General features: G+C 33.6%; 10 protein-coding genes, 1 long non-coding RNA gene and 2 pseudogenes across 15 annotated transcripts; 7 read left to right on the top strand and 6 right to left on the bottom strand.

Moving 5' to 3' along the window:
• Positions 1–6,741: 6,741 nt before the first annotated feature.
• Positions 6,742–12,436, bottom strand: LOC114385439 (probable alpha-amylase 2). Its single transcript, XM_028345517.1, has 13 exons — positions 12,282–12,436; positions 12,123–12,200; positions 12,004–12,037; positions 11,554–11,591; positions 11,075–11,201; positions 10,730–10,956; positions 10,480–10,625; positions 10,285–10,397; positions 9,580–9,668; positions 9,193–9,315; positions 8,647–8,682; positions 7,503–7,601; positions 6,742–7,242 (listed from the first exon to the last, which is right to left on the bottom strand). The coding sequence occupies exons 2-13, from the start codon at positions 12,138–12,140 to the stop codon at positions 7,051–7,053; spliced, it is 1,242 nt and encodes a 413-aa protein (XP_028201318.1). The 5' UTR covers positions 12,141–12,200; positions 12,282–12,436; the 3' UTR covers positions 6,742–7,050.
• Positions 12,437–16,074: 3,638 nt separating this feature from the next.
• On the top strand, positions 16,075–17,196 carry LOC114385124 (thioredoxin-like protein CDSP32, chloroplastic). Its single transcript, XM_028345103.1, has one exon. It carries the CDS (start codon positions 16,152–16,154, stop codon positions 17,028–17,030), a length of 879 nt encoding a protein of 292 aa, XP_028200904.1. The 5' UTR covers positions 16,075–16,151; the 3' UTR covers positions 17,031–17,196.
• Positions 17,197–20,887: 3,691 nt separating this feature from the next.
• Positions 20,888–21,866, bottom strand: LOC114383403 (uncharacterized protein At1g76070-like). Its single transcript, XM_028343077.1, has one exon. The coding sequence runs from the start codon at positions 21,781–21,783 to the stop codon at positions 21,043–21,045; it is 741 nt and encodes a 246-aa protein (XP_028198878.1). The 5' UTR covers positions 21,784–21,866; the 3' UTR covers positions 20,888–21,042.
• A 2,111-nt stretch (positions 21,867–23,977) lies between these two features.
• Positions 23,978–25,502, bottom strand: LOC114384197 (pentatricopeptide repeat-containing protein At1g76280-like). The gene is made up of 3 exons (XM_028343851.1): positions 25,113–25,502; positions 24,507–24,599; positions 23,978–24,229 (listed from the first exon to the last, which is right to left on the bottom strand). The coding sequence occupies exons 1-3, from the start codon at positions 25,485–25,487 to the stop codon at positions 23,978–23,980; spliced, it is 720 nt and encodes a 239-aa protein (XP_028199652.1). The 5' UTR covers positions 25,488–25,502.
• Positions 25,503–31,164: 5,662 nt separating this feature from the next.
• LOC114384398 lies at positions 31,165–32,235 on the top strand. The gene is made up of 2 exons (XM_028344071.1): positions 31,165–31,258; positions 32,037–32,235. The coding sequence occupies exons 1-2, from the start codon at positions 31,165–31,167 to the stop codon at positions 32,141–32,143; spliced, it is 201 nt and encodes a 66-aa protein (XP_028199872.1). The 3' UTR covers positions 32,144–32,235.
• Positions 32,236–44,149: 11,914 nt separating this feature from the next.
• Positions 44,150–62,890, top strand: LOC114384194. Its single transcript, XM_028343849.1, has 14 exons — positions 44,150–44,953; positions 48,851–48,901; positions 53,860–54,148; positions 59,154–59,366; positions 59,470–59,733; positions 59,831–60,366; positions 60,515–60,722; positions 60,807–61,060; positions 61,143–61,310; positions 61,383–61,487; positions 61,586–61,658; positions 61,750–61,845; positions 61,923–62,430; positions 62,548–62,890. Exons 3-13 carry the CDS (start codon positions 53,864–53,866, stop codon positions 62,022–62,024), a joined length of 2,304 nt encoding a protein of 767 aa, XP_028199650.1. The 5' UTR covers positions 44,150–44,953; positions 48,851–48,901; positions 53,860–53,863; the 3' UTR covers positions 62,025–62,430; positions 62,548–62,890.
• On the top strand, positions 50,548–53,742 carry LOC114384195. The gene has a single exon (XM_028343850.1). The coding sequence runs from the start codon at positions 50,548–50,550 to the stop codon at positions 53,740–53,742; it is 3,195 nt and encodes a 1,064-aa protein (XP_028199651.1).
• Positions 62,891–74,233: 11,343 nt separating the features above from the next.
• Positions 74,234–90,066, top strand: LOC114383062 (SKP1-like protein 1A). 3 transcript variants are annotated; one of them, XM_028342652.1, is made up of 5 exons: positions 74,237–74,652; positions 76,213–76,314; positions 76,426–76,960; positions 77,079–86,467; positions 87,037–90,066. In XM_028342652.1, the coding sequence occupies exons 1-2, from the start codon at positions 74,353–74,355 to the stop codon at positions 76,243–76,245; spliced, it is 333 nt and encodes a 110-aa protein (XP_028198453.1). In that variant the 5' UTR covers positions 74,237–74,352; the 3' UTR covers positions 76,246–76,314; positions 76,426–76,960; positions 77,079–86,467; positions 87,037–90,066. The 3 variants fall into 3 exon arrangements, with proteins under 3 accessions (XP_028198454.1, XP_028198453.1, XP_028198451.1); XM_028342650.1 differs by having other exon boundaries at positions 76,420–76,960; XM_028342653.1 differs by lacking the exons at positions 76,213–76,314; positions 76,426–76,960 and having other exon boundaries at positions 74,234–74,652; positions 86,411–86,467.
• LOC114383061 lies at positions 89,458–90,076 on the bottom strand (annotated as a pseudogene). Its single transcript, XR_003660392.1, has one exon. The product of XR_003660392.1 is annotated as a calcium-dependent protein kinase 29-like (transcript).
• Positions 90,077–90,683: 607 nt separating this feature from the next.
• Positions 90,684–97,533, bottom strand: LOC114383058 (calcium-dependent protein kinase 29-like). Of its 2 annotated transcripts, XM_028342649.1 has the most exons (9): positions 96,926–97,533; positions 94,388–94,533; positions 93,123–93,266; positions 92,478–92,630; positions 92,206–92,321; positions 91,652–91,819; positions 91,432–91,559; positions 91,101–91,200; positions 90,684–91,014 (listed from the first exon to the last, which is right to left on the bottom strand). In XM_028342649.1, the coding sequence occupies exons 1-9, from the start codon at positions 97,465–97,467 to the stop codon at positions 90,931–90,933; spliced, it is 1,581 nt and encodes a 526-aa protein (XP_028198450.1). In that variant the 5' UTR covers positions 97,468–97,533; the 3' UTR covers positions 90,684–90,930. The 2 variants fall into 2 exon arrangements, with proteins under 2 accessions (XP_028198450.1, XP_028198449.1); XM_028342648.1 differs by lacking the exon at positions 94,388–94,533 and having other exon boundaries at positions 96,780–97,533.
• Positions 97,534–98,983: 1,450 nt separating this feature from the next.
• LOC114384536 lies at positions 98,984–102,162 on the top strand (annotated as a pseudogene).
• A 7,189-nt stretch (positions 102,163–109,351) lies between these two features.
• On the bottom strand, positions 109,352–110,487 carry LOC114383171 (E3 ubiquitin-protein ligase ATL23-like). Its single transcript, XM_028342781.1, has one exon. It carries the CDS (start codon positions 110,156–110,158, stop codon positions 109,772–109,774), a length of 387 nt encoding a protein of 128 aa, XP_028198582.1. The 5' UTR covers positions 110,159–110,487; the 3' UTR covers positions 109,352–109,771.
• Positions 110,488–118,794: 8,307 nt separating this feature from the next.
• Positions 118,795–120,506, top strand: LOC114383162. The gene is made up of 3 exons (XR_003660414.1): positions 118,795–119,307; positions 119,429–119,772; positions 119,855–120,506. It is a non-coding gene; the product is annotated as an uncharacterized LOC114383162 (long non-coding RNA).
• The last annotated feature ends 4,192 nt before the right edge of the window (positions 120,507–124,698 follow it).

Here is a 124,698-nt window from a genome sequence, read left to right as displayed (position 1 = left end):
TTATTTTTTTAAATAATTTCAATACTTTAAAATATTAGTTTGTGTGACTTCCAATCGATCGAAAGGTACTCTAGATTTCCAAAAATGTTGTTTAAATACGTACAAAGGAGTTAATACGTACGCTTTTCACTTGATTCCACAAAATTTCCACACGTCCAATTTAACTTGTTTAGAAGAAATATTGATATTTTTCTTTAGGTTTTCTAAGAGAACTGTAGAAAAAATAAAATGATACGTATCAAACATAAACTAAAATGGATCTGATTAACAATCCAAGTTCTAGTCCTCTTTTTTCCTAAGGTGACAAGTTCGTAAGGAATTGGATCTTCAGACTTAAAAGTCTACAATAATTGTGACTCTCCTGAATGATGATATGTAAGACTCCAAGCAAATATGATAAGCAAGCCTTCTCAAATCTGGAAAAGATAATTAATATGAAGGTAAGTATAGGGTGGTCCGAGGAGAAAATGGACCTCTTTTTTATGCATTCTTTATGGTCATTGGATATAATAATATTTAAATTAAATCAAAGGGTGCGATGTAAAGTTATAATATTATATGAAATTTGCAATTCCTTCTTATGTTCCGTATAAGTAGCAGCGCAATGATGAATATTGGAGATTCTACATTTTCTAGAGAGATGAGCAATTAAGTGTATATAAATAGGAATAACTTTCTTCTCAGTTGAGTCAGATTTAAATTCAATATACAATGCAGCATAGCCTTAGCAATGACGATAATTAGAAGGAAGAGGAGGACTACGAAATTAAATGAAACAGATTTTGTATGGAAAAACCTCAACACCTGGAATTTTTTTTTTTCAAAAGGACACCTAGAATATTGTTAAATTGATAATTTTTCGATTGCTCATTCAAATTGCCATCACCATCTGGCTCAAATGCAGCCGAATGAGTGCTATGAAACCACACTCAGAAATTAAATCAAGGATAATTAAATGACATCAACAAGAGGAATGAATTAAACTTCGGCTAAAAATGCTGGTGTAGGAGAAGGAGGCACTTCTATTGCATCTTCTGAGAGACGGGTTGGCACTAATTGGTAGCACCTTTTGTATCTCGGGAAAGGAAATCGTGAGACCACCATACATCTGCCACAGGAAAGTCTGATGAGAAGGACCACGCATGTAGCAAATTAACATAAATAAACACCTAAATTACTGTAAAACAAAAATGATTAATTAATTGTTACACTCAACAACCTATTTAATTAACACTGATGAAAGAAAAAGAAAAATATGTATAAAATATGATGTGATGTGATAGAAAAAAAAGTGATGAATGTTAATGAGATTATAAAACGATGAAAGAAGTACAAATATGTTACTCGTTCTAAGAACAAAATATGAGTGGTCCAAAACTCCACTGGATCGGACCACCCTATTTTATGCATGCAACAGCAAAAATGAAAAGGGAAATAGATGGACAAGAGTACGAGTGCTGAGATTTCTATATGTGGATATATATAGCTAACATTTATGAGACCAACCCATTTTCCTTGCTTCATTTATGGCTACCTATCTAACCCTTAAACCACTGTCTACATTTTTTTTTGTCTTTCCCATTTTCAAAGTTCAAACAATAAAAGAATAATAATGCAGCTGGATGAGTTGATCCCACGCACTTATGTATAGGTTGCAAATTTGCAACCAGTTTAGATGAGTCTACGAGGTACAGACCAGTTGGCCAGGTGATGAACTACTGTCAGAGAACAAAGGAAAAAACATAAAAAAAGAAATTGTATTTAATTATATAGTATTCTCTTTGTTGAATTTTTTGGATAACAAAGTAAGAGTCCAAGAGATAATAGTAAAGAAATGTAACATATGATAATGATAATTGGCATTTTCTGTTTTGAATACTTGTGATAGTTGACATAACATATATAAAGAGAGAGAGAGAGATAATATTATCAAAATGTGTTACATAAACAAGATTTTGATGATTTTAAAAATCATATCTAAAGTTTGGGCTCAGACCCCGTTTATCATCTAATTGAAATAAAAATTGAACTGATTTTCAATTCAACTTTCTAGATTTGCTTCAAACACATCTTCTACTTCCATCTTTCATATAAAACAAACTTGGGTGTTCAATTTGATTCATGGTATTCATATATACAAGACAAGGAGAAGATATAGAGTGTTAATGAATATATTAATTGATCAATAATTTTAGTATAACACTATAGTCAAGTTGAATTTCCCATGCCAAGCATTTACTGGCCAGTGAACTAAGCGGATTATAAGGTATATATATTAATTACCAATCACATCCAACGCTGAGAAAAGGTGTGACGAAGAGAAGACCAGATCACATAAATTTTTTTTCTCCGTCCCAGCGCTTTTCCTGCATAATTATAGACAATTCAAAACGAGCATTATTATTGAACTAATTTCTGGTCTTAATATAAAAATGAACTGATCATGAGCGACAATAATGATGCGGGAAAAGAAAAAAGAAATAAAGTGATGAGCGGGGTTAGCTATATATATTGCTACTTTCTATCAGCTACAGAACCTTAAGGAGAATAATAGGCAAATTGATAGATTATTATGTGTTTTTCAAGCTTTCTGTTATCTCAAATGTAAGACTTTGTTAAAAGGAACAAGAATTCAAGAAACGAAAAGCCTCTGCATACCCAGATGTCTTTCATTTCAAATTTTGACCCAAGGAGATATATAGACTATATATCGATCGAGTCACATTTTGAGTATTTTTAAAATATTCGTTAAAGAAGAAGGAATATTAAATAATAAATAAAAGTTTTTATATTTGTATTCTTAGCTTTAATTGTATTTCGATCCTTACACACTTATTCCTTATATGCATCTCATTCTTGAGACTAGGGAATATTTCTTCGGTCCTTCTAGATCGATTCGTATCCTGATATGCAATCCTCCTTACAGGATCTTAACTCGATCAATATCTTATTACATCATCTTCAATCCAATCACCTCTAAGGGCAATTGCATTAAAAAATATCATGAACACAGAATTATGTACTGAAATCATCAGAAAATAATGAAACATTTTGATACACCACGATAATTTAACCCGTAAATAGCAGAGAGGACACTCAGCAAGCAATGACAAATAGCAAGCCCATTAACCTAAATTGACAGGTTAAGCAAGATATCTCACTTATGGGCTCTCTATTAGGTCGCCTTTACTATAAGAAAATCTTTTTGGAAAAATATTAAACTATGATTTTAACATATACTTAATTATATTTCGATAAATAACTGCAAAAACAAAAACAAAACATTTCTGTAGCTTATAAATTTGGTTGAGTAACATAAACTATTTTTATGCTCTTTTCAGTTTTAACCTTTCAATTTGTAAAAAGTTCATGCGGTTTGTTCCCCGTCGTATGAGCAGAGTTTATTGGAAAGGTTTTTGAAAAGGTAGTGCAATGTCCAAGGTATGTCTAAAGTGGACAGAAAGCAGAAGGGCAAAAACCGATTTTTTATTTTTTAACTACAATATGCTCATACATGCACCATATATGTTTAATGTATATCTAGTATTTTTTATTAATATTTTTAAAATCAGAAGGAATATTAAACTAAGAAATACACTAATTCAAGATTTAATGAGTCAATCATAATAAAAACAGTAATAATAATTAAATAACACATAAAATCGTATTAAATAAATACTAATATATTATCGTAATTTTAATAGTTCCAAACTTGCAATCCGTTTATATACTGCACCAAGTCCTTACTTTTAGAATACGGTAAACAACATAATGGGAACACTGACTTACACGGATCGTTAGGCTATTATGTTTTTTTTTTTCAATTAAAAGATATGATTAATTTAAAATTCAATCGAAAAATAAATAAAATCTAATAAAAAATTATTTTTATAAAAGATTAAATTTAAACATTATATAAATCATTCAATTTTAATTTTATGAACAGAATAATCACTTATTTCTAATCAATTAGTTATTTGTGCAGTTTTGATTCATTTTGAATTATATTAAGTGGCACCTAGAAGAGCAACGTTACCTACACTTGGATTGGAACTAGCTAGAGGGAATTCACCATCTTCATCATTATGCGCCAATTGGTAACCAAGTGCTTCATCCATGATATGTCGTTAGTGATGCTGAATCAGACGAACACAGTGATTATCACATTCGACTTTGGAGCATTTTGCATATAATGGATAGTGTTTCGCATGACTTGCTCACCTAGATAAAAGTTGAAAAATTAACAACTGATTTAAAGTTATTGAAAAGTTGAAATTTGTTTAATTACATATTAAATTATTATAAGTGTTGGATAAAAATATTTAAGTGGAGCACAAGTGGCACTCTACTTTTTTTTTTTATAGGAATAGTCAATATGTTTTAACCTTAAAATAAATTAAAGTAATTAGTTGTGTTGCTTGAGTCTTAAAAATAGTATTTGAGAGATATAAAAACTAATTTTTTTTAATGAACAAAATAAATTTTTAAAATTTGTTAATTTATTAATAAAGTTTTGTCTTTTTTTTAACCAAAATATCCCTCTAAATACATAGGTTTATTTAAGAGTTTGATCTCTCTTAACATATGTTTTATCATAACATGGGCTAGGGATAGAACCCATTATTACATGTTTAAGTGATAAATTATCTACTAATCATGTCATATAAAAAATAATTAAATTGAAAATAATTAATTTTTATAAATAAAAACTTTGAGCAACCAAAAACAGCACAAGTAATCACTTTAAAGCACTTGTACATTAACTTTAAAACTCTCATAGATTATGTTATATAATAAATTTACCGTAAACTGTTATATATAATAAGATCGATACGTTATGAAAAAAAAAAATACAATAAGATTGATAAATTTTATAATAACACACATCTCTATTTACCTTTAATTTCTTTTTTCAGAATTTAATATATAAGTATGCTTACTTAATGCTGAAACTTTCTGTAAAAAAAAAAAACTTAGCTGAAACTTTATTTTAAGTAAAAATAGTGATAATAATTAGAATTAAATTCTAAAATAATAAATATTTTAACATTATATTATGAATAAACTATTTTAGAAAATCAAAGCTATTAAATGAATACTTAGTGTATTTTTTTAAGCAAATATACTTAATCTACTTTTAATTATTGAAATACTATTTTTTAAAATAATGCTTTTTATTTAAATTTTATATACTTTTAGCTTTTAAAAATTCAAAAACCACATTCTCTTTTTAGTCTCTGACCGAAACTAAAAATTGCACATCTTTTGTTAAATATAGAGACCAAAAATTTTAATTTAAAAGAAATAAAAAAATCACACAAAAAAATATTTAGACATATTAATAAGTAACTTTATGTTATACTACCTTATAGTTAAAGTAGGGGCATTGGTGTTGCAAATAATTACCTTGCTCTGAACTGCGAAGACCAGTGTTTCAAAAGCTAAATGATGAAATCTATGACGATATTTGTATTTGATGTTGATGTTGATGTGGGTGAGACCCTTTCCAGACACAACTCCATGTGACTCTCTCTCTCTCTCTCTCTCTCTCTCCCCGTATCTAGTAAGGCATGTAAGGCGATATTATAAAAAAGAAAACCATCACGTACAGCTGATCATGCCAACAAAAACCAACATTTGTGCAAGCAAGTGCTACTTATTATTATCAATCTATGCTTCCAATTACCAATGCTTAAGATCTACATAAACAAAATCTCTATCAATAATTGCAATTTGAGTTTCCACTAGTATTCAAAGTTTTTGTTCAAATGATACCAAATCCCCGCCATGTGTGCACGATATTTATTTGCCTCTCGATTACAATCAGTATATATATGGTTGGTGGATAAGTACATGCTATTTATTATTAATTTTTTTTAGCTCTGTCCTCTCTTAAAACAAAACAATATGCAGTCATTGATCTTAATTAGCCTATTAATTTTACAATGCAGTAACTTATACCATACGGCCTTTTTTTTCTAATCGGGAACAAAGTTATTGCATATTTAGATTATAATTTACAAACTTAAATTTGACTCAAATTTAAATTTGTCAACTCAATTTGTAAAAATATTTTAATAGTTATTTATTTTTAACTGAATTGTCTGATTAAATTTTAGTCTAAAACACACTTTTGGAAAGAATCTAAACATAATATCAAACACATTTTCCTTTCCAAACCGAGTTTGAAGTTTCCCTACCAACAAACCAAATATAGCCTTCAACTTAATTCTAAATTACTTTAGATCCTTTCCTACCTTCAATTTACTGTCGACATAATACTTTTGTAATAAAAATTGAGTTTAAAGTTTAAACCACATGCATCATTAATATATAAGTTTTTATACCACCAATAATTATAATTTATTTTAATGATTTTTAACATAATTATTATAAAAGTTAAGAAACATATTATATAATAATGTGTGCTTGAATGATAATTTAAAATTTTTACATATTAATATATATATATATATATATATATATATATATATATATATATATTATTTACATATTAATTTGTTTCTGGTGCACGTACATGTGTGTATATAAATACCAATTATTTTATTTTTAAAATAAATTTGAAACCAAGTATATATGTCTAATATTTTAATAATTTATTCTAATTATATTCAATTAAAATTACTTTCTCTCCATGTATATTATTTTCATAACCATTCTATATATGAAATTCTATACATCAAATCATAATTATAAAAATCATGAGGAACGCCACACTTGTTATAGGTACTAATAGAAATTTTATTATTAATTTATTTTACATATATGACATAGACAAAGCTGCTTATTTTTATTGTTATGTATTACATAAACAAAGCAGCTACTGTAAATTAGTTATAGTTACATACTGTTTATTTAACTGGGTAGCACGTAAGTTGAAAGGAAATTAAAGAGCTTTCCAAAGCCTGCGAGATTAAGGAAATAGCTTCAATTTTATCAAGCTTAAGACTCCAGAAGCATATAAGCACGTAATTCCTTTCTCTTCTCTGTGATTCCAGTGGAGAAGGGTCATGACATGCCAACAGAACACTACTTGTGCCACACAGCATAATTGTGACCAGAAGTTGATAGTGTCCATTCCCTCCCAGTTGGGCACCATGAACCATTTCCAATCTTCATGCACACCTTCTCTCCGATTACTGCAGAGTAAAGGTCGTGCTTGGCCTCCAGAATTCTCACAGATGATCTACTTTGAATACCTTGACGCTTGCGAACATCAATCTGTGATATATATATAAATATAAGGGTCCCTTCATAAAAGAAAGTGTCTTGCTAACCAATAGACATTAGTTAAAAAACTAAAAGAAAAAATATTTATTGGATAAATCATAGGAAAATGTAAAAGAAAAATCATGAATAACATAATTTTTTGTCTCTCAATAAAAATATTTTTAATTTAAGTTCCTTAACCAATATCCTTATGGTTAATATTTGCCTAAAAGAAATATCTGTATGTTACTAGCGCTAGTTCTCTTACGTACCAACTTCACAATCTGCTCCCGAATTGAATCACCCCAGTCATAGAAGTGGTCATAGAAAACTGTTGGTATCCCAGGATGAGTCAATATGTATGCATACCCCTGTGATAAACAAAATTCAAAAGTAAATCAATTTATAAATGTCAATGAACTCCGTTTAATTAATAGTGTAATTATTTTGGGTATGAGGTTAAAACTAACAATTTTATTTTCAAACATTCTTTAAGTATCTAACTCGCAAGTCACAATAACTTGAATCAAAACAATCTAGGAGGGAACAAAACAAAAGGCATTCCATGTCTTTAGGGAGATCAGCAACTCTCAAGTGCAAAGGTGGCTATTACTTTTTAAGATCAGATAATTCTTAGTCTCCAGACAGTACAACAAGGAGGAACCAATAAAGACCACAGGACATTTTGTTTAGTATGGTGTGTATGTTTGACCATTTATTTTATTAATGAAGCGTTAGACCAAATTTTTAATATGAAAATAAAAAGAACAGACTTGTGAGTTGGGGCCTGCTTTCTTGCTACTACTACGCGATTATTTATCTGCACAAACATTCTTTACCAACGAGTTTGAAGTCCGTGTTTAATTTGGTAAGTAGATTTTGAATCAGCAGAACTGCATGCATTAGATTTTTTTATTAATTACAAAGGAGAATATGGTTCAAATTTTACTAAATTTTCATCTTGTCTTTTATCTGATGGAAAAAACTAAACAAAAATGTAAGAAACAAGAGTCAAGACGGATCCACTTGGTGAATATTGGGGTAATTGCCCTCAGAAACTTTTAATTTTTTCCTAATATAACGTATATGTGTAATTATAAATTGCCCTCATAGTTTGAAATACAGTATAAAAAATTAATCCATAATATGAACCTTACCCCCATAACATACTATTTCTATGGATTTGTCACTGCTTAAGTGTAGTATATGAAACAAACAAAGGATACAAAGAAATAGATTACTAAATGATTAATATAATGGATAGATTACACATAGGATGGAAATTATTAAATTTAAAAGTATATCCATCAGGCAATCAAAAATATTTATGAACATGCATGGTACCAAATGTAACTAATACCTTATGAAGAAAACATTATTTTAAATAGTCACTAATGTCTTAAAAAAAAGAAGTACCTCCATGATATGGTCTTTTGGGAAGGGCCAATGAGCCTGCACAGAGTGAAACAAGAGCACAAGTTCAAGATCTAGTAGATAAGTAGTAGAAAGAAAAGTATTATGCCAAATGAAAAACATGATGTCAAAGGCAATGGAATATTTGCATATTGGCACCAACATTAATTGAATTTAATTATTAGAGGCATCTCAGTTACATACAACTTTGAAGCAGTTTTTCTAATTAAAAATAACCTTTAAACTTCAGTCATTGCATAATATTTCAACTTACATGCAAAATTTATTTTTGAAAGTAAACTTAATTTTACAGAAATCTACTACCCTTGTAATTAGTCATGTCTTTTCAGGTTGCCAGCAGAGGTGAGTATACACATAAATTTGGACTGATTCAACAAGGAATTTTTCGGTATTTTTATAGTGCTGCATGAGGACTAAAATTTCCTCCTCAACATGAAATTCGTGCACTATAGACAAGAATAGGTACCTAATAATATTTTCCAAGAAGCATCTTATCTCTACCATTGTAACAAAGAGTTAACTTGCTACCTGAGTTGAACCTGTATCATGATTATCTACAAATGTGACAGATCTTGAGGGCCACCATCCGATCACACCTGGAGGCTTCCCTTGAGGATCACGCAGACGCCAAAAATTTCCTTTGACAGCTTCCTACAAATTAAGAAGGGATCAACAGACATGAAAAAAGGGGTTTGTTGTTTATGCTGAGAAATGTAATTAAATGAATCAAATATTCTATGCACCTGAGAGTATCACAGTTTGTAAACTTGATAATAGGTAGAAATCAACTTATTGAATGGTAAAAGAAGAGAAGGAGGATTAATGAAATCCTATGTGCCTAGGAAGAAATCTAACTACCATGGGCATTTTTCAAACATTCACTGACATACTAAATACAAAATGTTGGGTTCGTACCTGGAGAATTCCCTTTGTTGTAAAGTCAAATGCAGTTGAAAGTTGTCCAGTGCCATCAATCCAATTGATTATTCGCTGTCTATGGCTATCTGCAAAGAATGTAAAATATGTAAGCTAATGGCTAAACAATGATTAGAGTACAAAGTACAAAACACAAATATTGGAAGTCACACTTCGCACAAAGCTAATCCACCAAACGATGACCGGAAAATATTTAACGATAGAAAAAAGATGACCAATAAAAATGCCAACATCTACTTTACATTATTTTTTTAATTTCCAAATAGGTCAATAGTCACATGTACCAAAAAGAGAAACCTAGCAAGTTGCAACTACTTCTGAACGGTTTTCTACTACTTATAGTTTAGTTTTCAAATAAATGAATTTAAACTTGAACGCCCAGTTCAATTAGGTATGCCTTCCAACATAAAACAGTGGATGTCTAAGTCATGAGTTAGTAATGCCTTCAATTGCTCACTGCAGCAAAAAATGGTATCAGTTTGGCATTCCTCTTTCTGTCTATATGCAGCAATAATTTGTCGTATTGATAAAATAAAAAAAAAATTCAACACTTTTTAAAGGGAAAAGACGTTATTTGTAGAGCTTTTCTGTCTCCTCATAAAATGTCTATATTTGGATCACCAACATATTCAGATTTCAGAAAATTTAGAACTGAGTATTATATTTAATGTTCAATTATTGTACCTTGGTTATAGTCCAAGGTAGAACCCTTGTAGTTGCAAGAATCCCAGTACTCCCCAACACAAAACAATGGCTTTGCTCCTTCAATATATTCTTTCACATATTTTGGTGAAAACCTGTGAGTAGCATAATTGAAAGTATATAAACATAATGAAAGAAAACACATAGTAAAAATAACCAATACTCCAAACATCTTACCCCTTTACAAAATCAAATCGAAAATCCTGGAAGCCCACCTCGTGGCGCAGCCAACGGAGCCATCCTATGATATCCTTTCTCACGAAATCTTGAGTATGGTCAATATTGGGAAACCCTTGGAAAATGGCTCCTGTGCTTCGATTACCCTGAAATAAACAATACATGTACACAAATGAGAGAACTTCTACGTAGGATGCAAATTAGAATCAACAAGAATATATTATATTTGATTAGATATAACGAATGTTACCAGTCCTCCAGAATCTGATGTCACAGCACGTTCATCCCAACCTAATGGAATTCCATCAAAACGATTATACATCCCTCCGCGTCCTTGGGTGGTGCCAGTACGATGATTAATAACTATGTCAGCCATTGCTCTTACTTTGTATTGCTTCATCTTTTGAAGTAAAGCTTTTAACTGACGCTCAGAACCATATTTACTATTAAGAGAGTAAAGGTTCTGCGGAGTATAACCTACACAGGAGCGAAAGGACAAAAAATTATGACATTGTCTTCTTGGAAGTTGAAGAAAAAAATAAAACACTACTTTAAGACTATAATTTTATGCATAGTCCTTCAAAGGCTATATAACCTTCAGGTGAGAAGGAGTGGGTTGGTGGTGGCAACCAGACTGAAGTAAATCCTGCTTTAGCTATGTCAGAAACTTTGCCTTCTAAATTATTCCACCAGTTGTATTTGTTGGACTCCCAGTTGAATGCCTGCATAGTTTTTTTTTTTTTTTTGAGTTAATTATACTCAGTGGGAAGTTCTTCAAATTCTTTGATACTAAAAGATTGTATGACGCAGTATGATATGCATGCATAACGAATCCTACTTGTTTTCCAAGATCAAGTTTTTGCGATTAAGCAACATTATTGGATTGCAAACAACAAATGCTCCAATAAAGAAATTAGAAAGAACAAAAGAAGTGAAATTCAGGACAATTTGGTTTTTCCAATAGCAACAGCATTAAGATGATCACCATAGCACAGCTTTGACTTGGAAATTCATCTATTATCAATGGACAGGGAACTAAGCAGATAAGCCTACACCGGAGTCATTAAAACTTACTTGAAGAAGTACTTCTTTTCCATCACGCAAAACTGCACCTGGTCACATGTGTCGAGAAGGAATACTTAGAACATAAAAGACCCACTATTGAAATATCATGTCAATTAAAGCACAACAATTAAGCTTGATGCTAGTCCATGACACTAAAAATGTTTTACTTTTACGTAGTAACAGAGCAAATAAACTATGAATGGTTTTGAAAAAGTACAACCTATGGAAAACAAGTCCCCTAATTAGGACAAAGTATCCAATATTCAAGCATTGAAATTTCTAAAATAATAACCAGAATCCGGAGCAGTTAGTTGATGTCATGGTTTATATTAAAATTATATCTAAAACACATTTGTCCACACATACACTGAGGACTAAACAGAGAAAATGATGTGGTTTAAAAGGTGAAATTCTCAGTTATGTTAATCAGGTTTGTTAGGAGTCAGAATAAAAGCATACCGAGATCACTTTGTTGAGTGGTTTGATGACGTTCCTGCTCGTCAACCAAGAACAGAATAAGGACAGAAATATTATACAATAGATAGAGAGAAAGAGAATGAAGAGGATTTATAGCATACACTGCTCCAGTTGCCCATATCAACTCAAAGATTATGAATACTGGACTCGATTAAGGAATTCAGTACCAACGCAGTTACCTGCATCAACGATTACCAAAAAGGAGAATTTAAAATAACAATTAAAAGAAAAGGGTTGAATAAGAGAAGAGAGAAACGCACCAGGTTGATCTGAGAAGGAAAGAGCGTAGGATGCATTAATATTAGTAGAGAGAAAAAGGAGAAAAAATCAGAGGAATAGGAATCACGCATGAAGTGAACCAGGAATATGGAATTTGAGGATAAAGGAGAATCGGCTTTTGAGACGAAATTGATATTCAATATGCATCCAATTGGAGGAATAAAGAGGCATTGGGAATTCAACGTTGTCTATATTCTCCGCTACTACAAAGTAGAAAGCTTGGAGAGTAAGCTAGCAGTAGCGTTCAATTCAGATTCCTGAAAATGATGCATTGCTCTACGACGAGCCCAACTGCCTTTCTTTCGGCCCAGACAAATTATTCTAGTTCTAGACAAAAAAAACATCAAAATCCAAATGTACTGAATTTGATTAAAATTGAAAATGTTGAGCTCAACGACTAAAATTTTGTCTTGAAAACTACATTAGGCTAGACTCAATACATTGAGGTGCCTCTCTCCCTACTACCAAAGTCTACCACTCTAACTCGCATTCAACTATTGATATATAAAAAACACTAATTTTACTACTTTATTTTTTTTAATTTTTAGGTTTAATTTTTATTTTAATCCTCTAATTTATTATTAAAATTTAATTTAGTTCTCTTATTTTTTAAAAAGTTCAATTTAATCTTCTAAATTTATTCATTAAGTTGAATCCGATTTTTTATTTTTAAAAAGTTCCATTAGATCTTTAATATCCTAAAATGGCCGGGTTCAATTTGATCCTATTTTTCATTTGTCATCTTCAAATATTTTCAAAAAATGAGACCAAATTTAATTTTAAATGAAACCAAATTGAACTTATTTTAAAAAATGAATGACCTAAAAAAAATTTTAAAAAATAAAGGGACCAAATTGAACTTAATAAATAAATTAAGGTCCATGGCAAATTAACAAATTCTATGTTTACTCTTTAATAATTTTTTTTGCATTCAGTCTCTAATAAAATAATAATTTTATTTTTTATTCTTGATATTTTATTTTAATCTTTGATAAATTAAAAAAAATTGTGTTTATTTTTTTATGATTTTATTTTCAAAAGAAAGTAATAATAAATCCACAAAATAAATTGGAGGACTAAAATAATAAATAAACTTAATTTTTTGTTCCTACTAATAATTTTTTTAAAATCCATCACTGGTTAGAATAAAAAATGTTGGGCCAATAAACTGGTAGAATCTTCTTGTCTTGAATACAAAAAACGTGTTTAGTTAAATATTATCTGTATTGAATTTTTTTCAAAACACATTAATAATATATTCATAATTAAGATTATTTAAAACAATGATAATATTAATTGTGACATAATAGTTCATAGAGTTTTGACATTTTCACTTATTCTAACAAAGTTTATCAAAATTGGAAATGTTTTTTTTAGGAACTTGAAAATGTATTAAATTATAAATATAATTGATTGATAATTGGTTAGCGTGGATGAGTTGAGGTGACATGAATCAATATTATCGACAAAAATGAAGGAAATGAAGCATGTATGTAAGATTAATTAACAACAAACATAACGTTATTTTTTGTATCTTTGAAGGGTATCTCTTATATGGTTATACCCATATAATATATATTTATTTTGCCGAAAAAAGACCGTCATTATATCAATTAGCCACTTAATTTTTTGTGTCTAAAATCGAGATTAAATGGAATGAAAGTCATATGATTTTCTTAAGAACAAGAGGACAAGAAAGAGGAAGAAAAATGAAAGGTCACGAGTGATTCTTTTATGAACTATGCTGCAGATTTTTTGTCTAAATATTGTTACTCTTTTATATCTCTTTATTTTTATAAAGAAAAAAACATATAATAACCCTATTGTTTTTTAATTTCAATGGGAACCTTAAAGCCCCAAACTACAAAACAACCTGCGGGGAGATGCAACTCCCATACTCTGCTTGAGAGGATGCCGATTGCATGCTGTGAGAAAAAAAAAAAAATCAACTTTATAAAAACTAGTATAGAAAGGAAAAATATTCTGCCATTAGATCATGGCTTTTGCAGTAAATCCAGGTTTTCCTTGAGGATCAGCAAACTTCACTGACTTTGGTTTGGTAGCTATCAAACCACTCCCCTGAATCTCACAAGACTATTTTGCTTATAAAAAAAACTAAATTATAATTTCAGTCTTATGTTGCAATTTTGGCGCTTATATAAATAAATTAAATAAAATAAAAAATAAAAATGTGTTATAGAATTGAACTAATGACCTCTTATACATTGACTAGGAAAAAAATCACTGTATCACATGTTTTGTTTATTAATTTTGTAAATAAAATAATAAATAGGTATCTACTTGAGCATTAACGTATTTAAGTCTCAGATTATAATCTAAAATTAGAGATTCTAATATGAGTTGAGTTGAGTATGAATTTTTTTATAAACTAAAGATCTACCTATTGAGCATTTTTTATGTAATTTTTTTAATTCAATTTTTTTTTTTTTTTTGCAGGTTGTGTGTGCTCCCACAGAGGAGACACTCTCGTTGTAACCATTTGCTTTAGGAAATTTGGTCTTCAACTAAAAACAGTACACAAGGTCAATGCTTTCATCAAAGGTTTGCTTATGATCAATTCCCTTAGATTCCTCTTATAATAATTAGAAGGGTGTGTATAGTAAATCCTTATTGCTTATCAGGACTAAAATATTTGCCAATGAAACAAACGTTCATCATTAACCATAAATAATTAAAGAACCAATAAAGTTTTGTTTCTAATGCTTTATTTGTTAGAGAGGAGAGAAATATAATAAATGAAAATAAAATAGGAAAAGAGGAAATATGTGAAAACCAAAGTGATAATTAAAAATGTTTGGTTGAAGAGTATTACAAAAGAGATGAGAAGAAAGATAGAGATTAGTAAAAATATATGAGAAATAGTACATGTGAATTCTACCATTTTTGTAAACTTATTGCTCACCTTTATCATCCATGCCAAACCAACAACCCTTATATCCTCTCAAAATTGCTTCCATCTATCATTGGAGACAACATAGCGTACCAGTTTTAAGAGTTAAAAAAAATATAAAAAAAAGACATGATATTTTACACAAGATCGATCCCACTTACATTGGCATTACAAAATAATTTGTTATCAACTATCTTTCTCCGACGAAGAACCAAAATTAGGGATGAAAAAAGAAGTTGGTATTTATTTGTGGATAAAATTTCCTACAAATTAGATCAATGGATACTCGTGAACAAAGTAATTGAATTTTTTCTATATTCACCTATTAATTTTGGGTGAACACTTGTAATTCAAAATTACTTAATTAAACCTAATTATGCATAAAACAAGTTTTTTTAATTTACTTTTAGTATAAATATATAGAATTTAATAATCATGGAATAAAACTCATCCAATCACAATTCATCGTTAATATAATTTTTAAAATAATTATTAAAAAAACCAAGAAATTTATCTTACATGAGTTATGATTAGATAATAATATAATTTTTTTTACTTAAATGAAAGTCATTGATTTCTTTTATGAGCAAGAGGACAACAAAGAGAAAGAGAAATGAAAGGTCACGAGTAATTCTATTTTTTCAACATTTTATTCTCTCTTGCCTTATTTTCCTTTTCCGTCACTTAAAAATCAGTGTATCTGTACGGGATTCATTCCTGGTGATGAAAAAATCCCATATTACTGGACCAAAATGAATTGAAAAAAAAAACACACACACACACACATAAAGGAAAGACACGTGTCAACAGTATGTACCACACGCGAAGAGAGGAGATGTGATTTTTGTTCACTGGCATTGTTTCTAATCTGTGTGTCGTGAGGCAACAACAACTATCTCTCATCCTTCTTCTTTCTGTATCCGTAACACTTGCAACACACATGGCTACAATCACCAACACTTTCATATTCAAACCCCCCATCTCTCATCACCCAAAGCAGCTTCTTTATTCCCACCGCTCTTCTCTACGCTTTCTCACCAAATTTAAAACCCCCTCCGGAGCGAATTCTCGGCGGCTGGTTCCGAAAGCCACGGCGGCTCCCGGGGCCAAGAAGACAGAAAAGCCGCACGAGAGAGTCCAGCGAGTCCACAGCGTGGAGGAGTTCGAGTCGGCGCTCGAATCCGCCAAAGACAGGCTTGTGGTGGTGGAATACGCTGCCAGCGACAGCGAGGAGAGCAGCCAGATATACCCTTTCATGGTGGAGCTGAGCCGCAGCTGCAACGACGTGGAGTTCATCCTGGTGATGGGCGACGAGTCGGAGAAGACGAAGGAGCTCCTGAAGCGGGAGAAGGTGGAGAATGTGCCTCACTTCAGCTTCTACAAGAGCAAGGAGAAGATACACGAGGAGGAAGGGATTGGTCCCGACATGCTGGTAGGGGATGTGCTATACTACGGGGACAACCACTCTGGTGTGGTGCAGCTGCACAACGTGGAGGACGTGCAGAAGCTCATAGAGGACCACAAGCTGGATCACAAGCTCATCGTGCTCGATGTGGGTCTCAAACATTGTGGGCCCTGCGTTAAGGTTTATCCTACAGTGGTTAAGCTCTCGAGGCAGATGGACTCGGTGGTGTTCGCTCGGATGAACGGGGACGAGAACGAGAGCTGCATGCAGTTCTTGAAGGACATGGAAGTCATCCAGGTCCCTACCTTTCTCTTCATCAGAGATGGCAACATTGAAGGCAGGTACGTCGGTTCTGGCAAAGGGGAGCTCATTGGGGAAATTCTCAGGTACCAAGGTGTTCGTGTCACTTATTAATTTTCTTACTACACATACTTATTTCTACTTCTATTAAGTTCAGCTCAACAAACACATGTTTACTAAACTTTCTGAGAAAGGAACTTGCTTTGCTTTATAGTCAACCCCTGGATGCGTAATATTATTTTGTGTTATTTTCAATTAACTTCCGCTTAATTAAGCTTTATCCTGTCTTAGTACGTTGTGAGATGATTGGTTAATGGTAGTGATTTCTGATAGACTTTGGAATAAAAAGAATTAATCGTGTATTTGTTTCTTTTCTATTAGAGGAATGTTATATAACACACTTTTTTGAAACACTCTTTCATTCAAGTTTACTTACAATTAAATAATAAAATTAGAAAAAGGAAGTCATTAGATAATAAGTGTGATATACAATAATTTGTAACATTTTAACAAATCTATGTAATGTTAAAAAAAAAAAGTGTGCTGGCATTTCTCTTTTGGTCTGAATTGTTGAAGATGTCTTGTTGACTGCTTACATTTGACCTTATTAAAAAGCAAAAAAGAGTAGGGCTTTGGTTGTTTTGGGGGTTTGTCATTTGTGGGCGATAGCAGTACTTTGCTTCCAAGTGTTGGAAGCAAACCGAATGTAAGTGGCTAAGGCCATGGGATGAGGGAGGTCGCTATGGGGTCCAAAATCCAAATAATACGATAACTTGGTATAAGTGTAATGCGAAATCATAAATAATGAGTAATGTGAATTTGTCGAGTGTTGAAAATAAGAAAACAGTTTATCTATGGAAAATGCTTTGTTGTAACTTGCAAAATGTAAAAAACTTGTCATTAAAATTTTTTTAAGCCTAACTCAATAATATTTATATTCGGTGTAAACTTACTAGACTGCAAATTTATTATTGAGTTAGTAAATTAAAAAAATTAGATCAAAATACATATCATTTAAAATTATTTATTGCATGTTTAGGGTCCAATATGACTTTATTTGTTATATGGTTCCTGAATAAAAAAAAAAAACTCTCATCTCCAACATCTATCAAATTTTGGTTTCTAACAACATCAAATTTTTTATGAGAATTTTCTACAACTATTATCACCTTTGAAAGTTATTATCTAGTAATAACATATTATTAGATTTAGTTAAATATTATGCCGTATTATTTTTCTTTATTATGTTGTTAGAAAATATTTAATTAATATGATATTTATAAGTATTTTGTTAGTATTTTTATATAAAGTAAAGTAGCATGTAAGAGTTTATGGAGCTCCCACTATAGACTCTCAAGTTTGATCACCCACTTAATTACTCTTGTAGCTTTTCAAACTTGAATTATGTGTAATTTTGGTCTGTTAAATTTTTCTTTGAGCGAATCAAATTCTTTTATATTTAAAATTTAATAAATTTGGTTTTCTTGTCAATTTTATTCCACTTAAAACCTTCCATCTGTTTAAAAAAAATAGAGATTATAATATATTAGATATGAAATAGCTTTAAAACAATAGAAATAAAAAAAAATTAGTCAAATTGATAAAATATGAAGGAATTAATATGATGTGAAATAAGGGTTTAAAAGATACTAAAAATTTGAATATCTTTATTTTAAGTAAAATTTTATAATTTAGTGGATAAGGTTTAGGCAAAAGAAAAATTAAAATAATTCAATCAATTTAATTTATATTTTGGGCTTGGTTGCCCTGATTAAGGTTTCGCAAGAGTGTTTCTGAGTTCTTCCAGAGCAGGAGTGAGTTTCACTACTGAAATTTTGTTTTGGTCTCCAGTTCACTGGACTTATTATCAATCGAATTGGATGCATGTGGGCTAAGCCTGATCCTTTTAAATGTTGCGATTGTGGTTGATCATACTTCATTTTTTTTATTGATGCTTTTTCTAAGTTCGAATTTTGTCCAATGGCTTCCCAGAGATAAAAAAAAAATGCTAATTTGTGTAAGTTAATAGTAATAGTAATTTAGAAAGCATAAAGATATTGCCAAGTTGGGTATATGTAAATGTCAAATGTAATGGTGGGGGCTGAGATTTTGTCGTATTGTTTTATATTTTATTTGTTCAGATTGTGGTGTTAGGCTTTTGAAACTAGATCCGTGTTAAAATTTGCAACCTTATCTACTTGTGCAAGTAACATGACCATTGAACATGGTGACATGTGATTTTCAGAAACATACACGACATTAAGATCATAGATTTCCCTTCCTTACTGCACTCTGTATACTCTGTTTGTCAAAAAGCCATATTCACTGGCTCCTCCTGGCTGTCCTTGTCCCTCATTGCCGATGGCTTTTATAGGGCACTAAGGTTTAATTTAAAATGCCAAAATTATAACATACGAACAACCTAATTATTTTGGCATATTTGTAAGGACACAACTTTAATTGAGTTCTTTACGAAGTCAATAAATTTTTTTTAATTAAATAAATAAAGCATGAATATTTATTTAAAATTTTACAATACATGTTTAACAAAAGTAATTTATTTCTTTTAAATAGAATATTCATATGTCATCATTTTTTTTGTATGAATTTAATATGTCACCATTTGAAGGAAGGACTTAGTAGCAAAATTATAACAAACTTAATCTGAGTTTTGTCTAATTTATAAACTTAATCAAATCCATGCCTTTTAACTTTTACTGGTTCTATATGGCGGCTACCATATCAGAATATTATACTACTTTTTTTATATACCACAATACTTTGGGAAGTTTACATCGACATTTTATAATATTTTTAAATATATATATAAAAAATGATGTTAAATAGAGATGCATTAATTAATTAGATAGATATAAAATAAGAGAATGAAATCCCAATTGTTTACCTTAATGTTTCTATTATATTTTTGTCTAATTTTTTAAAATATGGACAAATTTAATATTACTAATTAAATGAATTAAATTTCTTAATTTATATGAAATTATTAAATAAATTTGACTTTAAGTCAAGAGGCAATGTTAATTTGCTTATTTACCTTAATGCTTTCCTTTTCAATTTAGTCATTTATTTTTTAAAAAAAATTATTACATCATTTATTTTTTTTCTAAATAAACCAAAAAATGAGATAAACCCACTTAAAATCTCAAAATAAATGACTTAAATAAACACGTACTACTACTATTAAAATACCTGTGAATTGTATTCCTTCCATAATTAAATACAAGATTCTTTTTTTCAGTTTTATTTATCTCTTTTAATAAAACTCTTTTCAAATTATTTTTTGTATTTTAATTATATTTTATCCAAATATCATTTATTACATTACAATAAATAATATATATTTAAAAGATAAATACATTATGTTTCTTACAAGAATTTGATAAATAAAAAAAAAAGAAGACTAACAAATGAATTAAATAGGTTTACAAGCAATTAAATGAAAAAAGAGATATTATTATTCCCAAAAAACTTAAGATTAAGTTTGATAAAATAATATAAATTATTAATAAATGTAACACTATTAATGAGATTAATTAACTTTTTAAATAAACGTGAATTAGGTCATATATTTTTATATTTTGGTAATAGATTAATTAACTTAATTGAAAGTGTCGGTGGATATGTATGTATCTTGAAGAAAATGCAGCCTCCTCAGTCCTCACCTACCACATCCTATCTCTGCTCGCTGCTTTCAAATGCTTACGCGCATACGACCAATTACCATCGACGGCATCTCGGAATCATTAAACTAATTAAATTAAACACTTCCCTTCAACGGTTTTGATTATTAATTGACTGAATATAAGTGTTCAATAGATTCACGTTAAGATTAGATTATTCCAATATTACTTAAATTTGATTATTGAATTTTATTTATTTTTCTCGATTCAAGTCCAGATTAATTAGGATTCTTGGGATTAAAAAAAAATCAATTTTCATTGCTACCATGATTTATGATTAAGCATATTTTATATACAAGGAAAGGAAAAACAAAATACATGCTCCAAGCCACCAAGAACAGTATTTGTTTGTATTATCTGCAGTTGTGCGAATCGAGGAAATGAATAAAAGAAAAAAAATCTAGAAATTTGAATGAGTAAAAGAATCATTTGGCCGTAAGCACGGGATTCAACTGAAGAGGCCTAGGTGGTGCCATGGTTCTTCTCTTCCATAGATTAATCTCTTTCCGTGGCTGCGCATTAAGATTAAGCGCACTTGCAGCACCACCAACGGTAAGAGGAGCAGAGAAAGGGATTATGATTTCATCCTCTGCATCGCTCTCCAATCTATCATCATAATACGAATAGCAATCCCTTTCCTCAGGAGCAATCTGAGCCTTCCAATCGAAATTCGAAAATGTTTCACGCCCACTTGCAAATCGCCTCATGTGACCCAACGGCGGTGCAGGTGATCTCTCACTCTCCAAGTCCGCATCAGATTGCTGTTTCCTCGCCGCGGGTCGTTTTGGTTTCCCCGAGTGGAACGACATCATCCTCTGAAACTTGGAAGCTTGTTTCTTTTCTTCTGTAGGCATGGACATGGTCTTTGCCGCTTTTTTGATTTGGTTTTTCTTCTTCTTGTGCTTGATCTGTCCCATGCAGGAGATTTTGGGGGAAGTGGGTTCTTGAGTTTCAACACAACCATCCTTTGATTTTCTTCTGGCTTCAACGGGAATCATAGGGCCAGAGAAGAACCCTTTGCCGCCATGGTGTTTGAACTTGTGATCCCTGCCTGGGCTGAAGGGAGGGTTTTGGAATGTCATGCTCACTGCTGCAGCCGCTGCTTTTGGCAGTATTTTGAAGATCTTGTTCTTCAGCTTAGATTCTTTCTCTTTCTCCTTCTCCATTTCCCAAAGCAAAGAAATAAATTGTTGGAACCAGGAGTGCTTGTGTTGTATTTATATATATGTGCTCAACTCAAGACAAGTTAAAACTTCAAAGGAAAAACCGTCACATGTGGACGCAGGTAAAGGTGTTATGATATGCTGCCACTTACGTTAGCGTCTGTTTGACTTTGTCAAGAAAGGTGGGAGAGTAAGACACTGAAAGGTTTGGTCAAATAAAATTGCTGTGACTGGGGAAACACAAACGAAACTCCCTTTTGTCTTTGCCCAACGAATAAACATACTACGTACATTTTAGGAAGCTTTTCCTACAAGAAAAGTTCTTCTGTATCTAGGAATCACCAGAAATCATTAAAAATTATTTGATTTCTTATAAATATTTCTGTAATTGTAAATTTTTTTTTAAAATTAAATGTTAACATGATATTTTTATTTAAAAAACTTAAATGTTTACTAAATTAAGTGATCTAATAAAATTAATACGGAAAACTTTATTTATATTTATTACAGTAAAGTTCTTTTTTTAACTTAAATTTTCAACCCTTTTCATGGAAATATTACCTGAAAAACTCAATAAAAGTTCCACTAAAAAACAATTCTAAAACTGTTAGATTCCTGAAAATGATTTTTAAAATATACATACCAAACGTAAGAATTTAAAATTCTCAACTTTATATCCCTGAAAAACTTTAAAAATTTTCCGTAACAAACGCTCCCTTAATTTAAGTCTCAAATGTGAAACAACTCGCGACTTTTATCCGCTAACATATGCACAAGAGGCTGCGGTTAATGCAGGCTACATTTTTTCTCTTCATTATTTTCGGAACGGTTTTATAGGATGCGTGGTTTTTTCTTCTTTGACGTCACGGACGCATACAATTTTGGAATTCTTTCAATGTGAAGAATTTTCTATTTTTATTATTATAACAATAATGAGGATTTTCTCTCTCTTCAAAATCAAATAATGATGATTTGTTTTTAAAACTTATATCCTTCTTTAAATTACTACTTAGATGAGTAAAAAAAATTCTCGCTATTAATCCAAGCTTATTTGGCTTCAAACGTATAGATTTTTTCTCATTTTGGATGGTGCCGTTTTTGCCCTTACTTGTCACTCTCTCTGACTTGTGATTTGTGAAGTTCTGATCCAATCACTGAACATGACACGTGGGTCAACATAGATTAAGATAACGAGTTAACGACGAACATACGGTTTTGGTGAAATAAGACAAACTTTGCATTTGCGATCTCTGCATAAACGTGGAAAAAGTGAAACATGACATTTTAAACGAATTTTCTGTTTTTGTAATCCAAATAGGTTAAGGCATTGAGGGGTTGAAAATATAAAAAATTATTATATGAAAATTACAAAAATTATATAATTTCTTTTGTTTTTTAACTCATTAATTTATACTGCTGCTTTATAGTATATAAAATAAAGAATTCCAGACGGTTTGTAATCTCTTATATGTATTTTGGCTACTGTCAACTTGTCATAAATTGATTGTTTTTGTGTGTATAAATGAACATAAAAGAAATACTAAAACCAGAAAAAAGGTCATCAACCTCTCTCATACTTGTGTCACCTAACACGAGATGATATCGACCTTGAGAGTTGAAACAACTGTACGATGTTCAAATAAGTTCATGTAATACAAAAATTTATACGATATATAACACAAGGTAAAATTAATTAAAAAATAAATATAAATTCCGTCGTCTAATTTGGAAAAATTACAATTCAGATAACTAATTAAAAATTATCAAATAATTAAAGAACATGCAGATTGAATTAATAATTAAACAACAACAATAATAGATGCCAAATATATATCTATCCAGCAATAATGCAAGAGAAGCATATTTTTTAATAATAAAAAATAAGTTTAACTATACTTTTAGTGTCTAAGAATCAAAATTGTGTAATTTTAGTTTTTAGTGTACCAAAATTTAAACTTCGTAAATTTAAAATTTATAAAAAAAAAAAAATAATTTCTAGACATTTACATTATTTATTAAACAAACTATAATATATGTCATGTCAAATTTTTTATCAATAAATATTAATTATTAATTTTTGATAATACAAGAAATCTGAATTTCTGATCTCTTCCTCATATTTTTTTCCCTTCCTCGTTTGATCAACCTTATATCTTATATAAAATATAATCTTAAAAATGTTGTTAATATGTGATGGTTAGATGCATGTTACATTAATTAGTCTCGCAAACAATAAAATGGTAAAATGCATAACTTTGTTTTGAACTTTCACATTTGAGCTCACCAGTTGATTGCATGACGCATTATAAGGATTTGGATATAGACATTCAGAAATTTGATTCAGAAAAGCCTCAGCTAAATCTAGTTGTAGTGCTTTGCTGCAAGTGATTGAAAGTGACGCTAGAGTTGAATCATATGGCTTCAAATTCTTCTGCTGCATCTTTTTCAACTGCATATTATATGAAAATAATATAAGGCCAAGAAAAGTTTTCTGTAATCAACATGAGTATCAGCAGACACAAGATCACATAACTGTGTCACACTAGATCCCACATTCTGATTCCAATTTCACTAGATTTGGGGGTCTATTTGACCTAAACTTAAGTGGTTGAAATTTCTGGACAGAACTCCCATTGATAGCAGTCTACTCAAAAATTAAATAAAAAAAAAAAAAGAAGACACCAAAAACAAATGATTCTGAACAAAGTGATTGTAACCGAACTCACCACTCTTATGGCATCCCCAAAGCTTCTATGAGAAACAACTTTAATAATGCCATTATATGTATGTCTGGATGGCTGCAAACCAAGATTTTTCATCTGAACAGAGAAGTGTCCTTCAAGATGTTAAAATACATTGATATAAATGAAGTAGTCAGTTGATATAATTAAAAATTCCCATATTTTTTCATAGCTACAAGAAATTTATTCATGCTAAAAAATTGAGAAAGGAAGATGTATAAGGACACAGTAAAATTGATATTCATATGTTATTGAGAATCAACTAGCAGAAGCTTTCGAAAATTGAAACCTTGGGGGTTTAAAGTCTGAAAAATTAAAATTTGACATACTATGACTATGTAGAGAACCTTTCACCAATGAAGCACAAACTGACATAGACAAGGAATACAACTAATGTCTCAAGTGTAAGGAAGGTTTTGGTGCCCAAGTCAGAAACATGTTCGACGTTGAGACAAAGAGGAGACGTATCTGTAATTCATAGCCTTTCACAATTACAGAATTTGGGAGAACAAGTAATTTAATCTACATGACTACATGAGCTGTGTTACATGGAGCATTAAAGAACATGTACAAGGTTAGTCAAATATATACCTGTAACATAAGCTTCCTTGCAAGCATATGATTCTTTTGTTTTGCACACCCATGTATTATATCATCAAAGGACCGACTCAATGCCTTCTTAAGCAGCGGATGTTTTTGCCCATTCAGCCCAGCTAATTCAGTACTCTTAGCTTTTTTATTCCCCATGCAAATAATCTGTTGCTCTATACTTGCAGAAATACTGTCAGGTATATACATAAGAGCAGGGTGAATACAATAGCCCAATTTTTTGTTCTCCTTCAAGTCCAACATGGTTGAGCCTGGCCCTTTATTTGAAGGCACAGGGATGTCCAGTCTATTAGTATACACCTTCCCATGAACTGTTCTAGCAATAGGAATGTTTCCCCTGGTGGCTAATGAAACCATTTGTAGTAGTATTTTATATGCAGATTCTAAATCTCCTAACCTTGTAAATGACCAAATGAATCTATTACCAGGGGTATTTTTATCCCTCAACATAATGTAATGCTGGTACACCCAACATCACCCATTTATAAACCATTCCAATCTAAAAAATAAGATTTTTTTTATCTCTGAGAATAAAAAAATCAAAAAATTTATACATACTTGTTCAACAACTAAGTTAAATCTCATTAAAAAAATTGATTTAGTTAGAAATAAAATATCATCTAAACATTTTGCTACAACAACAAATACTATGTTTTTTGAGAAATCTATTTTTAATATTGGTCTACAAGTTTTGATGACAAACTGATGGAGAAGTTATTTCCATTGAAAAACGAAATTACGAAAAGACAATTTTATTGCCTTTAAGTTGTACTCAGAGCACTTTGTTCTCTATACAAATTACAATAGACTGTTGAACAAAGAATAGATAATATGACAGCAGCAAAAGTAAACAAGCCAAAAAATTACAGCAAAAAAGGAGCTAAAGATTATTTCCTCAGCTGTCCAACTCCAATAGAAAAAATATATTACGAAAAAGCTCATCTCTTCATATAGGGATAATTGGATTTGGGTGTCATTATTTAAACTCAGTCCTTACTGTGTTCTATAGTAACCCCACCAACCCCGCCAGAAGAAAGACATAGCCAAGTTTGAGATTAAACATGCAATGCAACTAGCATAGGATGGGGAATGAAAGTTAAGTTTTTTTTTATTAAAAATATCCTTAATATAGCTTATCATAATTTTTAATACAATTCTCACTTAATAATATTCTTTATATAATGAACAGTAAGACCATGAACAGAAAAGTTAAACGACGTTGATATATGATATCTAAGCACTAGCTAGTGGGAACATTACTTGAAAGCTGAATTTATTTACAAGAGGACACATGTTATCTTTTGCACTACTAGAAAAAGGGTCTTTTAAGACGGTTAATAAGTGTTTTTAACGACGGTTATAAAGCGTCGTTGTATATGGTGTTCTTAAAACCAATTATGAACCCTGCTAATTTAATTTCAGTGTCTAAAGGTGTTTCCACAAAACTTTGGCACTAAAGACTTGCACATGTAAGTGAAAGGTGTCTAGAAGAATTATACAAGCAAGGTTAAATTAAAAATGGAGACTTTGAAAAGTTGGAATTTTTTTAACATTATCTTTATGGCAAGCGGAAAAGAGTTAAGTTATCTACTTCGACACACACAATTAAAGTCTCTGGATTATATGCATTCTGAAATTTGGGGGCCAGCAAAGGTTCCTTCATTGGGGGGAGCTAGATACTTCATAACCTTTATAGATGATTGGTGAAGGAAGGTGTGGGTTTATTTGCTGAAACATAAGAATCAAGCATTCAAGTGTTTCAAGCAATGGAAAGCATTGGTCGAGAATCAAACAGGAAGGCAAGTGAAGTCCTAAGAACAGACAATGGGCTGGAATATCTAAGTGAAGAATCCACTGAATTTGCAAGAATAATGGCATAGCAAAGGACAAAACAATTAGACTAACTCCTCAACAAAATGGTCTTGCAGAAAGGATGAATAGGACCATCTTGGAGAGGATTAAGTGCATGTTGTCCAATGCCAATCTGAGCAAATGTTTTTTAGGAGAAGCAGTGCATACACCATGCTATTTGATCAACAGATCCCCTTTAGTAGCCATTGGTTTCAAAACACCAGAGGAATTATGGATTGGAAAGGTACCAAGCTACAAAAATTTGAGAACTTTTGGTTGTACAGCTTATATTCATGTTGATGAATGGAAATTCAAGCCTAAGGGAATCTTTTTGGGATATCCTAACGAAACTCCATATATATATACCATGGACACTACACTCTAGAAGAGAGTGATGGTGCACTATATCTTGGTTGGATGAATCAAGTTCTTATTGCATCTTGTGCTTCGAGCTAACAGTTCATTTTTTGTTACTCCAGGCTTCTAGTTAGGTTATGTATCATCCTTAACTTCTTTATTCAGTTTCTCCTCACTTCATAGTCAAATTACTGTTTTGTAAGACAACTTGCTTAATCATCATGTCAGCAATGCAAGTAATATGAAGAAAGACTATATATCCTGAATTTTGTTAAAGTGTATTTTAGAACATGTAATGCTTGCCAAAGATCAGAATGATGCCATTTTATAACAGGAAAGTATGTAAGATGAAATCTATAGCAAAACAATGAGTATCAAACTGGTACTTCTTGATTCTTACTATAGTTTCATTTTCTAAGCTTAATTGCATTTCTCCTAAACTTTGTTGGGCTATAGCCTTCATATTCACCAGTACCACTACGTCTCTAGGCCTCTAGCAATTATCCTACATACCCTCAATGTTTCTTATATTATTAACTCATTGTGGTGGTTTTATACACTAATCTCCATTCTACTTTAATTGGGTTTTAGCTTAGATGTTTAGATAGATGTCTTGGGTCTGAATCGTGGGGTATGCAAAAAAAATACTATTATGCTTATTAATAAGTTTTAATTTTTAATACATGGCAACAAAATTGTTTATTGAATGTGTTACATATGTTACCATTTGTAGGTGCTATCACAAGTAAAACCAGATCAGAAAAAGAAGTTCATAAATGAATTATAGAAAAATAAGAACATTGTAGTAGAAATTGAACTCAGAAAAGCTCCATGAACTCAAAAACCAAAATGTAGAAAAGGAAGAAATTGACACTAACCCGTTTGCAGCCCAGTAGTTGTTGTTCAACAACAACTAATTCGTCACCTGCGTCTTCCCAACAACCAACATCAGGAAACATCAGACCAACCTTAGGAACAAACATCAGCAGTAAAAGAAGTTACAATCAAAGCTTAACCTAATAAAAGCTAATTTCGAAGCTTAACCTAATACGTTATTCACTGGGTTTCTTCGAAACTTAACCTAATAAAAGCTTAAAAGATGGTTAACCTAACTAACTACTACCCTGACTAACCTGATTTCGGTAGAAGTGATCTTCAAGTCACGAACTTTGAGTTGGTTCCAGTCAATATACTTCTTCACTCTCTCGTCGGGTTCGAGTCGCGAGCTTTGAGCCGTGAAAGAAGATGAAAACGTTGTTGGGACCTTCGAGTGGGGTTCGTGTGAAAAGAACAACGTGAAGTCGAGTGGGGTTAGTAGTGAAGCCTAGGGTTCAAGTGGGGTTAGTAGTGAAGGTGCAAAAAAAGAAGGAAGAAAGGCTAGCTAGCTAGGAGTGTGAAGTTTGAAATGCCGAAAAGTATCATGTATACTCCCTTCAGATTTTTTTTTTTTATATTTATGACGGTTATTTAATGAAAACTGGCGTAAACTTCATTATACAAAACATTCTAAGGCGGTTTTCAATAACCACCTTAGAATGTGCGTCGTCAATTGCAATTTTGACCATTATAATTACAAAATTGCCACCGAACCACTTTCTAAGGCGGTTCCAGTGACAACCGACGTAGAAAGGGTGTCGTAAAAAGCCCTTCTCTACTAGTGTTTATGGGCCAATAATAACATAATAAAGTTATTAATATTTTTTTTCTTTGTCTATGCAATCATGATAGAGGAACAAGGTGTTTTTACAAACAATCATAACTTTGCAGTTGCACCATAATGTCACAATTTCGTTCTTTCAAATCCTTTCACAATTCAAAGTTCATAGAGACAGAGAGCTCACTTCAAGTCCTTTTGATTTTTCCTCCTTTTAAGTTTAAAGGATTGTTTCTTCATTACAAAATTAAGCAATTTAAAATCAAAATGCCTATTTTGGTTATGTTAGTGTAACGCTGAGCAGATAACTTGTTGGTATGATCAAAACTCTTTCTTTTAAGTTACTATAAAATCCTAAATATGTGCTTTTTTACTCTTTTCATATAGTAGAGCAACCAGAGTGAGCAAGCAATCAGCGTGAGAGGGACCGACGCAAAAGGAGTTAAAAAGTCAAATTTCATGTTTGGCGTACAAAAGCTAAATCTTATTTCACAATACATTATTCTGAATTATGGTAAAGTATTTTAATGTTAAACCAATTTTTTTTCATTTAACAAGTCCCCATAGTTTACTAAAATTTGAGTTGTGTAAAACCATTGTGCGCTAAAAATATTCAAATTTGGTGCAACGTTAAACATAACTCAGAAAACTTCAGCAACTTAAAAAATTATGATTGAAACTAGTGTCATAAATTAAGATTGAAAATTTTACCACTTGAGCAGAGCTAGAGCATTGAATAACGATGGCTACGGTTGACACAAGATATGATACAGCGCTTGCAAGCGTCTCTCCACTATCGAACATGAAATATATTAATGGTAGCAGAACACTGTAATTTCTTGAGGAAATTAAACATATTATATTAGCCATAATTATGTATAGAATGAGCTGGCATTGTTAATGATTTTTTTCATTTAGTGATATATTTTTTTCTCACTGCACGGGTGATTTTTTTTTTTCATTAAGTGATATACTTTTTTCTCACCGCACGTGTTATCACCAAGCATCTAGAACCTTACCTGGAGGGACCCCTTGGTGCCATTCTATTAGAATGGTTTCTGTACAATTGATTCTACGCTTGAACGTGAGGTCTTGAGAGAGGGAAGAAAGCGAATAACAACAGATTTTGTGAATTTGACAGTTATGCTGTTGAGAGAGAGTGAATACAAAACAGGAAAAAAAATTTCGCACATATACCAATTGACTTATTATAATGTGTATTTATAACACTTAGGAAAAACTAAACTAATGGTAACGCGTGAAAAATAACATTACCTAATTATAGTTAAATGGATTTTAACCATTGACTAAAACTGATACACAAAGTCTTCTTAATTGCTCATAGGTCCTACACAAGTTTGTAATTACACAACAATAAGCATATAACCCATTATCCTTCTTTCTGTTATAACAGAATGCACATGCAATAATCTATAAATACTAGTATAGAATAGCGTTCCTTTGTAGCACATTTCCCCATCCGTTCTTTACCAACTTTCACTCTCACTCTCCCACACTCTTTCCTTCTTGCTCTCCCACTCTGCACTCTGCTGAAGGAGTTCCGATCAATACTAGTATAGAGTAGAGTAGCGTTCGTTCGTAACACATTTCCACAGATTTTCATGTAACCTTTCCTTTCTTTCCCATCCGTTCTTTACCAACTTCCTTCTTCTTGTTCTCCCACTCTGTACTTTACTTTACTGAAGGAGGTGAGGTGAAGAAAATGATGTCGTTCCGATCAATACTACGTCTGTTTCTTCTCTCTTGCTCTCCCACTCTTTCTTCTTCTTCACCAAGTAATCTTCTTAACTTCTATTTAAAAATATAAATGGTAGTGAATTATTGGTTTATATATATATATATATATATATATATATATATATATATATATATATATATATATATATATATATATATATATATATATATATATATATATTTGTTGCATATATATCCTCTCACGCATTTCTTGTTTTTGCTTTCTGTTTGGCTGGCCCCATGTATCACCTCAAGATTCCTTCCATTTCTTTGCAAATGACCAAATAATCGCACGTGACATGTCACTCAATATATATTTCCAACTATATAATATATTATATATTATTAACACACCACCATATATGGTCTCGTCAAGTCTTCAACCCCATAGATAGTTTCTCTTTCTCTTTCTCCATGGATCTTCAAGATTTCCTCCTTCGTGCTCGAGTCTTGATGCTTTACAGGCAAGCATTGAGAATTACTGGCCGAGCCCCTTCTTCTGCTAAAGGTGAATATTCTTAATTATCTGGGTCATTCCTTTATCCAAATCAAAAGTCTTGTGATGCCCTATACAATTATAATGAAAGTTAAGAAAGATCCATGAAAATGTGTTTCTGAACTGTTAATTGAAAGGATAATTTTGCTTCACAGTTTCATTATTTCAGTGACACTTTCTAAGTGTTGTAACGTTCAATGGTCTACAGGAAAAACGTACTATAAGCGGTGTTGTTAATAGCGGCCATGGGGCCATGGCAGAATGGCATGGCAAATTTTTTGACAACCACCATAGGCAATTTGTGAAGGGAGACTTGTCATGGTGACGCTATAAGGCGCAATGGTGTGTTTATATGAGGAATTTCAGCCTTTCACCGTGTTCCACCATTGATAACACTGACTATAAGTTTATTTAGAATACCTGCCCCCTTTTCGTGGCACCCTATTTTTGGGACAGGGGGATACAATTACAAACAATATAGTTCCAGAGTTTCCACACATTAAGAAAAGAAATATTTACGTGTATGTGTAGACATATCTCATTTAAGAAGAGGTTTCTTCATAATTCTCCGGAACATGGACATTTATATATTTTCACATGTTAAATGAATCAAAGTACATTTCTCATATGTATGAATTTATCCCATTATCATAGTTTCAGGTTGGTCCGTAAGAATGGTATGTCCTTACTCTATACATGTTGGTGTTAAGAATGCCTATTAAAAACTTTCCACTCCATTGATACATGCATGTAAGTTTTATGACATTGCTTGGTGTAATGGACTGTACAGCTGAACTGAGGCAGACAATTAGACAAGAGACGGAAAATAATAGAAACTGCAATGACAGGCAAAGGATCCGTTTCTTGATTAGTGAGGGATTGGATAAACTAAAATGACTGGATGAAATGCTTGATATGCAAGGTTATCGTTGATGGAGTGAATATGTATCGGTATGTAATAAAATATGTTCCCCTTGTTAGAAGAGTAGAAGTCAAGAGGCAAATTTCCCACTTTAGGGTGCTTTTAGAAAGTATTTCCCAGAATAGGGCTGTTCCTAAATAATTTCCCCAGGGGTGCAGTTTTTCTACGTAGCAGCCATGCATGGCGCCATTGGTGATGGCGCCTTCGACAGGGACGAGCCACGTGGCTGTGTCGCCACTGCGACTGGCGACAGCAGCGATGTCGCCACCTGCAATGGCGCTTTGGCCATGCAGGGTGGAGTCGCTGGTCAAACCAGCGCTTCCCTACGCGTTTGCTTTTTGCAGGTGCAGCTTTGCAGCTTTGCTTTTTGCAGGTGCAGCTTTTGCTGAAAACGCCAGCTCCTTTGGCGATTTAGGGTGAAAACGCCAGCTCCCTTGGCGATTTAGGGTCTTCAAATACCTATGCTTTTGTTCTTGCAACTGCTTCATTTCGTTTTTCTTGCAACTGCTTCATTTTCCTTTTCTTGCAACTGCTTCAGAGGTTTCATTTTAAAGCTATTGTCCGTGCCTTTGAGCTTGTTTCTGTTTTGTTTTGGTGGACTTAGCTGTGAAAAAAACTGTGTGGTATGAAATTATTTTTAAGTTATTTTTCGTATATAGTATTTATTTATTTTAAAATTAAATTAACTTTTATATTTGATAGGCTTGTTTAAATGTGTGTTTAAATGTCAAAAATAAAAGAAAAATTGTGTAACAATATTAATTTGAAGATAATATTTTGAGTGAAAATAAAAATATTTTGAATATGAAATTTGTAATAATTTTTTAATTAGATTAGGTTGGTGTTGATAATTTGTACAGAACTCGCGTTTAATTGCTTCTATCTTTTCCTTCCGTGAACAATTTTCGTGAAATAAATTTATTTACATCTTTGTCAATAAATTTATTTGGTTATAACTTTTTTTTCCAAAATAATCATAGATGCTGATTAAATGTGTACATGAATTATTTGACACATTGACACAAAATAAAGTTTATATTGTGTATAAAATAAAGTTATTGGTGGGTAGGATTGGATTCTATAGCGTATCTTGGAGAGAAGAACTTGACATATTGACACAATTTAATCTTTTGGTTCAATGTTCATTCTTGCATCGTCCCATCGGATATGTCATATAAATGTGTTCTAGATTCAAAATTTGTTAGTGTGTTAAAAATTGATGAATGTTTGAACTTTGAATAAAAAAAATTTGTAGATTATATTTATTTGAAGTAAATATTTTGAGTAAGAATTTTTTTTAAGATGAAGTTGTAGTATTTTTTTAATTAGATTAAGTAGGTTTTTGGTGTGTTAAAAATTTATAAGCGTTCAACTTGAAAGTGTTAAATATTTTATTATATTTTTAGTAATTTTGTAATTAGCTTTTTCCATTTTAAAGCTATTAATGTTAAGATTAATTATTTATAATACTAACTTCGTTGATGAATTATTTAATTTTGTGTTAAAAATGACTATCTTGAAATTGTTCATTTTTTTAAGTGTGTCTCATGAAATTAATTTGAAGTTAATTAAAATTTTTTAAAAGAGAAATTGAATGTAAAGTTCCAATAAAGAGATCTTTTGGGATTACACTTTAAAAGAGAAATATGGTGTTTTTGTGTTAAAAATGACTATCTTGTAATTTATTTGATGTGTTAAAATATTTTTTTTGTATGTACTGGATGAATTCGGTTATAACAGTGTTGTATTTCAATGGAAGGGTATATGAAGATAATGATGGTGTAATATTTGAAGGAAGTAAAAAAGCGATTCAGATTAAACGTGGAATTAGTTTCAATGCTTTGAAGAAAAAAATTGGAGATAAGGTAAAGTTACAAAATAATGAAATTATTTCTGCTATCAGCTGTAGATTTTTAGTGTCAGGAAAATATATTGCCTTGCAAATTTGTGATGACGAAGACGTTGAAACGATGTTGGAAAGTTTTAAACAACAAGACCAAATGTCAGTTCTGGAATTGTACATAGAAAAGGATGTCGCTGGTGGTTCAATGTTTCATTCTGCAAATTCGCTTACATCATGTGGAAATTATTTATCTAATGATGAGACACAACCGGCAACAAATATGAGCAATTTACATATTGACGAAGACGATGATGATCATGATGATGATGATTATCTTGTGTCTAACTCATACGTTAAAGAGTCTGTAGACGAAGATGACAGTGTTGACGGTATATCTGAAACAGACGATGAAGTCACCGACATTCCTCAACCAGTAAGAATTGTTCACCCAGCAGAAGGTACAATTTGCTGTGTAAAAAAATTTGACAATACATTTATTATTTGATGACAATTGTATTTAATGTTAAATAAGTATGATTTGATTTTTTATTTTGAACTGTTAGGTGCACAACGAATTGAAAATCCATTTTGGAATGATGCTTTACATTATAACAATATCAACTGGAGTTATCCTGATGAGGAGGACATTTGCGGTTTGGAGATGCCATCGACCTTTAATGTTGGTCAAGAATTATATGTTGGCATGGAATTTGATAGTAAAGATGCGGTCAAAAATGCAGTCAAACAATATGTTATGAAGGTGCATCAAAGTTTCAAAGTTGTTGAAAGCAAATCAAACAAATATGTGGCTTGTTGCTTGAATAAAAATGCAGAGTGTCCTTGCCCTTTCTATATGAGGGCAATTTTATCTAAAAAAACAGATACGTGGAAAGTCACACAATGGGGTGGACCACACACATGTCTGAATATGAGCATGACACAAGATCACGAGAAACTTGATTCAGATTTAATTGCCACTTGTATAGTAGGTACGTATTTTATGTTCATATTATGTTCATTTATTGTTAATTGTCATTTAAATTTTGTTATGTTATTGACAGGCATGATCAGAGAAGACCCATCAATAAAAATTTCTTTGATTCAAGAGAGGATTAACAGTGAATTTGCGTACAAGGTGTCGTACAAAAAAGCTTGGTTGGCGAAACAGAAAGCCATTGCAATTGAATATGGCGATTGGGATGAGTCATATGCGAAACTTTCGTCGTGGCTAAGACACATGCAAAATCATTCTCCTGGATCATATTTTCAAGTACTACATGACGATTTTATCGTTGGGAATACGGTTAGTCGCGAACACCGTCAGTTTCATAGAGTTTTTTGGACTTTTGGGCAATGTAAAGAAGCTTTCAAGTACTGTAAGCCAATCATACAAGTTGACGGCACACATTTGTACGGCAAATACTGTGGGACCCTCTTAATGGCCACATCACAAGATGGAAATGGTGGTGTCCTTCCTCTAGCATTCGCGGTGGTTGAAGGTGAGACGTTGACAGCGTGGTCATGGTTTTTGGCACACTTGCGTGAACACGTCACAGATCAAAATGGTATTTGTCTGATATCTGATCGACACGCCAGTATAAAGTCCGCTGTCGCTAACGAAGCACTTGGCTGGCAACCGCCCCACGGTTATCATGTCTACTGCGTGCGACACATAGCAAGCAACTTCAATCGAAAATTCAATAATGCCAAACAAAAAGAAATGTTGAAGAAATTGGGTAAGATTTCATATTTGTTGGTCACATTTATTTTACTTTCATTTATACTTAAAATTGTTATTCATCAACTGTTTTTATGCAGCCTACACTCCTTGCAAGCACATTTTTGATCAAAATTTAGAAAAATTTCGTGAACTGAGTCCAGCCATAGCCACATGGATTGATCGAATTTCAAAGGAAAAATGGACGATGACTTATGATAGAGAAGGACGTCGATATGGCCACATGACAACCAACCTTTCAGAATGTATCAATAAGGTTTTGAAGGATTGTCGCAACTAACCTAAAATTAATAATTTACACTACATAAAATTATTCTTAATCTATGAATAATTTACCATATACAAAATTAATGACTTTAAATAATTACGAGTAATATAATTTAATATACAAAATCAATAATTTTAAATACGAAAAACTATTATAATTTAAACATAACATTTTTTGTCTAATAATTACTAAAACTAAGGTAATATAAAATATTTCATTCTAACCTAATTTAAAATTAATAATTTTCAGTACATACAATTTTTCTTAATCTATGATATTAAATATTTAAATTAAATGTAATCTACCATATACAACATTTAAACTAAAGCTAATCTAAAATTAATAAGTTATGCTACTTCAAATTATTTCTAATCTATTTTACAAAAAAATTCAACTAAACTTAATCTATCATATCAAAATTTAAACTATTCCTAATCTACCATATAAAATTAATAACTTAGAGTATGTAAAACTATTCCTAATTTGTCATATAAACCTAAATCTAATCTACCATATAACATTAACAATTCAAACTAAATTATACAAAATTATTCTCTTATCTTATACTACCTAAAACTATTTATTTATCAAAATATAATCTGGCATATAAACATCTACCTAAATAAAACATATAAAATATATTGAATATATAACTTACAAGCTTTTGGAAAATGGAAGAACACAAACTAAACAGCACCACCAGCTACCTTTCTCAACACAAGCAACCACCTTCAACACACAAATACACAAATTTTACAAGATGCGTGAGCTCCCTCTGCAGTTGGGTTTTTAAACCACTGAAGCTGAAAACGCAAGCCTCACTGGCGCCTCCCTCTCACTCAAATCGCTACCTGCAGTGGCGCCTTCTAGCTACGATCTGAGTAGCTGCAGGTGCTGTTGCAGCCTATGCCTGCAGCTTGCAGGTGCTGAAGTCGCTGGTCAAACCAGCGCTTCCATGCACCCTTGGACGCGCCAATAAGAGCTGCAATATGCAGTCCTTTGTCGCCAGTCGCAGTGGCGACACAGCCACGTGGCTCGTCCTTGTCGAAGGCGCCATCACCAATGGCGCCATGCATGGCTGCTACGTAGAAAAACTGCATCCCTGGGGAAATTATTTAGGAACAGCCCTATTCTGGGAAATACTTTCTAAAAGCACCCTAAAGTGGGAAATTTGCCAAGTCAAGATAGTTCATGAATGACATGGCGTCAGGAAAATTATGGTTTAATTGTTTAAAGTATCCGTTGATTAATAACTTGGCTCGATGATTATCCCTTTCTAGAGAGATTCTTTAGTGAACTACACTATGATTGAGAGTAAAACATCTTTTGATTCAGTAGTTACAGAAACTCATGTTATTACTTATTGGTGTTATCTTTTTTTTTATCGGCCTTATTGGTGTTATCTACCTACTCTTGGGTACGGTTTGATTTGGTGCCCCCAAGTGTTTTGTTCTTTTTCATTATATCAAATATGATTTCGGGGCATAGTTTGGATCTTTAAAGGGTGGGGTGCCAACCTAGTTATAAAAGATGATTGACATGCATAAACTAATCAAATGAAAAGAGTGAAATAACGAGTTCTAATAATTTTAGGATAATTTTTAAAAATAATGAGTTTTAATACCATTAAGCATTAATGGTATTAATTAATTTTATTAATTATCATATGATTTGTTTAGAGGAAAAATTTATGTTTGATTTCCATCTTGTGTGGAGAAATGAGAATGTAACTTATATAGAAAAGATAAACTAAGTGATTAACTCATTCTAAGGTGATTATATTCTGATTAGTATTTTAGCTTTATACATGAGATAAATATTTATTTTTATACAATTAAATTTAAAATAAATAAATATTTTTTATATATGAATTATATTATAATTAAAATATGTATTTAATTATAAAAATTATATTTTAAATTTATAATACACAATTTATATTATTATGCTATAAGATTATTTATGAATCTTGATATTTCTCAAGAAAAATAAGGATATTGAAATTCAGTAAGAGTCTATTCTTTTTTATTTGTGTATTTGATATTCTTAATTGTTTATCTCTTTTAATTTATCTCTTTTATGTCTGTTTATAAATTACATTTTAATGTTTTTAAAAGAAATTATTAACAATTAAAAATATTCTTACATCACAACTTAAATTATTCATTGTAAAGAATATATTTATCTATTCAAGATATTCATTTCTTAGTTTTAAATTGGATGGTGAATAAATAAAATAGAGTGGCCTGAGGGAGCGTGAAAGAAGAGAAATGAGGGGAAGGCTGCAAAAATGGCGATGCGTTTGGAATTGTATTGATAGCCCGAGTCAGCAGCTGCGTCTATTGCACGAGGGCCCTGATACCGTAGAGGAGCTTCTCAAGAGGCATCTCGTTAAAAACAACAACGAAAACGAGTTGGAGAATCGGAGGCAACTCACCAGCACTCGCCGCGAAGCGCTGAGTCTCTACCGTGACATTCTTCGGGCCACCCGCGTTGTAAGGTCATGTAATGCAATTTTTTCACCTTATCCCTTGCAAGGGAGTTGTAGAATAAAAAAGGATTGTTTTTTAAGTTAATGTTGTATGCTATTGAATTTGTTTTGGATCAAAATGTTACCCTTTCCTGGCATTAAATAAGCATGGTGAGATTTTGCTATGGTGATTTGGGTTCTGGTGTAAAAGAGACTCTATCTTTTCATTTGGGATATGGGTATCCTCAGGCCGCATAAGGTGATGGTGGGTTTGTTTAAACTTAAAATAATAACTTTATAATAAGTGTTCTTTTAAAATAAGCAGAAAATTATTATTATTATTTTAAAGTAGATCACACTAAGAAAAAGAAAATTGCTTAGTTTATTAAAATAAGCACTTATTTCAATAAATACATTTAAACAAACTGCCAATGTGTAATGTATTCTGCTCTTTGATAGAACTATGACAAGCTATTGCAAGCAATGCCCTCTTAAGTTTTACCTGAATGGCATGATCATACAGTTCAAGATTATATTTTTGAATGAGTAGTACAAGTTGAAGTACTTTATTGTCAATATGGTGTATGTTTGTTTTTTTTTTTTTTTGTGGTATTGGCAGAGATAACTTTGTTGCTTACTATTTTCCAATTTGAAATTTCCAAGTAATTGACATGGAATTAGGAAATTGTTTAGGAATAGGAACAGGGAACTGCTTGCTTGTCAGTTATATATATATATATAGTTGTTATTAGGTTAAATTTATTTACTGATGCATTTATTGGTAAGTGTAGGGAAGGACCTGTTCTTTAGGCATTGAGGCAAAAGTCTAATGCTGTGGAATATCTGGTCAAGCTTACGATAACAATTTTGTCGTGTATACCAATTGTATATAAGATGATCTGTCTAGTAACATTACCATAATATGTGTTTGGAGTGACAGTGGAAGTCTTTCTTTCTTTGATGTACTGAGAATACGGTAATTTGAAATTTTGGAAGTAATAGTAGTGCCTAGACACATCAATGGAAATAAAGGTTATATGTTAGCTTGAACCTTAAAACTTTATTTAAATGGATTGCTTATCATGTTTCCTCCCAACCTTTGGCCTAGTTTATGTAGCTGCAACATAAATAACAAAAACTTGAAAAAAAAAAGAGGTCAAAAGACTCGGAACATGAGGAAAAGAATCAACTTGCATGCTAGCTTAAGTGTGTATTGGAATGACAAGTTCCTTGTAGTTTTGTATTGTTTATACATCTTTCAGACGAAGAGCTATACAAGGTTTTTGCATTTCAAGTGGCATAAAATTTTACATGCACAGGTTGACCAATTCAAGAGTGATTCGATCTCTGGCAGCAAGCGAAAAGTACACAACTTAACAAAAATTGACGGCGCTGAGCTGAACTTGTCGTAGTCATTGTTATTCAGCATTCGTTTCTCATCATGGTCATAAACTCGTGATAATTAATTTTCCCGTCCTGCAACTGCAAAATGAAGTCCAACAGAAACAATAATAATTAAATGTTAACCAATATCCTATAAACATTTAATAAGAAACTTTAAAAATATTTTTATTAGCAGAAAATTATACTTTTCATAATCTTTTTTACTCTCTTATGATTTATATAAAATATTTGCCATTGTTGAAGAGTGTTCCCAATCCCAACTAACCTGTCCTCCATAACTTGAGTGGGAGACCGAGAAGAAGAGAGCAAAATGTGTTTTTGAGTGATTGAGTATGATTGATAAGTGATTTTTTTTATTAAAAAAAAATCATTTTGAGTTGGACTGACACTAAACTTAAAGTTCTATGTTCATTAGGAAACATCAAAATTTTGAATGATGTTAGGTGCACTCTGATACGGACAGAGAGAAGGAAGCTACGGGCCAACGTCGTTCAGCTAGGGCAAAGTATTTACCCAAGCATTGGGACGATTACCAACTAGAGTAGGAAGGGGCTTTGGGAAGAACGTGGCGGGAAAAGTAGTTACGCATGGTTAGTATGGTAGAGTTTATCCATGTTAATAACAGCTAACCGTAAGTGGTTAAGCATGAGCCTGGCAATATAAAAAGCTGTAACTAACTAGTAGTGGGAATAAGAAACATTCCAGAAGCTTTTCTTTCAAATCCTTTCTTCTCTCTCTCTCTTTGGAACTGCGTTTCTTTTTCTCTCTCTCGAGCTCTAACTCTCGAGTGGAACGCGCAGTGTGGAGGTTCCCTAGCCCTCGAACGCTAGGTATCATTGGTGCTTTCATTGAGCACAAGGTGGACGTATGGCGGAGAATACGCGATCAAAAGCTATGTCATCGGAAAAAATGGAGGAGCTGTTCGCGAAGTTTGCGGCAACGGTAGAAGCAAAAATGGAATCATTAGCGGAGAGGTTAGCACATCTTGAAACCAGTAGATTCAGTCCCTCACAAACACAGCCTGAGATGCCTTCATTCCCGGTGGCGGGACCGAGTGCAGCACCGCACCGATTGAAGCTGGATGTGCCGAGGTTTGACGGCTCCGATGCTACGGGGTGGATCTTTAAAATTACGCAATTTTTCGAATATCATACAACTCCGGATCATGAGAGGCTTACCATTGCGTCATTTTACATGGAAGGACAAGCCTTGGCTTGGTTCCAATGGATGCACAGAAATGGACAGTTATCGTCCTGGCCTGCGTTCCTTCACGCCCTTCATTCACGATTTGCTTCAACTTCGTATGAGGATCCAACGGGACTACTATTCAAGCTACAACAGAGGACAACAGTAAGCACTTACCTCTCAGACTTTGAAACCCTAGCTAATCGAATTATTGGATTACCTGCTCCCATGGCTTTAAGCTGCTTTATTTCCGGTTTGTTGCCGTCGATTCGACGAGAAGTCCAAGTCATGCAACCAGCAACCATGAGCCAAGCAGTGGCTTATGCTAGGTTGCACGAGGAAAAACAAAACGACGTAAGAAGAACGTTCCGGCCTAACCCAGGAGTTTCGTCCAATTCGCGTCATCAACCAGCACCGACGCCTCCATCTGTGTCTCCATTACTGCCGACACCAACGCGTCCCAATTCATCCACAGTCCCTTTTAAACGTCTCACACCGGAGGAGTTGGCAATGCGTAGAGAAAAGGGATTATGCTTCCAATGCGATGAAAAATACTCACGCGGTCACAAGTGTTCTTCTTCTTTGTTCCTGCTCATCGTGGAAGACAATGATGAAGTACCAGAACCCCCTGAGCCGCAGTTAACCTTGCCGGACATCGTACCTGAACCACCCCCGGCGCAGTTGAGCTTCAATGCCTTATCAGGACACGTGGTGCCCGAAACATTACGCTTGCAAGGGTATATTCGGGGTCAACCAGTCAGCATTTTGATAGACGGTGGGAGCACACATAATTTTGTGCACCACAGGGTCGTTATGTCAGTCGGGTTATCAACGGAGGAAAGCGTACCACTACGGGTCACGGTGGGCAACGGTGAAGAACTACAATGCCAACACACATGTTCTAATGTAGAGGTAACCATTCAGCAACATTCATTCTTCATCGATTTCCATGTTTTATCTATCTGTGGTGCGGATTTAGTTTTGGGAGTCCGATGGCTAAAAACACTGGGACCAGTCTTGACGGATTACACTAACCTCACCATGAAATTCATGATCGCCGGCCACCTTGTGGAATTACGTGGTGAACATGAACAGACCCTTGAATCAATTTCCACGTCACAACTTCGGCGTATGCTCCACACTAATGGCACTAGTATGATGTTCCACATTCAGTTGGAACCTTGTCAAACCTCACAGCCAGACACTACACCGCTACCTTCCGACATTGAAGAATTAATTAGTAAGTATTCCAAGCTGTTTCAACCAGTAAAGGGACTGCCACCCTCGAGGGAAACGGACCATGCCATCAACATCATTCCGGGAGCATCTCCAGTCAACGTGAAACCATATCGGTATCCACATTATCAGAAAAAGGAAATCGAAGAGCAGATCAGCTTAATGTTGGACAAGGGGTTCATACGAACCAGCACCAGTTCCTTTTCATCACCGGTGTTACTGGTGAAGAAGAAGGACGGATCATGGCGCTTTTGTGTCGACTACAGGGCTCTTAACGCCATCACGATTCGCGACCGGTTTCCTATACCAACCATTGACGAGTTGCTTGACGAGCTCGGCGAGGCACAGTGGTTTTCTAAGTTGGATCTAATGCATGGTTACCACCAAATCCTTATGAAGGCTGATGATGTTTACAAAACGGCATTTCGAACACATCAAGGGCATTACGAATTCCGAGTAATGCCCTTTGGATTGTGTAATGCCCCATCAACCTTTCAAGCAACTATGAATCAACTCTTCCGACCGTGTTTACGCAGATTCATCATCGTCTTCTTTGATGATGTGCTGGTTTATAGTAAAACCATGGCTGACCACGTGAAGCACCTGGAAACCGCATTCAAACTCTTACTTTCAGAGCAGTACTCCTTGAAACAATCCAAATGCGCTTTTGCTCAGTCCCAATTGGAGTACCTGGGGCATATTGTCTCAGGCAACGGTGTAGAACCAGTCCCGGAAAAGTTGCAGGCGATACGGGAATGGCCTTTACCACGATCAGTGAAAGCACTGCGCAGCACTACTAAAAATATCCTATTTTACGACGCACATTCTACGTCGGTCATTCAGTAGCCGACGTAGTAGTCAACGCGGTGGCATTTACGTAATTATATACGATTTTTAAACGGTACATTTCGTAAACGACGACGTTTGAATTTAACCCCGGCTTTGTACGTTTGGTTCAACTTATCGAAGACGGTGCTTTTGAAGACACCGTCGTAGAAATAAAAGTATACAAAGACGGTGTTGCTTATACACCGTCGTAAATTTCGTACTATATATACTCGTGTTTCCATATTGATTCAACACTTCATCTCCTGTCTTCGAAAATTCTACGACGAAAACCTAAAACCTAGCGCCGTTCCCTGACATCGCCGTTCCCACTCAATCTCTTTTGTGCCCACCCTCACATCGCCGTTCCCTGACCTCCGTCGTGCCCACCGTAGCTACCTGTTGTTCCCACCACCGCCATAGCCGAAGTCGTGCTCTTTGGAGTGGTGTCGCGACCTTGCTACTGTCAAGGTAAGGATGTCGAAGTACTCAGAGTTCTTGTTTGCTGATATATATGTGTTATAGTATTAGGGGTTTACTTAAGTAAGACTTTTAAAATGTGATTATTAATGTGTTGAGTTGCCGTAACAATGTCATCGTTGAATATGCCAAAAGGATTATCTAGTCTTGATATATATAGTCTCAGATTAATGGTTTCAGCCATGATACATATTGAGTTTTATCTAGTCTTTATTGTGAATTGAAAAACTCAACTACGTATCACGTAGAGATTGACTAAAACTGTAGATACATAGATCATATCATAATTTCTACCAGACAATAGTATAATTTTCAAAATGAAGAGCTTCCGGTGAACATGAATGTAGCCACTATGAACAGTAGAAGTTGAAAACAATTTCAGTTCTTTTTGGTTGAAATTCATGTGTGTCCTATTATTTTGGAAATGAAACTCACCAAATGAGATGGGAAATTTAGTAGTAAGTATGTGAATTTCACCCAATAGAAGATAGTGTGTTAGAAAGACTGTTACTAAGTATATCAGTAACATTTGTTTAAAAACCAATCTTAATCCACAGATTGAGAGGTATACATGAGACTATACTCCAGATAAACATTCCATAACCAAAATAACCGAAAGATATAGCATTTTAGTGGTTCAGCCATTTTAGCAAACATGTATCAAGCAGGAACAAGAAAAAAAGGAAACAACACAGAAAACCAAAACTTTAAAAATCAACACCAATGTAACTCAGATCAAGATATTAATAATAAAAGAAACTCTTGGCTCATAAAACATACATTAGTCTTAAGAAATTCAATACTTTGTATTCTCTGAATTAGTCTATTAGTCTCTTCTCTTGGTGCCTCTTAGTCTACCTTTTTTGTCCTATGATGTGTCTCTGCAAAATGATAGTGTGTGATAGTAGAAGAATAACATGTGTTTTGCTTATTTTTATTGTGTCCTTCTTTTGTTGGTAAAGTATGTTTTTCCTCCCTTGTTTTATTTTTATTTCCATTTTAATTCTCTAAATAATACTTTTTGCTATTTTTAGCCCATTATCAAATGTTTCACATTGTTTTTAGTCTATAACGTTAATGGTATATCTTTGTATTTTTTAAACATATTTTTTTAGTACTTACAAAATAGTATATGAAATGAATACTAGTGATAAGGTTTAGAATGCGTAATTGAGAGTGAGATCCTTATCTTCTAAGTTGACAATTAATTTCGTTACATTTTTTCAGAGGAAGTTATATCGATTGGAAGAGTTACTCAAGAAGTTTTTGAACGTATTGCTGCCACAAGCATAAGGACTGAACCAGCTTTTGAATCTATTGCTGCCACAACCACAAGGTACTTTTTGTTTATTAAATATACTTTGTGCGTTTAGAAATGATTAAAAATATAAAATTTTGTTATGGGTTCTTATTGGTTGGTAACTTTGTGTATCTTAGTTTTTTTTGTTGATTGGTAAGTTGGTATTAAATGCATGCGTGTCAATTTTGATTGATGCTTTGCCAAGTGATTCAGCAATCTTACTGCCAATACAGTAAGATGTAGACTGAATGGTTACCATGGGTTCATTCAGCAATCTTACTGCCAATACAGTAAGTTGGTATTAAATGCATCCATGTCAATTTTGATTGATGCCCTTTCACCTCACCAAACTCAACACTTTTTCCTTTTGTGCTCTTCTCATTTATGTCTACTTTCTTCATCAAATCTTGTATGGTGATTTGGAGGTTTCTCAACTCCTGTGCATCACAATGAAGTCTTTCTAAAATCTTGCTTTGGTTCCCTATTTCTCCATTCTTTGTGAAAGGAAAAATCTAACTATTTCATATTTCTCCATTAGGGGTACAAATAATTTGAAATGTAGAAGAAACTAAAGACCTTCTCTTTTAGTAGTGATTAAGTCAAATTGAATACATATATTATAAGTGGAAAAATTCTTGCTTAAAGTATTTAACCCACTTCCATATACTTAATACTTGAATTTTAAGACTATTAGTTACTCCATACACTTGATTGATAAAAATGTCTGTAAATAAACCTCTAAAATGAATAGAAGTTCTTTGAAGTATCAAGCACACCAAAATATACTATACCTCTTCCTTTCTTTTTTGTTAGTTTTTCCCTCACTCTTTGGCAGACTCCACATGCTCCTAGAGAGAGGCCCAAGCCAAATACCCACCCACGTTATTGTGTCTGCATACAAGTGCTATGAAATGACCACAGCATATCTGGCTCATCTCTGACCCACGCATTCACACACCTCACTTCCCTCCTTTTTCTTTATGTTCTTGGCAAAAAGTTTGTCTCTTTTTTCTCCGCTTCCCTAACACCTTAGACCCTTCACCTTTATAACGAACATTATTCAGACATGACAAAGGCTCGACAATACAACACATCCTTTTACATCTATTTATGCCACTTGACCCGATGGGTATATAGGTGAGTTTGACATTAATTATGAGAACTGGATTTTTTTTCTATCTTTCCTTCTCATGTATTATGTTTGCCAAATGAAAATTTTCCTCTGCAAGGGTTTTACTTTGTTATTTTTTCAATGTGCTGCGTAAGGTTGCATATTTATGTTCTCATTAATTAGAAGCAAAGAACAATTGCAACCTATAAAAAACTGCATTTTTATTCATTTACTCCACCCTCCCCCATCATTTCCACTATCATTTCCCTTTTTTTTTTCATACCAAGAATTTAATGTGAACAATATAAATACATGTACATTTTTCTTTTACTGGAACTGGTTTCACACAGCCCTTGATAAGTCCAGAACTGGTTTCTTATGTATTTTAACAACTCTTATCTGTGTCATGCACTCAGATTTTGACACCCCAAATTCCACCCTTTTTTTCTTACGTAATGTAATTAAAAAAATAATCATACATTTTTTTATGATTAAAAATAATTGTAGGTGAATCATTTTTCATTTTAAATACATCATCAATATTTTTTTGCTATCACATTATAAATTTTATTATATTTATATTTTTTATTTCTTTTTTATTTTCTCTCTAAGTGTAGGATAATATATGGAGTATTTATGAAACATTTTCTTAAAAAAAAAAGTTTTCACTGTGAGTTTTTTATTCTTCCGACCCAATTTTTTCAACACTTGCCTTGCCATCTTCATATATATAGACCCCATAACTCCTCTCTCACACACTCTTTAGGCTCCTTTATAGCTGTTTTGTTCCCTCTGCAAGAGAAAAAAGCAAAAAATTAAACATAGAAAATAAAGATATTCCTCTGGTCAGTTTAAAGAAAGAAAAACATCTCTTCTTGGGTCACTCAAATTTTTCTCTCTTCTCTGTGCATCATCACTTTGGAATTGCTTGGTTTCCACTTCTTTTTGTTCCTTCTGCTTCTGCAGGAGATTGACACACACTCACACACATATATATATTCTCTCTTCCTCTATTATGTGAAAGCCCAACATCATCCAGTTTTATGCAATTTTTCTGCTTTTGTATCTCTTTCCTCCATTCAAGGTCATGGACATTCTCTTCTGTTTTCACATGCATACACCTGTAATACATGTAATGTAACACACATAAGCATGATGAAATTTGCATGACCAAGTCTAAAGCAAGTTCTAGTCAATGCACTAGTGTTATCAAATTGTCATCCTCATTAGCATCTTCTCTGCCCAGAAGGCCAATTTCTACTTATATTTCAAATTATTTGTACCCCTAAAAGAGAAGGTCTTTAGTTTCTTCTACATTCTTTGTGAAAGGAAAAATCTAATTATGTCATATTTCTCCATTCCTGTTCAGCGAGTCTATGGTAATTGCTAAACATATATATTTCCAATGAGTGTTTTTTTTGTTGTCAAGCCAATAAGTACTTGGTTTGTATTCCATGGACCGTCCTTACCTATGGCCAAAATAAAGCTATTTTTACAAATTGTGTTGCTTTGCTGCTGCTTGAAGATAACCTTGAGGTCTTTCCACCAAGGAGAGTCTAAACTGCAGTTCCTATGAGAAATCAAATCCCTCCAACCACCATATCTACACAATAGAATTGTGGCCCACAACTGATTCTGATTATTTGCCAACTCCCACCCCCATTTAGCAAGCAAAGCCTCGTTGAATTTAATCAAATCTTTGATCCCTAACCCACCTTTACTCTTAGGTAGGCAGACTATGTCCCACCTCACCCAAGGAATCTTAATGGAGTCTTGGAGGCTGCCCCATCAAAAATTCCTTTGTATAGATGTAATCTTTTGCACCACAAGCTTAGGAATCTTGAAGAAGGATAGCAAATAAATGGGTAAGGCTGTTAAGACTGAATTAATGAGGGTTATTCTACCCCCCATTGATAGATTTCTTTGCTTCCATTTTGTAAGTTTAGCCTCGCATTTGCTAATAATGGGCTGCCACACAGACCTATTTTTAGAGCTGACCCCTACAGGAATTCCAAGGTAAGACAATGGAATATCCATTTGACTACAATTGAGAGAAGATGCTGCCTCCCTACACCAGTCCTCGGATTTGCCCAAACACCCAAATTTTCTCTTATTGTAGTTTATCTTAAGACCAGAGACCAATTCAAAGCTTTTCAGGATTATTAGTAGGAACAAAGCCAGCACCATAGCACCCTGCTACCTAACCCATGCTACAAAAGTCCAGCCCCCACACTCCCAAGCTAAGTACAGAAACCTAGTGTTACATTGGAAGAACATTGATTAAAGTGAAGTGTAAAATCTGGAACATTGGAGTTGAGCCATGACCAAAGTAAAAGCAGAGCATCATCCAAATGCTAGCTGTAATTTGTAGATGCCAAGATATGATGTTGTGATATCAGATTCAATAAAGGAAAGCAAAATCTAAGTACATGTCAAATGAAACAGGGCAAGGGCATAGAGATTCCATCCAAATGCTAGGACAATAATTTCTACAATACAAATCAGATCATATTGGAACATTTCCATTTCAAAATTTACACTAATTGTTTTTTTGGAGCCATTTCTTAATTATATATTCCTGTCTTGCAATGATGATTTCAGCTTTATATAGCTAGAAAGAATATGATGTAGTGAAGACCTTCTTCCATCATTTGAGATTTATATATGACTGTTGGAACTCTGTCTTCACTGCTTTCTTTAGTAAATGCCTTGCAATTTAATTCTGTATCATATCAAGTTGATTGCCACAAATTATTTTCTACATATTACACAAATGTTTGTCATAGAAGCGGTTGATTGACCAAAGTGTTATTATTTTTCAGGCTGAATCAGGCACCAAAGAATCACCAAAGAACTCCTTTCATTATTTGCAGGTGTGTTTATTGTTTCTAGTAATAGTTTAAAATATGTTTTTGAAATTCCACAAATCACAAACATGTATGATGCCTGAAAGCATGTATTCGTTTAATGCCTTCATATTCATGCCGTGTAATTGTTCTTTTGAGCTGTCTAGTATGATGTTTATTATGTACATAGCTGCCAATATCATACAATTACGAGAGTACCATAGGTACTATAGGAACAAGTATAAATTAACCCCAATTGTGGTTGAATTTGAGGATTGTATTGTGGACCAGCTACACCCCATAACTTAATTACATGTATGCTGCACCTCTTGGAAGAGGTGTCAACATTTACCCTTCCTTTGTTGTTTTTTTTGCAAGGCAAAAAGCAAATATATTATGTATAAAATTCAGTACTAGGTGTACTGAAATATTCTACAATAAATCTCTTCATCTCCGCCTTTTTATGTCCTTACCCGACCACCCCCAGAACATGTATTGCAAGGTGTTCAAATTTCTGGAGTCCCGTTGCATGCACACCATGTCATTGACCGCTGGAAGATGGCTAATGGAGTTGTCGTTCATGAGACAACCTGGTGTTGACCTCCACATGCAACTGCTACATATGGATGGTGTAGTCCCTGGTGTAGTCCTTCTCTGCACATTTTAACAAAGACCAAGTGTGGAACAAGGTATCATCGATAACCTTTTCAGGATCAAACGGGTGGTTCTTGAAAATCATAGCATTTCTATGATGCCAGACGAAGAAGGATAGAGCTAACCACACAAATTTCCATCTGTTGTTTATACTAGCTTTGTTGTTCCATTGAGTGAATTGCAAAAAGTGGTTCTTTGGGTCTGTGGAAAAAGGACCCACTCTATTAACCCATCTCAAAGGCTCCCACCAAAGTCTCCTTGTCATTGTAGAGTTGCAAATAACATGTATGTGACCAGAATGAATCTCATCTACAAAGTCAGCTGCCATTTGTATTTCATAGTCAAAAAAGTCCCTTCTCCAAGATAACTTCCATTCCCATCTGCCGTCCACAAATTCTCCCATAGAATTAATTAGAAAATTCTGCTGTTTACTTATTACATATAATTGGGGATACTTTCGTTGGATATTACAGTTGTCCTGCAGCCATAAATCGTTCCGCAAACTAATATTGGACCCCGTACCCAGCCTCCACTTTAAATTATCATTAAAGCAGTTATTGTGTTGCTGCTGAAAGATACTCTTTAAATCCTGCCACCATTACGAAGTGAAATTTCTTCTACCACCAGAAATCAACTACTTTGGCATAGATTATTTTTCCCAAATTCAGCTGATTTGATTTTATAAATGTTTAAAAAATGATGTTGAATTTCAATTGCACCACTTTCGTCATTAAATTTTGATGTTGTCGTTTGTGCAGTTTTTCTTCATTTTTTCTTATAAGCATTGGTAATAGAGGCCAACAAACTGAAAAATGCCGAATCCCTTGAAACAGCCATGCACCAATTTTCTTGTTAGCATTGCTGGTCCAACTAACTGCAATTGCTAATGTGTTTTCCACTGCAGCGTTTTGTACAAAAGGTGCAGTTCTGGTGTGTTTTCTACTGCAATTGGTGCTCTATGCTTGTGATGCATGTCAAGTAACCCCTAAGCCACTAACGTTTGACATAGAAGGTGTAACATGGATCGAAGTTGGATGAACGCATCACGTATAACTGAAGAGTACGAGAATGGTGTTGAAGAGTTTTTGCTGTTTGCTCAAAGTAAAGCGCAACCTATGTGGGGAAAATTTTTTTGTCCATGTGCGAAGTGTGGAAATGGGAGGCGCCAAACAATTGATGACATAAGAACTCATCTTATTTGTGAGGGAATAATTCGTAGCTACACAAAGTGGATATGGCATGGGGAATCCCTCGATACAGCTGACATGTCACAGGCTGACGATGTTACTACAGACAGCGGAAATCCTATAGAAGAAATGATTCGTGATCTTGGGCAAGAGGGGTTTGAAGAGGCACATGCAGCGTTGTATGACAACATAGAAGTTGATTCAAAAATGCCTTTGTATTCTGGCTGCATATCTTTCACAAAATTGTCAGCTGTGTTAGCTCTGGTTAACTTGAAGGCTCGATTTGGGTGGAGTGACAAGAGTTTTAGTGAGTTGCTGATGTTGTTGACAAACATGCTTCCTGCTGATAACATCTTGCCAAAGAATCACTACCAAGCAAAGAAGATTTTATGTCCAGTTGGGATGCAGTACGAAAAAATTCATGCATGTTGTAATGACTGCATTTTGTACAGAGATGATTTTGCTGAACTAGATTACTGTCCTGTGTGTGGGGTTTCTCGGTACAGACCGACCAACGGAGATTCTACTGTACTAGTCTCAGACGCCGACCGCCGTCCAGCAAAGGTGTGTTGGTATCTCCCAATAATACCAAGGTTTAAACGGTTGTTTGCTAATGGGGAAGATGCAAAGAACCTTATATGGCATGCAAATACTAGAAAATCAGATGGATTGATGCGACATCCTGCAGATAGCCCACAATGGAAGGCAATTGATCGTCTGTATCCTGAATTTGGGGCCGAGCCTAGAAATTTAAGGCTTGGTCTTGCAACGGACGGAATGAACCCATTTGGAACCTTAACTACTAACCATAGCTCGTGGCCCGTTTTGCTGTTCATTTATAATCTCCCTCCGTGGTTGTGCATGAAGCGAAAGTATGTTATGCTGAGTATGATGATAGCTGGTCCAAGACAACCAGGTAATGATATTGACGTATATCTAAGACCGTTAATTGACGATTTGCGGAAATTGTGGGATGAAGGGGTTGATGTATGGGACGCAAATTTGCAGCATGCTTTCAAGTTGCGTGCAATGGTTTTTTGTACCATCAATGACTTTCCAGCCTACGGAAATTTAAGTGGATATAGTGTCAAAGGACATCACGCATGTCCTATATGTGAGCAGAATACTAGTTTCCGCCAACTTAAACATGGAAAGAAGACTGTGTATACTAGGCATCGAAGATTTCTCAAACAGTATCATCCGTATCGACGCTTGAAGAAGGCATTCGATGGAAGTCAAGAACATGAAACCGCGCCAAATCCATTAACTGGTGATGAAGTATATCAGCGGGTCAAGGATGTCGTAAATATGTTCGGCAAGTCCCAAAAAAAACCATCATCCACTTCAAACATGTGGAAAAAGAAGTCTATTTTCTTTGATCTTCCGTACTGGTCCGATCATCATGTTAGGCATTGTATAGACGTCATGCATGTCGAGAAAAATGTTTGTGATTCTTTAATTGGGACCCTCCTAAACATTAAAGGCAAGACAAAGGATGGTTTCAAGTGTCGTCAAGACTTGGTTGACATGGGTATACGTCAAGTGTTGCATCCTATCTCAAAAGGTAACAGGACATATCTGCCCCCAGCCTGTTACACAATGTCAACAGCTGAAAAGAGAAGTTTTTGTGAATGCTTGCGTAATATCAAAGTCCCACAAGGCTACTCTTCAAACATCAAGAGTCTTGTGTCTGTGAATGAGCTTAAGTTGGTTGGCTTGAAATCACATGATTGTCATGTGTTAATGCAACAACTTTTGCCTGTTGCAATCCGCGGAACATTGCCTGAGAAGGTCCGTGTTGCAATCAGTCGCTTGTGTTTCATTTTTAATGCTATATGTGCCAAGGTCATTGACCCTAAACAGTTGGATGCTTTGGAAGATGAGGTTGTCGTTGTCCTTTGTCAAATGGAGATGTTTTTCCCTCCTTCATTTTTTGACATTATGGTACACTTAGTTGTTCATCTGGTAAGGGAAATAAGGTGTTGTGGTCCTACGTATTTTAGATGGATGTATCCAGTTGAGCGGTACATGAAGGTCTTAAAGGGTTATACGAAGAATCGACATCGACCAGAGGCCTCAATAGTGGAAAGATACGTTGCTGAAGAATGCATTGAGTTTGCCTCACAGTACATTGACTCATTGAAACCTGTCGGTGTTCCTGCATCCCGGCATGACCAGCCAATAGCCGGCAAGGGTACTCGTGGATACAATGTTGTGACAATGACTAGACATGACGTGTCACAAGCACATTTGTATATATTAAACAACACAACAGAGGTGTTTCCGTACATAGAGGCTCACAAAAAACATGTTAGAGATAGTCACCCCAAAATGAACATGATGAGGGTATTGCAAGAGCACAACAAAACTTTCATAAATTGGTTTAGACAAACAATACTTGCTGATAAAAGTGTTTCCAGACGACTCACATTGTTAGCCATTGGCCCAAATTTGAATGTCCCTACATGGAAGGGGTATGACATTAACAATTATTCATTCTACACAAAGTCCCAAGATGATAAAAGTTCGGTACAAAACAGTGGGGTCTGTGTTGATGCTGATTCGGAGCACTTTTCCAGTACATCGGATAACAACCCCATTCGAGCATCCATGTCTTACTTTGGTGTCATTCAAGAAATTTGGGAGGTTGATTATACATCATTTAAAGTGCCTGTTTTTAAGTGTCAGTGGGTGAACGGGACAACAGGTGTGTTTCAAGATCCATTGGGATTTACTTTGGTAGACCTTAGTAAGGTGGCATATATAGACGAACCTTTCATTATGGCAGCACAAGCCAGACAAGTTTTCTATGTACAAGATCCATGTAATTCAAGTTTGTCTGTGGCTCTGCAAGGAAGACCAAGTGGAATGAATTACCATAATGATGAGTCAACCCTTGACATTGGTCAAATGTCTAGTTTTTCAAAACAATTGCCTTCAATGAATGAAGCTGATGAAGTGGATGATGGACATGCAAATCGTGTAGATCATGATGAAGGTCTATGGGAAAACATCCCTACAGGCTGAGTGCGAAAGTAATGCTTTGTTTAATGTGTAAATATAATGATTATGTTAGTATTACGCCTTTGCTTTTGTTAATGTCTAAATGTAATCGTTAATATTAATTGTGTATTTTATTTACAGGATCATGGCCACAGATCCGACGTCTCCTCCGCAGTCCGATGGTCAATCAGAGGCGACTTCCAAGAGGAGTAGAACAACGACACGGCTGAGAACATTGACATTAAGAACCGTGGATCAGCCCAGACCGGCTGTTTATGTGGATCCCGCTACCGGGAGAGCATCCGGACCGATGCGTGAAAAGTTCCACAGCTACCTAGGCGTAGTGGCGCGAGAAAAGGTTCCCATTATCCACAATAATTGGAAAGACGTACCTGAAACGCTAAAGGAGATTGTGTGGAATGACATTCTAGTAAGTCCTTCATACCAATTACAATATTTGAATTAAGAATCAATTTTTCTGTTAAAAACATAATTGACTATAACAAATAGTTGTCCTTTATAATGTCTACATGTGTTTCATGCCCTTTATTTTAAATGACTTGTCCTTTATTTGAATAGTTAATCACTATCCTAGACTTCTATATTTGTAAAGAACAGCACAAGGGCAGTTTTTATTTTAAACATGAATATTAGTTAGTTAGATGAGGTTGAGAACAAATATTGTCAGATCAAAGTTAGAGACCAGAACAAATCATGTGTATAATAAGTTCACAAATTTAAATTGATAACTTAAACAAATGAAAATTGGCATGGGTTTTGTGTTAGGGAGCAGGGGTAGTATTTTTATCCTTAAATACTTAATAGGGTAATGCATATTATTTTTTATGCTACTGTAAACATCCCAAATTTCCTAAAACTATGACAATAGCTGCCTACCCACTTGCACCGCCAAATAAAGCATTGCTTTCCAATCCACATAATCCAGTGGCCCTCCAAATATTATGATTAATAGGAACTTCTTTTCTTTTTGTTTTTTACAAACACTTAGAATTATACAAACTCAGTTAACACTTAATAGCATTTTTATCACTCCATGTAATTTTAAGCTTGGCAAAAGTTCCTTGTATCTTGAATTCATTAGTCTGCTTCAAGTAAATTATGCCAATCTGCTTCAGTAATTTAAGGATATGTTTTTGTTATCTGAGTCAAGGAAGCTAAAGTTTGCAAAACAAAAGTTTACTTCAGATCTTCTCTGGCTTCAAATGGTATAAGAGAACTTAGAGAACAAACATGAAATTAATCAAATAACAATTATTGAAAGGGCCTTCCTAAAATATTTCCCAAACAAGACTTCTTTGGCCTCTTCGAAGACATTATTTGGGTCAGCAAAGAAACAAATCCTTGTTTTATTATTTCTACTTTCTATACAATATTTCAAAGGTCATTGATATTGTTTGAGAACACAAACTTCAAATTTTCAGGTGTCTCTACCTGCAATAGAAACATACAACATATTCATGTATACAACTCTAGTGTCTTATCTAAGCTCGAGTCCACACCACATCATGGAGTTGCTTGCTGATTGATTTAACAGTTACTTGGTCATCCTCACCATATAGAATCCAGAAAGATTAGTCAAACCTAACTTCTGGTATATGAAATTTAGTATTGAACAGAATGTTAGAAACTAAAATCTTCATAGGGTGCAGAAGTTTATCAGTCTTATTTACAGTTTTCAGCCCTGTATTTACTGTTCCAATAGAACTTAAATCTTGCAGTTGCTGGGGTGGGGTAGGACAATTTTTAGCATGCTAAAAATTCATGTCTACCAGTTTGTGGTGGGGACATCACAAAATCATCTGCAGAATCCTTGGAAGCAGCATCTTTGTACGAGCAGGCAGCAATTATTTCCTTGTTTATTGTGCCATGCACAATGTCAACAACTTTAACATAAAAGAGATGAAGAGGTAAGTTACAATTGCAAGTCTTAAGTTATTTCCTTGTTTAAATCACACCAAGCTTAATATTGTTAGGCTTCTTCCTTGTGTCAACTTGTCAAAAGGTGCCCTCTTACGAACAAAGAGGATAGGCTTACAGGCATAAGTGTCCCTCACCTGAGAAGTGCTTCACAGGCAAATGCTCTTCCAGTCATTGGAGTCAATCTTGTAGAAAGCATAATACTCCTCCTTTGTGATCTCCTAAGGCTCTGTCATCCAAATGGCCTTATGCTTGTTCACCAACTAGCATTCATGTGACACTTCCTTGCTGAGGAAAAAAAAATGTGACACTTCCTTAATCTTCTTTAAATTACTTTCTTCCTTCTCGTTCTCTTCGTCAACATCCTCCACCTAAGTACATTAAAAAATTAGATATTGAAGTCAAATTGTAATTCAAAAAATACCAAAAAAAATAAATAAACGTTTTGAAGTACTTATTTAGATGGTATTCCTTATGGTTCAAGTAGCAATAACGATGACAATTGTATGCATGTTTTGTTTGATATTGATTTCATTTTTTGCATAAAACAAAGAGGGGAACGAACAACAATTTGAAAGTTGTACATTCAGGAACTAAAGAATTCAAAATAGCTAGTAATAAGAGGGATTTGTTTTTGGGATTTTCTGAGCACCAATAGCGGGTACGCTAGAAGCTTGCACTTGAGGAGGGAAGGATGTTTGCAGATAATGAACAACTTTCTTAACTACTTGTCCTTCAGACTTTCCTGGTTCTTCTTGTTAATATGTACATCACAATAGTATAAGCTATGGCGTAAAAACATGGTCTATATTGACTTCTAAGATTGTTAGGGGTCAAAAAGACCATGTCCATAAGCCATAGCCTTATACTATTTATATTTACATATTACCAAAAGAAACAGTCAAATCTGAACGGCAAATAGTTAAGAAAGTTGTTCATTAGCTGCCAATATGCTTCCCTCCTCAAGTGCAAGCTTCTAGCGTACCCGCTATTGGTGCTCAGAAAATTCCAAAAACAAATCCCTCTTATTACTAGCTATTTTGAATTCTTTAGTTCCTGAATGTACAACCTTCAAATTGTTGCTCGTTCCCGTATTTGTTTTTTGCAAAAAAGAAAATTAATCTGAAACAATTCAGGCTGAATTGTTATCGTTATTATTACTCGAACCATAAGGAATAACAGCTAAACAAGTAATTTAAAATGTAACTTTTAAATTATGTGGTATTTTTTTAATTACAATTTTACTTCAATATCTAATTTTGTTAATCTACTTAGGTCGTTTTTTAAATATAAATATGAATTTAAAGGTGATCTACTGATAATATAAAGTACTTGCTAATCACAAATTATGATACGTATCATTTTAAATTTTAACTTAATTTTATAAATATTAATAAATTTATAATAACACAATTTTTAACATGTGCTGCAGTGATTCCTTTGACTTCACTATAATCTCCCTGACATAATTAAGAATTAGAATTAGACCTGGGCTGCAGTGATTCATTTGACTTCACTATAATCTCCCTTCTCAAGCCTTTGATTGTCTATGTTAACTTCTTTGCCTCTGATACTGTATAACTCTTCAACATGCCATTGCAACAATTATTTTACCAGGCACATACATTTTTAATTACAATTCCTTTAATTTGTATAAGGATACAAAAATAAAACACGTGTAGCTGAATGGAAAATAAAAAATGAAGGAAGCATGAGACTGTCAAAATATTATGTTTATACATAATATGTTTATATATGATAGCATGAGACTGTCAAAATAAGTAAAGGAAGCATGTACTTTAATGTATTATTTTTTTAAATCATTAGGCCTTAGTCTTAGCTTGTTTTCATTTGGCTTTATGGCTACTGCATAAGGAATGAGCCACAGTCATATGAGTTCTTTGTCTGATTTGACAGTAGAGGATATGAACATATATATGGGTGCTTTATTGTGATATTATTCAATATATCAGTTTTTTTAATGTTCTGCCACTGCTATATCTAGTAGTATCTATTTTCATATCTAGGATGCCTTCAGGGTGTATTCTGATTTGGGGTTCAGCCGCAACTTGATGGACTTCATGGTTACCACTAAGGAGCCTGAATTTGTTAGAGATGTTGATGGGACGGAACATAGTTCTAATTCAGCTGAACAAGTATCTGGTAGCTCCAGCAGGTTTGGGAGTGGAAGATATTCCACATTTTAGGTCAGAGTGAGACTACTTCGAAACAGGATGGGGTTTCTGCTTCGAATTCAAAGAATTTTAATTCTGTTGCTACTAAGCTTATCTGGTTTGAAGTTAATTGCTGAGACATTTGATTGGAGTCATGATGCCTAGGCTTGTGAACTTTCCTTGCTTGCAAAATGTGTAGATTTGTTGTTAGTGCATTATTTGTGGATTTCAAATTCATTTTTAGGAAGTTTTTGGATTGAAGGGCACATTGCTTCTTGGTTGAATAACCTGTTTGTACATAGCTGAAATCAAATTTTCAATACTAGCACTACTGGTCCTTTTTTTTGCAATTCTATTAGCAGCTTTTGGTTTTTTTATGTGTCAATTTCTTGGCTTATTTTACCTAAGATTTTGAATTAATTTAAGACATGTTTCTTCGGAGATAATTAGGCACCAAACGTAAATACCTCTTACAGCATACATTCAGACCTTTTTTGTCGCCTTGTGAGAGATAAATACCTCTTCATATTTTATTAAATTTGTAATAAAAGGTAGGTATTCTTCTATTTTAAACACTTTGACTATATTTTGTTTCTTCTTCTATCACATCATATAGTTTATTATATTTATATTTTTTAACCATGTATCTAATTATTTAATTAGATGTTAGGTGTTAAATAGGTGGTATGATGTCCACAAATTAATTATAATGCATAGTTGGTAATTTGTGATAACAACATCAGCATAAAGGTAATTTGTGATTGAACCATGAAATTCTAGCACCCAAATTTTGGAAAACAGCAAATACTATCTGCATAGTTGGAAGATGAATTCACTAATCACCTGCACCGACTTTTCTTTTGTTTTATTAGTGAATAATCTGCGTATGCCATAAGTTTTGATTATTACTCTGTTGTTTTAACTACTGTACAGAAAACATGAGAAATCAATGTTTTAGTAATGATTTCAAATTACTTAAGAATTATCAATAACATCATTGATAAAAACTCAAATTGTGCGAAGGCTGAAGCATGTTCTTAACAAACCATGAAAAGAAGTTTTTCTAGGAATTCATACTTTAAGGCAATAACTGTTATTAGTGAGTGTCACAATATTTTTTTTCATTTATTATTTGTTCAATTTGGATATTAAATTTGATGGCTGTGACTGCATGGTAAACTTACATTATATGCTGATTGGATGCTTTTGCTTTACTTGGGGTATTATGGCAGAACATTGTCATTAAATTGTTGATTGCTAGTATTGTATAATGATATACATTTGGCTGCCTTTTTCCACAAATTTTGACACCTGGTTATGTAGGCAAAGTTTGATATCGCAGAAGCTACGAAGGTGAAGACGAAGGTTATGTCAACAGTAGCGACGAGATGGCGGCAATTTAAGTCCACATTGACTAGCAAATTTGTGTTTGCTAAGACTGAAGGTCAACAAACACAGGATGTTGTGACAAAATATGGACTAGATCCTGAAGCGTGGAAACAATTTGAAGAAACCCGCCTGACACCTAACTGGGAGGTTAGTTGAATCTGTTTATGGTAACTTCAAATGAATATTTTTTTGCCAATTTGATTATTTTAATTTCAAAAAAATCTCCACAATTATGTATGTCACATTACAGGGTATTAGGAAACGAGCACAATCAATTCAAAAACACAACGACTGCCCTCACGTACTTTCACGTGGGGGATATGATTTGCTTGAGAAGAAATTGTTAGACCAGAAACGAAAAAGGATACAAGAGGAAGCATTGTTGAGTGAAAATCCAGCAAGTGTTGATGAACCCCCATCCCCAATAAAAAGGCATGTTAAGTGGAAGGTTGCTCGGACCAGGGCTGTTGGCAATATGACATCTGACTCTGCACAGGAAATTGCAGATAAAATAGTAAGTTCACCAATATGTTGCAATGTTCATATGTTTAAGTATTTTGTAATGAAAATGACTGCACGTTGTGTATTTTTCTGTCACTTGTTTTGTGTAGGACTCCTTAGAAGAGCAGGTAACGCAGGGTTCGTTTGTACCCCATGGTCGGCAAGACATACTGAACACTGCCATTGGACGACCTGACCATGGGGGTCGCGTTCGGGCAGCAGGCTCAGGTGTCACTATTACTCAGTACTACGGAAGGGCATCAAGGACATGCAGCAGCTCGTCCACGTCCATCAGCCAACAACAACTAGATGAAGTTGTTGCAAGGCTTAGGGAAGACATGACTGGCCAGATTAGGGAAGAATTGAGGAGTCAAATTAAGGAAGAATTGAGGACTCAGCTAGAAGAGGAAAATAAAAGGACCTTGGAAATAATGACCAATGCATTGAAAGAGGCTATTAAAAAAGAGTTGTCAAATAAAGGATCCCAAGAGGCACTCCAAATTCAGCCGGACATACAACAACTAGGTGCGCGTGTCAGCACACAGGGAAGTAATGCTGTTACCAATGCGCAGGCTTCACAAGAACAGGATGCTGATGCCATACCATTGATGGGACTGTTTGTGCAGCGTAACGATGGTACACAAAGGTTTGTAGAAATATTACCTTACTTACAATTGAATCGGAGTTTTGTTTTTTCTTGCAGCTGTAATTGTTGGGTTTGGTTTGTGTTTTGTTCATGGTTTAGTTTTTGTTTTATATGCACTAAAAAAAGCTTTGTTTATGGTTCATTTAAGGTTGGTGGCCATGGGGAAAATAATGGAGGGGGATTCAATCATACACACAGTGGCATATGCAGATGATGTTGTCAGGGTAAGTGTAGAAACAGTTATTGATCCTGAGGCTGAGGTCCCCTATGCCACCTCAGAAATACAATATGTGAAGCAGACCGTCAATACATTTGTAGCTTGGCCCACACACCTTGTGAAAGTTGTATTAGATGAGGTAACATGTTTCATTTGACATACGTAAAGTAAAACATTCATAGATTACAGTACAAATACTCACCCACTTTCATTAACCATGTAGCATCCACAACGTATTCCACACAACGAGGATGCACATGTGCCGAAGCCGGCTAATGTGAACGCAGATGATCCGTTGCGTGAATTGATGAAGTACAGTTTCGATCTTTACGACAAGCCACTTCAAATCACCTTTGATGGGAGATTTCTTGGAATTGAAGATGCATCTACATCGATATTCATCACATATTCAGATGTTATTGAAATAATAGCAGGAGACAAAAGTCTGAACATATCTGTCATACAATTATGGTTAATGTAAGTGAATTCCTTCATATAACTCATTCCTCATTCATTCAATATCATGATCCACTACAATACTTTCAAATCATGTGAATAGGTATATTCATGAGTGGAGTCAGATATTCAGTCAAGGTTTCATGTATGCATTCCTTGAGCCACAGTCGTTGGTTTGTTCAAAGGATAGACGCAGCGAATGCGAACAATATCTTGAAAGATGGCTTAAGGAATCTGACCGAGAGGTGTACATTGGACCTTACTTCCATCAGTAAGTGCTATTTAACAAACATACTTCAAATGATGTTTGGGTGTATACGTATCTAATGTGAATGACATGCAGGGAACATTGGCAACTCATAATTTTGTGTCCTAGGCAACATGTTGTTGTTTGGTTCTGTTCTTTGCGTAGGAAACCTGATATGCATATCAAAGCTACAATTAATAGGTTATCTCATACCATATAACTTTTTGCAAGCCTTCTTTAGTGGTCATTATTGATTGACATTTTGTTGTATATGCGTTGATGTGGTTTTTTAAAAGCAGTGTAATGACAAAATTGAAGAAGACCTTGTCTCCTGAAACTAAGGCAGTTGCACCAAAGTGGATTGAAGTAAAGGTAAGTCAGCTATGTACCATGTGTTAGTGTTGTCTAGTTAAGTCATGAACTTATGTAATGTATACGATGTTCAAATGTTTTCCATATGTAGAGTCACGTTCAAACCGGCTGTTATGAATGTGGATATTACATAATGCATTGGATCTGGAACATCATAGCCAGCGACATAAAGAGTGATTGGTCCATGGTATGCATAAACTTCAATACAATTGGAACTGAATTTTTATATTTGCAGTACTAACTTACAATTATGAATACTTGCAGTGGTTTGCTAATGACACACCGTTGGACATCGGCATCATCACCACAATTCGAAAGAAATGGGCAACATTTTTTTTAAAGACAGCAATAAGTCAAAACGGCTAATGATGGCGTTGGAGTATTTTTTTCCCTGTATTTGAGACAATTGTTATGTTATTTGACACAGCGGCTATTTTATTTTCGGTCATGCTACTAATATTCTATTCTTAGTATTATCTTCTCAATTTCATATAATTGTAGTAATATATTGTCTTTACCCCCTTCTACTGCATTGCATCTGCATTTGATTACCACAGCAACAATTTAGTGCAGCTATAGTACCACCAAGCTTGCCACTGCAGCAGTTAAGTGAACAAATGAAGTGTCCACAGTCATTGGATGGTTGCTTGGTAGAGGTACATGCTAATAACTAATAAGATTTCCTGTGCAGGGTATCATTGTTTTTGCATGACTGATGGCTACCTTGGGGCTGGAGATTTTGGTTGAATCTGCCTCAAGTGTTATTTTGAAGGTAATGGAGATAATCTTTTGTTGTTGTTTGTTTATTATATACCTAAATTTGGGTTGAAGACTAGTTATTCAACATGTGGATTATCTACCATAATAAGTGATTTTATCATTTGAGCAGATGATATTATCATTTGACCTTGCTTTTGCTTGGATTCCGCTCCTAAAGTTCAGTAGCAGCAAAGTGACTAGCAGCACAAGCATTGAAGAGGTGTGTTTCCTCCTTGTTTGTGGATTCATGAACTATAACTTAATACATGAAACTGAAAAATGTTCTAGTTATAAAATTTGATTAGCTAGGCTTACATGAATTGTTGAATTGATCAGCTAGGCATACATTATATCAACTGTTAGTGTCATTTTTTCAGTCTAATAATATTTTGGTTGATATTATCATTATTATGATTAAAGAGATTGCAGGGATTCCAAGGGAAGGGGACCAGGGGATGAAAAATATGATTAAAGACAGTTCTTGAGGAGTTTGTCACATGCTCAGGTAATTAGTGCTAAAGCAGTTGGGTGAAATTCTCATATTTTGAATGCTGCATGCAATTAATATCGTCATTTGATGAAATGCAGAATCTTCCTGACTGGTTTAGTGCATGTTTCATTGATTGCATAAGATGTAAAATATTATTAATCAAGAGGAGTCTTGCTTAATTGACTTCAGTGTTGAGTGTGTTGCATTTGTCTTATGTACTAGTTCATTCATTTATTTAATTTTAGTTGACAACTTCTGGAATGGTGATATCAAAATATAACCTATGAAAGAGGATAATCTTCTCAGCTAATTGTTGAGTGGTTTATTTTTTTGTTTTGTCTTTTATGTTGCATTTGATGACTTTGTTTCTTTTCTTGTAGGGAAGTGGAAGATTTTGCACGAAGGTTAAATTCTGCTTGGCCTGAAAGGATGCAAATTTGATCTTTGGCCCAACACAGAAGACTAGTAACAATTTCTATGAATAGCAATGGTTCAACGCAGTTGTATATAGGTATGTTCTATCTATCTTCTCAATATTCGCGGTGAACCCTACTTGCTGCCTTGTTTTCTATCAGAAGCATCATTAAATTTTGTTGACATGCACATGACTGGAATCAACTAGTTATAAGTTACTTCATCACTCTCATGCATTTCATTCATCACATACAACACTTAAATGCTTTAATATGGGCAATTAATATGGGTGCCGGTCTAATTAAGACTGAGGGGTGAGAAAGAGACAATTAATATGGGTGCCGGTCTACTTGCAATTGGTTCTTGTGCAATTGGTCTATGCAGTGATGAACATTACTTAAATGCTTGCAATAGAATCTGGAATGAGCCCTCTTGTCGTTGTTGCTTATCGACAACTCTTTGCTACTGTGTCCATTGCTCCCTTTGCTTATAGGCTCGAGTGGTAATTATATATATATATACCCTATCTGGTTTTGTTTTATTTTCATATATATAAACAATGCATGCATGAAAGGCTTTGATGAACTTTGAACCACCTATAACATTCTCACTGTGAGTGTCACCGTCGATATCCCTTTTCTTTTGGTTCATGCATGATTGTGTTATTTATCCTTTAAATGTATTTATATATGTTTGCTGTATATAAATGTAGCTTTTTTTTTGAAATTTGAATGGTATAACCCAAATTTTGTGAGCAGGCAAAATACTTCAACGACGGTCCTTATGAAAACCCGTCTTTATAGCCTTATTTACCAACAACGACGGGTGCTCCAGCCACCGTCGTTGAAACCTCAAACAACAATGACGGTGTACACACCACCGACGTTGACATACTACCAAACAACGTCGGTGGTGAGCCCGCCACCGATGTTGACAGGAAACAAAACAACGACGGGTCTTGTGAACCCGACGTTGAAATGGACCAAAACAACGACGGTGGTGCGCCCGCCACCGATGTTGACAGGAAACAAAACAACGACGGGTCTTGCGAACCCGACGTTGAAATGGACCAAAACAACGACGGGTTGTCTAATATGTGCGTCGTTGAATCCTTTTTTATAACGTCTGTTCTTTTATAGCCACTGACGTTGTATTCTTGCATTACAAAGACGGGTCCTATGATGACCGATGTCGTTGTTGTCGACATACAACGACATCTGGAACAAAGACGGTGTGGGGCCCGTCGTAGATACCGGTTTTCAACCGATGTAGAAGCTTCTTTTTGTAGTTGTGCAGTTTCCTTGGATTAGTCGGGTTTTATCGGAGATTTATTAAAGGATACGCGAAGATGGCGTCTCCACTTACTCAATTACTCTGTAAGGGTCACTTTCGGTGGTCAGAAGCAGCCACCATGGCCTTCAACTCATTAAAAGAGGCAGTTTCCACAGCGCCCGTATTAGCCCTCCCTAACTTTTCCATTCCCTTCGTAGTAGAGACCGATGCGTCCGGTTCCGGTGTAGGGGCCGTCCTCTCACAAAAAGAACACCCGATAGCATTTTATAGCAAAGAATTTTGTCCAAAGCTTCGTGCCTCCTCCACTTATATCCGTGAGCTTGCGGCGATAACCATGGCGGTTAAGAAATGGCGCCATTACTTGTTAGGTCACCCTTTCGTGATCCTTACTGATCACCAAAGTCTCAGGGACCTTATGACTCAAGCCGTGCAAACGCCGGAGCAACATCGATACCTCGTCAGATTATTGGGATTCGAATATAGCATTCAGTACCGGCCGGGACGTGAGAACGGCGTCGCAGACGCCCTATCACGAGTTACGACTGAAGACACCGACGCTTCCATTTATATGCTATCGATCCCCCAGTTTGCTTTCCTTGCTGATCTCAGGAAGGAGCTAAATACTCTTCCTGAAGCAGTGGCTCTACGGGAGAAACTACAAGAGGACCTCACCGGTGCTTCTGAGTATAAACTCGAGAATGGTCTAATCATCCACAAGCAGCGTCTTTGGCTTCCATCCGGATCCACCATTATTCCACTCCTTATGGAAGAATTTCACAGTACACCCACTGCGGGCCATTATGGGATTCAGAAAACCTTACAAAGGCTTCAGGAGAACTTCACGTGGAGTTCCATGCGTAAGGATGTTTGCAAATTTATCGCAGCTTGTGTCACCTGTCAGCTAACGAAATATGATAATCGCAAACCGGCAGGGCTTCTGTGCCCTCTTCCGGTGCCATATCGGCCATGGGAAGATCTCAGTATGGATTTCATTGTTGGGTTGCCATCGTATCGGGGTAACACATGCATTCTCGTCGTGGTCGATCGTTTTTCGAAGGGACTCCATTTGGGTATGTTACCCACTAAGCATTCTGCAAAACGGGTGGCGGAACTGTTCACCACCATGATCATTCGCTTGCACGGTTTGCCACGAAGCATCATCTCCGACATGGATCCCTTATTTGTTAGCAGATTTTGGCAAGATTTATTTGCTCTCAGTGGCACAAAGCTCCGTCTCAGCTCCTCCTACCACCCACAGACCGATGGCCAAACGGAGGTTGCCAATCGAATTATAGAGCAGTACCTGCGGGCTTTTGTTCATCGGAAACCAGCATCGTGGGGGCAGTTTCTGTTGTGGGCCGAATGGTCCTATAATACCTCGTGTCACTCCGGGACGGGGGTCACCCCTTTTGAGATCACCTACGGACGAAAGCCACCGGCCATTCCCGAATATGTGGGGAGCACTGCAACTCCGACGGAGGTTGACGTTATGCTTCGACAACGAGGAGAGGTCCTCCACTTGCTTCGCCGGAAGTTGCTTAAGGCTCAACAAAAGATGAAATTCGCCGCCGATGCTCGCCGTAGACCCTTGGAATTCAGTATCGGGGATTGGGTGTTAGTCAAACTGAGACCACACCGGCAAGTTTCCGCCTCGGAGACCGCGTATTCGAAACTCACGAAGCGCTACTATGGTCCCTTTGAGGTGCAGGAACGATTGGGCAAGGTTGCGTATCGACTGAGGCTTCCGGCGCGCAGTCGTATTCACCCCGTCTTCCACGTTTCGTTGCTCAAAGCTTTCGTGGGGGACCCTACCGCAGTGGAGGCTGACCCCCTTCCGATTATGGGAGCCGACGCGGTCACCGACGATCACAAGGAAGCTGCTCAACCTCCTTTCACGATCCTTGACTCCAGGAACGTGACCACCGAGAGTGGGCTACGCCGTGAAGTACTGGTACAATGGCGGGGATCCACCCAACAGGACGCATCTTGGGAAGATTGGCACGAGTTTAGCACTCGTTACAACCTCGAGGACGAGGTTGTGTCTGAAGAGCAGGGGGATGATACGGACAGAGAGAAGGAAGCTACGGGCCAACGTCGTTCAGCTAGGGCAAAGTATTTACCCAAGCATTGGGACGATTACCAACTAGAGTAGGAAGGGGCTTTGGGAAGAACGTGGCGGGAAAAGTAGTTACGCATGGTTAGTATGGTAGAGTTTATCCATGTTAATAACAGCTAACCGTAAGTGGTTAAGCATGAGCCTGGCAATATAAAAAGCTGTAACTAACTAGTAGTGGGAATAAGAAACATTCCAGAAGCTTTTCTTTCAAATCCTTTCTTCTCTCTCTCTCTTTGGAACTGCGTTTCTTTTTCTCTCTCTCGAGCTCTAACTCTCGAGTGGAACGCGCAGTGTGGAGGTTCCCTAGCCCTCGAACGCTAGGTATCACACTCAGTATTGGTGCACCTACTTAAGTGGAAAAGACTTTTATACCCCTGTTAATTTTATTTAAAATTTCTAGCCGTTTCTTCTTCCGCGTCTATTTATTTCTTCTTCCTTCCACCGAGACCTGACTTCTTCTTCTTCTCCTTCTGCGCGATTCCGACGGCGTGGGTTGCTTCTTCACCATTGTTGGCGGCATGGTGGTGGTGCTGTTGTACTACTCTGCTCTGCTTCTTCCTTGCGCGTTCTCCTCGACTGGCCTGTTGTGCTGCTCTGCTCCATCGACGTCGAGGTAAGCGTCGCGTTCTCCCTGCATGACTCTTCCATTTCTGGTTTTGTAGTGAACTTCGTAAGATGATCCGCAGTAGGACATAGTTGATCCGCAAGTAGTTTTGACCATGAAATAGGTTGCGGATCAAGTTGATCCGTATTTGAACAGAAGAAAATCCTCATGAGATTGCATCATTCTTAAGTTACATGAAAAAGGAAACATGAATTGAACTTACTAATTTATTCATTGAAAGGTGACTATGCTGAATGCCATTGTTGGCCATATGCTTTTCTATAGCATTTATTCTTTTAGCAGCATCCACCTGTGACCATGCATCACTGTCTTCGTAATGGGCATTTACAACTCCAAATAACGAAAACAGAAGTTCGCATGTCCTGATATTAGGTAAAACTTTTTTCTGCACTATCTTGGCAAACAATCGAATAGCACGTTCAGGTTGACTCTGCAAATTTTTATGATAAATAAAATGTAAGCCATTATAAGTTCCACAATGCAAGAGAATTAGAGCAACCAAACCTTAAAAGGGGAATTTGGTACAGATAGTTCAGTTATAAATTCAGTTGCTCATCTTAATTGGTACTCTGCAGCCCATTGACGAAATAAATGACTTAACATGCCATTGTAGCATGTCCAAGCCAAACAAACAGTAACCAACCACAATAGTAAAAAAAAAGACATTCATTGTTTGAAGGATCCTATTTTATTATCGGTGCTAGAAAATAAATTTGTACAGGAATTGAACAGTTTCCAATTATTTCATTTTTGTTTACATTTAATAATTACAGCACTATTGTACATTACCTTGTATTGTACAACCATATTATTAAAAACAACAAATTATAATAAGATACAAAAGTACATGCATTGGACTGACTCATTCACATATTTTAGGGGTTTTCTCTGACCCTTCCTCTCTCAACATAAATGATAAAACATCCCAATTTTTTATTTTTGACAAGTATTGCTAAAAAATATTATTCAGTCTTCAGGTAAACTAATTTTAGTCTTGCAAACAATAAAATGGTAAAATGCATTACTTTGTTTTGAACTTTCACATTTGAGCTCACCAGTTGATTGCATGACGCTAGCAAAGCATTATAAGGATTTGGATATACACATTCAGAAATTTGATTCAGAAAAGCCTCAGCTAAATCTAGTTGTAGTGCTTTGCTGCAAGTGATTGAAAGTGACGCTAGAGTTGAATCATATGGCTTCAAATTCTTCTGCTGCATCTTTTTCAACTGCATATTATATGAAAATAATATAAGGCAGAAAAGTTTTCTGTAATCAACATGAGTATCAGCAGACACAAGATCACATAACTGTGTCACACTAGATCCCACATTCAGATTCCAATTTCACTAGATTTGGGGGTCTATTTGACCTAAACTTAAGTGGTTTAAATTTCTGGACAGAACTCCCATTGATAGTAGTCTACTCAAAAATTAAATTAAAAAAAGAAGATACCAAAAACAAATGATTCTGAACAAAGTGATTGTAACCGAACTCACCACTCTTACGGCATCCCCATAGCTTCTATGAGAAACAACTTTAATAATGCCATTATATGTATGTCTGGATGGCTGCAAACCAAGATTTTTCATCTGAACAGAGAAGTGTCCTTCAAGATGTAAAAATACAATGATATAAATGAAGTAGTCAGTTGATAAAATTAAAAATTCCCATATTTTTTCATAGCTACAAGAAATTTATTTATGCTAAAAAATTGAGAAAGGAAGATGTATAAGGACACAGTAAAATTGATATTCATATGTTATTGAGAATCAACTAACAGAAGCTTTCAATAATTGAAACTTTGAGGGTTTAAAGTCTGAAAAATTAAAATTTGACATACTATGACTATGTAGAGAACCTTTCACCAATGAAGCACAAACTGACATAGACAAGGAATACAACTAATGTCTCACACATGTCTGGCAAGTGTAAGGAAGGTTTTGGTGTCCAAGTCAGAAACATGTTCGACGTTGAGACAAAGAGGAGAGGTATCTGTAATTCATAGCCTTTCACAATTACAGAATTTGGGAGAACAAGTAATTTAATCTACATGACTACATGAGCTGTGTTACATGGAGCATTAAAGAACATGTACAAGGTTAGTCGAATATATACCTGTAACATAAGCTTCCTTGCAAGCATATGATTCTTTTGTTTTGCACACCCATGTATTATATCATCAAAAGACCAACTCAACGCCTTCTTAAGCAGTGGATGTTTTTGCCCATTCAGCCCAGCTAATTCAGTACTCTTAACTTTTTTATTCCCCATGCAAATAATCTGTTGCTCTATACTTGCAGAAATACTGTCAGGTATATACATAAGAGGAGGGTGCATACAATAGTCCAATTTTTTGTTCTCCTTGAAGTCCAACGCGGTTGAGCCTGGCCCTTTATGGCACAGGGATGTCCAGTCTATTAGTATACACCTTCCCATGAACTGTTCTAGCAATAGGAATGTTTCCCCTGGTGGCTATTGAAACCATTTGTAGTAGTATTTTATATGCAGATTCTAAATCTCCTAACCTTGTAAATGACCAAATGAATCTATCCAGAGCCATGATAGTCATGCTATAGTTTTTAATATACTCCTGCCAAATGAGATGGGTTGCAGGCAAGTTTTTCTGCAAAACTGCAAGCTGACAAACAGGGTAAGTTAAGTGATATTTGTCATAAGAATAACAGAGAGAGAATGCATTCAAACACATCAAAACAGGTTTCATAAAATAGCTAGAGTAAATTAACACATATTGTGCTGTCACTTAAGTCCAGAGCATTTATGATGTCATAAAAGTTAGCAATAGATAGGCCCACTTTCTTGAAGTTTTGCATAGAAACTAGATCAGAATTAGAGAGAAAAGCTTCTATTAACAGAAAAGTGTACAAATGATTCCCAGGACTTTTGAGAGGCCTGAACTCTCCCACAACAATCTGAATTCCCTCTCAAATCACAAGATAGAATCTCCCTCTCAACCCCTTTTCTTGTTTAGGCAACATGCCTTGTTTGTCTAACTAACTCAGCCCCTAACTAACTAAGTAACTAACTCTCTAATTATTCAACTAACTATGGGGGTTACATATTAATACTCTACCCCCTAAAGATTCACCTTGTCCCCAAGGTGAATAACAGTGGTTGCTGCAAACAAGGTTTCATCGGGATTCCAACTGGTTGAAGAACAATGATGAAGACAACCTCACCTGCAGCTCAAAATAGCCTTCAATCCACCTGGGTCAAACACAAACATGTGAATGCCCCCATGCTCCTCTAATGTGCTGTTTTATGTGGCATTTTTGTCCATGAAACAGCATCGAAGCTGTTTTCTAATGTCCTCTAATGTGCTGTTTTCTGTAGTTATAATGAGAAAATCCCATGGCTCCCTTGCAAACTGCACTGTTGCTCATGGTTGCAGCTGAGGATTATCAAGATCTTCCAACTTGTTGTACCTCTGTGGTGGGTTGATGGTACTACCTAAACCCCAAACCTCCATTGTTATCACTGGTTCAGTCATTGGCTCCCTCCTTTCCTTCTGTTAAACACAGGGTGGAGGAAAGGAAGGAGAGGGCGGGATACTCAGAGTCCGAGAGGGAACAGGAGAGAGAGGAGGAGGGTGGAGGAAACTATTGAAAAGGACTAGCCAATTTCTACAAACTAAAAACTAGAATGAAGAAACTTTTTTTCGTTTTGTTTCCAAAGTGAGTTAAAATAAGTTAAAATTGGTTAAAAAAACTATTTTGAACCCCCTTTTATCCAAACAGGTTTTGTTTTCAAATTTGAGTTTGAAAACCAAAAATAAATTTAGTGAATTGTAAAGCAAGGTTCATATGTTAAATCGGTTTCAGCAATAACTAATAATAAATGACAAATATATTATCAAAGTGGAAAGGTTGATGATAGGAAGTCTGACCATATATTAATACCCTGGACAAAAGAAAAGAGTAATTGGATTGATAAGTAAGATGTTTTTTTTTACAAAATAATGCAAAACATAAATAATACCCGTAACACTTAGTAACACCATTCAAAAATGGAAGAATGATAAAAATAGGAAGAGAGAAACCAATTTTCTAAAGCCAAGTGGATTCAGACAACATATCCTTCAAAAATTTTAACACATCAAAACATCAGTGTCACCCATGACCATGAATCAATACTCAATCCCAAATTCATATTCAGTTTTATGCTGTTTTGCTATCAAGTTAGAATTATCTTATTTTCCCTGTCTATATTCTTTTCTCTCCCTACTATGTCTCGGAAGGGAAGCAGAATAATACCGTCTATGTGTAAAAAGAATACATTTGTATCTCTCGATGGAGAAGCGCTTTCACTTCCACTGAAAAAGAACAAAACCATGAAAATAATTAAGAATGACGATTGCAAGCAAGTCTGCGTGAACTTCCTGCTCTTCAAATTTTCTATTTTAACCCAAAAAGACCATAAAATAAAAAAAAAATTAACACGTGTCAACAAATAAAGTGAGGCTAAAAATGTAATTTCTCTAGACTAAAAAGATCATAAAACAAAAAAAATTGACACTTGTCAACAAATAAAGTGAGGTTAAAAATGTAATTTTCCTAAATTACTCCTTTATATTAGATATATTAGATAAGTGGTTTGACATTTGTATCCTTTGATTAAAGTATTAAATGTATGATGTTCAATCCCTGATTTAGGAATGGAATTGCGATGCCTAAATGGGTTTGACTCTAGGAGGATTAGTTGGTACATACTGAATATTTGAATTACTAATTTAATATTATACCCTGATAAGCCAACGGTAGCAGTGTCGTCATGCCAACATCCAATCTTTGTTTCTCTTGTTCCTCTCTCGTCCTTCTTTCTCCTGTTCCTCCAACTTTTGGATTGAGGGGTCACGGTGGAGTTGTCCACGATGTAAACGGTGATGGTGGTTTTGTTGTTGATTTCGAGAGACAGGTAAGGTAATGATTGAAGGTGGAATTAGGAAAATATAAAAAAGTTAACTTATCATGTTTTTATTGTTTAATGAAAACTTAATGTCGAAAGTAATGTTAAGACATAATTAAGACAAATCTTAAGAGAACAATTGCAATTTACTAAAAGAAAATAAACTTACATTCCTATAAATAATTTCGTTAATACCATCATATTAAATCTTTAGTGTTATAGTTGATGTATTCTTTGGTTCAAAACATATATTCGATTAAATTTAATAATTTATTTTTAGAAGAACATTAAATATAATAACTGTCAATGTAATAAATTAAAATAATTAAATTTTAATAATAATTTTATTAATATAAATTTTTACAATTTCAATTAACATAAGAGTATGTTTGAATGGAGAAATTTAATAGGGTAATTAAATTTTTTAAAGAATTTTAATTACTTTTCAATTAAATAAGATGTTTGGATAAAAATTTGAAAAAAAATTAAAATTTGAGTATTTTGATAAGGGATTTTAGTTAACTTAAATATTAGCATTTCAAATTCTTTCATTTTAGGAAAGAATTTGAAATTCTTTTGTGCTGTAGGATACCACACTTTCTCTGCCTCCTTCATTCTCTCACTATTCTGTCTCTTGCACCAGCTTCTCTCACCATTCTCGTTCTGATCTTCTTCCTCTGCTTCTGCAAGAAGCGGAACCTGGCGGCGAAACAGAGCTCAGGGAGCATCCCTCTGGTGTCCAAGGAGATCACCATGGTCAAGGCCTCAGATCCGAAGAAGATGGAGGAGGCGGAGGTCAAGGTTGAAATTGGTGGGACCCAGCACCACCGAAGCAACGAACTAGTGTCGGTGGAGGATCTCGATATAGGGTGGGGCTGCTGGTACACCATTTGGGATGTGGAACTCGCCACGCGCGAGTTTGTGGAAGGGAATGTTATTGGGGAAGGAGGCTATGCCGTTGTGTATAGAGGTGTTTTGCACGATGCTTCTGTCGTGAATATTCTCAACAACAAGTATGCCACTTTCTCTAATTCTCCAACATCTTTTTTTTCTTCAATTTTTTACTCTGCTAGGATTCCTCCAACAATTTTCGACCACCTGCAAATATATTCATTTAGCATAAACATCTAATTTCATCCCTCAATAGGAAATAATCTTTTATTTTTTATTCTCAATTATTAGAAATCAATAATCAATATACCATTTTATTTTAACTTCTAACTGCTGTTATAGTTTTTTTTTTAAACACAAAAATGAAGAAATTCAATTTCTTTATCTAAACACAAAATTTTAAAAATAAAGAAATTTAATTTTTTATCCAAACATAAAATTTTAGAAATGAAAGAATTTAAATTGAAGCATTTAAAATTCTCAAAATTTAAAATTCTTTAAAATTTTAAATTTTCTCATCCAAACATACTCTAACTGTTAGAAATATAAATATAAGAACAATTTGTCATTCTTATGGAATGAGCAACATGATTTAGATTAGATAAGACAAATGAAATTAAATCAAGTAAGAGATAAAAAAAATAATAAAAAAGTTAAAAAAGAGATAAGAATAATTTATCTTCAAGAACTAAGGTATAAAAAAATTAGTATAAAGTTTTAAAAAAATCTCATCTTTAAGAAATTGAATAAAAAATATCTCATCTTTTACTTAGTACGTACGGTAGTATTTATCAAAATGTAGTTTATTTAGAACAATATACTGCTAATACATGAAATTATTGTGAAATTTAAATGGTGCTTGAATTGGATTTCAATCTTCAACCAGAGAAAGAAGAAAAAAATCATATTATCTAATTTTTAAGAAAGTAAAAAATACTAATATTAAAAATATGATTACCATAATAACGCAATAAACGACGTTTACCAGGTCGGGGCCCACACTAAACGCTATACAGTGAAGGCTCGAGTTCCAGCTAGGCTATAAATAACGAGAAACCAGGCACACACCTGATACCTCAAAAAACAAAAATCATTTACTCACTCGAGAAAGCGAAAAGCACAGAATCAAAAGAAGAGTTCTTTTTTGAGGGAGAAGAGTTCTTTTTTGAGAGAGATTGAGATGGCTTCGACGAAGAAGATCACACTGAAGAGTTCGGACGGCGAGACCTTCGAGGTGGAGGAGGCGGTGGCGGTGGCGGTGGAGTCCCAGACGATCAAGCTCATGATCGAGGACAACTGCGCCGACAGCGGAATTCCTCTCCCCAATGTTACCAGCAAGATTCTGGCCAAGGTTATCGACTATTGCAAGAAGCACGTTGAGGCCAATTGCGCTGATGAGAAGCCCAGTGAGGATGAACTCAAGGCTTGGGACGCTGATTTCGTCAAGGTTGATCAGGCCACCCTCTTTGATCTCATTCTGGTGAGGGTTTCTCTTCTTTATTTCTTTTTCTTTTTTTTTTTTGGCTTCTTTTGATGGTTAGGGATTAGGGTTTTTGCGATTGGGGGTTTCGGTGTTTGTTAGGGTTTATGTGTTGTTGTGGCCTGAAGGTTTGGTTTGTATTCGATTATTGTTATGTAATGTTTCATTTCTTGAAACTTGGGATTTTCTTTTGATGTTGTTTGTTTAATACGTTGGTGTTGGGTAACGAGAGTGGAGTAGGAACCAGATTTTTACACTGTGCTTGTGGAACCGCAAGAATCATTTGGGATAAATGAGGCCCCAGTGTGACTTTAGAGGCTAGGAACTTGTGTAGGGTTCGTTGAAATTTGTATTGTTGTACTGATGTATTTGTGTGACATGGATTGTAAAATTGATTCTAAAATTGAGTTTTTTGGTTCTTTTGGTACACAAGGCAAGGTTCTTTTGGCATACAACACAATCTTCTAAATTAAACAAAGAATTATTTCTTTATGAATTTCAGGATATATGCATTTATCTTGCTTTGGCAAATTTGCATCAGAGAAGAGTATTTTTTTTTCTTCTTTACTTTATCCATGATTGATTGTAGCATGTTTTATGTTGGTTCGGGAAAATTGTGGCTACATAATTTCTCATGATGATTGCTTTGGTCTATGGCTGTCTCTGCACATTAGATTTTACTTGGATTGTCTCTAATGAAAATCACTACCATGGTAAATTGCTGTAGATGGCCTGTGTGTTCAATATTTGTATGTTTTAATATCAGGTTTACTCTTTATTATGTCAATTAACTCTGGCATTCCTTTGTTTTATGAAAAAAACACTTAGGTAATTGTGTTGCGATGACAACACACAGAACAGAAGCACTTACAGTATGCTTGGTTTCCCATTTCGAACGTGATTTTTAGAAACTAATATTTATAACTTCCATGTCTCAAATGTGATTTATCCATCCTCAACGAGTTTTCAAACATGCTATTACATTCACAAATGTGATGGAGGCCAACACCACAAAGCAACAAAGAACCGTAACTGTAAGCCATAAAACCAACAACAGAGAGAGAGAGAGAAAGAAACAGTTTCTCAGGGCACGTTTCTGGTTTTTTTCTTTCTTACTACACAACAACAAAAGGTCCTCCACGGAAAGCAATACCTGCAATTACTTGAACTCTATGTTCCTTTTTTTCCCTTCTGATTTTGACGTAGTTGTGTAGCGTGTGTCTTTTTTTCTTCCTTCTTTTAATGATTTTTTCTCTTTTTGTTTAAAGCATAAGCCTTGCATTTCGTTATGCATTGTGAGCGTGAAGCCTTGAATATTCTAACAGGTTTCTTAACTGACAACACCCAAGATACTGTTTTTCATTTTCCTAAGCAAGACAAAAAAAATAGTGATTAATCTGAACAGGTTTTTTTGTGAAATGGGTGAAAATTGCGGTTTATAGAAGTGAATGAATAAGAGATTAAGAGTCATTCACACTCTCAAATTTTTTTGGCAACAGTATTTTGCATTTCTTTTTTTTCAGCTGCTTGACTTGCAATTTTTTTTGTGTTGCACTGCAGCGCCAATATCTTGAAAGGCAGTGTTGTTTCTGAGTAAAGAGAACGCCATGCAGGGGAAGATTTCAAAGGCTTGAGATGCCAATGTTATTTGCATAATCAAAGGTAAAAAATGAACTCTGGCATCTACTTTTTATTGTAACTTTGATGGACATTTGTGTTCATAAATTTGGTCTGAATACTGTTAACAATCACTTGCTTATTTGAAAGATTCAGGAGAGACTTGAAGTTATTGAAAAGGATCGATGTGAGTATACATTAGAAGATGAAGAGCAAAAGGTGCAGAGTGTTAAGCTGATGCTGTGGTGCTGAAGAAAACTCTTTCCTGTTCTTACCCCAACTTTTCTTTCACCGAAGCACTTAAAAAAGAAAATGAAAAACTTCAAGTAGAGCTACAACATTCACAAGCAAATATGGATTTACATCAGTATGAATTCATTCAACATTTGCTAGATGTCACAGAAGTTGCAGCTCTTTATGATTCTAAAAAAAAAATCACAAGACAGTAGAGTATAGTGACCACAGTGATTCTGATGCCAATGGTGACAAAGCTCATTCTTCCGATGAAAAAATCCACAAAAAGAATGACACTCATTCCGCATCTGGGTAATCTTATCTCACTTGTCCAGATTTCATGTGTTTTGGGTGATCTCAGGAAAACTACTTGACCAACATTATAATTTATAGTAGTTAAATGAATTTTGAGCATTACATATCTGACCTCTAAGAATGACACTCATTCTGCATCAAGGTAATCTTATCACACTTGACCAGATTTCATATGTTTTTCCTTAGCTATTACTGTTTTTACCTTAAATATTACTTATATTGAATTGAGTCTGATGCTTCATTTGCCTGGTTTCAACCAGATCATCAGTTTCAGAAAAGGATCTGCTATCAACTGGAGGTTCATATCACCGGGAAGATTGGCATACTGATTTACTTGCTTGTTGTTCTGAACCTTGTCTTTGTATGTTCTCTTGTTCTGTTAATTTCATTTTCTTTATTACAAGTATATTGTGGTTCACTGTGTCTGTCGCCTTATTAATTAGAATGGCATCCACTTACTTTTCAGTTAAGTTAGCAGTACTGTTTCAAAACCCTTTGCATGAATGGTGCAGCAAAACAGCCTAAACCCTTATTCACATATCTGTTAATTTGTACCAGTAGGAAGATTGGTAGTTGGTCTTTTTTTTTTTTTTCTGTGTATTCTCCACCTATTATTGTGTGGTTCTTCTTTGTCTTCATACATATTCTTATACTCAAGATGCCTCTGCTGAGGTGCATGAGAATTTGAAGTTTAGGAAATAGGAATGAGGTGGCTTACGTGATGTGCCTGAAATATTTGTGTTGGTGGACACATGTTTCACTATGAAGATTGAGTGAGGATAGAAGTTAGTAAGGGTAATTGTTGGATCTGAATTTCTTTTCGCATTTTCCTTGAGTTAAGTTGTAGTAATTGTATAGGTGTAGTTTCAATGAGCATAATAACCCCTTGTTCTTCAAAGAAGTTATTGAGGGTGGACCAGCGGTGCCGCCATTGATGCGTAGCCGCGAATGAATCTGTGGTAAAATCCCGTAAGTCCCAAGAAACTGCGCTCAACCCTGGTTGTTGGTGGAGTTGGCCACTGTTGTATGGCATCAATTTTTGAAGTTAGAGGTTCCACTCCCTTGTGTGATACGAGATGACCAAGATACTTAACCTGACTTTGAGCAAAGAAACATTTGGTCATTTTCAAAAAAAATTGATTGGTAGACAACACTTGAAAGGTTAGTTCCAAATGAAGGTGATCTGTGAATGAGGCACTGTAAATCAGTATGTCATCAAAGAAAAAGATGACAAATTGATGTAGATAAGGCTGAAAAATTTTGTTCATTGTAGCTTGGAAGGAGGATGGCGTGTTGCACAACCCAAATGGCATTACTCTGAATTTGTAATGACCATGGTGAGTGTGAAAAGCTGTTTTGGGCATATCAGTCGAATGCATGCGTATCTGGTGGTAGCCTTGCAGAAGGTCAAGTTTTAAAAAACATGTTGCACCTCCTAGCTCATCAAGGAGCTCATCTATCGTAGGGATGGGAAAGGGGCTAGTGCTTGGTTGGATTAAGCCCTTTTGCAACATCATTTCTACTTGAAGCTCAATTTCACACTTCTGAAAGTGTAGATAACGGTACGGGTGGACATTGACGGGGGTGGATTGAGGGAGCAGGTGGATATGGTGGTCTGTGGTTCGCTCAGGTGGCAAGGTGTCATGTGGGTTGAACAAGAAATGGAACTTAGAGAGGAGGTCGAGGATGGTGGAAGGAAGGTTCTGAGTGGTTTCTATTTCCTCAGGGATGATGGATATATGGCAATATAGGCTAGTCCTTTGTGTACGAGATAGGCGGCAAAATTTAGGAGTCAACAGGTTGAAGGTGGATGCATCGTCGTCGACAAGTTCAACCAGACGCCCATCATGAAAGAATTGCATGCGTAAGGTGTTATAGTTCATGAGGACGGGACCCAAGGATTTGAGCCACTGAACACCTAAATCCACGTTGGCGTGGATAATACGTGGAGGTCAACCAGCAATTGGGCAGATTGAATGTGAGGGGGATGGTTTTGCAAACATGTGTGCACTGAAGATGCTGGTCATTTCCCACCATGACGTGTAGCGGGGAGGTCTCACAACAAGGCAATTGTAGTTGAGTCACCTACATGAAATTGTGGGTGCTGTCACCGTCCACCAGCACCACGACACGACGGTCGGAGATCGTACCCATTAAACGCAGTGTCTCTCGAGCTAAAATACCTGCCAATGAGTTCAGGCTAATTTGGGCTGGGCTCAAGTCATATCTGATTTATCGGGTGGGTCGGGTAATGGGTCAGGTAGCGGGTCAGGTAGCGCTATATCAGGCAAAGAGGGGTCTTCATCTTCTGCAATTAGAAGAAAAATCCTAGAGCCACAACGATGACCTTTATGGAATTTCTCATCGCAATTGAAGCAAAGATCATGTTCCCGTCGGAGAGTGATCTCTTCCGGAGAAAGGCGCTTCATTGTCGGAGGAGCAGGGCGACCAGGAGGGGGCAATAATGGAGGAAGGGATGGGGTTGTGAAGGGGGTACAGGTGGAATTGGGGGTGGTGGAGGCTGAGGAAGATGGGTTTGGGGTGTCTTACAAGAAAGGAAAGGTTACGTGAAAATGTGCTACGAACGTCTCTATACTACTATTGATCAGAATTCCTTCACAAGAGTGCAGAATGGGAAAGCGAGACTGAAGTTGATAAAGAACGGATGGGAAAGAAAGGAAATATTACGAGAAAATTTGGAAATGTGCTACAAACGCTACTCTACTCTGTATTATTGATCGGACCTCTTTCAGCAGAGTGCAAAGTGCAGAGTGGGAAAACAAGAGTGAAGGAGGATGGGGAGAAAGGAAAGGTTACTTGAAATTCTGGATGTGCGTGCGTTCGTTCGTTCGTAGCACATTTGCACATATTTTCACATAACCTTTTCTTTCTTCTCCATCCGTGCTAAGGAGGTGAAGAAAATGATGATGTTCCGATCAATACTATGTCTGTTTCTTCTCTCTCGCTCTCTTACTTTTCCTTCTGTTTCACCAGGTAATCTTCTTAACTTCTGTTTAAAAATATGAATGGTAGTGTAAATTATTGGTTTATATATATATTTGTTGCACGACCCCTGTGCCCAACTCCCTTTTTCCTTGGCTGATGGAATTCAATGTGAAATGCACATTTTGTCGATAACATTTTCATTCCATCCATAAAGGTAAAGTTATAAGTATACTTGAGCTGAAAATAGGATAGTTGACAACATGACATGATTCATCATTAATTTCAATGGGATTAGGTTGATGCAAAGACAGTAACAGATAGTGATTTTTTAACCGTGTATGTTTACGTAGTAAACCCAAGAGAATCAGCCTAGCCCCTCGTTGAAGATTAGATGTGCGTAAACAAAGAAACTTTATAGAAGCTGATGCATTGCACAGACAGATTATCGAGTCAGGATATCGATTAGTCTTGTTTTTCTTTTTATTATATCTATATTTTTTTAACCAGGAAATATAGGATTCGATTAAGATAATGTTCAAACAAGAACTAGTGTTATAGTGTTAAGTTGTTGTGAAAGTTGTTAATGAACTCTAGAAACAAAATAGGAGAATTGATGTATCAGGTACAATGTCATATGGTTAGGAAGTTAAGACGGAACTTACAAAGATTGTTCAAGACAGATATTTGAGAATTCGTGTTCATAAGAAAGATGACTATGATCGCTTTATAGATGATGTATATTGTCATGTCATTTTTGTATAGGTATTCATTGATTTCAAGTATATATTTTGTCATTTCAAGTATATATATTAATGTATACACAAAGAGAATAACAAAATGTATACTTGAAATGGATGAATACTTATACAAAAATGACATGACAATATACATCACCTACAAAGTGATCATAGTTATCTTTCTCGTAAATACGGATCCACAAATATATATCTTGAACAATCTTTGTAAGTTTCGTCTTAGCTTCTTAGCCATATGGCAGTGCACCTTGTGCATCAATTTCCCTTATGCATTAATTTTTCTATTTTGTTTCTAGAGTTCATTAACAGTTTCCATAACAAATTGACACTCTAACACTAGTTCTCGTTAGAGCATTATCTTAATTGAATCATATATTTCCTGATTATGATTTCCTGATTTTTAATAAGAATTGTCTTAAATAAGCAAACAATTAAAAGAGAAATACCAAGAATCGATAATATGTCTGTGCAATGCATTAGCTTCTATAAAGTTCCTTTGTTTAGGCGCATCTAATCTTCGACGACAGGCTGCAAGTACATGGACTGGGATCAAGGCTGATTTTCTTGGGTCTACTATGCTAACATATACGGTTAAAGAATCATTATCTGTGACTGCCTTTGCATTAACCTAGTCCCATTGAGATTAATGATGAATCATGTCATGTTAATTATCACATTTTCAGTTCAAGTATACTTATAACTTTATTTTTATGGATGGAATGAAAATATTATCGAAAAGTGTGTATTTCATATTGAACTCCACCAGCCAAGAAAAAAGGGAATGAGTAATTGCATGAACAAGGGTGTGTAGTAGAGAAATATCATAGAAAGTCAACTATCTCTATAAATTAAGCAACACAAATTTCATTCACAATGGGTATATTTTTGTTATTAGGTGACTTAAGTAACATGCTCATCGTGAATGAGATTTGTGTTGCTTAATTTATAAGAATAGTTAATTTTCTATGAAATTCTTCCACTACACCCCCCTTTTTTCTTGACTGATTGAGTTCAATGTGAAATGCACCTTTGCGGGTAACATTTTCATTCTCTATAAAAATAAAGTCATAGGTATATTTGAGCTGAAAATAGGATAGTTGACAACATGACATGGTTCATCATTAATCTCAATGGGATTAGGTTGATGCAAAGGTAGTCACAGATGATAAATCTTTAATCGTGTATGTTAGCGTAGTAAATCCAAGAAAATCAGTCTTGGTCTCAGTCCATGTGCTTGCAGCCCATCGTCGAAGATTAGATGCGCGTAAATAAATGAACTTTACAGAAGCTTATACATTGCACAGACAGATTATCGAGTCAGGATATCGGTTAGTCTGTAATTTTTCAATTCATCATATCTATGCTTTTAATCATCGATATTTTATTTCTGATTGTTTGTTTATTTAAGGTGATTCCTATTAAAAGTTAATTTTTTAAGGTAATGCTCAAACAAGAACTAGTATTAGAATGTTAAGTTATTGTGAAAACTGTTAATGAACTTTAGAAACAAAACTGGAGAATTGATACACCAGGTGCAATGTCATATGGTTAGGAAGCTAAGACGGAACTTACAAAGATTGTTCAGGTAGACATTTGAGAATAAATGTCTGTCTTGAACAATCTTTTTAAGTTTCGTCTTAACTTTCTAGTTTATGACATTGTATCTTGTGCATCAATTTTTCATGTTTTATTTTTAGTTCATTAACAGCTTCCACAGCAACTTAACACTCTAGCATTAGTTCTTGTTAGAGTATTACTTTAATCAAATCCTATATTTCTTGGCTAGGATTTTCTACAATATGCGGATGATACCATTTTTGTGGGAGAAGCTACTTGGGATAATGTAATTGCTATGAAGACAATGCTTAGAGGATTTGAATTGGCATCAGGGCTGAAGATTAACTTCTCCAAAAGCAGTGTTGGTATTTTCAGGGCTCAATCCAATTGGGTTCAAGAGGCTGCTCGGTTCCTTAATTGCAGAACCATGGAGACCCCTTTTTTGTACCTGGGGATCCCTTTAGGGGCTAAGCATTCTAGTTGGATGGTGTGGGAACCTCTCATTAAAAAATTTGAATCAAAGCTGTCTAAGTGGAATCAGAGATTTCTATCTATGGCTGGGAAGGTCTCTTCGATTAATTCTGTCCTCACTGCTCTTCCTATATATCTCCTGTCTTTTTTCAAAATTCCCCATAAGGTGGCCCGAAGAGTGATTTCCTTGCAAAGGAACTTTCTATGGGGGGGAGATTCTGATCATAAGAAAATAGCGTGGGTAAATTGGAACAAGATATGTCTCCCCAAGGAGTTTGGAGGCCTTGGAATCAAGGATATTAAGAAATTCAATGCAGCCTTGTTGGGAAGATGGATTTGGGACCTATCTTCTAACCAAGATCAGCTTTGGGTTCGAACCTTATCATCCAAATACGGGGGCTGGACAGATCTAATCAATGGCAGAGATAGGCCTTGGCATTCTCAATGGTGGAAGGACCTCAGAAAGCTAGTTAAGCAGCCTGAATTTAGCCCTATTATCCAGCACATGGAGTGGAAGGGTAGGGGATGGGAGTTTAATTAATTTCTGGAAGGACAAATGGTTGGGGACTGGTTCTAACTTGGATCAGCAGTTTAATCAGATGTTCCTCATCAGCAGACAGCAGAATAGTAAGATTTGCGATATGGGTAGCTTATCCAATGGTACATGGCGTTGGGATTTAAAATGGAGAAGAAACCTCTTTGATCATGAACATGCAGAAGCTGTGACTTTCATGGAGCTGATCAGTAATGTCCAGATCCAACCTCAGGTGAAGGATTCCTTGCGTTGGTCAGCAGATTCTTCGGGCATTTACTCTTCTAAGTCAGCCTACAGACTGCTAATTGCTGCTAACAGAGATATTCCTCAGCCAAATATCTACAATTCGTTTTGGAGACTTAACATCCCCCCAAGAGCTGCAGTTTTCGCTTGGAGAATTTTAAAAAACAGGTTACCCACTAGATACAATCTTTTAAAAAGAAACGTATCCACCCCAGATCAAACATGCCCTTTATGTAGCTCTCATCAAGAGGAGGTTGGTCACCTGTTTTTCCATTGTAAAGTCACTACTGTATTATGGTGGGAGTCTATGAGGTGGATTAAGATGGATGGTCCCTTAGCAGCATCCCCAGCAGATCATTTCATTCAATTCTGTGAAGGCTTTGGAACTGCCACTAACCAAACTCGCCGGCGTTGTTGGTGGATTGCTTTAACATCCACAATATGGCAGCATAGGAATTCTTTGGTCTTCCAAGGCAAGAGTTTCGATCCTCCAAAAGTGATGGAAGATTCCCTATTCCTGTTATGGTCTTGGCTAAAAACCAGAGACAGGCACTTTAGTGACTCCTTTAATTACTGGTCGTCCAATATAGTGCGTTACTTTGGTTAACTGAATTTCTTCAGTTATGTATGGGAAGGGTGTATCTGAGTTTCTCAGTTTTATTTTGATGGGCTTTTATTTTCTTATGCTCTCAGATGTATCTTTCACCAGCAGTACCTCTGGTGCTGCTGTGTTTCTTTGATTTTATATATATATAATATTTTGTGGCCCTTCAAAAAAAAAAAACAATTAGAAGGAAAATATCGAGGGTTAAAAGCATAGATATAATGAATTGGGAAACTACAGACTAACCGATGTCCTGAATCGATAATCTGTCTGTGCAATGCATCAGCTTCTATAAAATTTCTTTGTTTACGCGCATCTAATCTTTGAGCAAATACATGGACTAGGATCAAGGCTGATTCTCTTGGGTCTACTATGCTAACATATACAGTTAAAGAGTCACCATCTTCGACTGTCTTTGCATCAACCTTATCCCATTGAGATGAATCATGTCATGTTGTCAACTATTGTATTTTCAATTAAGTATACTTTATGACTTTATTTTTGTGCATTTCACGTTGAACTCCATCAACCAAAGAAAAAAGGGGGTTGGGCAGTTCCATGAACAGGGGTGTGTAGTGGAGGAATTTCATAGAAATTCAACCATCCCTATAAATTAAGTAACACAAATCCCATCCATAATGAACTTTGTTTTTGTTATTAGGTAACATGCTCATCGTGGATGAAATTTGTGTTGCTTAATCTATAGGAATGGTTGGCTTTCTATGATATTTCTCCACTACACACACCTGTGTCCAACCCCCTTTTTTCTTGGATGATGGGATTCAATGTGAAATGTACATTTTGTCGATAATATTTTCATTTCATTCATAGAAATAAAGTCATAAGTATACTTGAACTGAAAATGTGATGATTGACAACATGATGTGATTAATCATTAATCTCAATGGGACTAGGTTGCTGCAAGGATAGTCGTAGATGGTGACTCTTTAATCGTATATGTTAGCATAGTAAACCCAAGAGAATCAGCATTGGTCTTAATCTATGTGCTTGCAGCCCATCGTCGAAGATTAGCTGCGCGTAAATAAAGAAATTTTATAGAAACTGATGCATTACACAGACAGATTATCGATTTAGGATATCGGTAATATATAGTTTTTCAAACTCATTATATTTATGTTTCTAACCCTTGGTATTTTCCTTCTAATTGTTTACTTATTTAAGTCGATTCCTATTAAAAACCAAGAAATCCTAACTAGAAAATACATGATTCGATTAAGATAATGTTCAAACAAGAACTAGTGTTTGAGTCTTAAGTTGTTGTGAAAGCTGTTAATGAACTCTAGAAATTAGAAACAAAACAGGAGAATTGATGCACAAGATGCAACGTCATATGGCTAGAAAGCTAAGATGAAACTTACAAAGATTGTTCAAGACAGACATTTGTGAATTCGTGTTTATGAGAAAGATGACTATGATCGCTTTGTAGATATTGTATATTATCATGTCATTTTTGTACAGGTATTCATTCATTTAAAATAAGAATAATAAAATGTATATTTAAAATGAATGTATACATGTAAAAAAATGACATGATAATATACATCACCTACAAAGCGATCATATTCATATTTCTCATAAACACGGATCCACAAATGTCTGTCTTGAACAATTTTTGTAAATTCCGTCTTAGCTTCCTAGCCATATGGCATTGCACCTGATGCATCAATCCCCCTGTTTTGTTTCTAGAGTTTATTAACAGTTTTCACAACAATTTAATATTCTACCATTAGTTTTTGTTTGAGCAGCATTATCTTAATCAAATCCTCTATTTTCTTTCTTGATTTTTAATAGGAATTAGCTTAAATAAGCAAACAAGTAGGAAGGAAATACCAAGGGTTAGAAGCATAGATATAATGAATTGAAAAACTACATATTAACCGATATATCCTACATCGATTATCTGTCTTTGCAATGCATCAGCTTCTATAAAGTTTTGTTTACGAGCATCTAATCTTTGATGATGGGCTGCAAACACATGGACTGAGACCAAGGCTAAGGCTGATTCTCTTGGGTCTACTACGCTAACATATAGAGTCACCATATGCGACTGATTTTGCATCAATCTAATCCTATTGAAATTAATGATGAATCATGTCATATTATCAACTATCACATCTTCATCTTAAGTATACTTATGACTTTATTTTTATGGATGAAATAGAAATGTTACCGGTAAAGTATGCTTTTCACATTGAATTCTATCAGTCAAGGAAAAAAGGGGATTGGACAGTTCCATGAACAAGGGTGTGTAGTGGAGGAATATCATAGAAAGTCAATCATTTCTATAAATTAAGCAACAAAAATTCTATCCATAATGAGTTTTGTTTTTGTTATTAGGTGACTTAGGTAACATGCTTATTGTGGATAGAATTTGTATTGTTTAATTTATAGGAATGGTTAGTTTTTTATGATATTGTTTCACTACACACCCCTGTGTCAAACTCCTTTTTTCCTTGGCAGACGGCGGCGCGGACGTGAATCTGGCTCTAATATCAAGTTGAAGCTTTTGATACTTTAGTGAGTAAAAGTTGTCTCACTTTGAGCTTAAACTTTATTGCTTTTTGAATGATATATATATATATATATATATATATAAGAAGAGAGAGATAGCTCACATACAAAATAACCTAACCCTGGTGTCTCTCCATATAGAAGCAAGATATAAGAAAATAAAGAAATATTTAACAGATTGTGATAGTGCAATTTCACAAGCACAAGTTTAAATTGAAATTCCTCATCACTTAATCCAATGCTGTCACCAAATTTCACTTTCAAGGAGACTATAACCACACCAAATGGAAGGAATCTTGAGGTGATATATGGGGACAAACAAACAAAGCAAAAACAAGAAATATGTGGATATATATAAACCAATAATTCACTACCATTCATATTTTTAAATGGAAATTAAGAAGATTATCTGGTGAAGCAGGAGGGGAAGAGTAGGAGAACTAGAGAGGATTGAAGTAAGAGATTAAAATGAAAGAATAGGCTAATTGAGATAAGTGTTTTTCATTCCTCATTTAATCCAATTATTTACATATTTATAGAAGATTCTTCTAACAGAATGCAATCTGTTATAACAGAATTTGATTACAACTTAGAAGAATTAACTACTTTGTGGAATTAGCTTACAGCTGTTGCAGCTTGGAAAATCAGACTTCTGCTCCTCACACATAGTCTTGAAGGTAATTGGGCTTTACTGAATGTCTCTTTGGTTTGCTATTGTTGTGGCTTGTTTCTATTATAAGGCCCGTGGTGTCCTTTGTGTTGTTACTGTTATCAGCTTCATATCGCATATGGTTGTTCAGTTGTCACTTCTCTAAGTTCATCTCTTGTTATGTAACTATCCCAAATGGAAACCGAATTTCAGTTAAGCAAGGATGGAATAAGATTTATAACTTAAAAATAAATGAAAATCTAGTTTTATATGCATGGAGTTTACCAAATTCGGCTTTTTTTCAAGTTTTGTATAACTTGCCAACAAGTGATTCTGATTTTATGTTGCTAAACTCATTACTTGACCTATCTGTATGTTGTCATCCTTGTCCAAGTGTTGAAAAGCCTTAAACAAGGATGAAAAGGATGACAACGGGTCAGTTTTCAGTTCATTTATTTGACAAGGATGACAACGGGTCAGTCTTCAGTTTATTTATTTGATCATCCTTATATATACTGTAAACAAGGATGACAACGGGTCAGTCTTCAGTTCATTTATTTGACAAGGATGACAACGGGTCAGTCTTCAGTTCATTTATTTGATCCTCCTTATATATATTGCTTAATCATAGTACATACAGATAGGTTAAGTAATGAGTTTAGCAACATAAAATCAGAATCACTTGTTGACAAGTTATACAGAACTTGAAAAGAAGCCGAATTTGGTAAGCTTCATGCATATAAAACTAGATTTTCATTTGTTTTTAAGTTGTAAATCTTATTCCATCCTTGCTTAACTTACATTTTGTTTCCATTTGGGATAGTTACATAACAAGAGATGAACTTAGAGAAGTGACAACTGAACATCAGATGGGAGATGAAGCTGCTATAGATGAAGTTGAACATATGTCTCAGGCCCTTTGTTTCTTCCTTTGAAAGATTTTCTGCTACTACCCTCCATGTTAACAAAATAGACAATCTATTAGTCTGGTATATATTATTCTCTACCTCCTTATATGTGTCTTACCAAGCAAGTGTAACACGATTTTTATTCCAAAATTTTCACTTAACTTTCCACCTACTCAACCAAAACTAAGACTAGTTGACATTTTGCGTGAAATTTGAATACATATCAGATTCAATTTTTATGCACAGATAAAATTTTGACAGACCTTCAAAGCAAGCTTCTTCATCTGGTTCATTGCTCTAAACCATTTCATCCTAATTAAAACAGCACTGTCTGGATGCTTGTCTGATGCTTCACCACCTTCCTTCAACCAAGGGTGTTCGAAAAATATGGAATGGGGTGATGACAGCATCAATCAGTAGTTAAACTATCAGAATGCAAATGGGTGAAAATAGTTACCAAGGGCATCAGCAGTTGTAATGCATTCCTTAGGGTCACAAGTCAGCATTTTTCTAACCAAATCTTTTGCAGATTCTGAAATAGAGGGCCATGGCTCGTTGTCCATATCTAACATTCCTTCCAAAATAGCATCAAACATGCCTTTTTCGGTTTCTGAAGTTGACCAATTCATTGATATATAAGGTCATTAATCAACAAAAATAAAGCAAAAACAAGATCCAGAGTTTGACTGTTCGGTCATAACACGATTTCACGAGCACGTCACAAGATCCAGAGCTCGATCTAACTATAACCACCTGCGTATGTTCATATAACCTCCAACACTTGACTTAGGAGAGACAAGTTACACTTCACACTAAATGCTTTTGGGTTAGGTTTCCTGTTCTCCACACACGATCTAGCTACAAGAACACTAATATATTTTTGCCAATGATGTAGAAAATGTGTCTAAAAAAGTGTTCGGACTATCATGTGTTTGACATTTCTCATTTGATCAAGTGGCGGACATTACTTTAGTTTCTGAATCATAAATAAGGCTTGTCACATTTTATGATCTACCATACGTTAAAGAGTGCACTGGCAGCTGCAGCAGTTGTTGGGATTCAAAATCCGTGAGTTTCAATGGGGCATCCTCAATGTTATGAGCAGAAATTCTGCTCATAAGGATCCTAGCTTTCGAGACCTAGGTGTCTCCAGAAAAAGGGGGTTAAGGAAAGGAACTTTTGATTATATTGCTTTTTTTCATTTGAATACATTGTTTGCTATATATAAGATCTTGGTCTGCTATCACTTAGCTAATGGTGTTGTGGCATATTGCCTTGGAGGAAAAGCAAAAGGAAGATTCCAAAGTGAAAAAGCAATCCCAACGGAATTGTACTGCACAGCCGCAGAAGGACAGCCCTTGCTCACTCCACTACCTGCTGCATTTTGTTGTTGTTCCTTGTTCCTAATCATAACAGGCTGTCTCCACCTTGTTTGCTGCTGTTTCTTCTTCGGTGTTGGATTGCTCTGTGCTGAATTACTCCACCTTGGGCTGATTCATAACACTCGACTTGGTGGCGAACAAGAAATTCTCCGGCTTGAGGTCTCGATGCATCACACCCATGAAATGGCAGACGTGAACCACATTCACAATCTGTCTGATGATTGTGGTGGCTTCAGGCTCCGAGTAGTTCCCTCCCCACTGCATAGCTCCATGACAAGGTGCATGTTCTTCCCGTCCTCATAAGCTCCCTTGAATTCCACTATGTTATGCTGCTCTGAAAGATGCTGCAGAATCATGACCTCTCTTCTAACATCCTCCACTTTTTGCGGCTTCTTCTTTGCTATGGATTTGCATGCATACGCTCGTCCTGTGGCTTTCTCTACACACAGATTAGTCACCCCAAATTTGCCTCTTCCCAGCTCTTCCTTCATCTCGTACATCTGCTTTATTTTAATGTAAGGTTTCCCTAGATAAATGGTCTCAAAGGTGAGACTAGCAAAACAATCAGCCAAATAAATGAACATGAGATCAATGGTCGTACAAAGTTGAAACAAAATTGTTCAGATGCTCTATACCAATTTTTTTATAGAAGTTTTTCTTAACTTATGAAGAAGGTTTGATTATTTTAATTTGTTTCTCTATAAATATTTATGAAATTTTTTTATCCAAATAGGACATAGTGTTTTTTTTTATATAAAAGAATCAACCTTTCTATAATGTATTACCTAATTTTATAACAAGTGTGGTAAATAATAATAAAAATAGATAAAGATACGAGCGCTTGTTAAATTTTATAAAATGAAATAAAATAAAATGTCAATTAAAAGGGTGGAAAAGTTTTTCATATATGGATTTGAGAATTTGATGTATTTTTTTAGGTTAAGAATTCTGATGTATTGGGACTATATTTTGAATAAAAATTTCCATCACTTACTCGCTGTTAACAAAATAGAAGTATCCGCAGCTCTTCATGGAAAAACAAATGTAAATAAACAAATATATAAAGATAAATCATACAGAAGAGTTTTTTTTTTTTAAAAAAAAATTGAACAAATTGATGTGTCAAGAATCAAGATTTTAGCAAAAATGAATATTCCGTTTTTCCCCCACCATGTATTGTCAACAAGAATTTAATTAGTAAAATTACTATTTCAAGCATTTTTGTCTAAATATTTTTGTACCAAATAAGGATAATGGTATCAATAAATAACCTTATCCGTGAGGAGACAAACGGCAATCATATTTGTAACGTAAGAATGTCTTGGAATGATGATAGTTTTATTTATTGTTCACATATCGCAGTTTATTTAAAACAGCTATACAAAGTTAGGCATTTTGAATGCCATAAAATTTTACATGAATTAAGCACACACATGCAAGTTGACAAATTCAAGAGTGATAATTCATCCCCAGCAGAAATCAGCAAGAAAAATCCAGAAACCACTTTTGTCTTCATGTCACATCACACAATTATTGTGGTTTCTCTTTCTCATCAATATCCAGGATCCCCTTTCTCATCATAGCCACAAACTCCTGGTAATTAATTTTCCCGTCCTGCAAACGGAAAGCTCAATCATAAGTGAGTCACTAGTCAAATTGAGGGCATAAAGCACGCATATATATAATTAATTGTAGCATACGTTATCAGTGTCAACATCGTCGATGACTTCATCTATAGTCGCTTCATCTCCCATTTGATACTCAGTCAAAGCTTGTCTAAGCTCATCTCTTGTTATATATCTGAACAAAGTCACAAACCGAATTTTAAGTTAAGCAAGAACCAGAGAAAATACACAATAGAGATATAAGATTAGTCTCCAGAAAGGGTGAAAGGATGGAAGAAGGGAGGGAGGAGAGGTTGCAGGTTTGAATCTTTCAACTTATATTTTTAACAAAACTAACAAATTAACATTTCTCCATAAAAAAAAAAAAAGAATATGCAATTAATATAAACAAAAATCTTATACTAACCCACTGCTATCCTTGTCAAAGTATTGAAAAGCCTTAAACAAATTCTCTTCCTTCTCTAGTTTATGCCGGTTAATGGTGGCAGTGATGAATTCTTGATAGTCAATAGTACCACTTTTGTCAACATCAGCCTGACCAACCATGTCAACATGTGAAGAAAGAAAAATTAAATTATGTACCACTATTTATTATTTTCAAAAAAGTTGCATCAAATTCAACTCACAGCGTCCATTAGCTGCTTTATTTCTGATTCACTAAGCTTGGATCCCAATTTGGTCAATCCAGATTTGAGTTCCTCGAATGTGATTGTGCCACTGCGATCAGTATCCATATTGTTGAACATTTGTTTCAAACCCTTTATTTCTTCCTCTGAAAGGTTTTCTGCTATAACCTTTCATATCAAAAAGACAAAAAATTATTACTAGAAGAATGATCATTATTTTATTTTCTACCCTCTCATTTTTTTTGGTTATACCAAGCAAGTGTAACTGACTTTTATCCTAAATTTTTTACGTTTCCGCTTACTCAACCGATCACACCCAGCTCTAACTACATTTTGGAAGGTATTTGAACATATACATATATATTGCGAAAAAGGAATGTGCATTGAGAGTGTAACTGTCATGCAAATCACACTTATACTAAGTTTGTTGATTTTGATAATAATTATCTTAAAAATTACACAAAAACTAATTTTTAAGTGGCTCATTGTGTAAAATCTTTTACACTGCCTATATATTATTCAAATTTTATGCACTATTGAAAATTTTGAGGTACCTTTAAAGCAAGTTTCTTCATCTTGTTCATTGCTCTGAACTGTTTCATTCTAGTCAAAACAGCATTGTCTAAAGGCTTGTCAGATGCTTCACCACCTTCCTTCATCCACGGGTGTTCTGGTTCAAATGAGTAATGTCAATAACCTTAATAATCAAAGTTAGTCTGTATAAAACACAACTTCATGCTAAGCTAAGCACAGTTAATTGGGTCATAATTCTCAACCGAGTGTCAGTGGGAGAAACAGAAAAGAGGAAACGCAGTGACATACTTACCAAGGGCTTCGGCAGCTGTAATGCGTTTCTTAGGGTCATTATTCAACATTTTCCTGATCAAATCTTTTGCAGCAGCTGAAATTGAAGGCCATGGTGCGCTCTCCAGATCAAGCTTGCCTCCCAAAATAGCTTCAAATATGCTTCTCTCGTTTTCTAAAATTGTCCCACGAATAACATAATGTCATTAAACCAATAACCAGATATATAGAACAAGGACTATGCACCGACATTTTTATATTGTCATCAGAAATCACCGTTTATGATAAGTCTGTTGACTTCAACAAAATTATCTTAAAAGACATATCAACGATGATTTGTGATTAGATGACAATGTAAAAGTATTTTACACTGACAATACATGAACATTAAACTCATAAAAATAATACTATAACAATGTATCTATCTATCATGAGCTGAAATATAACACGTGAAGGAAGCAAGAAATTGATCTATATACATTGTTGTTTAAGTCAACAGGTAGCGCTCAGCTGCTACTACTTTTAGGACGTGTAGTGTTCAATCTTGCAATTTATTCAAGAACTTACTTAACCAGAGCAAAGGTGCACGAGTGGCTACTGAATTCCAAATGATGTTTTGAATTAATTTTTCTGCAGTTTGAATATTAACAGAGTAATATATACTTACCGCCCCAAAATGGAGGCACCCCACTTAGAAGGATGTATAAAATGATTCCTGCGCTCCACACATCTATCTCCTTTCCATAATTTCGCTTTAACACCTCCGGAGCTACATAGTATGCACTTCCAACAATTTCTCTATACACTATACCTGTTGAATTGGATGTTATTTAGTACAATATAACTGATAGATTTTCACAAACAAATGCTTAAAAATGTACGAATTTTGAATCTGTGACGAAATTAGCTAGTTCGCTATTCAAGTATCATATCCAAAAGAAACAAAACATAACAGAACTTTTTTGCCACCGCATTGGTCACCCGAGGGATGGTATAGATATCAAGAGACAAAAGATAAGTGATTAATATAATTGATAATAAAGAAAATATGAATAGAGAGAAATGAAGAGTGTGAATGAGATCTGAGTATCAAAAAATTAGGACTTTCACTGAAGATGTAGATGACAGGTAGTGAGAGAAAAAAGGAGAATTACATAAATGGTAGATAATATGATGAAATAAAAAAAACAAAAAATACAGAACAGAAAAATGATAGGTGTGAATGAGATATTTAGAGTGAAGAGGTGTCAAACAATAATTAGTTTATTTAAATATAAAAATATCACTTCTACTAGTGCAATTTGGAATCATATGATTTATGCTAGTAGCCACTGAGACGGTCCATTAGCCACAGGTGACTTGTCACTGTTTTTTCTCTGTTGCTCCTTTTTATAATGGGAAACCGTTTACTCGGTTGACTTGACTTTAGCATATTGAAGATGGTTTACTCGGTTGACTCCGTGTCTCCATAATAACAATTGACTCAGTCTTCATCCAACTATTAATTCAACTCAATTATATTACGGCAAGCTAGCTAATTAAGTCATCCCATGCTGAAGCTACCTAGTTTTCTTTTATTATACTATACATTATCATTCTTTTTAGTACAGTGCTTAATCTAAAGTTGGAATCCAACAAATCTGATTTTAGACGGCAACGTTTCGAATCTTTTTTACTAAAGGAGAAAATTAAAAAAGAAAAAGAAGAAGCAATCAGAACTTGAACCCAGAGAATATAATGTAAATAAAATAAGAGGAAAAAGGTTATATAGTGTCATTTAAGCTCAAGCTATCATCTATAATGTATATATAATAAATTTGTTAACTTTTAAAATAAATATTTTAAATAATTCAAAGGATAATGGTTATATAGGCATTAAACTCATGAAATGAAGGAATGAATGAATGCAAAAGCGTGTAGAATGATGATGACCTTCTTCAATGAAGACGGACAATCCAAAATCGGTGGCTTTGAGAGGTGCCTTAGGATCCTTATTAGCAAGCAAGAAATTTTCAGGCTTAAGGTCCCTATGCATGACCCCCATAAAATGACAAGCATGAACCACATTAACAATTTGTCTGAATATAGAAGCAGCTTCACTCTCGGAGTAACTACCCTTTGCAGTGATGCGGTCGAAGAGCTCACCACCCAAACACAACTCCATCACCAAATGCACGTGTTGCCAATCCTCATAAGCACCCTTGAACTCAACGATGTTGGGCTGTCCCGAGAGGTGCTGAAGGATGAGAACTTCCCTCTTGACATCATCAGTATGCTTTTTTTTACTTAGCTTCCGCTTTGGAATGGACTTGCAAGCGTATTTCCTTCCCGTGGTCTTCTCGGTGCAAAGACGAGTGATCCCGAATTGACCCCTCCCGAGTTCCCTCTCGAGGTTGTAAAGAGATTTGATGTCAAAGTATGGTTTGTCTAATATTCGTGCTGCTACTTGATCACCAAATGATGATGATGATGGAGATGGGTCTGATTTTGGAGTTCGATTGGGGTAACCAGGTTGAGGTTGAAGTTGAGGTTGTTGTGTTCTCCTTGAGTCTGAGTGTGAGTGCGGGCGTGGCTGATAATGATGAGGGGGTGGTGAATAATCATAGTTGATTGGTATTTCGTTTGTGCTGGGTTTGCTGAAGCAGTGCCCCATGTCGAATAATGTTTCTTTGTGGAGAGATATTAGTTAATTGGTTATTTATATATATGATAGTTTCAGCCTCAGATCGAGTTGAAGCAGTGGAAAAAAAAAAAAAAAGAAAGAAAAGAAGTAGTTTGTGAACAAGCTTAACTATGCTGCTGCTTTCAATTTATGCTTTGCTTTTCCTTTTGGGTTGGGATATGGGATGGGATGGTCCTCACTCCTTACTCAAAAAAAAGCATCATTCCTCACTTTTTTTCATAAGTTGTTGTCACAATTGGTTGGTTCAATACTTGAGTCTCTTATTTAAAGTTTGGAATTGGATGTCTAACTTCTATATAAAATTGTAATTAGAAATAGTATTTTACTTAAAATAAACCAATCAAAGAGAAATAGTTGCATACCAAATAAATTTTTTTATATACTTCTAATTAAACCAAAAGAGAGAAAACGATTTGGTTTCATGATAGTTCATTATTGTATGTTATGTTGTTACTTACGTGTCTAGGGAAATTTGTTTGACCTTTATGGGCTGTTAATGTAAATTCTCTCCCGACATGTCCAATAGCAAAATTTTAATTTATTAGAAAATAAGAGTATTTTGTGTTGACTCAACTCAATTTACTGTTGAAACATAATAAATTAGGCTGAAATTATATATTAAGTATTTTTTATTTAAAATTTATATATTATAATTCAAAAGCATTTAATACTATGCAAATGAAAATAAAAATCATATATAGTTTTTAAAAAAAATAACTTACCAAATGTCTTATTCACATCCAAATTATTTGAACATGGAATTATGACAGGTTGTATGAACATATATTAACTTTCGGTTAGTTAATTAAGTTATTAAGAAGTAAAAAAAAATAAGCTACTCGGAAGTCTTGTTCAAAAAAATAAGCTACTAGGAAGTGCTTTCATTCACTTCCATATCTATGAAGTATGAACACAGGAAGTTATGCCGCGTTCCATAACCAAGATATATAACTTAGCCTCTTTGGATAAATACTTCATAAATATTTATAGAAGAAAAAAATAAACTCATGTTAAAATCAATTTATGTTTTTAAAAATTAAACTATATATAATTAAGTAAGTTTTAACTTATAAAAACACTTGTATGTTTTTTCTTTTTCTATAAATAGTGATGAAAAAAAATTATACAAACATGACCTTTAATTTTTGTAGTGCATGCATAAGTTCTGTAGGAACATTTTCGATTTGATTCCATGTACCAAGTCAACATACACGTAAGTCACCTGACACACTAGTCAATATATTGTACTCTATAATTGTGTAAAGGAAAGAAAGAGACACAACTTTAGTCCAAAATTATTTAAATCTGGTCATTAGGATGGTCCTCTGCACTCCGTGTTTTCGCCACTTTGCACTTTATTATTCAAGCTCTTTAATTCTATATATAAGTGACCATCAATAATATATTTTCACATGCACAACACTTATTAAACTTGGCTACATGATGATATAAGATGTGCCTGCGAATCAGTTGCGTTGAATGCAATCTTAGAACAAGTGTTTTTTTTTCGTTGAAGGTAGGATTCAACTTTTAACCAAAACACACATGCAAGTTAAAATTAGGCTCAATCCACTTTGACCCAATTAATATGCAAAGATGAATGAATAAGTGATTGATCCATGAAGAAAGTGAAATACTAACCTTCCTCAATAAAAATGGAGAGTCCAAAATCAGTGGCTTTTACGGCTGCATCGGGGTGGTTGGTGGCCAACAAGAAATTCTCGGGCTTGAGGTCTCGATGCATGACGCCCATGAAATGGCAGACGTGAACCACATTGACAATCTGCCTCATGACAGTGGCAGCTTCACGCTCGGAGTAGTTCCCTTTGGCAATGATGCGGTCGAAGAGTTCGCCCCCACTGCACAGCTCCATCACCAGATGCACGTTCTGCTTGTCCTCATAAGCCCCTCTGAACTCCACTATGTTGGGCTGCCCCGAAAGATGCTGCAGAATCATAACCTCTCTTCTCACATCCTCAATCTCCTGCGTGCTCAGCAGCTTCGACCGAGAGATGGATTTGCATGCATACTCTCGCTTCGTCGTCTTCTCCACACACAGATATGTTACACCAGACTGCCCGCTTCCCAGTTCCTTCTTCATCTCGTACATTTGGTGTATGTTCACGTATGGTTTCCCTAGAATTGCTCCTATTTGTGTAGATGTGGTGGTTTGTTTATTATTGGAATGAGTAGGTGCAGCATTTGGCTTTGGCTTTGGTTTAGAATGTTGTTTGGGGGTATGATCAGGAGATGAGTCCCAGGAGTCTGCAATGTCAATTTCATGGGGCTTGCTGCAGCAAAACAATGCCTTAAACATCCCCAGTCCCATTTTTCTGATGAATTTTTATTTTTATTTTTCTGCACCCTAGCTAGCTACACTATATATATATATATATCTTTCAACATCATATCCCTGCTGCCCTATTTATATAAATAAATTAATTCTTCGCTTCAATAGGATTGCTTAGTGCTGCCTATTTCTTTTGGTGCTTTTCTTCTTCCCTTGGATTAGTAACAAGAATATGATAATGTGCAGCTTCACGCTCTGGGATTAGAACCGATTCCATTACTCTTCTCTTGGTATTGCTAGGAGGATTAGACTTGCATTTCATTGAATGCATGTCATCAACGCTTCGCATCTATATATGTACGTATTGGTTCTTTTTCGCGACTCTTTCATATATCATAATAGTAATATAACAGCAGACTCTGCTAATTAACTTTTCTTTTTGGTACCAACAAGTCAAGTTCTACAAAGAGTTGGTAGATTACATGTTAATAGGTATTTGATTTTCAGATTGTATGTATGATAAAAAATTTATTGAGAGAGATAAAATAATATAAATTATTAATAAATTTAATACTATTAACTATATTAATTAACTTTATTAAATGATGTGAATTAGTGAAAACAATCTTATGTTTATATTTAGCTAGAGAATAAAACTTTAAAAAAATCTTTAATAACAATCACAACAAGTCAAAATCTACCATGCATGTTTATTTTTTTACTCCTCAAAAGAACCCGATGCTGTACATAAATCTTATCCATTGTGCAATAAGAGTGATTTATACAAATTAAAAAATAATAATTAATACTTCATCATTCAACTTTTTTTTGTGCAAGAGTCTTTTTTTGGTGCAACATATATAATATGTTTTAAAAATATAAATAAATATTAACTATAGAATTATATACTTTATGTCTAATTAATTTGTCTAAAATTTTATATGTATAATCTTTAAGATAAATATAAATTTCATAAATTTAAAAAAAAAAAGAAAAAAACTTACCAAATTGGTGAAGTATTCAAAATATCATAAATTAATTGTAGAAGTCTCTCATTTTGCCTAACTATAATATAAATTTTAATAAATTTATCCAAAAACACCTATAGGAGAGAGAAAAAAGAAATAAATGAAATAAATTTCTCTATAAATCAAAATTAACTAATACATAAATTAAAATTCATTTTTTAAAAAAATTAACATGAGAAGACTTCTACAAAATAGTTTACGCATAAGTGAATTTTAACTTATGGATAAGTTTATTTTATTTTTTCTTATATTTTTCCTCCTATAAGTGTTTTTAAAAAAAATTATCCACATAAACCTGTAATTCTATATTGATTAATTATTTATTAACATATCCTTATTAAATATATAAAGCTTACAGAACATCTTTCCAAAATGGTTAAAAAAAACCATTTGAAGATTTCCAAACAGTTTAAAAAGCAAGTGACTAATTTAACCTTAAAAATAAAAACTACTACTTAACTACTCTAATTAGCTAACATAGTACTTTATCAATCCACAAAAGAGAAAGAAAGAAAAGGTGATCTAACCCCAGACAGCAGTCTCTCATTTTGCCTAACTTTGGTTAGACTTGTAATAGCCTCCGGAGTAGTGAATAGATATAATTATAGATTGGCAATGCGAACTAATTAAATTATGGTTTATGACAAACCATACCTACCCTGCCCTGCACTCTAGCAGAATTCAAGCATCCGTTCACCACAATACAAACACTGATTTTTCTCTTCGCAACTCCCTACAAGCTTTCACTCTTTCCATGGTATCTATTCCCACTTCATTTCTTATTCACCTCATAACTTGACCTGTCTACCTTTTATGTGTTTATTTTATAAAGTTTGCTATGGTCAATTTTGTTTCTTCATTCCCTTGGATATCACAATGGTTTCATAAGTGTCATTAATTTTCATTTTAATAAGACTTCAATAATCAGTTTATATTATGAATTGTGGTTTTGTCCAGGATCTGATGATCCATGGAGTGCTGCACCTGAAAGTCTAATGTGATTATACTGGATTATGTTGTAGTCTATAGGGGTACTGTGGGCTAGAGAGGGTCAACAATTAATCAGTATGTTTCAGTGGGCACTAAAATCATCTCTCTTGCATCAAACATCTGTCTGACTCATGTTGAAGATGAAGTCACTTTTACCATTAAGAATTTTACCTTAATATTTCTTAGAACCAAGTTATAATCGTCAAATAAAAATTTGATTCACTAAACTAACTCTAGTTCCTTCTTTAAATCTGTATAAATATTATTCTCATATTCAGGATACTGTCACAGCCTCATTGGACATTAATCTATAGACTTCCTTACTCTAGAGACATCACTTAGATCTCCACAAGACTTTATGATTGGTTAAAATTTATTGAAAATTATCGATTTTGGTAGATCCCAATTTACAATTAAATGAGAGTTCTTAAAAGAGGTTGCTAGCATTCCTCTTCTGCCTAATGATATTCATGAAAGCTCAGCTAACTATCACTCTTTCCATTTTATTGTTTTGAAAAGGAGAATGGGATGATGCTGGGGAATAGTTGCTTTCATGGGGCTTTTCTTTTTGCATTGTTAGATGCTCAAAACTGATGTGTCATATTCCCCTTTAATTTCTTGTTGGACGGTTTTTATTCAGGATTTGATGCCTGGTGGTGTTAACTCCCCTGTTCGTGCCTTTAAATCAGTTGGAGGACAACCAATTGTGATTGATTCAGTTAAGGGATCTCGCATGTGGGACATCACATTGATTACGTAGGTTCTTGGGGCCCAGCAATAATTGGTCATGCACATGATAAGGTGATTTATATTCTTTTTACCCTGAAAAGCCGCGGCTACTTCACTCTTTGATTTTCATTGTATCTTTTGTTGTTCTCAGATCTTGTACCCCGTTGTTGTGTTACTGCTGTCTGATTCTGCTATTGACCTTATTCTCTCCAATGGCCATTTGCAGTTTCGGCTAGAGAGATTTTTTAGTCCTTGTGTTTACTTATTTGGTTTAGAGATATTATTTCATATCAACATCTTTTTTGGGATGTATTCTCTGTAGCTATGCTTATGGGCCATTTCCTATGAGGATTGGTAATTCATGAGAAAAGAATTAGGAAAATGATTTGTGAAACTAATGAGTTGTGTCGTTTCAAAACAAAGATCCTAATTATGCATTGTGCTATGGAGATAATGGCATGGCTACTTTTTTCTGTTGTAATTTATTTTCCATCAAAGTCATCTTTGATATACATTTTGCTCAGGTACTTGCTACCCTGGCTGAAACAATGAAAAAAGGAACTAGCGTTGGGGCACCTTGTCTGCTTGAAAATACCTTAGCTGAAATGGTCATCTCTGCAGTTCCCAGCATAGAAATGATCCGGTCTGTTAATTCAGGCACAGAAGCATGCATGGGGGCGCTCCGTCTGGCACGTGCTTTTACAGGGAAGCAGAAGATCATCAAGTTTGAGGGGTGTTCCCATGCCATGCTGATCCTTTTCTTGTTAAGACAGGTAGTGGAGTTGTCACATTAGGACTTGCTGACTCCCCTGGTGTTCCGAAAGCTTACATCCAACACCCTCACTGCCCTCTTCAACGATATTTTAGCCATTGAGAAGCTTTTTGAAAATCACAAGGGAGAGATTGCAGCACTCATCCTTGAACCTGCTGTAGGAAACTCAGGTTTCATTGTTCCTAAACTTGAGTTTCTTGATACCATACGTAAAATCATCAAGGAGAACAATGCACTTCTCATCTTTGATGAAGTTATGACCGGATTCCAGTTGTCATATGGAGGAGCTCAAGAGTATTTTGGCATTGTTCCTGACTTGAAAACATTAGGAAATATAATTGTTAGCGGTCTTCCGGTAGGTGCATATGGGGGTAGGAGAAATATTATGAAGATGGTGGCACGGCAGGACCTATGTACCAGGTTGGGACTCTTTTTCTTTTTTATTGACAAATGTTAGTTTGTTAATTTTGTTAGAAATATCAGTAGAGGGATTCAAACCCGTGACCTCTCCCCCCTCCCTTCTCCCTTCTCCCTTCTCCCTTCACCCTTATTCAACCACTGAGTCAACCTTATATCTTCATCAGGCTGACACTTTGAGTGGGAACCCCTTGGCTATGGCTGCAGGAATAGAGGCTCAGAAGCTTATTAAGGAAGCAGGAACTTATGAGTACTTAGATGAAGTCACAGGAGAACTTGTTCAAGGGATTCTTCAAGTTGGAAAGAGATCAGGACATTCCTTGTGTGATGGCATATAAATGGGATGTTTGGTTTTTTCTTCACAGAAGGAACTGTCTTCAATTTCACCGATGCTAAGAAGAGTGACTTGGCCAAGTTTGCTAGTTTCTACCGGGGAATGTTGGAGCAAGGTGTATATTTTGCATCTTCACAATTTGAGGCTGGGTTCACCAGTTTGGCACATACTACTGAAGACATCAAAATGACAATAGCAGCTGCTGAGAGGGTTTTGCGGCAGATAGGATAGATGATCTATACTTTTGTTTTTCAAAATGTGATTTTCACCTTTCAGTGAATATACTATAGTAAATAAGATGATAATCTAATTTGGGACTATGCTGCCAAGACTAGCTGGACTTAGCTCAGTGTCCTAATGAGTATTATTGTTTTTGTGAGACTATTTTCTGTCTTTCTTCTTTTCTTACCATACCTTAACCAAAAAAAGAAAATGTTCTATATATTTATCTCTATTTTGTTGTACTTGTCTCTATTGCCGAATACATATATATAAACTACTTATCTTACTAGTATTGAAAGAAACATTAAATGATCGGGTTATTTTAAGACCATCTCATTTCTCTTTTTTTCCTGCTTGAATAAGTTATACTTAGTTAATCAGAATTAATTTCTCTAGTTTTTACTTGAAAGACTTGTTTTGATTGAAGAACAGTTGATTAACTAAACCGATGAAAGGTAAATTCGTTGGGTGAAATAGATATGGAAGACATTTGATGACTTCCTAAATGAAGCAGAAAAATTTAAGTATAGAACTGTATATAACGAAAAAGAACTGAAGACTGAAGAATTATATTGATCTATAAAATGAAACCGAGTTCATTTCAGCTAACCAACCAGTCACATGCTCACAAATAAAAGAAATTACAAAAAATTGTAATAATTCATAATTGAGATTAGGAGCACAGGCGTCTGGTTCCATTTTTTTAAATCCACTTTGTAGCAGCTACCCTCATGAGATACTCCTGCAAGTCCAGCTGCTTTATCAATATATATGTATGGCAAAGTAGTTGTGATTAAGAACTAGAATACTTGGTCAATTCTTTAATTTTTATTTATAATAATTTTTCAAAAACTGAAATATTGAGTTTAATGCCATCAAACAAAGTATTTGGTTTCCTTCACTCTTTCCCGCTACGTTGCCTAGCTACACTATCATTCTTTTTTGCTTAAAAAAAATTAGGTAAGTTTGATCCCGAAGAATTATTATGATCAGGTCCTAAGGCTTAAAGAGCATTTGCAAGGTACTTAATACAAATTACTCACCAATTAAATTATCACATTAACAATAAGAATCAAATTCACATTCTTGTGAGATATGAGTCTAGTTTTTACCAATTAAATTCACGTGTGTTTTGTTTTATTATTCATTATCATGTTATTTCTTTCCTTTCCTTCCATACTAATTAGATTGCAGCAATGGACATTAGGTAGTGGGGAGAGTAGCTACCCATATTGTGAATTAAATTCTATATAATTTTATTATTTAAACATTAATTTTTTTACCATTTTATATGATGTTGTATATATTTATTTTTATCAAAGGAAAATATTCTAGAAAGGTCATTGAGAATTATATACAAGGTAATATTAATCTCATTTAAACTGGATGTTTAAGAAGATTAGGAAGGTTATTAGAACAGTTTTAGGTGAATCAAAAGGTTTTAGGTCCAGACATAAAGAATCTTGGTGATAAAATGAAAGTGTTCAAGATAAAATAAGAAACAAAAGATAGTGCTTTAAAGCTTTACATGGATGCAATAATGCTACAAATTGGCCAAGGCATCTGAATGTTTGAAATGAGATTGGAAAAGTCGTGAGTGAAGCGCAAACTAAAACTTTCGTAGAGTTTTACAAAGACTTTTGGACAAAGAATGGATGAAAAAAGAAACTAATATATTTAAATCAAGATGTATTAACTATTAAAGATAAAAAAAAGGAAAAAATTTAGTCACATCAAAATATCAAAGATAAATGAGAGGATTATTTTTATAAGTTTTCTAATGATGGACAAGAATCAACATGTAATATGGAAGGATTTGAAATGTAAGAGAACTAACAAAATTTGACTTATTACCGTACAATTTGAATTGAATAAGTAAAAAGATGGTATTCCTTTTTATATTTGGAAGTGTGAAGGCTAATATGATATCGTATTTGGTTCATTGAATTATTTAATGAGATTTTTGGATTGAATCAAATTTCATGAGGTTATTTCCCTTGTTCCTATATTCAAAAACAAGGGAGATATTCAGCATTGTGTTAATTACGAAAGTATACAACTTATAAATCATACTACAAAATTATAAGAAAATGTGATAAAACATAAATTAAGGAAAGATATGGAAATTGTAGAGAATTTACAACAAAATTTATTTTATTTTTTACAATTGATAGAAAGGTACTGTAGCAAAGTAAGTGACTTACATAGTTTTTATTGACTTAATAAAATCTTACGATTTAGTGTCAATAAAATTGCTGTGAAAGATTTTGAAAAAGAAAAAGTGGTAGCGTGACTTAAAATTAACTGTAATTGACTTACACAAGTTCTTTTTGTTTTAGTTTTTCTTTTACATAAATTCATTCTTTTGCATGTGAATAACCTTGATAATAAATTCAATATTCGATAGATAGAATGTTTATTTATCTTGATTTATAAGATGGATTTTCTTAAAATTAACTAGAATTGAAGTAGCTTCTTTCATTTAAGTAAAAAAATTACCGTAGTCTCTTAAATATTTTGCCTCCGGCGGCTACAAAGGGTCATGTTGTCAGGAGAGCCAAATACGGATTTTTCTTTCTTTTTATTTTCTTTCTTTTTATTTTCTTTCTTTCATCCAAACTAAAAAAGTGAGTGATATATTATAAAGCATACCATAATCACATCAAAACACAACTAGAATTTGGATCCATCCACTACTTGAATGGATTGACTGAGAACGAAATAAGTTGGATGGGCCCATAAATAGGAAGCCACTCATTTCTCGACAGATTCTCATCTGCTACCACCATACCATTTTATATTTCTTTGATTAAACTATCATCAACTTTTGAATTGATTATGAAGCTCTCGACTTTCATTTCATCACTAAATAATCTATATAGGCTCTCTAGCCATCTGCAACCTCTTATCTTTATCCAATAGTTATTAGTTAGAGTAATCATACACATATATTTCATTATTTTTAATACTTCACTAATAGTTGTTATTTATTTTTATCTTTTTTTCTTATCATATCAAAAATTTAATTGAATCTATTTTTTTTCTCTCTTTTAAGTGTTCAATGGGTACTAGGAATATCCATGTAGCATTTTCGTTTAGTTAATTAAGCATATAAAAATAAAAATTATTTAATTCATGTGTGTGATATCATATAAACATAGCTTTATATAATTTTTTTAAAACTTTCAAAAACATTACCTAAAACGTAAAGAAAACGTTGTGACATAGGGTGACCAAATTAAATTTAACTTTCTAGATGGTTATTACCTACGATGTAAAGAAAGCGTTAACTGTATTGGCTATTGAGTTTTATTTTCTTATACATATATTATTATTAAAATAGCAGAAAAATTAAAATTGATCAATACTACTTTAAAACGAAAATGTGTTAAATGATGATAACATAATATTTTATTGGAAACAAGAAGCACCGCATTTTGGAAAAGTAGTGTAAATTACTCAAAAAATGTCTCTTTTCAACTCAAATAAGGTCTATGTTCTCAAGTTGCCGGGAATAGCTAGAATCTAGTTACGTAGCTTCCTACGCTAAATGCAACTCGTTCCCTTACTAATTATTAATTTTTCCAAGTTATTGAAACATGTATTGGTGTTTAAATTGTATCCACGAAAATCATGTTAAAATGTCAATTAATATAATTTTAAGTTGATTTTAATATGTTTAGTCTTATGTTGAGGATCAATTTTGAATCTAAAAATTAATCTTAAGTTCAATTTTTTTTTTTTTGTAAGTTTTGCACTGTATTTTTTTATTTTATTTATTATAAGTGTCTGTTTGAATTCATACTATATCATCTAAATGCATGTTGAAATACCCGTTAACATATTTTTAAAGAAAAATTCGTATGTTTAGTCTCACATTGAAGACTTAATTCTAAATCTACAATCGATTTTGAATTGAGACCATTCTAAGCAACTTTTGCAATTGATAAAAAATATAAATTTTCTTTTAGAATAAAAATAAATCATTTCACTATTCAAAAGTCAATTTTACAAAAACTCAGCCAAATACATAAATATTGGTGGCGTCATGGGTTATCCATGAAGGACATGAACAGTTGGAACTTGAAATTACCATGTTTTCATTAGAACAAAAAAGAACTTTAGTTGTAAAAGAAAAAAAAATACTTGGCTTGGTTTTTTATTTTAATTTTAAATTAATATAATTTTATTATAATTATGAAAACATTATAACTTCTACTTTGTATTTTCAACTTTTTGTGAAAAAATAATGAGTTAGAAAGAGTTTAAAATTTTCATTACTCTTTACAAGTTTTACATCAATTAAAATAAAAATAGCATAATGTTTTTATAACGTTAAATAAAACTCATTAGCTAAAAATGAAAAGGGGATAAGAAAGCAAACACACCTAATATATTGAGTTGAATTTGTCTCTTTGTCACTTTCTATTTGCTTTTGTGTGCATAGCTGGATGTCATCAACTTGTCATCTTTATCCGAATAGATTAACTACTAATTCTTTTAAGCTTTGTTTTGTTTAGCATATGTAAGGGAGAGAAACTAAATAAATATATCATTATATACTTAAGATATATGATTAAATAAAGTTATTAAATTAAATGTAATTTAATTTTATTAATATAAAAGTATCATTTCCATACAGATCTTCTTCTCTTTTCTAAATTTTTTTAAACTAACTATAAAAATATATAAATTTTTTTTCTCCCATCTTCATCTGTAATCAATTAACCAAATACTATTTGTTAGCACCACAGAGCAGAAAACTAATTATTTCATTATATTGTGGGGTAGGGGTCACAGATTAGTGGATTTGTTGCCAAACCTTCTCATTATACCACGGCAATTATTTTTAATATGATTTATCCATCGCATTATGTTTTTTGATGTGGAATTTGAGCATTCAACATGTAGCCTCCCGCAAAAGGTCCAGAGCAGTAGCATCGTATGACTTACTGAAAGCATATTCGATTCCATTTCATATTATTGAAAGCAGTTACATACTTAATTACATACTCAAGAAGAAATTAGTATGTTTAAAAGAAATAGGAGAATGTCTTAAAAATAAATAGGAGAATAAATGAGTACTGCTATTCATTAGGGAAAAAAATATGCACTAAAATAATTAAAAATTAACCCAACTTCAGGTCTATAATGAAACACGTCTTCCCTTTACATTTCATTAACTATATTGAGGTGGCATGGGAGTTATTGTTTCCATTGAAAAATGAGGGCAATTGGGACACTCGGTTTAGATAAGAATTAATGTCATACAACATTTTATATTCATTTACTTTCCCGGGTCGTCATGTCATTCAGTGTATGGCTTCATGAGCTCATCCGAAGTAAAATAATTATAGTGATAATAAGTAGGACAAAACAATGGTTGTTCTATTCATTCTTTCCCACTTGTCCGAATATGCATGAAAGAAAGTTTATATTCAAGACAAATTAAAAAAATCTCATGCATGTGTGAGATATTTACAAAGTGGTCCTTTTTCATTATTTTTTTAATACTAGGATAAGGCAACAGAGTTTTATTGCTACTATATATAGTACCGATTTATTTACATGAACAATGACGAAATTTATAATTCATTTATCAGATTGTTGTGCAACCATATGTGAGAGAGAAAAGGTAAAAATAAAAATACGCAAGTTGTCGTAAGAGTCGTTTAGTCAAGTTTTCCGAATAGAAAAGAGTTTGAATATGTGATGAGGAGATAGATTTCAAGATTTATGCGCATAAAAAATACAGCTATAGGATTTTTTTTAGGAGATTAACTTTCATCTACTCGATGAGATAATACTATAGAAAATTAAAAATTACATTTATATTTTAGAGTGTGCAACAATAACAATAAAATATTATTTTGCTAAGTAAGATTGACTACATAGATGATGTGAATTTGGCATGGCTACTTTTAAGTGTAACAGGTTACAAACATAAGGAAAGTACATGAGATCAAAGCTTCATCTCTTTTTTTCGATAAAATCATCTCGTTTTACTCACTTCACTAACATATGAGAAGTGGTGGTGATGATGATCCACAGGCATGGGATTGGGAAGGTTACCTACTTTTGACTGCAAAGCTTACACATTAAAAGGCTGACAAGCATGGTTATGGAATGGAATATTACCGGTAATTTGTTATCCTCTGCCTTATATATGGTTAATTATAGAATATCACTAAACATTGTCTTCAGAATATTAATTAAAAAATTATTAAGCGAAAAAAAATATTTATTGTATAAAATAATAGATAATATAATTTATCGTCCTTTAATAAAAATAATTTTATTTTAAATTCTTTAATCAATATCCTTAAATCACTTATTAACATTTTTCTTAATTATTTTATTCATTCCCTGAAATTTCATGTGAGGTGCTGTGTTGTGTATCAGATCGATCAGTATCACCTTCTAGGATGTAACGTAACGTTCCATAATTATGTGTTAGCAAAGTTTCCATAATTATGGGCATAGGGTATTTTAATTAAGCCCATAATTTCCATGAACCGCTAGTTGCCACGTTGGGGACCCATTCATTCCATCATTAGGGCTAGAAACTGTTTCACCCGAGACGTGGCACAACCATCCTGGGGTATCCCATGCAAATACAATGAATGAATTAATTAATCAACTTGGCTTGGCTTCATCAACCTTCAATCATCACAATACAATGCCACACCAACCCCTCATTAATTGTGACTAACTAATTACCTCTTGTTTCTATTCCATTCACAGATATTTTTCACCCATGCCCACCAATATAAACTCACCAACCTTTGCCCCTACTTAGATAGAGTACTAATTGGTAGTACTAGTAGTATTTCAGACCTTTTTGTATTTTTATTTGAAAAAACAGCTTTACAATAAAACGAGAAAAAAAATAAAATCATTAATTAATCAGTTGCAGCTGGCATCTAGTTGTTGTCAGGAATCAAAAACCTCTTTCTATTTTGTGCGTTTTCAGTTTTCTATCTCTCTGTGTCTAACTCCTTTTCCTTCTATGTCACTATGTGTGCTTAGGAAACAATGAAAAGATGAGTCAAGCGAACCAAAAACACATGAACCGTTCAATTCACGATCACATCATCCACCTTCCTTGTTTTGAATAATGATAAGGATTCATTTATTTTAAACATTCTATTAAAAAAATTATTTTTCTTTCTATCAGATGATAAAATTTTATCATGTTTATATTTTTCATTTCTTTTTTTTTCCATTTTATTTAGATGTATAATAACATATTGATATTCAGTATTTGTCAAACATTTTTTCCACTTGCCTCAACGTATCGTGTTTGCGTGAATTATCCGCTCTTATTTTCACACACCCATCTCCTCCCTCTCCCTCACGTACACAGTAAAAAGTAAAAAAAAAAAAAATCATTTTTTTTCAGAAAATAAAAATTCTAGAACACTTCCGAGAAGAGAAGAGAACAAACACACGTTGGTCACTCATTTCCCAATCAACCATGACCACTAATTAACTAGTAAACTCGGGAAGAGCAAAAAAAAACATAGCGTCGATGGCCACTCGGCACCACTGTCTCCGCTCCGGTGCTTCATCGGAAAAAAACAATGTGAGAATATATATTGTGCGGCGGCACAGGAGATATAAAAGAAACTGTACAGTGCCAAAGAGAGTACGTTAAGAAACAAAAACACACCTTCACCTTCCGGATGGATTTTTTTTTAAAGACATGAGACTAACCTTGACGAGTTGAAATCATCGAAGAAAATTTTGTCTCATCCAACAAAGTTTTTTTTTTTTTTTTCATATATACAGTCAAGAAATATTTAAGAAACTGGGTCATGCATCTACCAACTTTGCGCTAGAGCTTGTTGGTCAGCATGGATTTTGGGAAGAAGAGAAAAGCGAAGGGTCGAGTTTGGCTCTGCAGAGAGGGCAGAGAGGGTGCTTGGAGAGCCAGGTGTCGGCGCATTCCAAATGGAAGGCGTGGTTGCAACCGGGAACCACCCGAACCGGTTGCTCTGTTCCGATCTCGTCCAGGCAGACGGCGCATTCGTTTCCCATGAGAAGGTCCTTTCCGGTGATTCTGGGGAGCTTGTCGAGCTGGGAAGGGGAGATTCCGGTGTCGGAGACAGGCTTGGCCGGTAGCGCGGGGTCGGAGTGGTGGTTGGTGGCGTACCAGAGAAGGCACATGTAGACGATGAAAACGGCGCTCATGCCGAGGCACGGCAAGAAAAGCGCCAGAAGCACAGAATCGAGCATGTCCAGTTTAAGGGTGGAGAGGGAGCAAATGATGAAGATTTTTAAAACATCAGAGGTAAGGTGATATAATTCCAAATGACTGTTAAAAAATGTTGGTGATGAGAGTGAGTGATGAGTAGCAACATATTGCAGAATAATGGTGAAGAATGACAATGAAAAAGAAGAGGGGAGAGTGTGGGGAATGGTTTGTGTTTGGTTGTTTGCATTGAGAAGATAGATCGGTGTGCGGTTTTAAAGTTTTGCTGTTTCGTACGTCACATGGAAAGCTCTCTTTAAAGGGCCACCTCCACCTCCACTTTACCCGACCCATCGTCGCCTCTTAAGATTAACATTAGTAGTCTTTATACATCTTAAACCACTATATAATTATTGGATCATACTTCATTTATACTTTATTATTTTTTAAGAACACAAATTTTCAAACTAGCTGGATTTTAGAAGCAATTTTGGGTCACGTTTAGATAAATTTTCTATTAAATCAATTTCTTTAGGATAATTTTAAAATGATATATGATTATGTTAGACAAAAATGCTCAAAATTAGTTTAAAGTTTGAAAAGTTGATTGATTGCTAAAAATTCTGATAACTTGAATAAATTATAAGTATTTGAGAAAATTATTTGTTAAAATAATAGATAAATGTAAAATAATAAAAATGTTAAAAAGGTTAGTCTCTCTTCACAATTGAAGTTAAAAAAAAATGCAAAAATTAAGTGTAAACTCACGGACTAAAAATATATATTTTGTTATTAAGTTAGGGATCGGACTAAATTATACGATGTGAAAGTTTGGGATAAAAAATAATATTCAATTAAAATATAGGAAATAAAAATACTTTTTGCCGGTTTTTTCAAATTAAAATAGTTGATAAACTTGAAGTGAGGAGAAAAAAAAGGAAAAAGTGAGGGAAGGGATGAAAAAAGTTTAATGAACACCCTAAATCCCCATGCAATACCCTAAAAAATATAGGTTAAATTAAAATTTTAATAATGTAGGAAGCAAGAAATAAAAATAAATAAAAAAATATTGATAAAATATTTAAAATAATAAGATATTTGTATATGGTTACTCTCCTAATTAGTAGGGATAGGCGAGGAAGGTGGGATATTTGAAGTGTGGGTGGATGGGAGAAACAAGCAAAGGAAAAGTAAAAAGGCACATAGGTATGGGGGAATCAATGGTGTGCAAAAATATTTTAATTTTTTTTTTCATACCGTTGCTTGTCATTGTTGATCCATTGCTTGTCAAATAGTTGGCCAGCGTAGCTGTAATTTGGAACATTTCCTATCAAATTTATTAAAGTCTTACTGATTAATGTCATTGGGACAGGAATTAAAAAAAGATTTAATATAAAAATCATAATAGAAACAACTTAATTTTTTGTCACCCAATAAAATATTTTTACTTTAGAATGTTTTTAGAAACTGGTTAACATTTTCTAATTTATCATTTACTCATCAACTATTTAACCTTTTGTTAGTGTAGCTGTAATTTTTTTAAAATAAAATATTGTAAAATTTCAACATGAAAAATGTTATCAATTGTCTAATTAGTGATCACATTTTACACTACATTTCTCAATCTCAATTTTCTATCTAACTGAAATTCTAATTTTATTGCTTTCTTGTCAAATGGATGTAAAAAAATTTAATCGACACCCTTATTACAATATCATGCAACATTGTAAATTTCCTCCTACTAGTAAAAGTTTTCAAAATCTTACATTTTTTTTCATGTGTTCACTATCACTAAATAACTCAATAATAAATTTTATGCAAAATTATTAATAATGTCCTTCTATAAAAAAAATTTAAAATTCTCAAAATTTTCATACTACCATCAAATAACGCCAGCATGTTTTAATTTTCATTTATAAGTGATCATTGATTGAATTTTTAAGTAAAGTTTCAGCCTCCTGTAAAAAAAAAAAAAAAAGTAAAGTTTCAGCCTTTAATTTTATTAATAAAAAATCAGATGTTATGAGATCTTTTTTTTTTTTCTCAAATATGTCAAATCAACTTCAAATCTTGCTCTAGAATACCTATTTGACAAATTATATGAATACAATCTTATTTATTATAATAAATATTTCAATATAAAATTAACAATTAGAATTAATTTATCTATATATCATAATCATAATCAATAATTTAAAAATCAACTTTATTTGAACAATTTTATTAAATTCTAAAACAAACGAGGTCGTATACTCGTATTATAGGTAATGAATTATAGTACTGTAGTCACATACAACGAAAATAAATATATTGTTTTTTTTTCAAGAAAATAACGGAATAATCATATTTTTCACTCTCTTTCTTTTGTCACATTTTATTTTTTATTTCTGTCATCACAAACAAACAAAGCCTTAATCTTTAAACTCATCATTACAACCTCTTTGGTTTGTGAATACAAGAAACAGAGAAACTATCATTGGGCCAATGAGCCTCCAAATGAATGAGTATCTGTTCGAATTTGACACTATAAAATTAATTTTAAATAAAATTAATTTTATATAATTAATTATTATAAAATTGATTTTGATAAAGATAAAAACAGAAGTTGCTTTTACTTGTTTTATCTCTATCAAGATTTTCGTGTATCATTATATAAAATTTGATCAAAATCAAAATTGATCCACCTTATCATGATTTTAGAGATTATATGAACACAATAAAAGTTACGGTGGTATACACACGAGTGAGGGAATATCTGCATTTTTTTTTAATGGAATATCTGCATCTGATTCTGATATTTCTTTGGATTTAAATTAGAAAAAGAATAACTATAATCATTTTCTTACTTTCTTTTACATTATATTTTCATCTATTTTCTATTACATCACTTACCAATACTCTTGGAAAAACGAGATTAAGGTGGGGTTAGGTTACAAACGGATGTCTTTCGTCCCGCCTGAAAAGCAAAACTGCAAAAGGTATTCTTGTTTCTATTATTTCTTCTGCTAGCCGTGCTACGGATCCACCTTGTGGAATTTTTTTTTTTATTACGATTGTTTGAAAATACTTTCTAACATACAATTTTGTTATTAATTAAAATTAGTAAATGTGAAATTATGAATAAGATTTGTAATTTTTGATAATTTTCAATAATATTTATTTTTTATATACTGTCAATATAAATTTTTTAGTTCAATTATTTAATTATTAATAATAATAATACATAATAATATTTCAGAAATTGTATCACTAACACTTATCTTCTTCTCTTCAAAAAAGAAAAAACAATTATCTTCTTTCTAGATGGCCCCCTCAACTTTAACAAATCAGACGTATCTATTCTTCTTTGTACTTTCTTTTTCGTGTACAACTGAGTCATTGATTTAATTCATTTTGCATTTGAAAGAGTTCATTAACAAAATTGTGTTATAAGAAGTATAAAATATTACGAGTTGTAACATAACTCTAAATAATTTCCTTAAAATTCTTCCCAAGTCAAAGGCCAACAGACATTAAGATAGGTGACTTTTTAAAAAGTTCTTATGTTGCATCTATTTTGAAAAAGAATGTATTAATTTAGCAAAGCTAAAGCAGGTAATATATGGATAAAAGCATGACCGATCATGAATTTCATTATGAATATTATAACCTAATATGAATGGCTTGTGCACGCAAGCTGACTTTTGAACACCATCCAATTACATTAAAATAAAAATGTCACAATGAATTCATGCTGTTATTAATTAACTTTCGAATAGTTATATATATTAGGTATTAGTATAATTTTAATGAAAAAAGTTCATATCCTTAAAATAGTGACTTTGGAATAATTAGAATAAGTACTAAACTTAATTGGAAGGGTAGCATAGCACAACGAAAGTTAGTCTCACGTGGAGTATGCGTAATTGGGACCATCCCTGTTTGGCTACATAAAAACAAGAATGTCCCGAAGAAAAGACAATCAAAGTGATTGCAAGGGAAGGAATGACTAGAGTCTGAATAAATAGAATTCATTTTGAAAGCCATATGCTGATCAAGTTTTTTCCTCTACGTGTTAAAGAAGGCTTGAAAATATTACTTCTATAAGGGTTTCAGTTATATATCCCTTATCTCATGCTTCTATCTGCCTAACTGTAGCGGGTAACTTCACTCCAAGTAACAGAGCATTTATAATATGATAGTAGTTGATTTCTTTACCAATCATGTTTGTAGTAGGGTTGATCAGGATCCACATCAATATAATAACCCAGTGAATCCAAACCAAAAAATTTGGATTGTTTTAAATTATTGGTTTAGATTGGATTGAAAAATTGTAAATTCAATAAATTTGAATCGGATTTCATTTTTTGAAAATTCAATTATGCACATAATTACTTAGTATGTTATATATATATATATATATATATATATATATATATATATATATATATATATATATATATATATATATATATATATATATATATATATATATATATATATATATATATATATATATATATATATATTCTAACCTTCAGCGTTTGAATGTTTTAGATCAGTCCAATTTTATTTTAGTTTTTTAAAATCATTGATCAATTATTATTATAATTATAATATAAGTCAGTTTAATTTTTAACTTGAAATAGAACATGTTTTATATTAAATTAGTAGTTAAAAAATGATTTAAATTACATATTATTAGAATCATTTTTCTATTTTTTTTATAAAAGTATTTTATTTTATTTTAATAATAAATTCGATGATGCAATTCAATCTTATTGTAATTGGTTATGATTGCTTGATCGAATTACATATATAAACTAAACTAAATCTGATCTTAACTAATTCGACTAAAATTAATCAATTGACCTTCATTCACCCCTTTGCACATGGGTGCAGATCCTCCAATTTTATAATTTCTTTGTTGGCTTTTGATACTCGGTCTAAATAAATGTTTCTTTTTAGTGAAAATCAAAATAAAAATGCACACACATATAATAGGTAAAGGATTTGGATAGTTTATCGAAATCCTTAGTTCTAACCTTTTACTGACTATTGTCTAAAAAATAAATAATAGACACATTTTAAAATCGTACTCTTTATTATTTTTTTTAACATCATTTTTATTATTTAATTTCGTAACATCAATAAATCTTTGCAATCTAATACAAATAATGTCTTAAATATTCAACATATGAAAAAAAATTATTTATTCAATTAAACACTAGAAAACAGGAAAAGTATAGTTAACTGAATAGATTTTCAATAGAATTTAACTCATCAGTGTGTTTTTAATTAGATTAATTGTAAATATTTTTATTTATTTAAAGTTTAAATCTGTATCATTTTCGTTATATTTTTTTTATGATCGTAAATGAAATAACTAGAGCATTTGATATTATGTTCGTGTAAGTTAATAATTCAAGATAAAATTTCAAATTATTTATCCAATATACTAGTTTATATTTTTTTTCCTTTAAAATAATTAAGGAGAAAGAGAGTCTTTTTCATTTTGGGTGTGTGAGAGTTGATGGAAATTGGAAAAGGAAAAGGAAAAGATTTCACACACACAAAAAAAACTTCATAGTCAATTTTGCTTTGTTAAATAATACTTTAAAAAAATTATTTGATGTTATTATTAAGAATTAAATAGACGAATAATTTTAATCTTTTTGAATTAATAGCAATCAACTTAAAATTTACTAAACCTTTGATACGGGAAATATATTTTTCTCTTTTTATAGAAAAAACATTTTTGTTACATTTTTCTTTATGGTACATTAAACAACCATTTAGTTCCATGCAAACAAGCGTGAGTAAGTGCAAAACAATAACTAATCAAGCACTAAATATTTAATACTTTTTAAGTACGGATGTTGACATGGTAACCCAAATATTTTATGAGTTATGGCAAATAGTAGCTTTTGTTTAAAAATAAATAATATGTATACTGATAGTATAGATAAATTTATATACTCATTTAAATATGAATTTTCATATATAATAAGTTTTTCTGTTAATATCTATTTTAAAAAATCATTAGATGATTTTTAACCGATAATATAAAACTTAATTTGTATATTGACGGTGTATTAACATTAAATTTTTTTCAATATTATAAATAAAAATTATATTTAATAATGTATTTAATTTTTATTTTTTTTATCTAGATTCTATTTATTTTTTATTGGAGACAATCTTATCAAAAGTTAGATAATATATGTTACAATTAATTAATTTTTTCCGAACTTTATGTTATGCGGTGTGAGTCAGTGTCGTGTCAAGATTATGATTTTGGGGTCCCAACTTCCAAATGTTGGTATTGTTTACTCCATATACTCTGCGATTACAACAGTGTGAGCCAAGGATGGTCAATGGTGAGCTTCGTTTGACGTTTCTTTTTCAGCAATGCTTTCTCTAATTGTAATTATTAGGCATATATTTTGATTTGATTTTTTGATGCGTGCAGATAAAAAGCATTCGTCTTCGTTTCTTCAATGTGATGATTATTAGATGAATCTTGGAGTAATATTAAATGGATACATAAATTTTGATAGATATTAATCATGAATAAATTTAACTAATATTCTATAATACACTTTGGAAAAAATGCTTAATTATAGTGGTAGGGTTAAAAATTTTTAAGTTATATTACTAATATATAAGAAGAGCCAAATCCATCATTATAAATTAATTTTATGTTTTCACTTATGCAATAGTTTCTCTCAACATGCTTTTTCTTGACGTATCATGTTATTTATTATAAATCAAACATTTCACATATTTTATTTTTTGAATTCTGATTTTAGATTTCTTTGGTACATAATTTTGTTTTTTTTTTTTAGATTTAAGCTCACATATAATGATAAATTTAAATTTTGTCACGTTATAATAAATTAGTAATAATTAAAAGTTGGAATTCTGAATCATATATAAATGCAGTGTGTTAATTTTTTTTTCCATATAATTTGTTTTTATAATTTACTCTTCAATATTATTTTTTTTAATCTCTTTAACTCATTCCTATATAAAAATTTTAAAATAAATTAACTTTATTGCTGACACTGATATAACACCTTCTGCTATACTTTATCCTCCTTAAGACAAACATTAGTTTGAACCAACAGAGTGACGGGGACCTTGATTGTTCGAATTAGACCTCAATGGCAAGGGACACAGAAAAGTGACACCAATTCTTATTCCTTTATGATTCTTGAAATTTTGAATTGCCATATATTTCCAGTATGTGATGTCATATTCTTCAGCAGCCGCAAAAATTTCTTTTACTAACTTTTGTCTATCAACTTCCCAAGTTCCAATGGCATCATGTTGTTGGACAATGATGCTTGAACGCTTCCCACTATAGCCAGACACGCGATTCAGTTCTTGCAAAACAAGTTACCCATGCAAGCACAACAGCCATTATCTTAAAATATTCTATTATTGAGAAAAATAATTTTTTTTTTATCAAATTAATTAGTTAGGATCACTTTATCTTTGATGAATCACAAAATTAAGACTAAAAAAATTAAATATACACTCTTTTGAAAAATTATCTTTACTTTTTCTGTATTCACACTTTGTTCTTTCACGGATTGAACTAGATTCCATCAATTTAAAACCCAGAAGTTTATGGTACTAAACGTAATACACTGCTGTAAAAAGGAACAATAAGGATGATTTTAAACGACATATAAAAACTGTTCCAAACCATTGTAAAACTGTTATATTTATTTAAAAAATACCACCGCCATTCTATTTAAGTCGGGTTTTCGATTAACCGACTTAAAATCAAGGTCGTCAAACGTATATTTTAACGTACAGATAGCAACATCAACAATTCAGGCAGATATTTTACTTTTATATCTATCACTTGCAAGTTGCAACAATGCATGCATCTAGCTCCTTTTTTTCATATTCTTGCGGTAATTAATTGCTTACGTTCATTTGGAACCAATCGAATAATATATCACGTGTATTTAAGTAAGCCACTTTACCATAACCAAATGTACCTACCTTTTCTATTCAAGTGGATCCTATTTCGCCAATTGCCAACGCAACTTGCCATTGAATGGGATAAGGAGCATTTTGATCCGTCAATGGTTGCTAGGGCTGCCAAAGAATTTTCCATAACTATGTGCAAGCATAAAATCTGTGGGTTTATTGATAATAGGGTCAAGGAATTTCTTTAGGGTGATCTGACTAATTTAACCATAAGCAACTTGGATTGAAATGAAAAGCTAAAAATTCAGTACTATCAAATGATTTAGCTGTGCTGACCTGAAAAGAACGGTCTAAATCTGAAGCATACAAAGTCCAATATTCCAAAATCAAAATCTCTTGAAATATATATATATATATATATATATATATATATATATATATATATATATATATATATATATATATATCTGAAGCATAAAAAGTTCAATATTCCAAAATCAAATCTCATGATTTATATATATATATATATATATATAGTTTATAAACAAAATTGATGACGGTAAAAATAATATGCGTGTGTAAATTTAAAAATATAAAAATATATTCCTATTTTTAATTATTGTAATTCATTAAAATATTATAAAGTAACAAACTTTAAATGCACCGTACGTATAACTTTTTAAATTATTTATAACTTTATTACATGGTAAAAATTTAATCAAAATATTATTTATTCATTCTAACTTGGGGAGAGCTTCATGGGTAGTGTTATGGTTGATAGTTTGGTTTATGGGGCGTGAGTAATAGTGTTTCGGTGGTTTGGTGCTGTTGGTTTGTGTTCGTAGGGAAATAAGAGAAGATCTTGTGTAGTGTTAATCGCGCATGGTTACATTGCTAGTTGAGAGAATGTTGGGCGCGGGTGGTTTGCGGTGCTGGCTCATGGAGGGTCAAAGATTGCTAGCTACCATGGTTTTCTTTTAGTGAAAGAGAAGGTGTTTTTCTATCATGAGAGTAAGAAGGAAATTAAGAAGTAGAAGAAAAAGAAAAATTAAGTTTTCTCTTCACTCATTTATTTGGATAGATAGATTAGTTTAGGGAGATTTTTGATCCTATTGTTATTTTTTTCTTTCTAATTTGTTACAAATTTGATTCTCTTTAACAAACCCTTCTCTTTAACGAAGTTTGGGCAGAAGGAAACTCCAAGTACTTAAGTGATGAGATTGACAAGCTTCTTAATTAGTGTAAAAAGTGTATCTATTGATCTTAGGTACGGCTAGACAACTTCTTTAAAAATGTTTATCAAATTTATGTTTAGACAAGTGTTATTCATTACATTTTATACTTGTGATATGTTCCTTACAGTTACCGCGTTTTCCTATTCAATACAGCATTACCAAGTAGGTTATTACTCTCTGAATTCATTCTTTTATATGCTGCCACATGAAAAAGGATGAATATGAAGAAGCAACTTTTTAGTAAAGTTTATGAGGTAGATATGTTAAGAATAGTCTCACATCGGATAATTCATGAACATGATAAGTGCTTATATAGCTGGGTAGATCACCCCCTTATGAATCGGTTTTTAAGGGGACCTTTCGGATGCCTTGGCTGCACTATAAAATTTAATATGGTATCAGAGCCATCTTCTACTTCTGTCCGGTGGGTGCCGTCAACCCTGGCCCTTGATACAACAACTGTATTATGTTGGTAAATGGCGAAAATCGTTAAATTGGTAGGAGATTGCTCTTTCTTAATCTCTAATATCTTTTAATGCCTTTTATTTGTTATTGATCGATCTTCATTTACAAATGTAGCTTTCGCAGTTCAAGTAAAAACAACAACGACGACAATGGAATCAGAAACATGGGATTTTGAAAAAAATTCAAAAGATGCTCTTTGTATATAATCCATTAATCTCCAAGTTTTATAATTCTGTGTATTTGTGGTTAGGCATTTGCATGCCTTCTTTACTTTTGCTTTTTCTGTTTTGCTATTTTTATATCTAGCAGGTTATTAAAACATGCATGCTGATATATCCGTCTTGTTAGTGTTTCTTTATGAGAATCCCTATTATCTCTTTCATTTTAGCAGTTGATTTATTAATTCTTTACATGTAATGATGGGTAGTATTCTATTTCATCTTTTTTTGCACTGGTCTTAGTAGTCGACCTGCATCTAGACAGTAGTGTTGGACAAAATAATGTAATATATAGTGACTGTACATCGTCCAGGATCACTATCCTGTTACTACAAGTCAGATCCAAAGGGACAATACTTGACTTGCTGTTAAATATTTATGTCATTAGACTCAATATTTGAAAGGTTGTATGGGGGAACGGTATCTTGGGACTACAGGTCAGACCAAGAGACAGTTCATGCATGTATTTATTTGGTGGGATTTAATGCTTGAAGGATTATACACCATCCATATTAATATCTAATATTACACAAATACTGAAAGGACAACTCATCCCTAAGCATCTAAGCCTTTAGATTTCATAATCTGTTAGAGAAAGAGTATTAGCGAATTTTTTAATTATTGTTATAATAATTTTGATATATTTTAATTTCCTCCTCTTTTTTATTGTCTTGTGACTTAAGAAAATTTTATTTTATTGAGGCAAATTTTAATTCTCTCGTAAATAACTGGTTCACATTCAATTAAATGTCAGAAATTAAAATTCAATTAAAAAATTGTTTCACTTTTTTATATAGTAGTATATGAATTATTTTAAAATTGATGTTTTATTATAATTTATACTTCAAAGATTTATTTCATTATTAAATACAACAAAAATTAGTTATGATCTTTTTTTTATAAAAAAATAGTTATGAATTACAACATACATAAAATATCAAAGTCTCCAATTTTACATCAAATGTTTTTAATGATGATTTTAATTTATATTCTTGTGTTAACAAAATATATCCCTATTTGAGATAAGAGCAGGTCAATCTAGTTCTATAGTTCAATATCTTAATTTTAACATTATATTGTTAAATCGTATTATAAAAGAATTATAAAAGTAATATTTTAGAAAATATATTTCAAAATAAATAATATTATTATGAATATAATATCATATTATACAAAAAAAGGTTATACACTTATAACATAAAAAGTTTTACACAAACATTCAATTACAACTCATTACATATGATAGATTTGTTTGTTAACTTTTAAAATAATTATATTAAAGTAATTCAAACAATAAAATTTTGCATATATAGACATTAGATTCTATACACAATATAATATATTAAATAAAAAATATTATTAACTAGATCTAGACACTTGCAATCCACAAGTATTTAATTTTATTTTTGTTGGAGGTGCTAAATATTTTATAAAGAAAAAGTATGATAGGGAACAAAGTAATAGTAAACACTTACTTGAAAGAGTGAAATATGTTTGCTAAAATGACACCTCAATGGTAAGAATTATTTTATAACTGTGACTGATGCTTGCATATTAATTCAGGATTAACAAATTGTTAATTAGCCAATTTGTCCTTTGCTAAGGACATGCTATTCATGTGCTAATCACATATTGGTTTTTGGCATTTGTTTATTTTCCATATTCAACTCTAGCACTTTAAACTAGCGTTTTTTTTTTTTGGCCATTACCACCTCGGAACTTCTTTGCTCTTCGCAAATGAAAATACCTTATCAGATTGTTGATATAAATGTTGAATGTGCATCATATTTCTTCTATATTTTTGTAATTCTCCTTTTAAGTAAAATCAAATATTATTATAATTATAATAAATATGCAAATAATCAAATATATTAGAATTTATTAATCTAATATACTTCCAATTCCCTCAATTGTGCTTTTTCCTCTTCTGCGACTGTTATAAGTCTGAACATGTCCCTCAAGTTCAAGACTCCTTTAGCAGATCCATATTCAATATGGAGATCTTCAAAAGACTTCATCTTTTGCTCAAGCTCTGCATTTGAAAGTAGCTGACATAAAATAGAATCTGTTTTTAAGAAAATTTTCATCTGAGCTTTAGTTTTTTCCTCTAAATCAGCACACAACTCCTTGCAGTTTCCAACTCAATTTTTTTTCTTCCAGTTCTTCCCTTGTATAGGCCAATAGATTTTGAAGTGCTCACATGTCTTCCTTTAGTTGTGCTTCTAAAGTCTTTATCAGGTTTAATTCCTTGGTTAAAAGAGTCCCTTGAATGCAATCTTTTTGCTAATTCCAATAGCTTGGATTTTGAGAGTATCTCCTCTTGGAGGGTAGAGAGTTCTGTTGTGGTTGTTGTAAGTGCTTCTTCAACCTTTTGATTTTCATAAATCTTATCTTTAACTCCCTTCAATTCTTCCTGAAGGGAAGCCATCTCATCCCATTCCATTTACACTCTATTTGGCTTCTTCAAGTAGTATATCAAATTCTATTGCCTTCTTTTCATCATATTCAGCAAGTGAACCACTTTGATAATGCAGCTTCTCAAATTTCCTTACCTCATCTATTGAAATTTGAAGCTCAAGGTGATGCATGCTAATTAATAGCATCCATTGATAGCCATTGCTGTAAGAGAAAAAACATACTAAAAGCTAATTATAGTGTCATCACAGTTAGTTCCAACTTTCTCAAAGTATTGAACTTACATGGAAGATTGACCAACAACAAGTCCCTATAATAACTTTCTCAAATCTGCAGAGTTATGTTTACGTTGATGATATGAAAACAAAAACTTAAGATGTGATTTCCACCAAATATAAAGATATGCATACGTTATAACTTCCCCAACTCTGAGGAAGTTGATTTAAATGACCAATGAATTCACATCAAATGCTACCTCATTTCCGTTGAAGAAGAGGAAGAAAGGTGAAAATTACAATCATACATTATCCACTTGCTTCAGAGTATATGTCAAAAACCTGCCTGGTAGGTAAAACTAACTTAAAGAGATCAAATAAAAACATCAAGCAAACCCCCTACAACAGGAATGAACATGGGTTCCTTAACTGATTGTCCCATCAAACATAGTAAAGACATGCAAAAATAAAATTCAAAAGGGAGAAATGAAAGTTGACTTGTATACCTAAATTTTAAAGAAAAGTACGCACTTCTGGATGATAAGAAGTATTTAGTTATTTACTTTGACAACAGGGGTCCCAACTTTAGAAGACCTGCATATTAGTTGATAAGTTAATACAAAATGAGCAGAAAAATGCAGGAAAAAAAAAAAGGCAACAATACAAACCAGAAGCGTGTACGCTGATTTAGTTTGGAAATAAAAAGCCTTAATTGGCTTAACGGTATGTATGCAATGGTTGCACAGATCTTTTACCCTGTATTAAAAAGGAAAAGTCAGAACTTTTGGTGGACATTAGCGAGCTGAAATTGATAGGATCTTTATATTGAGCTTCAACATTAGTTTCTACAAATTGGTTTTTAAGATCTCCATTCTGAGTAACAGGAGCACCAACCACCGACAGAATCGAACTACCATAATCAATATTCAATAAATTATAAATTGAAATTAAACTAAATGATATAAATAACAAATATATGGTTCATTTGGAGGAATCTGTTTCCAAAACTTTGTTTCAATTAAGGATTAAGAATTAAGAATTTATTACAATTCAAGACCAATATGCTAGCCATAATACTTGTGGAACTATCAAGCAAAAGTATTAACAACATAACATAAATTAGGCGTTACAATTACTTAGCCTGGAAAAAATTAGGCAAAACAATCATAATATGACAGGTTGACAGTAAAGTGTCGTGCTATAAAAAATTGTCTTTATTTATTTGTCTTTGTGAAAACTGAAAAGTAGGCATGTGATTGAAATACCTTCCTCTCTAACCTCCTCCTTAGACCACTAAAACCACTTATTTGACTTAAGTGTCTCTTGATTTTAATTTCTTATTCATCATATTCTCTTTGAACATAAACTTCCAAGTTCAATAGAAGAAAATATCCATAAGATGTGATATATCAAATGATACAGATGGTAAAACAAAGAAAAAGGTAGGAAAAAACAATACTAGAAAGAATACACATAGCAAGAGAGAAAGAGAGTACCTCTAAAAGCAAAAAGTATGGTTGAATGGTGATTCAACAAAATGGCTCATGTTAGTTGGTCTAGTATACCCTGTTCAATAAATTGAAAAGGCATTAAAAAAATCATAAATTGAGAGATTTTGATTAAAGAGCAAACTAATAACTATTAAGTTCAATATAAAGGGGACTGGTAAACCCATTTCCAACATGCTATACTTCAAATTTTGCAACATATGTTCGAAAAAGTAAAAATTACAATCCCCGTGACTCTCAATTCAACAGAGTTTTATGAGATCAACTAGAAATCAATACGCAATTTGGTGCAATATCCCAAAACTAATATCAAGATGTCTCTAAATTGTATTGAAGAGTTCTCGAAGGGTAAAAGTAAAAAGTAAAACGATAGGTAGTAAAATGCTTTGCGAGTTCTTTCCCTAATTGATTTTGGTAATTTGGTGCAGTTTTTCCTTTACGTGTAGGGAAATCAATTGTTGTCTATGTCAAATTTAAATGAGCAGATAACACTTGTGGCTGTTCCCTCCATTAAATATTGAACATAAAAAAGATAATAAGAACATAATTTTTTTATTGGCAATGCAGGTTTATATTCAAAGAGAAAAAGTATGAGAAGTGGA

This window comes from Glycine soja, chromosome 14 (assembly GCF_004193775.1).
Source record: "Glycine soja cultivar W05 chromosome 14, ASM419377v2, whole genome shotgun sequence".
Lineage (NCBI taxonomy): Eukaryota > Viridiplantae > Streptophyta > Magnoliopsida > Fabales > Fabaceae > Glycine > Glycine soja.
The sequence above is the reverse complement of the archived record's forward strand: the minus strand, read 5'-3'. Positions and strand labels throughout refer to the sequence as shown.

What these genes read in the sequence shown, in the direction of transcription:
- LOC114383171 (XM_028342781.1), bottom strand. Translation starts at nt 110,158, where the DNA reads ATGCTCGATTCTGTGCTTCTGGCGCTTTTCTTGCCGTGCCTCGGCATG.
- LOC114384194 (XM_028343849.1), top strand. Translation starts at nt 53,864, where the DNA reads ATGGCCACAGATCCGACGTCTCCTCCGCAGTCCGATGGTCAATCAGAG. An exon ending in TGAAAGTTGTATTAGATGAG is followed by an intron (nt 60,723 to 60,806) that starts GTAACATGTTTC and finishes TTAACCATGTAG; the next exon opens with CATCCACAACGTATTCCACA. An exon ending in TAAAGAGTGATTGGTCCATG is followed by an intron (nt 61,846 to 61,922) that starts GTATGCATAAAC and finishes GAATACTTGCAG; the next exon opens with TGGTTTGCTAATGACACACC.
- LOC114383403 (XM_028343077.1), bottom strand. Translation starts at nt 21,783, where the DNA reads ATGGAGAAGGAGAAAGAGAAAGAATCTAAGCTGAAGAACAAGATCTTC.
- LOC114384197 (XM_028343851.1), bottom strand. Translation starts at nt 25,487, where the DNA reads ATGGTTTCATTAGCCACCAGGGGAAACATTCCTATTGCTAGAACAGTT. An exon ending in CAAGGAAGCTTATGTTACAG is followed by an intron (nt 24,600 to 25,112) that starts GTATATATTTGA and finishes TTCTCTGTTCAG; the next exon opens with ATGAAAAATCTTGGTTTGCA. An exon ending in TTGGGGATGCCATAAGAGTG is followed by an intron (nt 24,230 to 24,506) that starts GTGAGTTCGGTT and finishes TATAATATGCAG; the next exon opens with TTGAAAAAGATGCAGCAGAA.
- LOC114383058 (XM_028342648.1), bottom strand. Translation starts at nt 97,467, where the DNA reads ATGGGACTGGGGATGTTTAAGGCATTGTTTTGCTGCAGCAAGCCCCAT. An exon ending in CTCCATTTTTATTGAGGAAG is followed by an intron (nt 93,267 to 96,779) that starts GTTAGTATTTCA and finishes CCAATTCAACAG; the next exon opens with GTATAGTGTATAGAGAAATT. An exon ending in TACAGCTGCCGAAGCCCTTG is followed by an intron (nt 92,322 to 92,477) that starts GTAAGTATGTCA and finishes CATTTGAACCAG; the next exon opens with AACACCCGTGGATGAAGGAA.
- LOC114384195 (XM_028343850.1), top strand. Translation starts at nt 50,548, where the DNA reads ATGGATCGAAGTTGGATGAACGCATCACGTATAACTGAAGAGTACGAG.
- LOC114384398 (XM_028344071.1), top strand. Translation starts at nt 31,165, where the DNA reads ATGGATCTTCAAGATTTCCTCCTTCGTGCTCGAGTCTTGATGCTTTAC. An exon ending in AGCCCCTTCTTCTGCTAAAG is followed by an intron (nt 31,259 to 32,036) that starts GTGAATATTCTT and finishes TGGACTGTACAG; the next exon opens with CTGAACTGAGGCAGACAATT.
- LOC114385439 (XM_028345517.1), bottom strand. An exon ending in CCACTCCTTCTCACCTGAAG is followed by an intron (nt 10,957 to 11,074) that starts GTTATATAGCCT and finishes GCTCCTGTGTAG; the next exon opens with GTTATACTCCGCAGAACCTT. An exon ending in CAAAAGACCATATCATGGAG is followed by an intron (nt 7,602 to 8,646) that starts GTACTTCTTTTT and finishes TGTTTATCACAG; the next exon opens with GGGTATGCATACATATTGAC.
- LOC114385124 (XM_028345103.1), top strand. Translation starts at nt 16,152, where the DNA reads ATGGCTACAATCACCAACACTTTCATATTCAAACCCCCCATCTCTCAT.
- LOC114383062 (XM_028342652.1), top strand. Translation starts at nt 74,353, where the DNA reads ATGGCTTCGACGAAGAAGATCACACTGAAGAGTTCGGACGGCGAGACC. An exon ending in CCCTCTTTGATCTCATTCTG is followed by an intron (nt 74,653 to 76,212) that starts GTGAGGGTTTCT and finishes GTTGCACTGCAG; the next exon opens with CGCCAATATCTTGAAAGGCA.